Source organism: Candoia aspera, chromosome 8, assembly GCF_035149785.1.
Source record: "Candoia aspera isolate rCanAsp1 chromosome 8, rCanAsp1.hap2, whole genome shotgun sequence".
NCBI classification, from domain to species: domain Eukaryota; kingdom Metazoa; phylum Chordata; class Lepidosauria; order Squamata; family Boidae; genus Candoia; species Candoia aspera.
This window is the reverse complement of record NC_086160.1, coordinates 78,256,639-78,391,779: the sequence shown is the minus strand read 5'-3', so window position 1 is coordinate 78,391,779 and position 135,141 is coordinate 78,256,639. Positions and strand designations below refer to the sequence as shown.

The 135,141-nt window shown below is 56.0% G+C and overlaps 9 protein-coding genes across 15 annotated transcripts; 5 read left to right on the top strand and 4 right to left on the bottom strand.

The window, feature by feature from the left end:
• Positions 1-15,378: 15,378 nt before the first annotated feature.
• LBX2 (ladybird homeobox 2) lies at positions 15,379-20,720 on the top strand. Its single transcript, XM_063310150.1, has 3 exons — positions 15,379-16,202; positions 19,464-19,933; positions 20,353-20,720. The coding sequence occupies exons 1-2, from the start codon at positions 15,884-15,886 to the stop codon at positions 19,925-19,927; spliced, it is 783 nt and encodes a 260-aa protein (XP_063166220.1). The 5' UTR covers positions 15,379-15,883; the 3' UTR covers positions 19,928-19,933; positions 20,353-20,720.
• Positions 20,721-35,458: 14,738 nt separating this feature from the next.
• Positions 35,459-55,610, bottom strand: TTC31 (tetratricopeptide repeat domain 31). Its single transcript, XM_063310761.1, has 15 exons — positions 55,460-55,610; positions 50,544-50,803; positions 49,910-49,993; positions 49,764-49,826; positions 49,323-49,481; positions 48,352-48,486; positions 46,880-46,934; positions 45,716-45,806; positions 40,737-40,878; positions 40,536-40,640; positions 39,567-39,636; positions 39,331-39,424; positions 38,316-38,390; positions 38,033-38,135; positions 35,459-36,274 (listed from the first exon to the last, which is right to left on the bottom strand). The coding sequence occupies exons 1-15, from the start codon at positions 55,608-55,610 to the stop codon at positions 36,164-36,166; spliced, it is 1,698 nt and encodes a 565-aa protein (XP_063166831.1). The 3' UTR covers positions 35,459-36,163.
• A 1,816-nt stretch (positions 55,611-57,426) lies between these two features.
• CCDC142 (coiled-coil domain containing 142) lies at positions 57,427-65,964 on the top strand. Of its 2 annotated transcripts, none has more exons than XM_063309842.1 (10): positions 57,427-57,671; positions 58,161-59,501; positions 60,472-60,558; positions 60,737-60,895; positions 61,003-61,160; positions 61,369-61,509; positions 63,438-63,552; positions 63,869-63,986; positions 64,064-64,272; positions 64,677-65,964. In XM_063309842.1, exons 1-10 carry the CDS (start codon positions 57,557-57,559, stop codon positions 64,937-64,939), a joined length of 2,706 nt encoding a protein of 901 aa, XP_063165912.1. In that variant the 5' UTR covers positions 57,427-57,556; the 3' UTR covers positions 64,940-65,964. The 2 variants fall into 2 exon arrangements, with proteins under 2 accessions (XP_063165912.1, XP_063165911.1); XM_063309841.1 differs by having other exon boundaries at positions 63,809-63,986.
• Positions 65,965-69,093: 3,129 nt separating this feature from the next.
• LOC134501823 (programmed cell death protein 4-like) lies at positions 69,094-74,936 on the top strand. Its single transcript, XM_063309792.1, has 11 exons — positions 69,094-69,245; positions 69,757-70,036; positions 70,152-70,249; positions 70,541-70,654; positions 71,655-71,876; positions 71,966-72,063; positions 72,240-72,354; positions 73,085-73,192; positions 73,428-73,538; positions 73,689-73,828; positions 74,113-74,936. Exons 1-11 carry the CDS (start codon positions 69,177-69,179, stop codon positions 74,162-74,164), a joined length of 1,407 nt encoding a protein of 468 aa, XP_063165862.1. The 5' UTR covers positions 69,094-69,176; the 3' UTR covers positions 74,165-74,936.
• Positions 74,937-75,720: 784 nt separating this feature from the next.
• On the top strand, positions 75,721-79,436 carry MOGS (mannosyl-oligosaccharide glucosidase). The gene is made up of 4 exons (XM_063309744.1): positions 75,721-76,066; positions 76,628-76,848; positions 77,278-77,468; positions 77,551-79,436. Exons 1-4 carry the CDS (start codon positions 75,745-75,747, stop codon positions 79,268-79,270), a joined length of 2,454 nt encoding a protein of 817 aa, XP_063165814.1. The 5' UTR covers positions 75,721-75,744; the 3' UTR covers positions 79,271-79,436.
• A 587-nt stretch (positions 79,437-80,023) lies between these two features.
• WBP1 (WW domain binding protein 1) lies at positions 80,024-81,983 on the bottom strand. Of its 2 annotated transcripts, XM_063309745.1 has the most exons (4): positions 81,788-81,980; positions 81,602-81,704; positions 81,359-81,520; positions 80,024-81,270 (listed from the first exon to the last, which is right to left on the bottom strand). In XM_063309745.1, exons 1-4 carry the CDS (start codon positions 81,875-81,877, stop codon positions 80,645-80,647), a joined length of 981 nt encoding a protein of 326 aa, XP_063165815.1. In that variant the 5' UTR covers positions 81,878-81,980; the 3' UTR covers positions 80,024-80,644. The 2 variants fall into 2 exon arrangements, with proteins under 2 accessions (XP_063165815.1, XP_063165816.1); XM_063309746.1 differs by lacking the exon at positions 81,359-81,520 and having other exon boundaries at positions 81,788-81,983.
• A 3,386-nt stretch (positions 81,984-85,369) lies between these two features.
• Positions 85,370-88,720, bottom strand: INO80B (INO80 complex subunit B). The gene is made up of 5 exons (XM_063310098.1): positions 88,621-88,720; positions 88,321-88,507; positions 87,879-87,997; positions 86,939-87,114; positions 85,370-86,382 (listed from the first exon to the last, which is right to left on the bottom strand). Exons 1-5 carry the CDS (start codon positions 88,679-88,681, stop codon positions 85,918-85,920), a joined length of 1,008 nt encoding a protein of 335 aa, XP_063166168.1. The 5' UTR covers positions 88,682-88,720; the 3' UTR covers positions 85,370-85,917.
• Positions 88,721-94,772: 6,052 nt separating this feature from the next.
• Positions 94,773-115,901, top strand: RTKN (rhotekin). Of its 5 annotated transcripts, XM_063309689.1 has the most exons (13): positions 94,773-94,964; positions 105,022-105,221; positions 108,138-108,199; positions 110,366-110,419; positions 111,669-111,786; positions 112,212-112,433; positions 112,518-112,612; positions 112,800-112,906; positions 113,151-113,273; positions 113,893-114,058; positions 114,290-114,394; positions 114,650-114,758; positions 115,062-115,186. In XM_063309689.1, exons 1-13 carry the CDS (start codon positions 94,854-94,856, stop codon positions 115,066-115,068), a joined length of 1,479 nt encoding a protein of 492 aa, XP_063165759.1. In that variant the 5' UTR covers positions 94,773-94,853; the 3' UTR covers positions 115,069-115,186. The 5 variants fall into 5 exon arrangements, with proteins under 5 accessions (XP_063165759.1, XP_063165756.1, XP_063165760.1 ...); XM_063309686.1 differs by lacking the exon at positions 114,650-114,758 and having other exon boundaries at positions 115,062-115,901; XM_063309690.1 differs by lacking the exon at positions 115,062-115,186 and having other exon boundaries at positions 114,650-114,762.
• Positions 115,902-116,737: 836 nt separating this feature from the next.
• On the bottom strand, positions 116,738-129,249 carry LOC134501760 (drebrin-like). The gene is made up of 10 exons (XM_063309691.1): positions 129,051-129,249; positions 125,686-125,738; positions 125,217-125,329; positions 123,020-123,094; positions 122,246-122,323; positions 122,026-122,159; positions 119,480-119,534; positions 118,735-118,797; positions 118,207-118,309; positions 116,738-117,827 (listed from the first exon to the last, which is right to left on the bottom strand). The coding sequence occupies exons 1-10, from the start codon at positions 129,140-129,142 to the stop codon at positions 117,220-117,222; spliced, it is 1,374 nt and encodes a 457-aa protein (XP_063165761.1). The 5' UTR covers positions 129,143-129,249; the 3' UTR covers positions 116,738-117,219.
• Between the last annotated feature and the right edge of the window lie 5,892 nt (positions 129,250-135,141).

Below are 135,141 nucleotides of genomic sequence, written 5' to 3'. Positions count from 1 at the left end.
TGGGGAAGCCGGCGGGTCCTGGCCAGTGTACCTGGGGCGAGCTCTATGGAGTCCTGGGTGCTCTCTGAGCCTTGCTGTTTCCTTGCAGACTTTTCATGGCCCGACTAGGCAACATCTTCGGTGCGAGGAGGGAGTGGGCCTTGCTCTCAGTTTATAGACCGTGGCTTGGGCTGCTTGTGTTGGTGGGGGTGTTGTTCTCTCCTTGGGAGTTCCTTGATTGGGCTGTTGTTTGCTGCTTGGTTGACTGACTGAGTTGATAGTTCCTTGATTGGGGTGCATTGTGCTGTTTGGTTGTTCATCTGGTGTTGATCCTAGAGTTCAATGTGTTGAGGTTTTCCTACTAACAGATTAAGACTGCTATATGTGCCTAATCATTTTGGCCGGGTTAAAGGTTGTATTAGATTGTCTCCTCTCACGTGCTTCATGCAAATCACCTGGGGGGGAGGAAACCTGCCGGGACTTGTTCTCACTTCCTCTTTTTCTCTCTGCCGGCAATGTAAGCAAGCAAGGCTTGCTCCAAAGGGAGCTAAGTCCTTTAAATGTTTTGCTTTTGTTTTTGCTTTCTGTAAATAAATTATTTTTATAGAAATGCTTGGTGTGTGACTTTGTTGACCTCTCCTGGGCTAAAGGCTTTCCCAGCATCTGCCAACAGGTTATGTGCCCAGTAAACAACGCAGTAAAACCCAGAGAGAAAAGAGAGATCAACTCCACACCTCATGCACAATTTAAAGGCAGGTAGCAAAGACCTGTGAAAATTTTCTTCGGAGCCACCTGGAGATTTTCCAGCAACTGCCAGTCTACAGGACAAAGAAGCCAGCTGAGGTGACTTGCAAAAGAAGGAAGAAGCCATGGCTACTTCCCGGCCATCAGCGATGCCTCTGGAGCGCCTATCAGAGACCAACTATTTGAATTGGGCCCTGAAGATGGAAATGTATCTTCGCAGAGAGGATCTTTGGCTGCCAATTGGTGAGCAAACCCCCCAAAATCCCAGTGCTGAATGGCTGAGACAGGATGAGCGGGCTAGAGTCACCATTATCTTGGGAGTTGAGGACAATCAGCTAGTCCACGTGCGAGGCATGCAGTCTGCAAAGCAACTTTGGGATGCTTCGAGAGACTTATATGTAAAGGCAACAGCAGGGAGTAAAGTTACTCTGACGAAAAAGCTGTACAGAGCCTACCTTGCAGAAGGAGAAAGCCTTCCTGAGCACCTGCATTATATTCAGCAGCTGTTTGTTGAGTTGCAGGAGAGAGGAATGGAATTTACACCTCTCACAAAATCCTATATCCTCCTGTCCTCACTAAATGAAACGTGGGACACACTGATTTGTACCCTGGAGGCTATGCCTGAAGCAGACCTCACCCCATCGTATGTTACACAGCGCTTACTCGCTGAATGGGAGAAGAGAGAGGAAAGATTCTCCCCCATCTCTTCTGGAAAGCTGCAAGACCAGAAAATGAGGGAAAAGAAGGGAAAGGAACCTGAGGCCACAGCGCTAGCAAGCCAGCGATGCTTCACTTGTGGTTCAGCTGGACATTTGCAAAGAGACTGTGCCTTGAGACCCAAGAGTAGAAAGACAGAGAAGAAGAACACAAGGGCAACACAGAAGAAGGCTCTTCAGACAACCCAAATTGCACAGGTTGCTGAGAAGGGTAATTCTGATGTATGGGTGTTAGATTCTGGGGCCAGTTGTCATTTATGTAATTGTAAAAGCTCTTTTGTGTCACTGTCTAAAACAAAGACAAAGTGTATCTTTGGCTGATGGGTCTGTGACCAAAATTATGGGACAAGGTGACTTGTATTTATCCTGCTTAGGAGAAACTGTAAAAGGTGTGTTGTATGTGCCAAATTTACAATCAAACCTTTTATCTGTGGCACAATTGGCTGCAACAGGGTATATCATAACATTTAAGAAAAATGGTTGTGAGATACGTAAAAATGGGAAATTGTGTGCTACTGGTATGTTAAAAGACTCCTTGTACATTGTGCAAAATGCAAGGAAGCCAAGCTGCAAGGCTGCAGTTGGCAACACACCATATCATGACCAATGTGTACACCTGATGCACAGGAGATTTGGTCATGCTAATTTCAAGTATATAGCACAAATGCCACAGCTGTGTGCTGACCTAAAGATAAAACCCTGTGATAAATACTTAGATTGTGTAGTTTGCAAAGAATGCAAAACACTAAAAGCTCCTGTGAGTAAGAACAGTGACAGAGTTACAACTAGACTTTTGGAAATTGTACACTCTGACATTATTGGTCCTTTTGCTCCAAGTCTTGGACAAGCAAGGTATGCAATGACCATCATTGATGATTTCTCAAGATACACATTTATCTACATCTTAAAACATAAAGATGAGGCATTTGAGAAATTTAAAACTTTTGTGACATGGGCAAATGGAAAATTCCCTAGGCCTGTATCACAGGGTTTTATCTTTAGGTCAGCACACAGCTGTGGCATTCCATTCCTCTCTCCTGCAACTCAACAAACAGCTGCTGAATATAATGCAGGTGCTCAGGAAGGCTTTCTCCTTCTGCAAGGTAGGCTCTGTACAGCTTTTTCGTCAGAGTAACTTTACTCCCTGCTGTTGCCTTTACATATAAGTCTCTCAAAGCATCCCAAAGTTGCTTTGCAGACTGCATGCCTCGCACGTGGACTAGCTGATTGTCCTCAACTCCCAGGATAATGGTGGCTCTAGCCCGCTCATCCTGTCTCAGCCATTCAGCACTGTGATTTTGGGGGGTTTGCTCACCAATTGGCAGCCAAAGATTCTCTCTGCGAAGATACATTTCCATCTTCAGGGCCCAATTCAAATAGTTGGTCTCTGATAGGCGCTCCAGAGGCATCGCTGAGGGCTGGGAGGTAGCCATGGCTTCTTCCTTCTTTTGCAAGTCACCTCAGCTGGCTTCTAAGTCCTGTAGACCGGCAGTTGCTGGAAAATCTCCAGGTGGCTCCAAAGAAAATCTTCACAGGTCTTTGCTATCTGCCTTTAAATTGTGCATGAGGTGTGGAGCTGATCTCTCTTTTCTCTCTGGGTTTTACTGCATTGTTTACTGGGCACATAACCTGTTGGCAGATGCTGGGAAAGCCTTTAGCCCAGGAGAGGTCAACAAAGTCACACACCAAGCATTTCTATAAAAATTATTTACAGAAAGCAAAACATATTTAAAGGACTTAGCTCCCTTTGGAGCAAGCCTTGCTTGCCTACATTGCCGGCAGAGAGAAAAAAGAGGAAGTAAGAACAAGTCCGGGCAGGTTTCCTCCCCCTCCCAGGTGATTTGCATGAAGCACGTGGGAGGAGACAATCTAGTACAACCCCTTCACCTGGCCAAATGATTAGGGTAATAGCAGCTTAATCTGTTAGTAGGAAAACCTCAACAGAGAGGTCCAGAAGGCCAATCTCCTCTGACAGCAGCAGCCCTTTGGCAAGGCCTGTGCCCCCGCCCCCCAGCTTGGAGTTATTTTGTCTTGCGAGGGAGGGCTGCTGAGATACAAGCCTACCTAGGTGTGCAGAACATCCCCTTCGCTCCTGCTGAAGGCCCAAAGACCCTCCAGGGCACAGACAGGTATGCCTAGCTCCCCAGCGTGGCATCTCCAGTGAGTGCTGCCTGTGCTGCTGCTGCTGCTGCAATGTTTGAGTGGGGTTATTTAGTTAGGGCAATACTCTGGGAGCTGAGCCAGCTGGTTGGGTGTGGGATAAATGGAAGGAAGAAAAACGAGGCCATCTCTGACAGGCACACCTCTGGATCCAAACACAGCCCTCAGAGCCATGCGTCAGTGTGTCTTCCTTCCTGGCAGAAGATGTTTTCACCAAAGAACAGGGCAGGATGGGGTGTGGGGGTGTGGAGGTCCCTCAGTCAGGACAGGGGCATCTGGAAAGGTTCCCTCCCAGCAAGTCAAGGGCATCTCATCTCTGCTGGGGGAAAGGAAAAGGGAAGCGCTTTGGGAAAGCAGGTGAGGGGGGAGGCAGCTGGGAGGAGGGAGAGGGAGCCTTGGCCCTTAGCACCATGTCCTGAGATCAAGTCATTGGGCATGAGGGTGGCCGGGCCCAGCTGAAGCCAGGACAGGAATGCCAGGCCCCTCATGAAGTGCTGTCATCCATCACCCCAGATCTGCAGAGAGCATCACATTCAGAAAGAGTCTGTAGTTCTGCAGGGAAGATCTCACATCCTCAAGACCCAGAGAGGGTTTAGAATGTGCATATTTCACAGATGAAGAGCAAACACAGCAAGAGAGAAGCTCCTGCTCAGGAAAGACCAGCCTCAGATAAAAGTGAAAGTTGTATCTACTGAATAAATGGGGAGCTAGAATGCTTCAATGAATGCTGCAAACTGAGGCATTCGTCTCTAAGGTCACTTTTATCGATAAGAAAAGTGCCTTTGAAGACTGCTTGGAAATGACTGTTAATATGTTTTCTACTACAGATTAAGGTTACTATGGTAACTAATCATTTTGGTGAGGAGGTTGAATTTAATTGTCCTCTTTTTGGATGTTAATTTTTGCACCTGGGGAGAAGAACTTGCCTGGACTTGTTTTAGTTTCAGTTTCCCTTCTGTGTAGGCATGTAGAGAGTTAAGCAGCTCTCACTGAGAGCCTGTAAATACCTTTGCTTTCTGTAGATAAAATTATTTTTATAGAAATGCCTGGTGTGTGACTTTTCTGATCTCTCCTGGGCCAAAGGCTTTCCTAGCACTCTGCCAACAATGACCGCTAATCCAGAATGCCGCTGCTCAGGGGCCGGGTGCTGCTGTCTGCCATGAGCGCACTGCCCCTGTTCTCCAGGCCCCACACGGCCTTCCGACGAACTTCTGCTTCAAGCCAAAGTGCTGGCCATCACCTAGACAGCCCTGGACACCAAGCTGCTTACAGGACTGCCTCTGCCAGCCAGAAGCAGCCTGCCCCACTGGCACCTCCTGAGTGAAACTGCTGGGGATGTTCCCCCACCTCCAAACTCTGTGAGTAAGCCCCATTCCTAGGTAGGTGCACCTACTCTGTGGAATGGCGTCCTCTTGGACCAGGTTGGTCCCCTCAGTTTTGGCCTTCTAGAAACATGAAAATTTAGTTATTCCAGAGAGACTACAGGGCATGAACCTGTTGCCCAAGCAAGTCTGGTTTTTATGGTTCATGATTTGTTAGGGTTTGAGTTACTGCTGTATTTTGGTTTTCCTAGTGAATTTTTCTTCAGCAAAGGATCGTTACCTTGTTGTGGTGCTGGAGCTTGAGCACCTCAATGATGCCATGAGCTAAACCGTGAAGGGCCACCCAAGATGGGAAGGTCATGACAGAGAGGTCAGACTAAATGTGATCCCTGGGGAAGGTCATGGCAACCCACCCCAGTATTCTTCCCATGAAAACTAAATGGATCAGTACAACCAGAGGTATGTCGGTATACCATCGGAAGATGAGACCCCCAGGTCGGAAGATGGTCAAAATGCTACTGGGGAGGAACAGAGGATGAGTTCAGCTAGCCCCAGATGTGATAACGCAGCTAGCTCAAAGCCAAAAGGATGGCTAGCGGCCGACGGTGCTGGTGGTGAACGGCGAATCCGATGTTCTAAGGATCAACACACCATTGGAACCTGGAATGTAAGATCCATGAGCCAGGGCAAATTGGATGTGGTTATTGGTGAGATGTCAAGATTAAAGATAGACATTCTGGGTGTCAGTGAACTGAAATGGACTGGAATGGGCCACTTCACATCAAATGACCACCAGATCTTCTACTGTGGACAAGAGGACCACAGAAGAAATGGAGTAGCCTTCATAATTAATAGTAAAGTGGCTAAAGCAGTGCTTGGATACAATCCAAAAAACGATAGAATGATCTCAATTCGAATTCAGGGCAAGCCATCTAACATCACAGCGATCCAAATATACGCCCCAACCACAGATGCTGAAGAAGCTGAAGTAGAGCAGTTCTATGAGGATCTGCAGCACCTACTGGACGACATGCCTAAAAGAGATGTTATTTTCATCACGGGAGACTGGAATGCTAAGGTGGGCAGTCAAATGACACCTGGAATTACAGGTAAGCATGGCCTGGGAGAACAAAATGAAGCAGGACATAGGCTGATAGAATTTTGCCAAGACAACTCACTCTGCATAACAAACACTCTCTTCCAGCAACCTAAGAGATGGCTTTATACATGGACTTCACCAGATGGACAACACCGAAATCATATTGACTACATCCTTTGCAGCCAAAGGTGGCGGACATCTATACAGTCGGTAAAAACAAGACCTGGAGCTGACTGTAGTTCAGATCACGAACTTCTTCTTGCACAATTTAGGATCAGACTAAAGAGATTAGGGAAGACCCACAGATCAGCTAGATATGAGCTCACTAATATTCCTAAGGAATATGCAGTGGAGGTGAAGAATCGATTTAAGGGACTGGACTTAGTAGATAGGGTCCTGGAAGAACTCTGGACAGAAGTTCGCAACATTGTTCAGGAGGCAGCAACAAAATACATCCCAAAGAAAGAGAAAACCAAGAAGGCAAAATGGCTGTCTGCTGAGACACTAGAAGTAGCCCAAGAAAGAAGGAAAGCAAAAGGCAACAGTGATAGGGGGAGATATGCCCAATTAAATGCAAAATTCCAGAGGTTAGCCAGAAGAGATAAGGAATTATTTTTAAACAAGCAATGCGCAGAAGTGGAAGAAGACAATAGAATAGGAAGGACAAGAGACCTCTTCCAGAAAATTAGAAACATCGGAGGTAAATTCCAGGCCAAAATGGGTATGATCAAAAACAAAGATGGCAAGGACCTAACAGAAGAAGAAGAGATCAAGAAAAGGTGGCAAGAATATACAGAAGACCAGTATAGGAAGGATAACAATATCGGGGATAGCTTTGACGGTGTGGTCAGTGAGCTAGAGCCAGACATCCTGAAGAGGGAGGTTGAGTGGGCCTTAAGAAGCATTACTAATAACAAGGCAGCAGGAGATGATGGCATCCCAGCTGAACTGTTCAAAATCTTACAAGATGATGCTGTCAAGGTAATGCATGCTATATGCCAGCAAATTTGGAAAACACAAGAATGGCCATCAGATTGGAAAAAATCAACTTATATCCCCATACCAAAAAAGGGAAACACTAAAGAATGTTCAAACTATCGAACAGTGGCACTCATTTCACATGCCAGTAAGGTAATGCTCAAGATCCTGCAAGGTAGACTTCAGCAATTCATGGAGCGAGAATTGCCAGATGTACAAGCTGGGTTTAGAAAAGGCAGAGGAACGAGAGACCAAATTGCCAATATCCGCTGGATAATGGAAAAAGCCAGGGAGTTTCAGAAAAACATCTATTTCTGTTTTATTGACTATTCTAAAGCCTTTAACTGTGTGGACCATAACAAATTGTGGCAAGTTCTTAGTGGTATGGGGATACCAAGTCATCTTGGCTGCCTCCTGAAGAATCTGTATAACGACCAAGCAGCAACAGTAAGAACAGACCAGGGAACAACGGACTGGTTTAAGATTGGGCTGGCAGGGCTGTATACTCTCACCCTACCTATTCAACTTGTATGCAGAACACATCATGCGACATGCAGGGCTTGAGGAATCCAAGGCTGGAGTTAAAATCGCTGGAAGAAACATTAACAATCTCAGATATGCAGATGATACCACTTTGATGGCTGAAAGCAAAGAGGAACTGAGGAGCCTTATGATGAAGGTGAAAGAAGAAAGTGCAAAAGCTGGCTTGCAGCTAAACCTCAAAAAAACCAAGATTATGGCAACCAGCTTGATTGATAACTGGCAAATAGAGGGAGAAAATGTAGAAGCAGTGAAAGACTTTGTATTCCTAGGTGCAAAGATTACTGCAGATCCTGACTGCAGTCAGGAAATCAGAAGACGCTTAATCCTTGGGAGAAGAGCAATGACCAATCTCGATCAAATAGTTAAGAGCAGAGACATCACACTGACAACAAAGGTCCGCATAGTTAAAGCAATGGTGTTCCCCATAGTAACACATGGCTGCGAGAGCTGGACCATAAGGAAGGCTGAGAGAAGGAAGATAGATACTTTTGAACTGTGGTGTTGGAGGAAAATTCTGAGAATGCCTTGGACTGCAAGAAGATCAAACCAGTCCATCCTCCAGGAAATAAAGCCAGACTGCTCACTTGAGGGAATGATATTAAAGGCAAAACTGAAATACTTTGGCCACATCATGAGAAGACAGGACACCCTGGAGAAGATGCTGATGCTGGGGAGAGTGGAGGGCAAAAGGAAGAGGGACCGACCAAGGGCAAGGTGGATGGATGATATTCTAGAGGTGACGGACTCGTCCCTGGGGGAGCTGGGGGTGTTGACGATCGACAGGAAGCTCTGGCATGGGCTGGTCCGTGAAGTCACGAGTCGGAAGCGACTGAATGAATAAACAACAAAGTGAATTTTTAAATGGCTGGTTTTTGTTCTTAATTGCTGTAAATATTGCAAGTCTGGTGTGTTTTGATAGCAGCACTTACAATCTGACAAATAAATAAATATGTGCCCCACAGATGATTGCAGCTTCATCATTTTGCCTCCCCCAGCTCTTTAAAAATACACTGTGGCTCTGGGCCATTACAAGGTTGACTGTCCCCGATTAACAAGAAGGTCTCTGGGCTTCGCTGATCCTGAGTGGCTTCTTCAAAAATGAGATAGTGGCTGCTTGTAGTCCAACTAGTTCTTTAGAAATGTGCACCCTCCCTCCCCCACCCAAAAATGACAAAGAAATGCTGGGGTAGTAAAAGCATCCAGGGGAACCAGGAGAGGGCAGGGAATGTCCACACCAGCTGCCTTTGGTCGTGTTTTTTTTTTTAATTATTGGCCACATCCTGGTATTCAGTTTCTGAATGTGCCCATAACTTACTCAATTCCTTTAGCAAAGTTATAGGCCACCTCATCCAGATAGCTGGCCAGTTTACAAAAATCTATTGAGATAAGGAAATATGAAAAGAAAACAAGGTTCTGAAAAGCCTCAGTGAAAGTCTCCTCCTGACCCATGATACAAAGTGGGGTGCCTGTTCTGTAACATGTGCCTGAGGACAAACACATCCATGGCAGAACCTTCGAAAGGTTGGCCCCCTCTGCTCCTGGCCTGGATTACATGGAAGTCATCATTCCTTTGTGCAACTCTGTGTTGTGTGCCAGTTACACCCTTTCCTGGATTGAGATGCCCTCTGGACAGTCACTCATGCCCTGGTCATCTCCCACATAGACTACTGCAATGCACCCTACATGGGGCTACCCTTGAAGAGTATCCAGAAGCTTCAGCTGGTCCAGAATGTAGCTGCGCAGGCAGTTATGAGTGCCCCAAGATCAGCACATGTGACACTACTGCTGTGCAAGCTGCACTGGGTGCCAGTCTGCTTCCAAGTCCAATTCAAAGTGTTGGTTATGACCTTTAAAGCCCTACATGGCATGGGGCCAGGCTACCTGAGGGACCATCTCATCCCCATAACATTGACCCGTCCCACCTGATCATGCAGAGAGGGCATGCTACAGATCCCTTCGGCAAGGGAATTCCGCTTGGCGGGATCCAGGAGGTGAGCCTTCTCTGCAGTGGTGCCCCCACTTTGGAACATTCTGCCCCCTTTGCTCCCAGCCTTCCAGAAGGGTTTGAAAACCTGATTCTGCCGCCTTGCCTGGGGTGGGAAAGGCAATAACTCTTCCTGGTGGTGGCTGGTGTCAGAGAGTCCTCCCTACCAAATGTAATTGCCCCCACTTGGATTTCATGTTTATATTTATATTTATTTTAGTATCTTGGTTGCATACTTTGTAATTTTATACGTTGATGCTTTTAAATGGTTAATTTTACTGTAAAGAGTCCCCCTTTTCAGGGGGAGATGGGTAGTGATAGAAATTGGAAAAATAAATAAATAAATAGTTAGATAGATAAATTCCTATCAGTCACCTTGACCCAAGTTGGGGAAGGCTTTGAAAGCTCCAGGAAACACTTTGCACAGGAAAACAAGGAAAACAGCTGGCCACTGGCTTGATACTTAAGCAGAGGAGTGATGTGGCGCCTTCAAGAGGTGCCCATCACCAAATGCACTGCCTTATTCTGGACCATTTGGGAGTCCCACACTGTCTTCAGGGGCTACCTCACAAAGAGCAAAGGGCAACCGTCCAGCCTGGAGGTTACTTACTAGCAGCTGTGTCACCGTTGCCTGTTGTCTCTCCTGTAGGAGGGGGGCAACTGCCTGAGCTAATGAAGGTCCCCTCTTGTTGTTGATGTGACGCCTAACTCTTAGGAAAAAGGCTTACCAATTTGCCCAAAAGGAATGATAGCCAAGACATTGGGAATTTTTTTAAAAAACAGGAATATTATCCCAAATACGATTAAACGATAAATTAGCTAGATTATCTGCTGGAGCACCAGATGACAAGGAGCCCTAAGGGGAGGAAGGGCCTGGCCCTAACCCTTTATTCCAGAATCGGCAGCAGAGCCTTTTGTGGGAAGGAGCCCGGCAAACTGTGGCAACAAGTTACAGAAGTGGGGGACGTTCCTGGGATCCTGAAAACAGGGGACTGGATCCAGGTACATCCTTCATAAACGGATTACATTGGAAATGGTTGATCCTAACAGAAACATGCAGCGTGACTCCCGGTCAGGCCAGAACAGTGGAAAGGAGACCCTGCATCGGCCCCTTTTCCTTGCACGTGGAGGAATGGCCACCCGAAATCGGCAGCGGGGTACCAGGGGGCAGCCTGGGAGACGCCCGAGCTGTGGCTGCCCTGCGGCCTCCCGACGGCTCCAGCCCCCTCCAGGCCTGCTAGTGGCGCTGGTCCGCCCAACCGACCCTCCGGGCGCCCGAAATATTTAACCCCTCCCGGCAGGGCTGCTCCGAACTGCGGGGCCGCGACAGGGCCTCAGAGTTCGGCGGAGACCCTCTTTCCGGACGGGCCCGGCGAGCACCTCCTTCCGCAGGTCCCGCCTGGGTTGCCTGCAAGGGGCGGCCGGGCCGAGGGTGGGCGGCATAGCCTTCTCCTCCGGCTCCTCAGCCACTGCTTCGCTTCGCCCTCCGGCCCTTGTCTCCTGCCCCGTTGGCCTCCTTCCAGGCCGCGTGGGGCGGCTCCTCGGCCGGCTCCAATCCGCGGGCGCGCTGGGGCTTGGCTGGGATCCCAGCCCTCCTTCCCACTCCGCGAGCTGCAAAAAGCGCCAGGGGAAAGTGCGGCTGGCCAGGAGCCCCCTCCCCGCGTTCGGTCGTGGGCTGCGGGGCGGCGGAGGGGCTGCGTTGTGCTCGAACTTTGCCGAAGACGTCCAAACCAACGCATCCCGGAGATGAGGGGGACTGATGCGACCGGGCATTTAGGGATTGGCCACGCTTCGGCGGCGGACACGTTGTGGCATTTCGAGGCCCCGACCTGGCTTGAGTGGACGAGCGGGGGCTGCCTCTGGAGCCGTACCGCAGGCCACAGCCCTTCCCCGCCCGAAGATGGTCTCGAGGGGGAGGAAGAACAGGGGGACGGAAAGTGGGAGGAGGGCTCTCCCCCCCCCCCCCGATTCTGGCCCTTTATCAGGGATCGGGCCAAGCAAACCTTTGGCCCCCGGATGCCCAAGAGCTGTCAAACCCATCGAGTGGTTCTTCCTCCCCTTGATCAAGGTGACCCACCGGTCCACCTCAGACATAGCAGACCAAAAATCCCCGCACGTTGCCATCGACCCCGGCCCACAGCACCTAAGCGGCGCAGTCGCGGTGGGATTTGTCTGTACAGGAAAGTTGCCATCTGTGCGGCAATCCCCACCACCACCACCCCGTGCGGTGGTGGCGGCGGCCTCCGCCCGCTCCTAATCGCTCGTGTAAACGGCCCATCTATCACTGCGAGCGGAAATTAAAGGCTCCGGCGTGGAGAAGCGAGCGGCGACGAAACTCGGAGTGACAACTGCCTTTAACCTTTCCGCCTCTCGCCTGGGACAAACTTCTGGGCGGGCAAGAAATCCCTGCCCGAGGCAGAGCCTGTGTCGCGTCAGACCCAAGGCCCGGTCCCGGTCGTCTGAGCGTGTCCGGATGGTCTTGGGCGAGCCGCGCAGAGCCGCCTTGGCAGCAGCATCCCCAGGAGGGATTCTTCCTGGGCGGCGCTGAGATGAGCCCTTCCGTTCTCCTCCGCTACCGGCGGCTACGACGACTTAGCCCTCGGGGCAGGGGGGTCGAGGCGCCCCAAGGGGCGCTCCGGTAAGGGCTGTCTTCCTGCGGCCGGTTCCATCAGGCCTCACGGGGAAAAGCGCCCTGGGCCTCCCCACGTTTCTTGGAGCGGAAGGCCTGGCAAGGGAGCAAACTCCGGACTGCCGCCGAACTGCCTGTCGGCAAAAGCAGCAGGACGGGTCCGGTCTTCTATGCGGGACGAAACTTACAGCGGGGCTCCTTTTCTTCCCCACGCCCCGCCCCGCCCGCGAAAGGCTCAACGGACGGGGAAGAAAAGCGAGAAAGTGCGAACCGGCGGCCTTCGGCTTCCTCGCAGCGAATCCTCAGATGGCGGCTACCCAGTGCTGGAGGGCACAAGGCGAGGAGCCTGCCTCGGGGACCTTGGAACTAGAAAGTTGCAGTCGCTGGACGTCGGGGAAAACGGCAGGGAAACGTGCAGCTGCCTTGAGCGTCGGAACGCGCCTTTGGGCTGGAGCGCAGCGGCTAAGCTGCGAGGGATTGAGGCGGTGGCGGTCCTTCGGGGCCGGCTCGCTCTCTCTCACTGGGCCCAGAGAGGATTCCTTGGCATTCGGGCCTGACGCTCGGACCTCTCTACCCGGCCGCGGGAGCTTTTGCCCAGAGCGCCGGCCTGCAGGTTGTGCTCGCGGCATAGAGAGCGGAGCGAGACGCTGGCGCTGCATTCCCCTCCCATACAGCGGTTAGGCCAGAGCCCCGGGAAGCCTCCGTGTATCTTACGAATGCTAGAGGGGAAAAATCGGACGAATCCTCAGAGCCGACGCCGACTCAGATTTCTGCTCACGGGCTCCTCAGGCAAGACTGCACATGCGTGTTCCTGGAAGCCAGAGAACATGCGTGTACAAAGAGCATGTGCGTGTTCAGTGTGAGCACCTTTTCAGCTCTCTCCCTTCTGCCAACGCCGCCTGGGACTACCATCCGTGACAGCAGCTGCGGAGCTTTCGGTCTTCGTCGAAGTCCCTCCAAGAGGGACTGAGCCAGCGGGATCCCACCCCCTCTTCGCAAAATATTTTAAAGAAGATGGAGGCAGGAGGAGGAGGGGGTCTGATGGACCTGCTGCCCGTCTCCTGGGGAGTCTGCGGGATTTCAGGACGGCTCAGCCTGCGCCATTACAAACGGGAGCTGCGGGGAGGGGGGGGGGGTCGGAAAATGAGGGCGGCCGGCGACCACTGGCGGGGCTGCTCTCCCGCGCCAGTCTTGCCCCGTTCTCGCGCACCACCGGCAGCTCAGGGCGGGCTATGCGAGAGCAGAGCAGTGTCTGCGTTGCATGTGGTGGGGCTATGGGAGAAGGGTGCCTGAGTTTCGCATTGCCTGCTTCTCCCTTGGAAGGCCGAAGAAGGAAGGATCCCCTTTCCCACCCCGAGCCAGCGGCCAAAGCTCTACCTGCCCGAAGAATAGGAGGGGGAATGCGTCTGCTCTGGGGATCGTGGGCCCGCGGAGGATCTGCTGTCTACCGGCTGCCCTGATCCGATAGGTTCTGTCAGAGCACTGCCCTCCCTGCTCCCGGCAGACGGCCTCTCCGCAGCTGGCCAGGAGGGCACCAGCAAGGGAAGGGGGTTTACAAGCGTGCGGGATCATGGAGCTATTTGTCTGAGGTTTTTACGGCCTGCCGGGTCAGTGAAATCCAAAACCTACCCAAGAATCCTGCGCTGCGGGTCTTAATCACTCCCAGACGCGGCGCTTTTATGGGCCATTTAGAGCAAGGGAGCCCATAAAATTGCAGGCAAGCCAGAGCCCGAGGAGGGCGGAGGAGCACCGGGGTGCCGCCTCCGGCGCGGTGGGGGCACCCAAGGGGCCCCTTCTTCGGGGAGGCTTGCCTGGCCGCACCACCGGTGAGCTCCGGGGCCGCCCAGCCGGCCCTCCGTACAGCCCCCTTCAGGCAGGCGGTCCGCGGGTGACTTTGAAAAGCTCTTTATGGCGGGGGAGGGAGTCGCTTTTTATGACTCCCTTTTACTGGGATGTTGCACGTCTGCCTTGCATTAGCGGCGGGGGGGGCGTTGTGGGGCTGAGCGCCCAGCTGGCCCGCAGGCGGCAAGACTACTTCGGCGAGGAGGGCCTGATCCAGGGTACTTGAGCCGCAGCCGCGCAGGCCGAGTCTTTGGCCCGGCCCTAAAAGAGCGCAAGAGCGGGTCTTCCGGGAGGCGGCAAGGAAGGGGTGAGAGGTCCCCGGACAGGCAGTGCAAGGAGGGAGGCGAAAAGGCGGTGGGCGCTGGGCAGGCTGGGCGAAAAATATCAGAAGGACGCAGACAAACCTGCGGCCTCGGTCCTCTTCTCGGTGCGACTGGGATGCGCCAGAACAAGAGCTGCGGGTCGGAGAAGCCTGCGAGGGAGAGAGCGGGAGTGCGGGAGCGCCGGAGTCGGGACCGGGCCGCTCTGAAACGACAAGAGACAGAAGAAACAGCGCCGCGGCTAAAAATAACAAATGTTAAACAAGAACTGGGGGCAATAACTGAACTCGGCAGCAGAAGGGAACAACCGCAGTCCCAGCCGCGGCGGGTTCCGGGGGGGGCGGCTGGAAGGCTGGAGCCAGACCGGCACTTCCGTCTGCTTCACTCCCGCATCGTCCCCCGAACGAGACCGAGGAAAAGGCTGGAAAGGAACCGGATCCCGTCCGACGCCAAGCGACTCTCTTTGGAAGGACGGGGATAGCCAGGTCTGGACGCGGTAACAGAGAACCACAGAACAATGGTGGGGCTCTCCCGATCCCTCCAGCAAAAAAAAAAAAAGGGGGTGGGTGGGTTGTCCAGCAGCACCTGCCCGCAAAAGGCAAGCGGACAGACGAGGAGCTCGGCTTGGAACCAAGGCAGGCACTCACCAACCGCTGCCTCCGAGGAGGGGGGCTTCTCCGCGGAAGGCTAACGGCATGAGGGAATGGCTTCCGCCTCCCCCTCAGAGCTACAGACGTGGCTCGGGCGAGGACGCGACCTGCCACGGCTCAGGGGCTTCCTCCCGGAATACGACTGGACGCTCACAACACCGGATGAACTGCAGTCGTTGAGAGCCCCGGAGAAGGAGGCCGACGGCGCCCGTTCCCTGGGAGGGAGGGAGGGAGGGAGGGAAGGAGGAGCTGCCCGATCCGTCGGCTCTCGCGGGACCGCTCGGGCAAGCAGGGTCCGCACGGAAGGCGCTACTTGGACGAAGAGGTCTTCTTCTCCGGAGAGGCACCCCAGAGCAGCTTGGGTCCGCCAGGGCCGGGGCGCCGAAGCTGAGCAGAGGGCGTTCCGGGCAGGCCCGCAAACTCCGGGAGAGCGGGGAGGCGGTGGTTCCTTCGCCCAGTCGGCCTGAGAAGCGGGGATCCTCTTCCCTTCCTGCCCCCGCCCCCCCCACTGCCCCCCCTCCGGCTCTGGAACTTTGCTAACACTTCGGCGCTGGCTCCTCCTACCCCGTGCCCAACCGATGGCCCTGCCTGTGCGCCTTTAAGGCTGGAGCGCCCAAGCGGGTTTGACTGCGACTGTACTCGCTCGCCAACGCCGAGAAGCGCAGGAGACCCGACGGGCGCCCCCTCCCGCGCCACACCAGTCGCGTCCCAGAAGGGGGATGGGCGGGGGGCATTCTGCCGCTCTGGACGCCTAGGCCGGGGCCGTGGGGCGCTCAGCGCCATCAAGGGCTGGCGCACGGAGCTTCTCCAGGCCGGAGGGCAGCCTCACAATGACCCGCAGGGGGTGCTGAATCCTCGGCCCGCTCTGGCTCTTGGGACAACCCGGGGCCCGTCCTCCCCCTCCCCCCTGCCCGGCAATGACATCCGCTAAAGAAGGGAAGGCAGCTCCCGCGCTGCCGCAGCCCGGCGCAGCAGAAGAGAGGCGCCGGAGCCCGCTGGACCAGCTACCGCCCCCCGCCAACTCCAACAAGCCTCTCACCCCCTTCAGCATCGAAGACATCCTGAGCAAACCCGGGCGCAAAGCCCCTGCCGCCCACCTGCTGGACAAGGTCGCCGGCTCTGCTGGACACCCCCGGAACGGCGTGCCTGCCCCCGACTCCCCGCTCTGCGCTCTGGAGGAGCTGGCTAGCAAGACGTTCAAGGGGCTGGAGCTCAACGTGCTTCAGGCGGCCGAAGGTAAGGCCGGCTGACCGGGAAGGGGTGCGTGGCAGAGCTGCGGTGGGCCTTAACTCTGGTCCCTGCCTGCCCTGCGGGAGCCCGGGGTCACTGGGAGCCTAAGGGTCAGGGAGGCGAGGGCTGTTTCCACCTTGCGGCGACCCTGTTCTCGGGTGCCCTGGAAGACCCCATCTGCGGCAGCATTCGGCGAAGAGAAAGCGCGAGGGTGCCCGGTCGCTTTCCTGCTCGCCGGTCGCTCCCCTAGCGCCGGCCGGGAGAAAGGGAATTTGTGGTAGCAGAATTTCTCCCACGTCCCGATCCACAAAAACAGCCTCGATGGCGCCTTCACTCCAGCCAGCCTTTCGGTGCTCCTCCGCCCGCAGTCCGGACCTGCTCGTCCGGCCGCAGAGGCTGCACCCCGTGAAGGCCTGCCGCTCCCACCGAGCCCCGACGGCGTTCCGCTTCCGGACTCCGCGGGCGGCAGATGGCTGTCGCCAATTGTCTCTCCGAGAGTCCTCCTGGGCGATTTCGTCCGCTTCCTCTGGGCGACCAGATACAGACCAATTCGCCTTCAGGTCGGCCAGGTCTGTCAGCGTCTGAGTCCCAGAAATCACCGCCACCGCACTCGGGTCCAAGTCCTCCGCCATCTATTGCGGCTGGCCTCCCTACTCTGTCAGGGCTTGCTCCGACCCACCACCCCCTTCCGGACCCTCAGCCCGGAGCCTTCAGACTCCTCTGGAAGGACCCCTTTGTTCTGACAGCCCAGCCGGGGCGCATGGATACAGCCGGGCCTGGCCCTGATCGCTGCCTGAGCTTGCAGGCCTGGAGATCCGCGCCCGGCTCAAATCCGGCAGGGATCTACCGCTCCTTTTCTACTCGGTAGGAAAGTTTTAGTGAGTAGCTGCCTCCACTGTTCAAAATCTTTTAGTTCCCAAAAACAATTTTCCACCCGATTCCCAAATCTAAAATGTTTTATTTAAATCATCTATGCTGGTCTATGACTGTAATAAAGATTTGATGTTGATGTTATTTAAATCATCACCATCATCACCATAGGAATTATTTCAATAATAAATAATATTATTTAATATTTTAATTTAATAATAAATATTATTTCAAAACTTTCAGGAATGGGCGACATACAAATAAAGTTAGTAAAACGTATTAATTAACAACAGCAGCAGCACTCCCGAATTTGGGCAAACTGTGAGATTTCTCCACCCGAAATCTTTTTCCCAAAATAAGGAGGAAATGCCCTAATCGCAAGGCAACTATCAGCATAGATGAGAGCTTAGTTAAATAGATCTGACCAGAACACTATTGCATGAGTTACTATAGTAGAGCAATAGATATTCTTTCATTACATTATTTTACACAAATGCAGTTAATGCTACAAATTCCTATTATGTTCCTATTTTATGCTATATAATATCATATACAAACAAATCTAATCCTAAGAATATATTACAAATTATTAAATTATATTACCTTATATTATTTACCTGAAAGCGTTTCCCCCTTTTCTACCGGAACACCAGCTTTCTCAGGCATCCCTCATTTCCATAATAAACGACAGGATATTTTTGCACCCCTCTTCTTCCCTGCAACTGCTCTGCTTTTACAAATATTTAACCTTCGGGTGTTTTTCAAAGCTGTTAAGGCAGGCAAAAAAGCCTCCCATATTAATTCCAGCGTTCAAGTCTTCTTGTTGAAGAAGAGGCAGGCGAAGCGGGCTGGATGGCGCTTATTTTCTTCAAGCAGTCGAATGTCCATTGCTTCAAATCCAGGAATATTGTAAAGATTTGTGTTTGTTTTTAATTAGAGCCTTCCGAAACGTGGTTTTCGACTGCATTTTTGCATTTCTTGTAACTAGAAATGGCTAGAAATATTTTATTTTCAGCTCTCTGAGCTGGCATCCATAGGAAGGCACAAAAACAGATCTTATTATCTGGAAAATCCAGCATTTCAGACACGGGTCAGGAGGTTAAGAAAAAACTCAGTGGGAGAGGTGGGTAGGCGTAAAAACAGCGGGATTGTGTCCTTTATATTTAGAGCACGTGCAGACCAGGCTAGATTCGCAAAACAAGGAAATCCGAGCGAGCAAATGGATGCCGTGTCCGTTTGCTTCCCGCTTTTAGATTTTGGAGAACATTTCTCTTATTCTAGAATCAGTTGCTCTTGGGGCCCAAAACGCACCTAGGACAGGTTTAACGTTTCACCTTACGGGACCCCGAATCCGTATTCCGAGTCAGAAACGTTTTCCTGCCTCTCCCCGCTGGAGGATCGGCTTCCCGTCCCGGCAGCGACAAAAACATTTGCCCGGTAGCCGCGGAGGCGGCGGGACCCTGCAGAGCTCGGAGGCTGGGCGGGCTTTGATCCCTTCCGCCCGAAAGGTGAGAGAGATCAGTCAATAGATTTAACAGATTCCCGCCAGGTCAAGCGGGGAGGGAGGTGCGGGCAGCGCCGCGGTCCTCTTCCGGGGAAGGGGCTGGCAGCCTCTGAGGAACCCGTTTGCCTGCCTCGCCATTCCACCGGAGGCCCTCAAGTCAATTCCAGAAAGCTGATGCTGTAATTGGAACATGGGTTTTAAGGTGTCCGAGAATCTCCCCGTCTTCGTCCCTCTACCAAAGCCAACGGGGGGAATTATCCTTCCTTCTCCAGCCTCAGTTTTGCTCTAAATGTGCGTATCCAGGCCGCCCCGGCTCCGTCAGTCGCGGAGGAGATGCGCCCAGAGGGCCCTTTCCTGCGCTCCTGAAAAGGGGGTTCACTTTGAAACAGGAAAGAGTTGCAGGCTTCAACGGGGTGCGTTGCGGGCGGGAGCGGGCTCCAGAGTCCGGGGGGGGGGGCGCATGAGCGACCTTTCCTTTTTCCAGACGCTCGTCGTCCTTCCCGCCCAAAGGTCTCCCTCGAGGTTTTGCGGGAGCGCGGGAGGAGGGGGTCGTCTCCGGTTGCCGAGCTGCCCTCGCGTTTTTTTCCTTCTGGCCTGAAGCCTCCCCCCCGCCATACAAACACCGCTACATACACAGCAGGAGGGGGATTGTCGCTGCGGGAGGCGGTGGCTCGCAGGGGCGCAGCGGCTCGGCCGGGCCGGAGGCGAGGCAGCTGCTCTACGGCTTTTGGGCGCCCTTCGGAGTCCCCCTCCGCTTGCCTTGCCTGGCGCAGCCGTGCAGCGCGAGAGAGCACAGCGCGGGCCGACCAAGCTCCCGGGCTCAGAAAGTTGGCCGGGCCGGCCGGGCCTAGCTACCCTGACGCAGCCGTGGCGCCTTCTTGCCTCTCCCGCAGGCCAGGACCCGCTGGGTGGCTTCGGACCGCGCCCTCCGTCCAAAAAGCGGCGCAAATCGCGCACGGCTTTCACCAACCACCAGATCTACGAGCTGGAGAAGCGCTTCCTTTACCAGAAGTACCTGTCTCCCGCGGACCGAGACCACATCGCGGCGCAGCTGGGCCTGAGCAACGCGCAGGTGATCACCTGGTTCCAGAACCGCCGCGCCAAGCTGAAGCGAGACCTAGAGGAGATGAAGGCCGACGTGGAGTCGCTCAAGAAGTTGCCCCCCGCAGCCCTGGAGAAGCTGGCCAGCATGCCCGAGCTGGAGCCCCCGGGCGTGCCCGGACCTGCCCGGGCCCGCGGAGGCAACCTCTGCCGCACGTCGCCCCCGCCCTCGCCCAGCGCCTCGCGCCATACCACGGACGCTTTCTCCGACGGCGAGGAAGAGGAGGAGGAGGAAGAGATCGACGTGGGAGACTGAGGGCCGGTGAGGGGGCCTCCTCATGCTCCTCCACGACAGACACCGGGAGGGGGAATTGCCCCCTCCAGTGCCGGCTCCCCAATTCCTGCCTCTGGATAGCAGGCAGCTTGAGGAGGAGTACAAGACAGGGGTGCAGGACCGTTCCCTTCGCCCCTGCCTCCCCCGGATAGCACGGGTCTCTCCTGCAGCCTCGCAGCCCCGCTCTTCCCCTTTCTCGCCACGCACCGCACCTTCAGTGCTCTTCCCGTTCCCGACCCGCAACCCCGCATGTGCTGGACGATTGCCAGGATTCCCTCCCCGCATCCTTCGCTCGACGCCTTCCCTCCCGCTCTCCTCCCCGCTCCCTTTTTCAGTGGAGGGGAAGTTTTGGTGCAATTTTTAAAAGTTTTCTTTTATTATTGTTGTTATTGTCATTATTTTTCTAGCGCCCTATTGTCCCTGTGGCCTCGGCTGTTTTGTCTCTCTGTGAGTTCGTGTCCTTCCTTGGGTGAGGCGCCACCGGGGCACCTGCGGAGCAGGAGGACGGGGTGACCAGGAGCAGATGGCGGGGCGAGCTGGGATAGCCGCTCGCGCCCTTTCCGAGCCGCCGTGTGGTGAGGAAGCCGGCTCTTGAGAGATCCGAGGCGGGCATCGCTGGGCCTGCAGCCCGGCCTACCGACCCCGCGAGGAGACCCCTCCAGGAACGGATGGGGCGGTAGTTCTCACCAATGACAACACCACCTTCTGCCCCTCCGCCGCTGCCCCGTCATTTCTCGATCGCGTGTGCTTGTACGTATTTGGAATAAAAGGACACACTTGATGTCAGACCTGCTTGCAGCATTTGTGTGCCGACTGGGGGAGCCGGGGGGGTGGGGTGAGGAGAGATGAAGATCGCGCCTAAAGGCCTAAAGTTGGAGCGCTGCAAGAGGCAAAGCGGCGGAGGCCGGAACGCTGCTGGTGAGTCACCGAGGGGGCTGGTGCCTGACCCACTCTCCTTCTGGGGGTCGGCAGAGGAAAGGCCTTGGACCGGCAACCCTCCCTCCCTCCCTCCCTCGTCCGGCTCAGCTCGATAGGCTCAGCCATCCAAGAAAAGACCTTGGTGGTCTTGCGATCTCAGTGGTTGCGCCTGGAATCACCGGCTGGCAGGTCTTGGGCAGAAAGCCGAACTACTACTTCGAAAGAGCCGATCCAACCTGAAGCAGCCTCGCGCTTTATTCCCCAGGAATTTGGTGGGCCTTCTCTTTGGACGAGTCCGAACAGCCGAGGGAGGCCTCCGTAATGAAGACAAATGGAGGCGAGCCGAGCCGAGGACCCGCCAGGAGCTGGGCGGGCAGGGCTCCTCTCCCGCTCCTCCACGCCGGGCCTTCGCCCAGAACAATTCAATTAGGGGCGGGGACCCGGCGCTGCCATCTGCTCCGCGGGTGAAAGGGAGCGGTCCTGTCCCAGCAAGGGGCAGAAAAGGCGGGGAGCAACGACCCGAATAGCCCGCGGTTTCCTAAGGACCCCCCCCCCAGGAGAGATGGGGTTCGTAGAGGGGACCCGCGCCAGCCCTGAGGCCCAAGCGGCCCCTGCCCAGGAATGAGCGAGGAGCGGCGCTCCTACTCCGACGAAGGCAAGCCCGGGCGCCCCAAAGGCCCGCAAGTCACCTGGCTGCCTGGTGGCTGAGTCACCAGAGACCCCGCGGGCTTCGGGGCCGACGACATGTGCCCGAGAGACTTGGTGGGACGGGGCTTTCGGCCAGTCAGGGCTAGACCGCGTGGGGGGGGGGGGGTATCGGGGGCCGCTGAGGCATCCGCGCTTCTGAGCGCGCCCTCCTGACTGGCATACCGCGCTGGGAAGTGCTGCGCCGGAAGGGGCCCTCCTTTCCGGGCCCTCCAGCGTCGGCCGCTGCAGGGCCTGGGAGTGGGCGCTTTGAGAAGCTGCGGCGAGAGGGGCGTTTTCTCCCTGAGGGTTGGGGTGGGGTTGACTGCAATCAAAGGGAACCACCTGATGCTCAGGCCTGCTGGGCTGGAGGATCGCCGGAGCTGGCCGGAGAGTCGTCTGGATTAGACCAGCAACCGGCAGCGCCACCCTTCGTTGCCGTAGGAAAAAGATGCAGGAGGCCCAGCGGCGCGGAGAGTGACCCGGTGGAGAGCAGCGGAGCTGTTTCCGAGCAACTTTCCGCCACAACGGAGGCGGGCAGGCCCTTCGGAGAGTAACTCCCGAAGAAGCACTCAAACACTTCTCCCCGGGAGACAGATCCTGGGCCGTCCCGGAAGTCGATGGGATGCGGTGGAACAAAGCGCGGCCAAAGGGCAAGACGATGGGCAGAGAAACGAGTGGCCTCCCTCCTCAGGCCTGCCAATCCTGCATGCAGCCTATGGCTCTGTTCTCCTGCCCAGACAGTCAGAGGTTACCAGGCAGGCAGGGGTTAGCTTCTTCAACCTGGATCAGGAAAATACGGAAATGGCAAAGCTTGAATACACTGAAATAATTCGAAAGAAACTGTCAAGGAAAGCCGCCCAAGCCCCAGACAGGGAGAGGCCAGGCCCGGACAGGGGCTCTTCTTCCAAAGGCAGCCTGCCCATCCAGGACCTAAGGGTGCTTGGGGACAGTGCCCAAGTGCTCCAGGTCCTCAGGCCCTTCCACCTGAGCAGCAGCAGCAGCAGCAGCAGCAGCACCTGGGCCAGCGGGCTTCTCCAGGATGGCCTGCAAGAGTTCCAAGGCAGTGGGCCCCTGGAGCAGGATCAAGGGCTGGGGTGGGGCCCTTCGAGGCCTATTGCTGCCCCAGAGAGTCTCCAGTGGTGGGAATCCCCCACCCTGTTGCTGAGGGAAGAAGATGGAAGGGGCGGGCAGAGCAGCAGGGAGAGGAGAACTGGCCAGAGCCCACTTGGGAGCCGGAGGAGAGGCAGAGCTCAGCAGGGCAAGTGGGGAGGCTGTGGGGGGTGGGGGGGAGTGGTTAGGCATCTCCCTCACTCTCTTTGTTCCACAGTAGCTTCCGCATCAGCAGAAACAAAATGTTCCCCTTGCAGTCTCCCTGCAGGGAAATGATGTTCATTTGACAGTAATGAGACTCTGCCGCACACGGGCAGGCAGACATTTGCCCAGATGCCCTCCCTTCTCCCTAAGGAGGCAGCAAGGGCCCTCTGAGTCTGAATCAAGGATGCAAAAAGCTGGCGGGGGTGGGGTGTGGGGCAGCCTTCTTGCAGAACCACTGGAACGTGGAATAATGGCAAGAGAGCCCTGGGGCTTTGGGCAGCTCAAGGACCCCCTGAATCAGCCCTTTCTCCAACTGGGATGGCCTAAGAGCCTGACAACAGACTCACGGCATTCCAGTATTTCCTTATTCAGTTCTCTCAGAATGGGCCAAATGTCATAAAATATTTATTTATTTGATTTCTACCCTGCCTTTCTCCTCTGGTAAGTCCTTAGCTGGCTAACAAACTTACAAAGCAAAAGCAGGATAGAAAAGGCTAAAACTTAAACTAAAATTAACACTAAAATGGGCTCCTGGATCATTCTGCAATGAAAAGGAGATGTATCTTCACAAATTATCTGGGGGCAGAATTCGTGGGGCCAAACGCAACTCCCCAGGATGGTGACCCACAGCCTGGCCCCACACAGGGCCAGAAAGGTGTGTCTCTGACTGCCTGGACATCCTCCTCAGGAGGGGCTCCTCTCAGTTTTGACCCTTGGGCAGGGGGGCCCTGAGTCTGGGGGGACTTTGGCGTTCAGTACCAGCCCCGTCCATTGTGCCCAATAAGCGGCTGGCAACTGTGCAGCATTTTCAGAGCAGGTCTTGCGTAATCCATTCCTGTACAGAGTTAGCCTGGCTAATAGGCTAACGGTGACATTCTGTACCACTTGCAACTTCCAGCTGGCAACATCATCTGGACAGTAAGAGGGCATGGTGACCACTGCTGGAGCAAACTGGCTTGGGAATGGCTGCAGCTGGCACACCAGGCGTAACTGGGTGAAAGCATTCCTTCTCCCCGCAGCTGATCTGAATGGCTGCGGAGAACTACTTGCCCAAACTCCAAACCTGCTCTTTCAGGGAGGAGGCTGGACTGGAACCTTTAAGCCCCATTTCCCACTTGCCAGCAGCACGTCTGGAATTCATTTCACCTTTTTCTCTACATCCGCAACTGAATTAGACAGCATTCAAAGGAATTTGCTGCTTCACTGGAGTTAGATGGGAAGGGGTAGTGGAACTGAGGGAGGGACCCCCCCATTCCAGAACTCTGGGAACCTCTCCCAGCAGATTCATACCAATGTCGAACAGCCATGGGACCAGATACTACCACCCCCTGCCCCCCGTGGGACCCAGTAGGTCTGTGGACTAGGGCCAGAGAGGAGCCCCTCCCCCATGCTGCTGCCCAGACGTGGCCTCGCAGGAAGGGCTGCTGAAACCTCTGCACAGCGATGCCCATGGCAGCCCAGATGCCACAGACAAGGGCATCAAAAACAGGTGAAAGCCCTATGAAAACAGGCAGGGCCCTGTCCCACACAGGTTCCCCAGGAGGCAGCTACACTTTACATAGCCCTTACAATACACAGCAAAGGAGGTTGGACTGAGAAAGTGCGAGGGACCCAAAATCATTGTAGGAGGAGACCCACGTTAGTCTATGGCGGCCAATAATCAGGAGGGGTTCGTAGTGCCTTTTCCAAGTACTACGTTTTATTAAAAGGCACCTGGTTTTGTGAGCCGCACCCGCCTTCGTGAGATGCAAGGTCAGCAGTTCAGTTCAGACCTGACCCTCAGTCTGCCCAGTCCAGGTCCACCTCAGTGCTATCCTGCATCTTTCCTCAGGAGGGGTCCTTGGCAGCCCCTGGGGAAAGTCCCACTGAGGTGGTGATAGATGGTACAGGAGGCATCATCCTGGTTGGTGAGATGGAGGGGAGCATTTTGAGGGCCTTGATTGGCTGAAGAATGCCCATTATTCTGTCCCCATCTCCTCAGAAACAGGCACCGCCTGAGGACCCTGCCGGTGATTGATCAGATCTGGCCTGGTCAGGTGATTGATAGGTGATTGATCAGATCTGGCCTGGTCAGGTGATTGATACTGATGGCTTCTTTCGTATCAGCTCAAGCAGGTGGTTGCTTTGTGGCATAGGAATGAACTGGAAAAATCAAATTGACCTGTTTGGTCAGGGAGAAAACAAGTGCTTTTTAAAAAGAATGGAAACCTTTTATGGACTTTTTGCTAAAAGAACAAAGTTAAATGACTATTTATGGATTTAATGATTGAAAAAGTTGAGAATTGAATAAGGGGCTGAAGGGACTTCTGGAATAGTTAAGAGGGAGGGGAGATGATGGGTTTGTTTATATCTGTTGAAAAGAAGGTCAGAAGTCATCTAGTTTAGTTTCTTCAGTTATTTCTCTTTTTTTGTTTTTCTTTTTTCTTTGCAGTTTATAATTTTTCGTTCTTCTTCTCTGTTTTCTTTATTGTTTTTTACTTATGAAAAGGGTCTTTTCAATTAAAAAAAAGGAACGAACTGGAAAAAATAATGGACTAGATACAATAGGACCATGTGATCAAGCGGGAACATTAGGTGGGGGGTGGGGGGGCACCATCTCCTTCCAGAGGTCAGTTCTGGTTGGTGATGGATGGGGAGCAGTCAAGCTGTTAGCCCTGGAGTGCCAGAGGAGGCCCTCTCCCCTTGACTGGTCAAGATCTACCTGAAGTTGCTGGGAGAGACCATACATCGCCAGCGTGGGGTGAGTTATTATCAATATGCTGTCAAAAAGTCAGGAGTGTGGCAGCACCCAGCTGTAGCTCTCTCTCAGGCTGAACAAGAGATGCAACAGAGGCTCTGGAAGCATCTGAGCTTGGATGGGGAGAAAGAGGCTTAGCTGAATCCTACCAAGACCAGGTGGCTGCGGATTCAGAAACCAACTTCCAAATAGTCCATATTTGACTTTGGATGGGGTAATGCTCCCCCAGGCAGATTGATTATATGCTATCAAGTTGTTGTTGTCTCTTAGCAACCACACAGATTTTCTCCATAACAATCTGTCCCTAACCTGGTCCTTCAGGCCTTCCACGGGTGTTCCCATCGTGCCACCATGACTGAGCCCACCCCCCTTGCTGCTGGTTGTCCTCCTCTTCCCTCTCCTTCCACCTTTCCCAGCATCAGAGCCTTCTCCAGAGAGCTGGGCCTTCGCATAGTGTGTCTGAAGTAGGACAATTTGAGCCTGGTCACTTGGGCCTCGAGTGAGAACTCTGGGTTGGTTGGTTTGATGGCCCATTGTTTTTTTTTATTTTTTCCATAGTATTCTCAGGACTCTCTTCTAACACCAGAGTTCAAAAGTGTCAATGCTCTCCCACTTTCACTTCCATAGAATATCACAGGGAATCAATCCTAGACTCATTGTTCCTACCTGAATAACATCTGGGAGACTGCAGTCAGGAGAACCTTTCAGAATTACGTGTTCACCACTTGCAGCCTTTCCTAGAGGATTTACCTATAAGTCACTCATGTCCTTTTCACCTCACAGCTGGATTACTGCAGTGCACTTTTCATGGCACTGCCCTTGAAGACTACTCAGAATCTTCAGCTGGTACAATATGCAGCGGCCTGGGTAGTTCTGCATCCTTGAGGTGTGCCCTGCTACCATGCCAGTCAATTTCCAAGTATAATTCAAGATGCTGATTTTCACTTAAGGCCCAAATGACCTCTCTGGGCTGAGTTTGTCCATCTAGTAAGATTTGGGAGAGAGGGCTTGCTGAGGGACATACCAGCAAGAGAAATGTCATCTTCAGGGATCTCAGACTCAAGCCTTCCCATTCTCTGGAACAGCTTACCTCCAGATATCGAGAGCACCCCCACTTCCTCCATTTTCAGAAAGTCATAAAAACATAACTCTTCGAAAAGTCACTTGGGGATGAGTAAGATCATGCTACCTGAACCGTGGTGCATCAGACTGATTGGTCATAACTGTACTAGTTGATTGGTGTTTCTAATCTTATATTAATACTGTAAGCCACTCAGAGTATCTGGAAACTGAGTAGCATCAAATCTGTAGAAAGAAGCCCATAATAAGCATTGGAGTAGTCCAAGAGTTGTGTCAAGTGAGGAAAGATCTCAGATCCTCAGGCTGCAGAACTGGGGCTGGCTGATATGAAAGAGGCGTCCCTTCAGCTGCTTCAGCCCTAAGCCAAGAAGGCCTTGATAGGTTCAGACCAGCACTCTGAATTGGCCCTGGAGCCAGGGCTGCAACTAGGGTCTGTGTCACCCAGGGCAAACATTTATTTATTTGTTTGTTTGTTTGCTTATTTTTCAAATTAATTACCACCCATCTCCCCCAAAAGAGGGACTCTGGGTGGTTTACAATAAACATGGATTCCATGCCGATTTTGGCGCCCCCCAACACTCATTTTGGTGCCCCCCCGTGCTCATTTTGGCACCCCACCAGTGCGGCACCTGGGGCACATGCCCCGGTTGCCCCCTCCAGTTATGGCCCTGTCTGGAGCTGTAATGCTGGTATAGCACGGTCCTAATGCCCAGCTTCAGCCAATCAGCTAAGCTCGGGAAGCTTCTGAACAGCATTTGAGGGCACCTCAGTACCCCACTGCAGCAACCTGAGGGAGGGAGCCACAGTGTGTGCCTTGTGGATGGGAAGCTTTCTTTACCTGAGGAGGGCTGTCGCTGTAGCATCCACCTGATCCAGTGCTTCGTGCCACAGCAGACATGCCTCTAGCAGCAAAAATAAATCCAAGAGTGCCCCAAGCTACAAGTGTGACCTCCCCCAGAAGTGATTGGGGACCAATCGCATAGTGGATTGGTGGCAGGAACCCATGTTCAGTCTGGACTGACCAGTGGAACCCATTAAGAGAACCCATGTTTGGTCTGGACTGAGCACCCCCTAGGCAGGTATGGATGATGTTCTTCTGTCATTTCACCTGAAATGGAAGAAGATATGGGTTTCCCTGGCAAACTAATGGTCCTCCCTTTGTGCCTCTGGGCATGTGCCTAGTGTCTTAAAGGTTCTTCTTCCAGCTCCAGCTGCCTTCCCTTGACAGCTCTACAATAGCTACTGAGGTTGGCAACTGGGATTATTTATTTATTTTATTTATTAAATTTAGCCACCGCCCATCTCCCCCCAAAGAGGGGACTCTGGGTGGTTTACAACAAAGATAAAAACATTAAAATACTCTAATAAATATAAATACAAATATGACATAAACATAAATATAATATAAAATCCAGATGACCGTAGCAGTTGGAATATCATTCACATGTATCTAAAGGGGCCATTTAAGGCGCTAACCATCTCCAGGTGTTATTACTTCCCTTCCTGACCCAAGCAAGGTGGCAGAACCAGGTCTTCAATTCTTTTCAGAAGGCCACAAAAGATGGAATCTCTCTTATCTCTGGAGAAAGAGTGTTCCAGAGGGCTGGTGCCAGTGCAGAGAAGGCCCATTTCCTGGACCCCGCCAGATGGAATTCTCTTACAGACGGGGTCCGTAACATGCCCTCTCTGCATGATCGGGTGGGATGGGTTGATGCAATGGGGATGAGACGGTCCCTCAGGTACCCTGGACCCATGCCATGAAGGGCTTTAAAGGTGATAACCAACACCTTGAATTGCACCCAGAAGCAGACTGGTACCCAACGCAGCTCGCGAAGCAGCGGTGTAACACGTGCCAATCTAGGGGCACCAAGAATTGCCCGTACAGTTGCATTTTGCACCAGCTGTAGCTTCCGGATACTCTTCAAGGGTAGCCCCATGTAAAGTGCATTGCAGTAGTCTATATGGGAGATGACCAGGGTATGAGTGACTGTGCGAAGGGCCTCCTGGTCCAGGAAAGGGTGTAACTGGCACACAACACAGAGTTGAGCAAAGGCTCTCCTAGCCACGACTGCCACCTGCTCTTTGAGCAGGAGTCACGAGTCCAAAAGGACCCCCAAGTTACACACCCGGTCTGTCTGGGGCAGTGCAACCCCATCCAGAACTAAAGATGACAATTTCCCAGATCCCAAGGAGCCATTAATCCACAGCCACTCAGTCTTACCAGGGTTCAGCTGAAGCCTGTTGTTCCCCATCCAGGCCCCCACAGCCCCCAGACACCTGGAAAGGGTGGTCACGGCATCACTTACTTCACCCGGGATGGAGATGTACAATTGAGTATCATCAGCATACTGATGATACCTCATCCCGTGGTGATGGATGATCTCTCCCAGCGGTTTCATGTAGATGTTAAAAAGGAGAGGAGAGAGTACTGAACCTTGCAGCACTCCACAAAGAAGGTGTCGAGTGTCGGATCTCTCGCTCCCTATCAACACCGATTGGGATCGGCCCTGGAGGAAGGAGGTGAACCAGCATAAGGCTACGCCCCCCACCTCCAACTCCCTGAGCTGCCCCAAAAGGGGACCATGGTTGATGGTATTGAAAGCCACTGAGAGGTCAAGAAGAGCCAGGATGGATGCACTGCCTCCATCCCGCTCCCACCAGAGATCATCTGCAAGTGCGACCAATGCTGTTTCTACCCCATATCTGGGCCTGAAACCTGATTGGATGGGTCCAGATGATCTGTTTCTTCCAGAATCCTCTGGACCTGCAACACCACCACTTTCTCAACCACCTTCCCCAAATGGGGGAGGTGGGAGACTGGACAAAAATTGTTTAAAACAATAGGGTCCAGCAATGTTTTTTTTATTAGTGCATAGTGGTCCAGTGCTCATCACACATTTCACCCCATCAGCAACTCACCCAACTAGTTCTCCTTTCTGGTGCTTCTGGCAGCACACAACTACACAATTGTCATTTGAAAAATAAAAAATCCCTACCCATTTTCCCAGGAAATGCCAGGTTGATGTCAATCACTGGAAGTCATTGTGGATTACAGTGGCATTTGAAACCAACTGTTTTACAAGTCCCTACAGGAGGAGAGCATTGTCCTTTTACATCACCAGCCCCCTGCAGGTAAGCTGGGGCTGCGAGTTGATCTGGATCCTTCCCACCCAGCTCTTGGCTCTGGAAACAGCATGCGAGTCAAGCAGCTTTGGCCTCTGCTGCCAAGAAATTGGAGGAGGAGGGAAATCTCCCCCTCAACAGAATCCTTGCGTGGAAGGGACTTTGGAGGGCTTCTGGTCCAGCCCCTTGCCCAGGGCAGGAATCCTCAGACCATCCCAGGTGGTATCCAACCTTTGCTTGAAATCCTCTGGAACAGGGTTTCTCAACCATGGCAACTTTGTGTGGACTTCAACTCCCAGAATTCCCTTGGCTGGGGAACTCTGGGCGTTGAAGTCCACACATCTTAAAGTTGCCACGGTTGAGAAACCCTGCTCTAGGGAGAAAGTCCCCACAGCCCAGAAGGCCGGCTGCTGCTTAAGAGCTCTCCAGACAGGAAATTCCTCCGGATTTTGAGTCTGGATTCCGCTCAGTCGGGCTTCCACCCACTGGTTCTGGCCCTACCCTCAGGCACGCGTAGAGCAAACGCGCACCTTCTTCCCGGAGACAGCTCTTTAGGTATTGGAAGACTGCTGCCATAATCTGTGCCCGGATCGGCGGGGGATGGGCTTCCGCCTGCAGGCATGGGACGCTCTCGGAGGGGAGGGGAGGGCCGGAGCTCGTGAGTGGTGGCCCATTCTGCTTTGGCTGAGGGTGCAGCCACCTGGCCGCTTGCTGGAAGCCCCCGGGGGAGACGTGGGGAATGCCGGCTCCACAACCTGCAACTGGCGAGCAGCTAAGTGGCCCCTCCCTTCGGAAAGATGCTCTCCCTCTCTGTGTCTCCCCCCTTTACAATTTTCCGATTGCAGTCCGTCAGAAACTGCCCCCCCCCGCACTCCGGTTTTCCGCAGACAAAGCCGAGCGAAGCGCCGGGGGGTGGGACTGCTGCCTTGGAGTGCCGGGTCGGAGAGAAGCCGCGTTGGGCGAATGGCGAGTGGTAGGGGGCTCCCCGGTGGGCAGTGCAAGCCCAGAGCCTCGCGCCGGGGAGGGCGGTGTCTGTGTGTGTGAGAGAAGCCGTCGCGAAGGAGAGCGGTCGACAAGTGACGCCGCCCCCAACGCCCCCAGTCCGTGCCTTCCAAGAGGGGGGCGCTGCGCCACCCCCAAACTCTCCTCGCCACAGGGGGCGGGGGAAGGGAGCGAGCCCACCAGCTCCAGGGGCGGCTCCGTCTCCTCTGGCCGCTCTTACGCCGTCCGGGGCACCCTGTCGCTTCCTGGCCTGCACGACGGGCCCAGCGGCCATGATGAAACGTGCGGGAACATCTCCGCAAGACGCCTGCAGGGCTGTCCTGCTAGAGCAAAGCCTCTCCCTGCGGCAAGGGAAAGGCTCCCGGTTCCGCCGCGCTCCCCGCCCGTCACTCTGCTCGGCTGCAGCGCTGCCCTTCCCCCGATGGTCCGCGAGCCGGAGCCTCTGGAAGGGCGCTCTCCGAAAGAGCCCCTCGGGGCGGCGCCCGGGCTGCCTGCGAAATGCCGGCGAAGGCGCCTGCTTTGAGGGGTCTCCATGGCCGGGGAGGGGCCGCCCGCATCCGGCCCGCGCGCGCTTCGGCGGGGAAGGACTTGTCTCGCCAGCTCAGTGCCAGCCGCTTCAGCTGCACTGCCTTGAGGGATCCGGCGCCCCCCGCCCCGCCGCCTGCCTGCCTGCTGCCCCGCGGGGACAAGCGGACCGCGGCTCTGCTCTCAGCCCCGCTCTTGTCCAATTTTCCGGTTGATTAGCTACCTGGGTGCTTCCTGACACCCTCCGTTGTTGGTATTAATTTCCTCTAACTGGTGATTAATTACTCTTCTCATCCCTCCCCGTCATTTGCATATTAATCCAATTCTCTTGATAGCCCGACAGCCGACGCGGGGTGTTCTCCAGCCTCCTCACCTGCGGCCACCGGGAAGCACAAGCCACCTGCGCGGATCGGCTCTGACGAACTGCGGGTGGCCTTCGGCTCCGGAACCTCGAGAGGCAACGCGGGCGACTGAGCCGCGGGGCGGGGGCGGGGGCGGGGGCGGGGGCGGCAAGCAGAGCGGAGAGGCAAAGCGACTCCCGGGCGGGCAAACGCCTAAGCGCGGGCGCCGTCATTCTCGCTTCCTTCCTGCGGGAGGCAGTGAGCGGGCAGTAGAGCGAGGAGGTCCGCCCTGTGGTAGGACAAAATAGATGCAACAGGTGTAATGAACAGAAGGCTGCACCCCCTTCCTCCCTGTCTTTCGGAGGGTTAGGGCGACCAGGTCCAATCCAATTCCTCTGCCTGATCCCATCAGACCCAAATTGGCCTCCCTGCCCCAGGCAAAGCCCCCTGCCAACCCATCTGAACGAAGGACTAGAGGCCTCCCCACCAGCCCACAGCACAGCCCCAGGGCAGCCCTACCAAGGGAGCTGCAATTTAGAGAAGCCCCAGCCTTCCCTCGTACATCACAGAGGACCTCAGCCTTCCACCTCCTTCTCCGTGAACTTCCCCAGCTCTGCTGCCTTCCTGGAAGGACAAGTCACAGCAGCCTTTCCAGGGCCGCAACTGGGGGGGGGGGGGGGGCTACCAAGGCATGTGCCCCGGGGCGCTGCACTGGGGGGTTGCCAAAATGGGCGCAGATTCCGTGTTTGCCCCCGATGACACAGACCGTAGTTGTGGGCCTGAGCCTTTCTCAACCTTCTGACCCTGGAGGAGCCCTTGAAAAATTTTCCAGGCCTTGGGGAACCCCTGCACATTCAGGCTGAAAGATAGGCCAGAAGTTACAGAATTATTATGTTTCATGGGTAGGCCTGTAGATATGCGTGAACTGTATTCTTAAACTAAAAAGAATGGAACTTACCTCTTTAATGTGAAGTTGCCTGAATTTGAAATAATTTTTTAAATCATGATCTCCCAGGGAACCCCTGGTGACCTCTTGTGGAACTGAGGGTGCCACAGAGCCCTGGTTGAGAAACCCTGAGTTACAGGCATAAGGACCTACCTGGCTACCCCAAACTGGCCAGCCAATCCGATCCCGAGGATTTCCTGCCTTGCAGCCCTCAACAGCTGTAAAAATCTGTGCTTTCCTATTGTTTGGGGCCCCTTTCTTGTAAAGCAGGCACCCAATGATCCTTACAATAAACAGGGTTCTCCTCCTCAGTATTGTGCTTCTTCAAACCGGATCCACAACAGTTTTATGGTGTTAGCAGTGGGATCTGGTGACCTACTCTGCTGAGTTCTGGATGCAGTTGAGACTGGCTACCCACCAGGATCCTTCATATCCCTTCCTCCCTTGAGCCAGTGCTCCCCAGAAGCAGTGCCTGGATCAGACCCTACAGAGAAAGCCAAGAGGTTGCCGGGCAGCACCAGTTAGTGATTAGAGTTGTGGGCAGTTTAGGCTGCCACCAGGGTAGTCTTGTGCACCAGTGTAGTTTGCACATGGTTTAGGTGGTGGTTGCTGGCCCTGTCACTCCCCTTCCAAGTGGGACATGGTGAGGGCTCCAAGCAGCTCTACCGGTTCCTCTTCCAAGCGGGACATGGGAGGGGGGGCAGGTGAAAGAAGGGTTTGGGAGGAAGCTAAAGCCAGCATGCATCGCGAGAGTAAGTCCAGTCACAGTAACTTCCCAGGCCCAAGGAGAAGAGAGTAATTGGATCCAGGCAGTCCACAAGTGTGTTGTGTGCCTGCCTCTCATCTTGGGCCAGCTGCACCTAGGACTTCCCACGTGGATTTCTTAGAAAGCAGGGATGCAAGGCAACTGTCTTTTCTTCTATCCCCTTCCCACTCAAAAAAAAAAAAAAAAGAAAAAAAAAGGAACAGGAACAGATTTTGAGACCCCAGTGAGAACAAAATGTTAACAGTACTTTTCATTATCTGTGCATGCACATGTGTTTTGTCTGTCTTTCTGAACCATGAGGTGCAGCCCCCCATAAGTACCCCAGAGAATTCCCTTGAGGCCACTTAGACAAGCCATGTGTGTGCACATGACTCCTGCTCATACCTATTCCCCAAGAGCGAGGGAGTGTTCATCTTCCCCTTTTCCTCGGCCATCCTGAATACAAGTAAATTAGATTTCTTTTCAAAGGATATTGTGAGATGGGTGGCCATATAAATTTGATATAGAAATAATTTTTAAAAAATTAGACTTTGGGAACCTCCACCCCATAACCCTGGATTTCCCCAGGTCTCACCCCTTACAGCTAACACTGTAGCAGAAAGCATAAGCTACCAGGGGACAGTAAACAAATAAAATTCTATCTCCGTGAAGCCAGGCATAACTATCAGGTTTCAGTTGAACCTGACACAGAAATATGCTGGCAAAATCCCCCAGCCATCAGAAATCAGTTATTCTGTAAGGCAAATTCACCAGATATAGATCTGAGCATAGATGGCCTGGCTGAATAAGCAGCAGCTGAGTTCTCTGAATCTCATTTTGTGAGAGGTCTACAGATAAAACAGTTTTGCAGCATTTAAAACCTATCTTGCTAGACTAAAAAAGGAAAAGCCTTACAAGGCCACCCAAACCCAAGTTTCAAAATAAACTTTAAAAAGGGAAAGGGAAAAAGGCTTGTCTTAACCTTCCCGCTGAGGGATGAGAAGCAGCTCAGCGAAAACCCTAAACAACAGAAAGGCCCTGTCCCCATCCGGGCAAGAACCTGGTTGGACCCAGCAACGGCCAGACCGCTGCAGGAAACCAGCTCTGGGAGACCCAGCAGCCCAGTCTGGCAAAAGCCCCCTGAAATGGGTCCAGGAGCACTTTTGCCTGGTCAAAGCCAGCGACAGATCTCCCTTCCTCCTGCCCAGCTTCATCGCACATCCAGCTAACAAAAGGCTGAAGATCCCAGGAGCACCAAAGGAACTCTCCTTGGACATTTGTTTCTGGAGGAGGAAGGGTATGCTCATCACATTCCTGGGACTTCCTCCTTCGTGAGAAACCCCCCTTTCCTCCTGCAGGGCATGCCCTCCAAAGCAAGGTCTTTCCACCACTTGGGGTGCCCACCACCCCGCCCCACTAGCCCTCCACAGGAATGCCAGGAATGCTGCTCTCGGGGGAGCCAGGACCCCAGGCGGCTCCGATGTTCCCTGGGATGCCTCCCTTCCCCAGCTGCCTGAAATTCCCATCCTGGGAACGGAAATCCAGATACCTGAGACAGAGACCCATGAAATTGGGGGTGGGAAAGGCAGGACGCGTGTAAGAGGCTGGTGGCGGTGGCAGCTGCTGCCAGGTCAAGCAGCCTCACATCCCTGCCCACCCCAGCAGTCCCGAAGTTGCATGGGCAGGACTGTTACTTCGCAGGCCAGCTGGAGTGCGAATGACTCCCTGGAAGGCAGCAGCGTGCGGCCGCTCTTTCAGCAAACTGTGAGCAGCTCCAAAGGAGATTAGCAAGGTGGGCACTAGATGCCGGACAGGGAGATCCCCATAGGAGAAGCAGCAGGAAGCTGGTTCGGCAGCTGGGCTGGCGGGAGGCGGCTCCAGGTGAGCTCTGCCAGCAAGACGACTAGGGAGAAAACGAGCAAGCGTGGCAGTGAAACTGACACGCAGGAGGAAGCATGGCCAAGTGCCGAGGGCCCAGCTTCTGACCCAGCCCTGGGGCGGCCTACCACGGCACCTCCTGAGGGGCAGCACCTCAGCCCCAGGGAGTCTTCCGAAGGGTTTGTGGCCTCTGGGGGAAAAGCTGTGAGCAACAGGGACGCTTTTTCATACATTTATTGTGAACCATGTAAAAATAAGGCGATCAACCTCAGTCCTAAGCAGGCTGAGAGGAGCGGGGCCAGGCAGGCAGGCAAAAGGGGCACTGCCTTTTGCTTTCTGCAGTGAAAGCCCAAGAGAAGTCCTCTTGGAGGTGAGTGTGGGGAAGAAGCCCCCCAAGGCCCAGAACTGGGGTGCAACAGGAGGAAAGCTCCCTCCCAACACAGCATCTAGCAGAAGTACTGCTTGATGGGGGGGCAGTCACTACCGTCTCCCCTTCCCCTTTGTCCACATCTGGACCTGCTCAGATGGTGGGGGGAGGAAAGGGCGGCCCACAAATCCAGCATGTCCCAAGGTGTAGAGCTGCACCTTCTCCCCATCAGCAGCTCCACAGTGACCCTCCGAGAGCAAGCAGCACCTTTGCCTGGGTCCTCCGCTGAGGACCAGGCAGCTCCTCCTGCTAGGAGGGGGCCAGACCAGGAACAGCCATGAAAGCAGACTGGGCCAAGGCAGTCTCCAGGGGGAAAAGGGGCGGCCTTGCTCCGTGGGGTCACTCTGGGGGTTCCCTTTGAGAGCCTTCCCTGTCCACCGCCGCCTCCTTCTAGGCAGACCACACTGCGGGTACAGCACATCCACCTGCTGGGCCCCAAGGAGTGTCTGTGGCAAGCCTCAATATCCGTCTGTTTCTCTCTGCCTCTTGAAGTCATCAGGCCCAGGAAGAGAGGCAATTGCTGGGGGCTGCCTTGGAGGGGGGAGCAGTGGCGTGTGCAGGGTGCTTCAGCTGCAGGACGAGCTTGCATCCTTCCACTTCAGCCCCCTGGGAGGAACACAAAACAAACCCAGTTATCAAGGCATGCTGCCCCTGAGAATGGAGGCTCTATACTGCTGTTGTTACCAGCAGGTCTTGACAGGCCACTCTGCCTTCACAAAGCTGCCCGACCCTCTCTCATAACCCATTGCAAGCAACCCCTGCACCTCCATCAGCAGCCTATCGGCATTAAATCCACACCCACAGAGCACGGCAGCAGTCCTGTGGGCAGGCACACCACCAATCTGGCAGAGTGGTGCCCAAGCAGGTCTGGAACAAGGCCCGCAGGTGGGGGGGAAGGGTTCTGCGCCCACCAGTCACTGGAGGCACAGCTGACCACAATGAGCAGCAGCTGGACCTGATGGCCTGAATGGCCTTTTCCAGCCTTGGGGTTCTATGAATGGGCAGAAAAGGGGAGAGTCTGGCACCAATGCTGGTCCCAGGGCTTCTGATGCATTCCCTCAACATCCCTCTATTTACAAGATGCCTGTGGAGGGGCTGATGGGGCCATCTCTCATCACTGACTTCCGCCCTCCTGGCAAGGCCGATGTCTGAACACACCAAGCAGGACAGGACTGCTGTACGTGCTCTGTAATTCTGCACTGCCTCCATTATCCTAAGTTGGTGGCTTCCACATATTTTTCTTCCCCCATGCATACAACTGCTCTATTTAAAGTCTTTCTATTCTTCTATCCTGTAATCCATCTGAAAGGCTTACTATTGGGCAGATCAGAATCATGGGATGCTTTAAAATGAGTAAGTGGTAATCAAGCTTACAAGCCACCCATTTCATGTGTTCTCCAGATACTGTAATACAATTTCTTTCATTCATTCAAACGCTGTGGGAAGAAAACCTTTGCTAAGGCATTCTTCGTCCATAAGGCTCCCTACCAGCTGCTATCCCCCCTTTTTTCCTGAGGACCAAAGGATCCCAAAGACAGGAGCCTTCCCCAGCAGGAGTCCCATCATCCTGGCCACCATGTTGGCTGACCCTTTCCAGCTCCAGGATCAACTGCTTAGGCAATGGCAGGGTGAACCATTTGGAATATACTCCTCTAAACATGGACTGAGTGCCCATCCTCCAAGACAGAAGGTTTTATTTTCTGTTCCTTTCCCATTATGCCCTCTTCAGAATGGCACAGACTCTTTCGGGCCCAATACGTTGTGTGTTGAGAGCACTGGCCGTCAAGGCTGTTACTGTGACAATCAGATAATCAAGCCCTACCACTGTATGTTTCTATGAAACAGGGATATTTCTTTCCAATGGGTAAAGAAAAGAGCCTTTCTGAGGTCCTTACCACCTGCTGTGGCTTCTCACTCTGCAAACGTGGCCACCCGCTATCATTCTGCCAACCCCACAGCTACTCAGAACTCTTCTTGGGCTGCTTGAACTAAGTTGTCAAACTAACATTGAACAAGCCAGCAACAACTAAGATGAGAACCCCCTCTTGGGAATTCGAGAAGTTTCCATCAAGGGAGATTCTGCAGCTGCCTTGATACAAATTAGACCGCCAGTACTTTTGCTATGCCTCCCCTTGGAATAGGAGAAAACTTCAGGAGTAATTTAGGGAAAAAAATGCCAAGGATTACAGACCACTCGTCTGCAGTCAGGCTCTTCCAACCTTGAGGGCCATTCCAAGCAGCAGACATGGTTGAGAAGCCACAAATGCAGAGCAGGCCCCACCAGGCACAATCACATGGCGCCTAGATGTGGATGAGTAACAAAGCCCCCTTCCCAGGCCTTGGAACCAGAGGAAGGACCCACACCTGCAACGCTGCGTAGGCGGCCTCAGCGGCCTCTCTGCAGGTGTAGTTGATGAAGGCACAGAACTTCCGAGGGAGTCGTCGGATTGAATCAATGGGTCCAAACCTGCCCCAAACAAAGGTGGTGTCATAGCACCCGAGCCTGCCCCCTCCAAGCTATGGAGGAGCCCTCCTTCCTTCCACCCATGGCTTCTTCTGCCGGGTGCCTCCTGATGCCCAGAAGGGGGGGGGGAGGGAGGGAGCCACACGTCCCCGACCGGAAGAGCACAAGAGCAGGCTAACTTACGGCTGAAAGTACCGCAGTAGAACTTGCTGAGTGACCTTGGCTGTGAGGTTCCCCACCCACACGGTAAACCATTCCCTGCAAGAGAGCATGGGGGTTACGTGCCAGTAACAAGAAGCCCACACAAGCCTCCACCGCTTTTCGGGGCAAGGCCTGTGACCACTAGTCTCCTCGAGCCTCACCCAGCAGGGACTACTTCGTTTGGGGATCTGGGGATCCACCTGATCAGCCAACTTGCTCCTGGGCAGCAGCCATCAAATGGTGGAGCTGCTGCAATGGAACCCACCCCTCTCGAGGAGGGCAAAGCTCCTGTGCCACAGAAAGCAAGTGTGGGGTGAGTCTCCCTCCCCTCCCCTCCCCCAGCCCAGTCGTCAAAAGAGTTGGCACAGCCTGGGAGGGGCCCTGATGCGCAGCTGCAACTCTGGAAGGTGTGTGCTTGCAACGCATGGTCCGTGAGCCAGCTGCAGCCCTCCTGACCTAACCCACTCCTTGGTTGCGTCCTGTCTCGACCACTGCAACAGGCACTCTGTGGGGTCTGGAAGGAGCCACTGATGCAAAAGGCTAGGAGGACCCAACCATGCCTGCCGAGTTCTGCCCTGGAGAGGTCGCTCTCCGATTCCCAAGCTGCTGAGCTTACGGAAAGGAGGGGCAGGGGGCCAGCTGTGCCCTTGATCAAGGGTCCCCTGAGCAGCAGCAGAAATGGCCCCAGAGAGAGAGGGGGCTGCCCATTTACAGACTACACACAGAGCTGAAGGAGGGAAAGTTCTGTGGAGAAGAGAAACGGCTGAATGGGACTAGAGAGATCCTGCTGGGAGGCAGAGAACAGGCACGTTGACCCTGGCTGGGCGTTTGGCTTTAATTTTGTTTCTCCAGGTCCATTTTCCAGGAGTTAGTCTGTGTCCCCCGCAAAATGAGCCTGGCCCAGCTGCTGCCACCTTTACTCACCTGCAGAGAGAAACCAAAATGTTCTGGTAAGACGCTCGCCCCACCCCCGACGCAGAAGCTGCCTGCTCCTTACCTGACTGGGGCCTTTGCAGCTGAAGGTGCCAGCAAGGTGGTGGCAACAGCCTGGGCGCTGCTGCCTGGGCAACGCTGCCCCCCTGGCCGCTCTCCTTTGCCAGAAGGGAGGAAAAGAAAGTGACAGGTGAGAGGCAGCAACCGCTTAGCCCCTCTGTCCGCCTTGTCCGCCAACAGCCCCCTCATCAGGGAGGCTGAGCACTGACTGTGTGCTGACCTCCTGCCCCCGCCTCTTACCAGACGGAGGCAGCCGGGCTTCCGGAGGGGGAACGTTCCAGTCGGGATGGGAGCAGCCCAGTCGGTTCTCCTGCCAAAGGAGGGACCAGTGAGCGTTGGGCAGGGGGTGCAGAGGCCCCCGCTCACCTCTCCGCTCAGCCGCTGTGCTCACCAGCTCATTCACACATGGTGCTGAAGGGCATTTATTTATTTATGGAATCAACCAACCATTTCAAGCTACAGACACCAAAATGGGGTTGGGTGGTTGTGCCTCAACATCCCGAAGAAGCCCTCTGTTCTCTCAGGCCATTACAACAGGATCTGACAGTCTGCACGTTACGCAAAGCCAGCCGCTCGCCTTTAGAGTGTTATGCAAACTCAGCAAGTTGTGCTCATGTGTCACGGTGAGCCTTGCGCAATTTGTCTAATCTGGGCAGAGACCCAGCAGTCATGGCCTGAAGGCAGGCCACTCTGGCTTGTTCCTCGAGCCCAGGCAATGAAGCCGCAGTCCTTCCCACAGACCCTCAGGGCGATGGCCCCAGAGGCGGCTCTGAGCTCTATGGGATAGAAAGGCAGGGCAGGAAGTGGGCCCAGGAATCCCTGCTAGAAGCAGGCCAGCAGCCAAGGGGGAACCAGCAGCGCCCCTCAGGGGACATGGGAGGGCGCTCACCTCCACAGGGCTCCCACACTGGGGTGCAGGGGTATTTGCCCTGTAGAACAGCTGCAGAAACCCACCTGCGGGGAAAGGACAGCTGGCCTGCTCAGTGCTTCCTTTCCTCAAATTCTTGCCCTCGCCAAATGGCTATTTCCTTCTCACTGAAGCCAAGCAAGCCCATGATCTCTCTGCCCAGATGCCTGCCTGCTCTGGGCAAACCACCCAGCCAGCCTGCACCCAGAATGACCTGGCTTGGGCCCAGACACAAGATATGAATGGACACCGCCCTGCCCCGCCCCACCTCCAAAGATGGGCCTGCCTTCTCCTTGGCTCACCAGTAAATACTGAATCTGGCACTTCTGCAGCTGGACAGCTGCATCGCCACGGAAGTCGTCCAACTGCAGGAGCTCCTGGAACGTCCTTGCGGCATCCGTGTATCGCTGGAAATTGGGGGACAGCGAGGGTCACCTGTTGTGTGCAGCACTCCCTGAGGCGAGAGTCCTCTGGCCCTCCTGCCCGGCCCCTCCTGCCGGTACCTTGAGGCCCACGAGAGCCTTGCCCTGGCGAAAGAGGCCTTTGGGCCAGCCTGGCTGCAGCCTGAGCGCACGCTGTGCATCACACAGGGCCTCCAGGTGGCGCTGCAGCTTCTCGTAGCAGAAGGAGCGATTCCCAAAGAACCTGGGAAAGGAGCAGAAGTCAGGATCGCGTGCTCTTCCTCCCAGAAGCCCCACTCCCACATCCACACACAGAAACCAATGTCACCAGCAGCAAGACCCATGTCATGCCACATTTCCAGTGTGGAGCTTTCCAAACCACCTCCCAGGCAGAACCTGCTTCTCCCTGAGCCATGCCCAGCAACCAGGGGCTCAGGTTAGGAAGCGGGAGCAAACAAAACATCGTTCCGCTCCGTCCTCTTCCTCTAGAATCAGTTCAGAGCCACCTTCCAAATGCATGAAACTGTCACCAAAGCCTCAGAGAGGCCAGAGACTGGAGAGGGCATGGGGGGCAGGGTTCGCTCTCTCCAGACAGCTCCCTAAGAACCCAAGTGCCAGATTCTGGAGCCCATGTGGCTGTGCAGCGAGAGACTCAGCCACAAGGGTCACTGGGACATCTCACACCCCCCTCACCCTCAGTCCTACCACCCGCACAAGGCTCTTGTGGGGAGAAATGAAGAATTGTAGCAGCCTGGCATTGATTCCCTTGGAAAAGGAAAGAGGGTAAAGAGTAGCAAACAGAAAAATATCCCAGGCAAAGCATGTCCACCACGTGCTTTGGATCCTTTCCCCTTATTTCAGGTGGCTCAGGGACACAGAGGCCAAGCCCAGCCTTCGTGCAATGCCGCGGGATCGGCCTGTGCCCTGCTACTCTGCCACCGCAGCACCATCTGCCCTGGCCAGCTTTCGTGGAGCACGCTGACACACCCTGGCCGCTGCTCCTCACTGCCTGGGGCCAGGGACGGGTCAACGTGCGGCCAGCACAAAGGCAAGACCACTTGCTCAGAGGGGAGGGCAGGGCGCATGAGCGGCAGGCATTAGCTCCTCACCCACACCCAGCCCTGACAAGGAAAGCCTTTCCCCCCTTATCCCAACAGAGTCCAGTCCCAGTCTTTAACTTCTGACTTTTCTTTGGGCAAGCAGACCCGTTTCCAAGGAAAGCCACAAGCCACAAGGACCTGCTCCAAATGCCCAGGACTCTGCCACACAGCACAGAAACCCTCGCACAAGCGGAGACCACATTAGAAACTGACACACTGTAGCTGCTCAAAGAACCAAGAGGGATTTAAAAATGAGACGGAACAGAAACCCAAGGGCACCAGGGAGGGCATCCCACCATGCTGAAGAAAGCGTAGAGAAACAGAGATGCTGCTCTAGGCAGCCGCTGCGGCAGTTCAGCCGCTTCGTCTTCGTGGCATCGTTTCTCCGGGACCGTCACGACCGGCTCCTTTGAGATCTTGCAGTCTCCAGCCTGTCTCATCGGTGAGAGTATCCAGCCTTGTTTTCGGTCGCCCACTTCTTTGACTGCCTGCGCCTTTTGGAGACGTCCTCCATTATCCCTTGGATAGCAGCAATGTGAATGTTAGGCATCTCTGCCTCTTCAGAATCCAGCGTGCGCTTCTGGCAATTCTGCTTCCGCGTACCATGGATTGGAAAATGTGAGATAAATGCCATTCATTCCTTAGCGCTGCCCCCTTTTCATACTGGAATATAAATGGACTTTTTCCAGTCCCTTGACCACTGCATAATTGCTTGCAAACCGCAAACAGCATTTTAACCACATTATGTTGCAAGACCTGAAACAGTTTGGCTGATAATTCATCAGCGCCTACAGCTCTGCTGTCAGCAATATTCTCTAGACCCCTTTAACCCCCCTTTCCAGAATGTCTGGGCCCAGTTTAGAGGTCAAGTCTTAGACTTGGGGAGCATTTTTTTGTATAATTCTTCTGTATATACCCACCATTACGATCTGAGCTGCAGTCAGTACCAGACCTTGTTTTTGCTGACTGAATACAGCTTCTCCATCTTTGCTGGAAGAGCACACAGTCAACTGGATTTCAGTGTTGCAGTGCCATCTTTTAAATTGCTGGAAGACACTGGCTCTAAGTATTGAATTTCCTTGGACAAGCTTTGTCTTCTCCCTTGTTTTGCATGAGACCCAAATTCCTGTTATTCCAGATATTATTCTATGTCTAGCTTTAGTATTTCACTCTCCTACAATTAATGTGACGCTTTATATCAACAAAGCATTCCAAGACACCACAGAACTGTTCAGCTTCTACTTCCTCAGTCTCTGTGATGGAAACATTGACACAGATCACTCTAATGTGGATAGGCTTGGTTTGGACTTCATTCTCCCCTTTTGAGGGTTGTATTCAAGTATACATTTGGCATTTTTTTGTCAATAATCATGGCTAGCTGATTTCTTCTGTAATTTTCTTCGGTGAAGTAGATCTGATGCTCCTGTCACGTGAAGGGACCCATTCCAGGTTATTTCAGTTAGCTGGTTCCAAAAGGTCAATGTTCAGTCTTGACCTATCTGCTCCGAGAACATTAAATTTCTTTTGGCTGATGGTTCCTACCTTCCACGCAGCAAGGTTATGCATATCCACAGTGTCAATGTTTCTTTTTGCCTCTCAACAGCAGCTGGGCACCCTTCGGGAGTTAATCCAACCACACTGTGAGCACCAGTGCCTGTCCTACTCGCCCTCTGCTCTTCCAAATGACTTGTTGGAAACCTCCTGTTAGTATCATGCTGACCTTCTCCTGGCTGTGGACGTTCACTTGGCTTGCTTGGCTGAATCCTAGACTGGGCTGCCATGTCCTTCTTCAGCTGCTGGAGGAAACTGAGGGGAAGGCAAGCTTTATTTTGTCTTTATGACTATCCTGAAAACGGAAGGAAGGTGCAGATGAGCGATGAAACAGACGTGGTGAGCATGTAGAGGAGAAACCGTTGGCAAGCTGTAGCCCTCACATTTGCATAACGGGCACTGTCGTCCACAGCACTCAGTGCAAATCCTTACATCTTGAAAGGCTGTTCACCCTGCTGCAAAGCCCCCTGCCCACCACCTCCTTCTCCAGGAAAGGACAGAGCTGGGATGCTAGCCTAAGAGGCAGGCCTCACTATAAGTGGGGAGGGGGCAGGAACCCAATTCCTTCAGAATCGGGGGCTGCTCCTCCTGAATGATCAGAAACTCCAACCCACCCTGTTATCTGCACAAGACTTCCACTTCCTCCTCTCCATGCCCTTTAGAATTTAGGCAGCCTTGCCATAGCTTTGTCAGGGGGTGGGGAAAGGGATGGGGAACTTCGGACACACACACACACACTGCTCCTCTCTAAATTACAGCACTGCTTACGGTTAAAGTGCTTTCCAAATAAACAAGTTGTACTGATTTCTACTATAGAGTTAACTCTAGCTTGCTTAACAAACTATATGCACTTTTATCTATACATTTCTAGACATATTGTAGTCTCTTAACTGTCTCAGCATTTTCACTTCTGGGCTTGCTTTCAGCCCAGAGAGGGGGAAGGAAAGACTGTTTCCTGAGCCTTTTGGACTTCCAGCACTTCGGCCAAGCCCTGCCACAAGCTTCTTAAAGCTTAGCCCCCAAACAATCTCCTCTGAACAGCGGGTTTGTGATCGAGGGAGGCCTGAGAGGTCCCTGGGATCCATCCGGGACGCAGAGCAGGAGCGAAGAGCAGCCCACCAGCGCCCCCTCCAGGCTGCAGTTCTTCCTTCTTTTCTTCTTTTTCTTCTCTCCTTTTCAGAGACTCGCCTTGTAAAAAGTAAAGGTAAAGGTTTCCCTTGACGTAAAGTCCAGTCGAATCCGACTCTAGGGGGCGGTGCTCATCTCCGTTTCTAAGCCTTGGAGCCGGCGTTGTCACAGACACTTCCGGGTCATGTGGCCAGCATGACGACACGGAACGCCGTTACCTTCCCGCCGAAGCGGTACCTATTGATCTACTCACATTGGCATGTTTTCGAACTGCTAGGTGAGCAGGAGCTGGGATTAACAACGGGAGCTCACCCCGCCGCGCGGTTTCGAACCGCCGACCTTCCGATCGGCAGCTCAGCGGTTTAACCCGCAGCGCCACCGCGTCCCTTCCTACTCGCCTTGTAGCAGGAAGTAAAGTAGATTTCACCTTCCTTGTAGTTGTGGTCCAGGAACTGAGCTCTAAATGAAATAATGGTGTCCTACCAGTGCTCAGAGACACTTCCCAAGATATGAGAAGTTTGAAGGAAGTGGGCAGTTTTTATTGAATTGTGTCAAGAAGGGCACTTATGTTTAAGAAGCAGCACAACCACTTTCTTAGAAGATAACTGGATTCCTCTAAGGACGACTTTGCCGCCGCCACAGCCACCACCATCACCTGGCTGTTAGCAGGGACCTCACCTCACCAAGAACAACCTCACTTGTACAATAGGAAAGTATCTGTAACAGTATGTGGGAATGACCTCAGGAGACAGGAACGAAGGCCGGCAGCCTAGGCAACGGTCTGATAATAGGCAGCTCAGTCTGCAGGCGGGGGAAAAGCGTGGGAAGCGTTTCAGAAGGGACCCTCCCTAGTTTTCTGGAGACTTAAAAGGGAGGAGGGAAGAAATGTTCTTTCACTCTTGCAAGATTGATGTCAGCCTCGCAAGGTAGTCCAGACAAGCAGCACAGCCAGATGAACTAATCCCATTCTATTGTAAGGTTACATTAACAGAATTTTGCAAGACTGAAAGATTCACATGCCTTGAATCAACTGCTTCAGAGCCAAAGCTCCTAATCTCTTTAGGAAACACCCAAAAGCGCCCAGAAACGCCATGAGGCTAAATTCAGCCTGAACGACGGCATGCATCGGGGGAGACAGGCAGATCGATTTGCAGCAAGTGCCTGGATGTCCCTGCGATCGGTGTGGTGTGACAAGATGCACCGATTCCATCCTGATGACCCCAAGCAAGGGGGACAAGGCTCCTGGGATTCAAAGCCAAGCGGGAGCAAGGCGGGCCAGACCCTCCAACCACCAGACCTCACCTGTGTTCCTGCGGGTTCAACTTAATGGCTTCGGTAAACAGCAGCACAGCCTCGTGATAGCGCCCCTGCTTTGCAGTTTCATTCCCACAATCTGGAGCAGGAGAAAAGGATCATATAAAATGAGGAAAATTTCTGACCATCTAGGTGAAAGCCAGGCAACTTACAGTTCCCCAAATGCATTGGCATAGCCTCCATGGCCCTTGGAATGCTCTGCCCAGATTCTTAAGGCAGGAAATACAGCAAAACCACATCATAGTAGATGCTTAATCTGGACTTAAGACACTTTTTAAAAAGACAATCAGGCTCCCACAAAAAATTAACTTCCCATTCTGTCTACCCTCTTTGCATCATAACCCTGCCCGTAATGGCTCTTCCCCACACAACATTATACGCACCCCCAACTTTCTAAAATTACCAACCTTTGACCTAGACCAACACGTCACACTCTGCAAGCCAAACGATCCTCCGAAAGACCCCTAGTCAGGGACCCGCCACCCTGGGGGACGCATGAGCGTGCATCCCTTCAGCAAACCTAGGACCAGCAGGAAGGGGGTGCCAGGGCCCCGAAATCTAACCCAAGCACAGGAATCTGGAATCTTGACACAAGTCGCTCTCCAGCTCCATTTGCAGGAGTGCCATTACTGCCCCACCCCAGCCATCTGTTCTCAAGGCTACTTCAATCTCTTTTCACAGAACTTAGTTTTGAGTTCCCCAGTCATCCTCACTGGCTTCCTCTGGACCTTTTCCATTTCTCTGAATCTTCCTTAAAGCGTGGTGCCCAGAACTGGACACGGTAGCTGAGCTGAAGTCTGACCCAGGCAGAATCAGTGGAGCAATACCTTTCTGGGATTTCATTCTGTTAATTTCAGCACATTTCTCTAACCTATCTAGGTAATTTTCAAATTTCATTTCTGTCTTCTACGGAATTAGCTATCCCCCCTCCATCTTATGTCATCTGAACATGCGATAAACATTCCATATCACTTCATCCTATTAAATATTGGACCCAGGGGTGAACTTTGCGGCACCCCAATTTCTTCACCAAATCAGGAAAATGACCTACTTAGTCTGGTTTATACAGGCATGGAGAGGCCGGAGAACATCACATTTGGTGGGAGAAAATGTGAAAAGAAGCATCATCCCTCTCTGCCTTTGCCCGCTCACCTGCCAGCACCATGCTCTGCGCCACAGGAGTCGGCTGGAGTTCAGGCCTCTGAAGCTGGAAGAGGAGGAAGAGGAGGAAACCTGGCACCTGGCTTTGCCATCCAGTCTGGGTCGTGGTTGACTTGAGTGGTTTTGAGTTTTACCAGCTGCTATTTTTATGTTGTTTTTGTTGTTTTTGGTAGTTTTTTACTGTTTCTATCCTGTTTTAACTGAGCCACCCAGAGTTATGTATATGAGATGACCGGCCTACAAATTTATAAAAGGATGGAAGGCAGGCAGGCAGGCAGGCAGGAAGGACCCGTGAAATCATACATTTCTGCAATTCTACCGAACAGAACTTGGAAAACAGCCACAAACCCAATTCCCAACACTGCAAAGTCACTGCTGCAGGTTTTTTACATTCCCAGAACTCCCACAGGAGGCACCTCTAAAAGGAAAGGATGACCAAGTATCTTCACGCTGGGTTGGCAGCCTAGTATTCCAGACACATTCAGAGGCCGTGAGATTATGAAGGCTGGTTTCCAGAATAAGAAAGGACAACTCACCAAACATTGGGGGAGTTGCTTTTTGTTCTCTGCTTTCCAAAATTTGAAATATCAGTTATGCCGCTACTGGGAATCAAGAGATAAGTGAAAAGCCTATGAAACAGCCCTCGGGGACAACGGGGGAACACCCACATCCCCAACCACTCCTTCAGCTCCACCATGAATTGTGCCAACCCGCTGCAGACCTGAGGGGGGAGCGAGTGTCAGTCATAAAGCAACAGGGATCAAAATACTCAAAACTCTATGTTTCTTCAGCCACAGCCAGCCTTTTCCCAGAAATGGGTTTCCTTCAAATCATGTAAGCTGACAAAAGAAAGAAACCCAGGCTTCATGGCAGACCAAAACCATCGCCCTGCTCTGCATGGCAGCACAGAAGGTGAGATCCACACTCAGCACTACTGAGAAAGGTACTGACGCCTTGTAGAAATCCATGGCAATGCCACATGGAAGATTGTGCAAGGATCCTGCAACACTGAAGAAGGTACAGAAAAGAGCAAGCGAAGGGCTTCAGGGGCAGGAGAAGCACCACCATTGGGAAAGGCTCCCACCTTTTAGATTCTTAGCTTTGGCAAGAAGGTGGCTGATCAATTTATACACGGCATGGAGAAATTAGAAGCAATTTCCCCCGTGTCCCATAGACCAGAGCACATGACCAAGTAGTGAGCTAATAGGGAAATCTTACAGCAACTACAGAACTTCACTTCCCAGAGATGGAGTGCCAGCTTTCATAGAAAATCTGATCATGGAAAAACAAACATTGATGGCTGCCAGTCAGAGGTGCTCCCTCTGGGATCAGCATGTGGGAAATAGGAAGCAGGGGGTCTTGTCCTGCTCTGGGGGCATCTCACCCATGTCAGGCTGGCTACCCTCAGAACAGGTGTTGGCCCGGAGAGGCACCTGGCCCAGCACGGGAAGAAGAGTCCTCACCTCTGGCTTCTGCTCTGTCTCTGCCTTCCTCCCCCTGGAGAGCCTGCCTCCCTTCTCCTTTCTCGGAAGTGGGGGCTGGGTGCCCACCTTGAGGCGAGCTTTGGAGACAAACGTGCTGGACAAATCCAGCTCCTCCTGTGGGTAGGAGATGGAAAGCAGCAGCTAAGCGCTGAATGGGAGCATTTTAGCCACCTGCACAAGGAATTCCCTCCCACCATAAGGAAGTGCCTGCTGCCACCTTGTACGGTACCAAAACCTGGTACTGATGTGGCAAATGCCATTGCATCGCCGTTTTAATGGTCTTATGTAGGTTGTGGTAGTGGCTAGTGAAGAATAAACATCTCCTCCTGCCCTCTGAAAACAAAGAGAAGCCAGAAGGACCAGATACCTTCACCCCCTACAAAAGTCTGCTTTCTGTATCAGTTGAAAGCCGGAACAGACTGTTAACCTTGTGTCTGTCTGTCCATGGCCTTGAAAAAAGGATTCAGGGGAAGGGATCCAGATTAAGGCTGAGGGACAAAAGGGGGAATCCTGCATTTCCTCTTCCCATATTCGGTTCCCCGTGAAAAACCACTGCATTAAACTTCAGTCTTGCTATAACCCCACTTTCACAGACCAAGAGCATTTGGAGCACGGGGATATATTCTCAGGAAGAAAGGTGCTAGGAGTAAGACTTACCAAAAAAAAAATGCAGCTTTGTGAATGAACAAAGACTGTGAGCAACATTTAACAATACAAAATTACCTTTTGCAAAGAAATTGTCCAAAACATGTAAGAAAACAAACACTGAACCCAGAGTGCAAGATGGATACTCTTTGCCCAGTTCAGCACCAAGGAACCCACACTGGCTGCGGGGAACACCTGAACTGAAGCAGCCCTGGAGTTGCGGCTCCTCCTCAGAGGCTGTCAGGCTCCTTGCGGATGACGGGGCTGGGCACGCAGGACTTTTTTTCCAGCCCCCCTGGGCTCACCTCAGCTTCCTCCTCCTCCTCCTCCTCCTCCATACTCCTGCTGCAGCTCCTGCCTGGGGAGGCCTCAGTGGAAGCCCCGTCCGAATCAGGGGGACCCTCCTCCAACATGCTTGGAACAGCCGCCAAAGTGCCCTCGTCTTGCCCATCTGAAGACTTACTCTATGAAGAGAGAAATATGACCTTGAAGGAACTAGAAATCAACCTGCCATCTGAACAAATCCACAGGAATATTTGCAGAGCTGGAATCTAGCACAATCCACTCCCAGACAGATCTCTGTTCAAGTGGAGCTGGTTGCTGGAGCGCACTTGCCACAGCGCTGGCACCTGGAGAGATTTCCCGATGAGGCTAGTCTCTGAGTAAGGCTGAGCTCCACCCAACTCCTGCTGCAGGCCCAAGGGCCATTGGGCACACGTGCAAACACAGCCAGGCGATCCACTCACCGCCTCGCCCTTTGCCTTTAACTCCAGGTTACGCCTCTCCTGCCTCTTCCGATCCTTCTGCCTCTGCAGATAAAACAGGAAGCATCAGGTTTCCCAGCCACTTGGCTCCCAGCCTCATTACCAACAGGCTGCACGAGCAGGGCTACCTTCTTCTTCACTCTTTTCTTCTCAGCCTTCTTCTTGAGGCGTTCCTCCTCAGCAACCAGCAGTTCTGCATTCCGCTCAGCCTCCTGAAAGAGAGCACAGACCAGCCTCCTCAACCACCAAGCCGCCGTTACACCACACTCCTCTCTCCCAGGAGCAGCTGAGCAGGAAGCAAACAGAAATCCGGGGGGCACTCATGGGCCAAGGGCTATGTCTGGCCGTTGGTTGGCACCAAGGATACCATTCCAGTAAGCAAGCAGCAGCAGCACAGAAACAGAATCTAGTTTCATTAAAAAGAAATCAGTACAGCGAAAGTGATATTTGACACATTAATGATGATGACTCAGCAGCAGCTTCTGGAGCCCTCTGGGAAGTCACACATGGCCTTATTTAAATCAACAGCTTTAGGGAATCTGCCAAATCAGAGCCAGGAGCTTCAGGCATATGGGGCAGCCACAAAGAGAAGGCTGACAGTCCAGGTGGCCAAGAATGGGGGAAGGCACAGCTCCTCAAAAATCCAGGCCGAGAAAGAAGTCTGAGCATGGAGTGTGGAGCCCTGTGCAAGAAGTCATGGAAACGGAAGGGATGCCTTGGAGCTGGAAGAGGGGAAGAGGATGCAAGTAAGCAGGGACTCACCTCAGCTGTGAGTTGCTGTTTCTGGGGCAGAGCAAGGTCCAGTAGTGCAAAGTCCTGGCTGCTGCTTTGAGGGGGGAGCAGTGCAGAAGGCTGACAAAGAAAGGATCTCCGAAAGCCGCAGAATGTGGTATGACTGGTATTTTGAACTTCCTTGTCATTGTTGTCATCCTCCTCCTCTTCTGCTTCCTCGCTGCAGTCTTCCCAGTTCTCATACCAGGAGTAATCATCCCCCCAATACCAGCAGGGCTCTCCATTCATATCTGAAAAGGGATCAGAAGGAGGCTTAAGTAAGCGAGATGGAAATGCATCTGACTGAAAACAAGGCTCAGAAATCCAGCGTTACTGAGCACAAGGATGGTAGATCGGATCTTGGGAATAGGGAAGGAACAAGCAAGCCATTTAAGAGAGACCTGCGAAAAAGACCACGCAGTCCCACAAAAGTGGAAAGCATGAGAAAGGAAGCCAGTCAAAATAACGCCTTTATTTTATTTAGTCTACGATGGGAGACAGGAGGAAATTCAGACAGGCTTCAAGGTTCAGTGATTCTATCTTACAACCATAAAGAGCATTCCTGGAATCCCGCAGTTTCTGCTTCTTGACCTGGCCTTCCTTCAGGGGCAGACGTCAACCTTGAGAGTCTGTGTGCACCTGACTGCACTGGTGGAACATTCAAACTCTTGTTCATAAAGTTGCACGGAAACACAGAAAGGATCTGTCTGTGGCAACAAGAATTCATTCTGTGGAGTTTCCGCTGATTACCTCGGGTCGCTGAAACAAACTAAGCAGGGCTGTTCCCAAGACTGGCAGTCAAATGTTCTTCTTTGCGTACGTCCGAGGACATCTGAAGACAGTTTTCACCTTAAAGTGCTCTGAGCTTACACCCCAATGCAGGGACTATCCAAGTTATTCTTTGGCTCATTCTGCACTTTCTCCCCAGGGACATGGTCCCGACATTCCTAGCCCAGCTGCTAGCCACCTTCGATTCACCGACCTCCCCCCTCTGCTAAAACCCTCGCCCGGACGCTCCGGCTTCAGTCGTCCTGTCAACTCCCTGCCCAGGTGTCAAGATGGAAAACCCGGTGGGAAGCCAGAGCCCAGCCCCCCCCTTGCGCCTTGAAGGGCGTCCTTTCGGAGCCCCCCTCCAACCAGTGCCTTGGCCAGGTAACAGGTGCCTGACATCGTGCGAAGGCAAGAACTCTGGGGTTGCTAGCCAGTGAGGTAGGAAAGAAAAGGGCTGCCTGGTTTCCCTGAAACTGGCTTTAATGGCGGGGAGGGGGAGAGAGGATGCTCCTCCAAGTCCTTCCCCCCAGCACAGCTGCTCCTGTTCCTTTGGCTACCTGGCTCAGTTGTTTCATTACATTTGATTGCTTTGATTTTGATCCTTCAGAGCACCAGTTTCACCTTAATATTTACTCTGCTCTCATTGTAGATCCTTCAGCAAAGGATCGTTACCTTGTCGTGGTGCTGGAGCTTGAGCACCTCAATGATGCCATGAGCTAAACCGTGAAGGGCCACCCAAGACGGGAAGGTCATGACAGAGAGGTCAGACTAAATGCGATCCCTGGGGAAGGTAATGGCAACCCACCCCAATATTCTTGCCGTGAAAACTAAATGGATCAGTACAACCAGAGATATGTTGGTATACCATCGGAAGATGAGACCCCCAGGTCAGAAGATGGTCAAAATGCTACTGGGGAGGAACAGAGGATGAGCTCAACTAGCCCCAGACGTGATGACGCAGCTAGCTCAAAGCCGAAAGGACGGCTAGCGGCCAACGGTACTGGTGGTGAATGGCAAATCCGATGTTCTAAGGATCAACACACCGTTCAAACCTGGAATGTAAGATCTATGAACCAGGGAAAATTGAATGTGGTTATTGGTGAGATGTCAAGATTAAAGATAGACATTTTGGGCGTCAGTGAACTGAAATGGACTGGAATGGGCCACTTCACATCAGATGACCACCAGATCTACTACTGTGGACAAGAGGACCACAGAAGAAATGGAGTAGCCTTCATAATTAATAGTAAAGTGGCTAAAGCAGTGCTTGGATACAATCCAAAAAATGACAGAATGATCTCAATTCGAATTCAGGGCAAGCCATCTAACATCACAGTGATCCAAATATACGCCCCAACCACAGACGCTGAAGAAGCTGAAGTAGAGCAGTTCTGTGAGGATCTGCAGCACCTACTGGACAGCACGCCTAAAAGAGATGTTATTTTCATCACGGGAGACTGGAATGCTAAGGTGGGCAGTCAAATGACACCTGGAATTACAGGTAAGTATGGCCTGGGAGAACAAAACGAAGCAGGACACAGGCTGATAGAATTTTGCCAAGACAATTCACTCTGCATAACAAACACTCTCTTCCAACAACCTAAGAGACGGCTTTATACATGGACTTCACCAGATGGACAACACCGAAATCATATTGACTACATCCTTTGCAGCCAAAGGTGGCGGACATCTGTACAGTCGGTAAAAACAAGACCTGGAGCTGACTGTAGTTCGATCACGAACTTCTTCTTGCACAATTTAGGATCAGACTAAAGAGATTAGGGAAGACCCACAGATCAGCTAGATATGAGCTCACTAATATTCCTAAGGAATATGCAGTGGAGGTGAAGAATCGATTTAAGGGACAGGACTTAGTAGATAGGGTCCCAGAAGAACTATGGACAGAAGTTCGCAACATTGTTCAGGAGGCGGCAACAAAATACATCCCAAAGAAAGAGAAAACCAAGAAGGCAAAGTGGCTGTCTGCTGAGACACTAGAAGTAGCCCAAGAAAGAAGGAAAGCAAAAGGCAACAGTGATAGGGGGAGATATGCCCAATTAAATGCAAAATTCCAGAGGTTAGCCAGAAGAGATAAGGAATTATTTTTAAACAAGCAATGCGCGGAAGTGGAAGAAGATAATAGAATAGGAAGGACAAGAGACCTCTTCCAGAAAATTAGAAACATCGGAGGTAAATTCCAGGCCAAAATGGGTATGATCAAAAACAAAGATGGCAAGGACCTAACAGAAGAAGAAGAGATCAAGAAAAGGTGGCAAGAATATACAGAAGACCTGTATAGGAAGGATAACAATATCGGGGATAGCTTTGACGGTGTGGTCAGTGAGCTAGAGCCAGACATTCTGAAGAGTGAGGTTGAGTGGGCCTTAAGAAGCATTGCTAATAACAAGGCAGCAGAAGATGATGGCATCCCAGCTGAGCTGTTCAAAATCTTACAAGATGATGCTGTCAAGGTAATGCATGCTATATGCCAGCAAATTTGGAAAACACAAGAATGGCCATCAGATTGGAAAAAATCAACTTATATCCCCATACCAAAAAAGGGAAACACTAAAGAATGTTCAAACTATCGAACAGTGGCACTCATTTCACATGCCAGTAAGGTAATGCTCAAGATCCTGCAAGGTAGACTTCAGCAGTTCAGGAAGCGAGAATTGCCAGATGTACAAGCTGGGTTTAGAAAAGGCAGAGGAACTAGAGACCAAATTGCCAATATCCGCTGGATAATGGAAAAAGCCAGGGAGTTTCAGAAAAACATCTATTTCTGTTTTATTGACTATTCTAAAGCCTTTGACTGTGTGGACCAGAACAAAGTGTGGCAAGTTCTTAGTGGTATGGGGATACCAAGTCATCTTGGCTGCCTCCTGAAGAATCTGTATAACGACCAAGTAGCAACAGTAAGAACAGACCATGGAACAACAGACTGGTTTAAGATTGGGAAAGGAGTACGGCAGGGCTGTATACTCTCACCCTACCTATTCAACTTGTACGCAGAACACATCATGCAACATGCTGGGCTTGAGGAATCCAAGGCTGGAGTTAAAATCGCTGGAGGAAACATTAACAATCTCAGATATGCAGATGATACCACTTTGATGGCTGAAAGCAAAGAGGAACTGAGGAGCCTTATGATGAAGGTGAAAGAAGAAAGTGCAAAAGCTGGCTTGCAGCTAAACCTCAAAAAAACCAAGATGATGGCAACCAGCTTGATTGATAACTGGCAAATAGAGGGAGAAAATGTAGAAGCAGTGAAAGACTTTGTATTCCTAGGTGCAAAGATTACTGCAGATGCTGACTGCAGTCAGGAAATCAGAAGACGTTTAATCCTTGGGAGAAGAGCAATGACCAATCTCGATCAAATAGTTAAGAGCAGAGACATCACACTGACAACAAAGGTCCGCATAGTTAAAGCAATGGTGTTCCCCATAGTAACATATGGCTGCGAGAGCTGGACCACAAGGAAGGCTGAGAGAAGGAAGATCGATGCTTTTGAACTGTGGTGTTGGAGGAAAATTCTGAGAGTGCCTTGGACTGCAAGAAGATCAAGCCAGTCCATCCTCCAGGAAATAAAGCCAGACTGCTCACTTGAGGGAATGATATTAAAGGCAAAACTGAAATACTTTGGCCACATAATGAGAAGACAGGACACCCTGGAGAAGGTGCTGATGCTAGGGAGAGTGGAGCCAAAAGGAAGAGGGGCCGACCAAAGGCAAGATGGATGGATGATATTCTAGAGGTGACGGACTCGTCCCTGGGGGAGCTGGGGGTGTTGACGACCGACAGGAAGCTCTGGCGTGGGCTGGTCCACGAAGTCACGAAGAGTCGGAAGCGACTAAACGAATAAACAACAACAACATTGTAGATCAGTACAATGATAGGGTTAATTGCTAATTAATGGCTAATTGCGACTGGGTGCTCCACCCTTACACCAGGCGTCCGCAAGAAGCCTCGCCCTCTCCAGCAGCGCGTTTGCCCAAGCTCTGGCGCGGCTCAGCCGGCCTCTCCGCGCCCGACTCCCCGCCGCCTCCATCGCTCTGGCCGGCTTCTCCCGGGCTCGCGGGCCACCCCACGACGCCCCCGGTGCCCACGCCGGGGATCTGCCGAGGCTCCCCGCTCACCGGGGCACCGCTGGCTCAGCTCCGCGTGCGTCCACTGCCGGGCATAGGCGGTGGCGGCCCCCTCCTCATCCTCCTCCTCCTCCTCCTCCTCCTCGACCGCGAGCCGCGCCATGATCACGCCGGGCAGGAGGGCGCCGGGCCGCAGCTCCATCGGCCTCTGTCGAGCGTCCCTCCGGCGGAGAGGAAGAGGCGCAGGCAGCCGCGGCCCTTCCCCCGGAACCGGAAGGGGCGGTCTCCTTCCGGCGGGGAGTGAGCGCCATCTTGGTTCCGGGCGCCTGTCTGGATCGCAGGGAGAAGAGCCAAGCGATCCTAAAAACCCTATAAAAGTACTGATCTACAATGAGAGCAGAGTAAATATTAAGGTGAAACTGGCGCTCTGAAGGATCAAAATCAAAGCAATCAAATGTAATGAAACAACTGAGCCAGGTAGCCAAAGGAACAGGAGCAGCTGTGCTGGGGGGAAGGACTTGGAGGAGCATCCTCTCTCCCCCTCCCCGCCATTAAAGCCAGTTTCGGGGAAACCAGGCAGCCCTTTTCTTTCCTACCTCACTGGCTAGCAACCCCAGAGTTCTTGCCTTCGCACGATGTCAGGCACCTGTTACCTGGCCAAGGCACTGGTTGGAGGGGGGCTCCGAAAGGACGCCCTTCAAGGCGCAAGGGGGGGGCTGGGCTCTGGCTTCCCACCGGGTTCTAGGTGTGCTTTCAGATTTAGGCTCTGAAATTGATAACGTAGGAGGGAGGATTGGGGCCTAACCTAATTTAACCCATTTTCTGGGTCTGCATCACAAACCGGATCACACACTCAGCAGATGGAGAGTTTAGGTAGCACACTCAGCCACAAACACGGAAGAAACAAGGGAAGCACTCGCCAACTCGGAACGTGGCGTTGATGTAGCTGCTGTGTCTGCTTGGAGGGTGTCCTGCCCACATCCTTGACCTTTCATGCCTCCTCTGTACAAGCTGCTCTAGAGTTTCCCTGATGCAATGGCAAAGTTACATTGTGCGATTTGTACCATATTTTGGGCCCTCCAGCACAGTGTCTATTTTGGGATCCTGCTCCCCTGGCAGTGGTGGGGAAGATTGTGTCTTGCAGCAAGAAAGAGCCAGAACCATTTTCAGTTCCAGAAGGAAAGGTGGGATGCAAATCTAGCAAGCGTAGTGAAAGAAACAGCAATGACTTTGGATTTTTAAAAAACGTAACATTCCACGTGAAACCAAATCCGGAGAAGGAAATTATCCTGCTGGGTGGGATAACTGGATGGTGGAAGCCGGAGGAGCCTGCAGAAAAAACGGGGCCGTTTGGGGCCCAAGAAGGCATGGGAACCTGACGGCCAGTTTGGTGAAGCGGTTCAGGTGCTGGACTAGAAACCGAGAGACTGAGTTCTGCCCCCCCCCCCACATACACATACAGAGGCCGGCAGGGGGAGGACTTTGGGGCTGCCACTCTCAGCCCGATCCACCGCGTAGGGTGGGGGTGGGGGAATAGGAGGAAGAAGCAGTATGTACCGTGCTTTGAAAAATAAGGCGGGTTATAAATTAAATAAATAGAATGGTGACTGCAGGTAGACACCACGGGAGCGACTGACTTGGTTGAATTGGTGTAGGAGAGGTTCTGAAGGTGGGACTGCAGCTTTCAGCGGGGTGGGGGGAGTGGGCCCGGGAGCGTCCGCACCGCCCCCTTCCCCGTCCTGCACTCCGGCCAGCAGCTGGACATCCGCCTGTTCTCAGCCTCCCCGGCCCGGAGACCTCGCAGCCGCCCACCTGCGCAGCCCGCGACTTCATTCCTTCATTTTTCAGATTTTCAGGACAGCGTACAAAATGCCACAATCAGCTGCTGTAAAGCAACCCTGAAACGTCCGGAAAAACCGGTCCCGCGGGAACCAGGCCGTCGCGCGAGGGCCCAGCCCCCGGGCCACGTGACGGCCGCCTGCCCCGCCCCTCGAGCCGAGCCGCACGGCAACGGCGCTCCCGGGAGCAGAGTCCGGTTCCTAGGGGGCTCCCGGCTCCGGCCGCAGCCTCGGTCCGGCCGAAGAAGCGGCGGGGGGCGCGCTCAAGCTCCTCGGCCCGCCGTTTCCCTTGCGGCCCCCGCGGGTCCTCATGTCCCGCGCCCCCCAGCCCCTCGGGGCCGTCTTCCCGCCGCTCTCCGCCCGGGGCGCCCCGCGGAAAGGGCCGCCGGGTCATGGGGCCTCGCCGGCGGCGTCCGCCGACCCTGGTAAGTCAAGGGGGAAGCGGGAGGGCGGCGCTTCGTTCCCCGCTGGTCCCCGCGCCCGACCGGGACCGGCCGGCCGAAGCGCGGCGGGGTGGTGGGGCTGGACGGGGCGGTTCTTCGGCTCCCGGCATAGAAAGAGCCTGGGGGCGGGTCTCCCCTCACGTCGTCTTGGGCGTCCGCCGGGAGGAAGCGGGCTGGGGCCTGCCCTCTGCTGGGGCTCCCCGCCCCACTGTTCCCCCCTGCAAGACTTTCCCTGCAACCCCCGCCAGGAAGGAAACGGCTCCTGGTCCAGGGAGGCCTTCGAGGCTGAAGGGCAGGGCGGGGGGGGGGGGGCAGCGAGGAGGTGCTTTCACCAGCTTCTCCCCGAGTCTTTAATGGCAGCAGCCCAGGTCCCCCTATCGCCTTTGGGCAGCCCTTGTGCGGTGGGCAGGGGGTGAGAAACCTCGGGGGCCCTCTCATAAGGGGCTGAGAGCACCCCTTGTATCCCTGCAGGGTCAGGCTTGTGGAAAAGGATCACCAGGCCCTTCCCCAAAGTAGAAGAGCCTTTGCCCTCCCATGTCTGTTCCAGCCGGTCCCGCCTGGTTCTGGCCCACCCTGGCAGCGCAGCTCAGGAGGACAAGGAGGAGGAGGACCTGCCTGGAGGCCTGGCCCACTTGGCCCAAGTGGACAAGGCGTACCTGGGCATGAGCTGCTGCCTGTGCACGCCAGCCCTCTTCTGGGGCCTTGTGCGTCCAGTGGCCCCAGATCCAGCCCGAGGGGCTTTCTCCTACTGGGCAGGGTGGAATGGCGTGGCCCGTCAGCACCACACACTGCACGGCCTGCTGCGACACCAGCATTGCTTGCGCCTGGCTCGCCACTACAGCTGCCGCCTTAAAGCAGCTTCTGACTTTGTGTGCCGCTTGATGGCAGCTGAGTGCTGCCTTTTGCTGCCAATCGGTGGGCAGACTGCTGGTGGGGGCCGCCTGCTGAAGGAACTCTGCCAGGAGCTGGTGGTCCACACCTCTCACTGGGACCGCCTGCAGTGCCACATGCGCAGGGACCCCTGGCTGGGACCTCTGCTCCTTCGGCAGCCTGAGGCGGCACAGTGCATGAAGCAGTCCTTTTTCCTGCTGGCCCTGCATGCGCTTCGCCTGCTGGAGAGCTGCCTGGTGGCCTTGTTGCAAAACTGGGCCTGTGGCCCCCCTGCCTTTCTCTCAGAGGTGTTCCAGGGACTGGAGAGCTACAACCAGGGGCTGAGTGAGTGGACACTGCACGGGGCCGAGCTGGAGCCCAGGGCGCTGGGACAGCAAGGGCTGCAGCGGGCACGTGCCTTCTCTGTGGAGAGGGTGCTGGCCATCCTGGCAGCCGAAAGAGGACGCCTGGCGGGTGAGAGACTGTCGCTGCTCCTCCCTGGGCAGCAGGTGTGGACCAGTGATCTGGAGCCAACGGCTGATGGTCCGTCCGGGGCAGGCGACAGCCTCCCCGCGCACCTGCAGGCTTTGTGCCAAGAGGAGGAAGTGGCGGTCACGGTGCTGCTGCGAGAACTGCTGGCGTCTGCTGGCGGCCTGGGACATCACCTCCTGCAGCGGCCCAAGCAGGAGAAGCCCCCAGGGCCTCCTGATGCAGCACAGGGCCCAGGCCCTACCCCGCTGCCCAGCTGGAAGTCTCCGGACTGGCAGGATGCCTCCTTGGCTGAGGCGGCTGCACTTCTCTACGCTGAGTACCGGCCCTTCTTCTGGAGAGCTGCATCAACCTCTTTGGTGCGCCAGCTGGAGCTCTGTTCGCCCCTGGCCCAGTTTCAGGAGGGGGCTGGGGCTGCCCTGGGCCGGCGGTTGACCCACGCCCTGGAAGATGGTAAGCTGGTGACAGGCAGGATGAGGAAGCCCTTCCCCAAGCAGGTGGCTGGCCAGGTTCTGCGTGGTTGCAGGCAGCTCCGGCTGGTCCCCACAGGGCATCAGGTTCAGTGGGAACTTGAGGCGAGGCTGGCGTGCCCTCTGTCTTCCTTGGCCCTGGGCTCTGCCTGCCAGAGGGGCTGCTCAGGCCAGACAAATGCTCACAGCAGAAGGTCAGAATGCCTTGTCCGGATTAAGGCGACCCGAGAAGTTCAGCGAGAGCAGCAGCGGCTGCCTCTCCCAGTGTCTCTTGCCAGGGAAATATTCTGTGGGATTCATTCTCCTCAGTGGACTTTGGTCTTGCTCAGGGGGCAGCATGCGACATTCAGGGTGGTCCCCAGCAAAAAATGTTGCCATCTCACCCTGAGCGAATGCTGCTGCTCGCGATGGGACTTATTCTTGGCCTTGTCCCTTGACTGGGGTTTTTCCATTTGGGGCGTGGTGGGGTCACTTCCAGGAACATTCTCTGCTTGGAGTGCCTGCTTTGTTCTCGTGTGTCTGAGGCAGCTTTGCAACCGGGAGCAGTGATGGCATTGTGCGTCGTGACATCAACCTGGCCCCTTTTGTGTGTGCTTCGTGACGTTGCACGCAATTATGTACAGGGTGGAGTTTGCATAGCTATACGCTTTCATCGCTTTGATGAACCTCTGGATCTTGCAATTGCTTCTTGGTGGACCCCCTCAACCTCCTGCCTCAACCTCCCAGATGCCAGAGGAGGACTTCTCTGGAGTCCCCAACCCCAGGAGAGGGGACCCACTTACCCACCCGCTCGCTCTCAGACACCCGCCCACTCTCAGACACCCGCCCGCCTGCTCTCAGAGACTCTGCCTGCCCCCTTGAAGCTCTGGCTTCTATCACCTTTTCCAGGGAGAGCAAAGGGTCTGCCTGCCTGCCAGGCTGAAACCACCACAAACACCCATTTCTGCTTCCAGCTTGCCTGCCTCCAGTGGCTGCGGAGGAACTGAAGGACGTGGCCCTTTGTCTGCTTAAGCGTGATGCCCTCTGGCAATGGGACCCAGGTAGGGCCCCCATTGCAGCCTTGCTGGGCCAGGGAGTCAGGAGGGGAGCTGTGGGTAGCCTGGCATTGTGATGGCTCAGGAGGGGCTAATTCCCACCCTGTTCGTGAGCTGCCGGGGTTTCTGCTGCAGAGAATATTCAGGGGGCACCACAACTGTATTCTGATCCCTCTTTGCCCAGGATTCTGCCGCGCCCTGGGCACCAGCCTTGTGGACAAATGCTTGCCCAAGCCCACCACTGTGGCCTGCAGCCAGACGGGGCGGTGTTTGCAGAGCCTCTTCCTGCTCCTGGCCTCCAGGATGAGATGCCTGGATGCCCAGCCCTTCCACAGTGACCCAGGTGGGTCCTTCAGCTGGCTCTATACCCCAGTACTGGGGAGAGGGGGCAAGCAGGGAGGGCTCCTTACCACACTGCTGTGCTGGCTGAGCTGGTTTCTCTTCTCGCAGGGGGTCGCCTTGCACCTGCCAGCCTCCACCAGCAGCTGCTCTCCCTGGTGGTAGCTACCAGCCATGCCTCTTCCTACTGGGCCATGAGCAAGGCCTACCAGTACTTGGCTTCCTGGTCCCTCAGCCAGTTTCTTCTTGTGACACAAGGAGATTTGCAGGTGAGCAGCTGAACCCAACCTGAGTCCTCCCGACCCTGGGCTGACAGAAGAAGGCACCAGTTTTCCTTGGTTGCGTTGCATCCAGTTGAACCTGGAGGAAATGCCTTCTAGAGCTCCAAGATACGGGTTGCTGAGGAGAGCCCTGACCTGGGAACCCTGAAGGCCACCCCCTGTTGTAGTCCACAAGGACAGAAACTTTTTCTTGCAGCTGCTGAAGACTGAAGCAAGGAAGATGTTGGTGCTGGTGAGCACGGCCTTCCTGGGGGACAGGTGGAAGCAGAGCCCCTTGGCCTCTCATTGGGAGCGGGAGCTGAGCCTGCAAGTCCACTCAGCAGCTACCAGCATCCAAGTAAGCCCAGGGCTCTTGAGAGCTGAAGTGAGCAGCCTGTGGTGCACAAGAGTTGCTGGACTCCAACTATTGTTGGCCAAGTCATCTGAGGCTGATGAGAAGTTGAGTCTAGCGATGTCAGGAGATGTTGCCACAGGCTTCCCACCCCCTGTTGTGCAGGAACCTTGGTCCTAGCAGACCCATAAGAATGCCCAAAGGTCAGCTCTTTATTCCTGGCACGTTCTCTACAGTGTCTGGTGAGTGTAGATATCTCCCACGTTTCCTTTTAAGAAGAACACTTTCCGATTTGCCCCTTCAGTGTCCTGTTTAGCATCCACTACCATGCTTGTCCCTTTCTCTACTGCGTTGGTGGTCCTGTCTTGACATTTATTTCTAGGCTTTTCCAGCCCTCCCCCTTTTTCTCTAGTTCAGTGTCCTCTTGATGGAATTGATGAGGCACCTGCAGAACGTGTGCCTTTATGAGAAGTAGCCATCTAGACTCCTTCTGTTGGGCAGCATGGTCCACGGCCAAGGAACACAAACCTGTCTCAGTGGCACCATCTAGGTAGCCAGCTGGTCACTTTCCACATCCTCCTATCTCTTTACTCCATGACCCTCAAGTGGAAGAATCGACAAAAACATCAGTGGCTTTCCCAGGTTCTCCCCCTTCCTGTCCTAGGCCTGATAGTCTCTGGAGAGCCATTCAGTGTCTTACAACAGCATTGTCCTCTCCCACATGGATTGTTAGGAAGAGTCGGGGGTGGCTGGGTTTAAAGGGGCAGCCCCTTCTTCCTGGGTCATTCTTGAGCTTCTGTGATCCATCGGGGCACAAGGGTCTCCTGCCCTGTGAAGCTGGGCTTGTCCCTGGCTGTGGACAGTCTTCAAGAGTGAGAGCCAGCTACCAGCCGCTGACCTTGGTCCTCTTGCGCCTCCAGGCACAGGCTCCCGCTTCTCCTCCTCTTACGGTGCTCTGCCATTGGTTTCCCTCCCAAGGAGCCTGCCTTTTCCTGCCCGAGTTTCTCAGCCTCCCCAGGTGTCTCTCGGGGGGGCTCCCCCTTGAGCCCTTTTGTGGCCAAATAGCGCTTCCAGCAGTTGCAGTTTGGGGTGTCTCCAGACAGGAGAACGCGCGTAGTATGTGCTTTGGAGATCACCGTGAGGCTTTCTTCTCCGTCCACATGGGCTGAGGTCTCGCCTGCTCCCGTTTCCCGGACTTCCCCACTTGCTCTGGCCCCGAGCTCCTGGGTGACCCTTTGCTGGGAGAACTCTGGCTTGGAACGCCTGAGGAGGGTCAGGCAAAGACACTGGGTCAGAGAAAGGCAATAAGGAAATGCAAAGGACTAGAAGCCAGATCTGGGGTTGGGAAGAGCAGGGCGTGCCAAAGCGCTCTTCAGACACCGGAGAAGAGGCCATGGAAACGGCTCACAATTGTTGTCAGCCACCCCAGAGAGCAGGATACGGAAGTGTGGATTTATTTACAGTATTTAGTTTATATTTCTCACTTTCTACACTTTCCCCCCTCCCTTTTCCCCCCAACTACCCTGTGAGGTGGATTGGGTTGAGAGGGAGGGACTGGCCCAAAGTCACCCAGCTGGCCTGACCTCGCCGTCTCCCGGCTGCACCAAACTGCAGGCTGCAGGAAGGGCAATTCCAACCGAATGTCACAAAAAAAGTCCCGATCCGAGCGGTCTGACAGCTTGAGGAGGTGGGCTCTCTTGACTGGCGGGCTCAGGCAGAGACTGGATGGCTTGAACCTCTTTTCTGCGCTGGGCAAAGGGTGACTCTGAAGACCTCGGTGACTTCTTGGGCATGGAGGAGGATGAAGTAGATGAAAGAGAGCCCCAGGCCCCACAGCAGTCCCTTTTTGTTCCTGACATGGGACTTGGGGGTAGGCTGGGTCAGGGGCATCAGGCAGTCCTGGGTTGCACATGCCCACCCTTTCTCACCCACAGCTTTTTGCAAACGACGTGTTGGAGTTGTTTTCTTTGGACTGCAGACAAGTGTCAGCGGGGGTCTTCAGACAGTCTATGCCACTTGGCAAATACTGGCGTCTCGCCCTCCAAGCAGGTGGGAGCTGTGTTCCCTTTGCAAGGCTGTAACGGTGGCTAGTTCAGGCCAGCCAAACCCCCATTCCTCAGACCAGCAGGATGCTTTGCACATCTTTGCATGTGTAGTGGTATGTGGCAGATTCGCACACTGTCCCAAGGGAGCCTGGGGGAAGAGGGTGGTGGAGGCAGGGTGGTGAAGAGGGACAGCAGCAGTCGCCAGCCTCTGGCTTCCTTGCTCTGACTGCCCCTGCCCCCTCCTGGCCTTGCCCCTGCAGAGGCGCCCTCCGCTCCCAGCGAGTATGCCCAGGCTGCAGCCCAAACCATCCTGGCTCCAGTCTTGCAGGGCCTCCAGTGGCTATCCCGTGATGCCCAGGCACTAGTCCTCAGCCAGGTCACAACTGCTTTCTTGGACGTCTGGATGGATCATATACTGGCCCAGAAAATCAAGTTCAGGTGAGTTGGCCCGGGGGAGCGGGCTGTGGCCGGGCTGGTCCAGCAGACAGGCTCCCCTGTCCAACTGATCCTTTCAGCCTCCAGGGAGCCCTGCAGTTGAAGCGGGACTTCGACGTGGTACGGGATGTGGTGCAATTGGACGATTACGAACTGTCTGCAGAGATGAAGCAGCTGGTTTTCTCTCTCCGGGCCTTCCAGCAAGTGGACAATGCCATCGCGTGCCTCGTACAGCAGCCCAGCAAAGCAGCCTTGCCCTTGCACCGCTGGGATGCCCTACACAAGTGCTGTGAGTGCACCTGGGGGTGGGAGGCAGAGCCGGCAGGAGGATGGGTACCCATCCTCTCATCCGTACAGCCCTGCGGAAGGGGGGTGGTCAGTGGCAAGAGCGTCTTCTCGTTGCGTGGTGTTCTCAGGGCCGGGGTTTGGAGCCTTGGGCCAGGGAAGGGTCCCAGCCCAGAGGATGTGCCTGGCACGCCAAGGCCTCAAATGGCTGGGAAAGAGCCGCCTTCAGGGCAGGCCAGGGGGCCTGGTGCTTCCACTCTAATGGGTGGGAATCCTTCACGCGCCCATGACTCCATGCTGCCCAGGGGTCCTGACGCCTCAGCCGCACTGTGGCTGGCTCTCCTGCTTGGTGGCCTTTGCCTGCTTTCTCTGAGCTGAGTCCCTTTCCTCCTCCTCCCCACTCCACAGGCCCCCGTGACGGGATGCGGTCATGGGACGGCAGCCCAGGCAGCTTGAGCAGCCTGGAGCACCTGGAAGGGCTGCCCGTCCATGCCCGAGCTGCGCCAGAGAGTTGGGCAGCTGACTTGCTGAGCCATGCACCCGGGGGGGCCAGCAGCTCCGAGACCTACCTCAGCCTGGCCCAGCAGGAGTGGCTGGCGCTGCGGCTGCACGGGGGCCGCCGCTGGAGGATGCCTGCCTTCTCCTGCATGAACAAACCTTCAGAGCCTTGAGCAGCCTTGGATCCAGCTGTGGCTTCGGCACCGGGACTCTGCATGCCGTGCATGAAGCAGTCCTCAGGGCCTCTGCTCTGCTGGAGCCTTTCCAGCAGGAGCCAGAGGTGTGGAGAGGAACCCAGCCCTTCCCATGGAGGCCTTTCTCGCCCTGGGGCAGCCCACCTGGTTCCCTTCTCTGCCTGTACTTTCTGCAACGTGGTAATCGGCAACCCCTGATTTTGGAATAGGAATAAATCCGCAAGAACAAGCCTTGTGCTCCAACCCCAGGGCCTTAGAGCCCTCCTCCTGGGGGTGGGCATTTGGCAGATTGAGGGAGGCTGCAGCTGGACCTTGGCACAGGTTGGGGCAACTGGACTGGCTCCAAACTTTCTGCTCGAAAGAGCAAGGAGCCGGTGAAGGGCTCGGTCCTGCAGGAACCCCCTCCCTGTTAGCTCCGCTGCCAGCATCCCTTAGGGGGCATCTGGGGCACTAATAAACTCAGTTGGGGTGTTTCTTGGGGCGTTTGGGAGGGGGAGGAGGCCTGTTCCAGGTGATGCGAAAACATAGCCACCTCAATGGCCTCCCCTGCCTGCCATTGCAGGAAAGGCACAGATCTTATGGCCTCTTAATGTGCAGCTTGTTGGCCCTGGCTGTGCCTTTTATGAGGCCTCACTTCCTCCCCCCAGGCTTGACTGGCAGAAGGCGGTGCCCTGTAGGTTCAGTATCCTTTTCCCCTCTGACCCATCTGCGTATGACCATGGGGGGTGTCGTTCTAGACATCCAACCTCTGTGCCTTAACAAAAGTTGTTATCTCTCGACACAATAAAGCTCTTGTGGGTTGCTGCAACAGCTTTTTTGAAGCTTTTGGTGGTTCATCTGGACACTGACATGGGGCTGCCAAAGGAGGTGGATCAGGCCAGGGGCCGGTCCAGGCAGGTGTCCGATTGCCAATGGGCCTTTGAGAAGCCCCTTCTTGGCCTGATGGCCTCTGGAGGCTGGTTGTGAACGATATACTTGGAGGTTTGGGCTAGGCAGAAGTGGATTACTGATCTTCACATCTATTTCCTCTTGTGTGAAAAACAAATGGCTAAAATGAAAGAAATAAAGGCTATTATATACCTCGCAGCTCCCAAGGTGGTTTGTTCTACAGGTAGCATCTCTTTCTCGAGGGAGAACCTGCCCCCCCCATTTCCAGTTAAAAAGGGTCTGACCAGGACTGTTGTTAACACACAGCAACCCCAGAATGTTGTCGCACACAAGGACCTTGGGGGCTGGGCTATGGCAGGCAGACTCCTCAGCTGTGCAATGCCGCAGATCAACCTCTCTGGGCAAGGCTGCGCTGTTCATACAATGTGCTTAACCAGGTCAGTCAGTCAAAGAGATTCACTCTGTTATGTGATGCTTGCTGGTGTCATCCTTGGTTTGTTTTTCCTGGCTGACTTTGCTGTGTGAACTCAGCCTCTGGTTAGTTTAGGGTTTGGCACAGTATGTGGACCCAGAACATGGGTTAATTTGCTAAGTATGGTCTGCAAATGCAGCCAAATTCAATCTCTGAGTTTCGACCTCCCAAGAGTTCCTAAATACTGTTTATGCAAGAGGTGATCCTGCGAGAAGCACAAGCACTGAGCGCAACAGGCTGTCCCTTTCAGCCCATGTGATGCCACCCTGGCCTGTGTACCCTGCAAAGGCCAAGGGCTCCAGAGTTGCTGTTCTTGACCAGCCCAACCGTGGAGCACCGGGCTTCCTGATTTTAAGGGGAACAAAATATCCGGCCAAACACATACTTTGAATCTGAAGAGAAAAAGGGTTTTACATTCTGAGCAATGATAAGTAGAATTCTGTGTCAGGAGCAGTTGATGGGCATGGTCTCTAAGGAAGCAGATCAGGTAATTTCCAGGATGAGTTGTGTACCTGTGTCCCACCTGGCTCCTCAGAAGTCAGGATGAAGTGAGGAGATGGATTCAGATGATTGACACCACTCTGTGGGTGGGGTCCTGCCTTCCATCTTGAAAGGGTGGGGGCCACCTTCTGAAAAAGTTCATCCAAAATCCAGCAATTCTTGGCAACTTTTGCCAAAGTTCCCTTTTGGGAATGGTGGAGCTCCCACTACAGACTGCCCTAGAGAAGTGTTTTGGTCAGGTTCAGACCTAGCATGGGACAGAAACTGCATTAGAGTCGCTCTTGGATGGTCTGTATCTGGCAATGTTGCAAATAAAAACATTTAGCTGGTTCTGGTATGCTGTGGTTTTCTCTAGTCCTGAAAGCCTTCATGTACCCAGAGCTCACAGAAAGTGATCTGGGAAATTACAGACCAGTCATCAGTCCCCAGGAAGATTAAGACCACATCACAAGTTCACCAGGAAGGCCACTCTTAAGGATCCACTTGGGGATGAACAAGGGATTTAGGAGTAAGACATCCCAAAGGCAATCCACACCTCCATGGCCCAATCAACAGCCATTCAGGGGCAGGGACAATGCATCCACCCTGGAAGACATAAATGGGGCCCCCTCACCAACCTTGCCCAGACTGAAGAAGATGCTTGGACAAACAGCGAAACGTTTCAACCAAAAAGAAAGAGATCCAGTTGCCATGACTCAACCTACAGACAATTCCACCTGGATGACTGAGAATCTTCATCGACATACAGACCAGTCAGTTTCACATCCATGCTGGGAAAAGCCCACAAGCATTTGTGAACACTTGGTTAGGCAGAGCCAACATAGGTCTGCCAGAGAGAAGTCATACCAGACTGATCTCACATTTTCTGACAGAGTTACTAACTTCATACATTGGGTACATTACAGGCCCAGGGTACCTTGACCTGCACAAAGCATTCAACAGCACTTCTTGTTATAGTAGTAAAAAACAGGGGTGGATGATACAACCCTGAGATGGATTCATGATGGGCTGAATGACCACACCCAGGGAGGACTCACTGGGGGCTCCCCATCAGCTGGGAGGCGGTACTGCACAAAATGCCCCAGGACTCTCAAGGGTGCTGTTCAACGCGGTCTAATGACCTGCCTGAAAGTGTTAGGGCAGCGTTTCTCAACCTTGGCAGCTTGAAGATGTGTGGACTTCACTCCCAGAATTCCCCAGCCAGCCATAATTGGCTGGGGAATTCTGGGAATTGAAGTCCACACATCTTCATGCTGCCAAGGTTGAGAAACACTGAGTTAAGGGGATGATTATGGAGTCTGTGGGTCCCATGAACCTAAGAAGGCTAACATTTTGGGAAAGAAAAATATTTGGCAAGAATTAGAAAGGCTCAGAAACCCACAAACAGGATGAAATTTAACAAGAAAGGACAAAAAGTCCTGCATCTGGGGAGGGAAAAAAGACAGACAGACACAAATACAGGGTGAGGATGGTTGCTGGACAAAGGTGTAGGGTAGATTTAAATGATCTGAGTGTTCTCCTAGTAGGTGTGTAAGTCAGCCAGACCCAACAGCCTGAGGCAGGGCAACTGCTGCTTTGAGACACCCCTTCAAGGAGCAGCTGGTCAGGCCCCATGTGGATTCCCATGTCCAGCTCAAAAAGGCCAAACAGGTCGGCTCAGAGGTCCGCCCCAAGGGCAGAAGCTAAACTGGAGGAGCCCAGCTTGCAAAAGAGGAGACCCAGGGACGCTGGGCAGCAGTCCTCCGACACTGCAGAGGAGGGAGCCGGCCAAGGCAAGATCCAGCAGGAGGATTCGGCTGGGCCCAGGAGGGCTTTCCTGACTGCCCCAGAGACAGACAGAAGCTGCCTTTGGAGGGGGCACATGGAGGTCTTCAGAGCTGTCCACTATACTTGAATAGACTCAGCTTTTCCAGCCTTGGCGGCTCGAAGATGGGTGAACTTCAACTCCCAGAATCCCCCCAGCCAGCCAGGATCTGTGCCAGGAGCCTTTTCAGCACTAGCAGGCTGTGCCGCAAAGAGGGCGAGAGCCCCTCTCTCCTTCGGTAACGGAAGGCGCCGAAGGAGAGCCTCCCATTTGGGGCCTGATGTTACTAAAGCTTCCCAACAGCAAGAGCGGCTCCTCAGTGTGACCCGCGGCTCGGGCGGCGGGGGCGGGTCTCCCCGGACCCGCGAGTACGAGCGGAGAGACCCCGCCGGGGGGCACCGCGCTGGCCGAACTACAAGTCCCGGCAGCCACGGCGCGCCCGGCCTTGCCTCTTCCGGGTGCGCTTCCTGCGCGGCGCCCCTGCGGAGCCTGGGAGGGGCGGCGGCGGCGGTGCGCTGCGCTGCGCTGGGCGGCCCTCTCTCGCGCGCCTCATGTCGGCCTCGGCCATCCCGGCCAGCTCGGGCGAGCTGCTGCGGAGCGACCGCGCCCCCTTCCCGCCGGCAAGTACCCCGCGCCGCCCCGCGCGCTTGGCCCCCTGCCCGGGCGGGGGCGGGTCCCCGCTCCGGCACTGCCATTGGCCGCCCTCCCGCAGGCCGACGGGGCGCGGAGCCAGGCCGGAGCCACGCGGCGCCCCTGTCGTGCCCTGCCCTGCGGGCGCGCGGCGGAGAGAGCGCAGCAGCTCCCCTGCCTGGAGGGCCCGCGGTGCGGAACCTCCCGCGCCGCCCTGCCCGTGAGTCGTGCCTACCCTCGGCCCGCTCCGGGGCCAGGTTTCCGCAGCAGGCGGTCGCTCGCCAGCGTTAACGAAGCAAAGCGCTCGCGTAACGGAGCCATCCTCTCTTCTGTGGCTCCCTCCGGACGTGGCAGCCTCCTCGCCGATCTGAGCTGCTTTGCCGCTCCCCACCCACCCCGATCCTGGGGGAAGAATACCCCGAGGCGGCGGCGCATCCGCGCCCTCCCCAGCAGCGTGAACCCTTGTCTTGTTCTTGCTTGCCCTTCCCGCGCGGCACCCAGGTCCCGGACCAGGCGGGCCGCGAGGTGGACGATGCCCTGGCGGAGGAGCTGGACGGGGGCGAAGGGGAGGCCCAGCCGTGGAGCCTGCAGGAGAAGGCCTTGCACGAGGCCAGGCTGAAGGCAAAGGGGAAGCGGAGGGTGCGACGGACTTCCTCCCGCGATTCTCATAGGGAGGCCCTCCCCGAAAAGGGGGAGCAGGAACCCGACCCCAGCAGCCCAAAGGGCAGAAACCACGACCGCAAGTCCCGCATGGGGAAGGGCCGAGGCCTGCCCAAGAAAGGTATCCTGTCTGCCGGCCCAGAAGCTCGCCTGGCCAAGCCCCCTTTGCTCAAACAGCTGTGGGGCTTGGGTGATTCTGCAGAGGGAGGATGCCTGACAGCATGCTGTCTTTCTAGGTGGGGCAGGGGGCAAAGGCGTATGGGGAGCACCTGGGGTCGTCTACAGCTACCAGGAGCCGGATGCCCGGGACCCCAACTATGATGAGGCCGCACAGGTACTGCTCGAAGCTGGGTGTGAGTGCAGGTTTAGCGTGCTGCCATCCACAGGGAGTCTGGATTTAAAGGCATGGAAGCACCTGAGGCAAAGCTGCTTCCATGCAGCAGGGCTGGGGAGCTGCAGCTGAAGGGGGTGAAACAAAGAAAGAAGCTGCTGATGCGGCCGCCTCCTCTTCCTCCTCCTCCTCCCTGAGGGGTCTGGCTCAGAGGAGGCGGGGCTGATGCTATTTGGCCAGGAAGCAGCTCTGCAGGAGGCCCAGGAGTTGCCTTTTACGTTGGGACTCTTCTAGGGGAAGACTGTCTATGCCACGGTGGTGCCCGAGCTGGAGGAGGAGGAGCTGGAGAAGACCGTGCAGCCAATGGTGCTGGAGTACTTTGAGCACGGAGACACCCTGGAAGTGGTGGTGAGTGCGAGGAGGAGAGGACTCTCCAAAGCCTCTTCCGGGCAGGGAGCTGTAGCAGAGGAGGGAGCCCTGGGCCACCCATGCCCACCCCAGCAGACACTCTGATTAGGGTCCTTTTCCCCAGGTTAGATAACCATGCACAGGGTTACTTGGTAAGCCCCTGGGTCCAGAAAGCTCTGTTGGAAAGCCAGTTGAGACATTGAAAGAAAAAGCACGGAAGGGAAGATGCTGCCTTCGTAAAAGGGAGAGGGTGAGGGAAGGCCAGCTTCAGAAACACCGATGGACTCTTTCGGGCTGGAGCAGGGATCTGCCCTGCCATTTCCCTTCTGTTTTCCTCTAAGCCTATTTCCCAAGCCTATTTCTATTTCCTCCTCGGCCCTATTTCTCCTGGCTTGTGTGCAGCCACCTTGGAAGTCTGCTTGGTGACAGACGGGTATCCCAGCAGAAGGGCTGGTGGAAACAGGACCTTGAGCCTTGGAAATTAAGTAGCTGAGTTGCAATCCTCTAGGTCCTGAGAGCTTTTTGGGTGGCTGGTATTAGAATCCCTTGTGCTGAAGCCAAAGCTTCATAAAAACCTGATGGGTTTGCTTTTAAAAGTCAAGTTCTTGTATAGATTGAAAAGTTGATAGGATTTTTAACATAGAGAGTCCCTTTATAATAATCGGTTTGACTTACTTGAAGCAGTTTGAACTGCTGTGTATTTTAGCTTTTTGGAGAAATCATAACAACTTCTGTCTCTGTGTTAATATTTGTGAGATGCTTTTTAAATAATGTGATTATCCTGGAAGATAATCTTGCCTTAATTGCCAGCACAACTCCTGTGACCTGAATAAAACCTTTTTTGTCGAGAAGTAAGCACAGTGTCCCTGCTGTTTGCAGAGGGCTTTGGAAAGCACGGGATGGGCCCCGGGGCCCTGGCCAGGCCAAACCTGGCTCTGTCAAACAGGCCCAGTGGGCAGAGGCGCTCCCTTCACCCAGCACCTCTTCCCTCCTTTGGCAGGAGCTACTTCGGAATCTGAACTTGGGGGGGCACAAGGCAGCCGTGTCCTCACTGGCCGTGGTGCTTTCTCTGGAGGGGAAGGCCAGCCATCGGGAGCTGACCTCGCGCCTGCTCTCTGACCTGGTGGGGAAGGTGTTAAGTCCCGAGGACATCGCTGCTGCTTTTGACGGGATGCTGCATGATCTCCCAGACCTCATTCTTGACACACCAGAGGCGCCACAGGTCAGTCCTGCCCAGGAAAGGGAAGCAGGGGGCTTCCTTCTTCTGGGCCCCTTGGCCTCTGACCCTGTGGTCCCTGTCTTGCCGTGCAGATGCTGGGTCAGTTCATCGCCCGGGCTGTGGCCGACCACGCGCTCCCTCTTGATTTTCTCGAGCGCTATAAGGGGCGTGTCGACTGTGAGCACGCACGGTGAGAGGGCCTATCTTATGCATGTGATGCAAGCATTGGATTTACTGGCCTGGTGAAGGGAGGGGCCCTCTGTGCTAACACCCCGAGGGAATATGTGTGAGACCCACACAAGCACACACCCTGGTTGATCTGCTGCTGCTGGCCCTCCAGTCTGTTGCTGAATGTTTCCCTTACAGGGCCGCCCTGGATCGCGCTGCCGTCCTCCTGCGTATCAAGCGAGATGTCAATCGGTTGGACAATGTGTGGGGCGTTGGGGGTGGCCAGAGACCCGTCAAGCATCTGATCAAGGAGGTGAAGAGCTGGGAGTGGGGATGCTCAGGTCTGCCCTTACCTGCCTCTCCAGTGGTCCTTGGGTGGCCCTTGCATGCTTAGCCCTCTGCCAGCTGCATGGGGTTTGTGGTGGGGTGATTGACAGAGGAATGCGTTTGGGGCCAGGTGCATTGAGGGAATCCATGCCTTCCTTGCTCAAGGAAGGAAGCAAAGTCCTGCACACCTCAGGGAGGTGAAGGCAGTGAAGTTGCAAGGCTGAGCGTCCATGCAGATCTTACGAACCAGAGCGGTCTCTGGCTGGAACTCACCTTCTGGGCTGGAGGATATGTGAGCAAGGCAGGGGTCTTAGTGGGTCTCCCTGGCTAATCAGGGAATGAGAGAGAATAAGGAACCAATTCAGGAGCAGTTTTTATCAGTTAATGAATTCAGGCTTGTACTGAAAATAGCTAAACTGGCAAGTGACATACCTAGTTCAAAAGCCTCATTAAAATGTACTGTTGAAACACAGAGCGGCTCCCCGCCCAGGAAGTCATGCCCAAATAAAAAGAACAAAGGAGACGGAGCAGCCAAAGGGGCCACGGGCACCTCAGCAGGTGCTGGGAACGTGTGTGGAAGCATGCGTGGTCTGGGAAGAGGCACGGCCCTCGTGTCCTGGGGTGCCTTTCTGCCTGCCAAAAGGTCTCAAGAAGGTGCACCGGAGGCCTGGGCTGGACTGCTGCCCCTGACTCCTTCCTTTCTTACTCCACCCCAGATGAACCTCCTCCTACGCGAATACCTGCTGTCAGGAGAGGTGTCTGAGGCTGAACGCTGTCTACGCCAACTCGAGGTGCCCCACTTCCACCATGAGCTTGTCTATGAGGTAAAGAAGGGAGGCAGCAAATGAACCTTTCTGGAGCCAGGGAGTGGGGGCAGGCCATGATTCAGCTCACCAAGCGCAGCACAAGGCGCTCTGGGCCCTCTCTCCATGCTGGTGCCTACCAAGATCTGCTTGGGCAAACATCTGTCTGCTGGCCTCTGGTCTGATGGTCAGCAATTACTGCCTTGCCTCCTATCCATGTGCACTCATGGCAGTTTCCTCCCTACATTCGTGCCAGGCCGTGGTGATGGTGATGGAGTCTTCAGGAGACACAGCCGTTGCCATGATGGTGAAGCTGCTGAACGTGCTGTGGCAGACTGGGCTGGTGACCCTGGATCAGATGAACCGAGTAAGACCCTGGAGATGCTCCAGCTGCCTCATGTACCCCAAGGCCTAGTTGCCCATGGGACACCAGCCTTTGTGCCACCTGCAGTCCCTCAAAAAGGCTGTAGTTCCTGTCACCCTGCGTGCTGCAAGCCTCTCTCCCTCTCCCTCTCAGGGTTTCCAGCGGGTCTACAATGAGCTTGGAGACATCAGTCTGGATGTGCCGCTGGCCCACAGCATCCTTGAGCGGATGGTGGATCTCTGCTTTGAGGAGGGTGTGATTACCAGGCAGCTGAGAGAGACCTGCCCTGCCCGGTAGGTCCCACCAAACTCTTTCCACCTGCTTCGGAAACCGCGTCGGCTTCTGGATGGACTGACCCCCCAATCTGCAGAATGGCTGCTTGGCCCATTTTAGAAAAGTTTTGTTCCCTAGGTGTTCCTCTTTAAGGGCTGTTCCTGCTGCTTGTGGGCGCAGGAGACAGCAGGATGGGGGTCTGGTTGAAACAGGAGACACATGAGAGGATCAGGTGGCTTGCAAACAGCCCAAGGAGCAGCATGGTCACTCTGCCCCAGCCTCTAACTGCCCTTCCTCTTTTCAGGGGCCGGAAGCGCTTTGTCAGTGAAGGAGACGGCGGCCAAATCAAGCAGTAACTGGAAGCTTTCAGCACCCCTTTCCCCTCCCCAGCAATGCCTTCAACCCAGCCAGTCCTACCAGTCTTATCAGAGGGGCCAGGAAGCCTTTGCTGAAAACCCACCATCGCCTCCACCCCCGAGCAGCGTCCAGCAGGCAGTAGAGGTCTATCGGGAGTGAGCTGGGTGAACCACAGTTCTGTCTTGACCAGTGGGGACGGGGGTGGGGGTGGTAGAGGAAGGAGAATGAGAAAGGCTTGTTTTCTTGCAGGGCATTTCCACATGTGCATACGCACCCCCCATGGTGCTGCTGCCACCAGCAGATGCATCTCAGGAAGGCTGGAGAAGGCAGAGGCATCCTTCCCCTGCAGCCTCTGGCTAGCGCAGTGCGGTTGGTCCCTGCCTTTGACAGCTGGTTCCAAGGCATTGTGGGGAAGGGCAGGCAGAAGCCGGGTGGCCTCCCCGCAGCCAAAGAACCTTCTATTCAGAGGACACCTCGAAGCCCTCTTGCCACCCACAGGTGCACAGGGGCGGCCCGGCTGGGTTGAGGGTCGAGGAGAGCAGCCGAGCACAGCGGGGCCAACTTTGCCCGTGCCCCTTCGGGCGTCTCAGGTTAATGGGGAATTGCTTCTGCTTGGCGCTATCCACGGTTGGCAGAGGGGTGGAGAAGTGGAGCAAGTGGGACACCCGCGTGGGAGGGAGTTGCACCAAACTGCTTAATGGTCTTGCAGGCAAAGGTGGTAGGGATGGGTGAGTCTAATGGGAAATCAAAATAAACTGTGTACCCAAAGGCCTCAGGTGTCTTGTCTCTTGCTGCAAGGGGAATAGCAGGAGGGGAGAGCTCGTGGGGAGGTCGTTCAGTGAATGTAGCCGAAAGACCAAGTATGGAGAGAGGGCTTTCACAAGGAAAAATAACTCCAAATGTATGGTATTCCAAGTGCAGTTGGAACTTGCATGTTACTCACTGAATAGGCCCAACCTAATGGCTGTTTTCATGTGAAATGCGCAGTTAACTCAAATTCTGGATTTATATGGCGGGGAAAAGCAAAAACAACGGGAAAGCTGAGGACTGGCTGCTCTGGAAGAAGACCGTCCTTTGCGCAGGCCCCTTCTAGGTAATGGGCCCGACGTTTTGACCGGGAGGGAGGGGGTGGGAAGAGAGACGCAGCCCTGCCCGCGAATGCCTTGCTGTTAGGCCGCGTCTGGGAGAGCCAAACTCGGCATTGGCTTCCTCAAGCTGCCCCCGCTTAAGGTGGGCTACTGGGCGCTGCGAAGCCGCCCCCTGCCCCAAATGGTTGGCTTTCCCTTGCTGCTGTCCCAGACGGGCCTCCCTGTCGCCGGTGGCAGCGCCGGCTGAACCTCTGGGCGCGGGAGCCGAGCAGGCCAGGTCTGGTCCTGCTGGCGCGAGGGCGCCGGAGCCCGTCCCGCTGCCGCTGCGCCCCTCAAGCCTGGCCCCGGATGCTGGGGGAGCGAGGCCGCGCCGGAGCGGTGGGAACTCGCCTTCCCAGCGTGCCCCGGGGCGGGAAGGCGCGGTGCCTGCCGGGAGAGGCGCAGGGACACGTCAGTCGCGAGGCGCCGCCGCCGGAGACCGCGGGGCACCGATGGCACGGGAGCGGCGGCGGCGGCGGGGGGGCACCGAGGGCGCGCGGCCGCAGGAGAGGGTCCCGCGCGCGGCCGGCCGGCGGGCGCGCGGGCACGCGGGCGCGGGGCTGGCGCTGCTGGCGCTGGGCTGCGCCGCCTTGGCCTGCGGCCTCTACGCCCGTTGGGGGCCCGCCGCAAGCCTGGTCGCCCCGCACGCCGCGCCCCGCGCCCTGCTGCCCGGCAGCACCGGGCCCGACGCCGCGCCCGCCCGCTTCTGGGGCTCCTACCGGCCCCACGTCTATTTCGGCATGAAGACGCGCAGCCCACGCTCGCCGGTCGCAGGTGAGCCTGGGCCGCCCGGGGCCTCTCTTCTGGAGGGGGCCCGGGGCCTGAAGGGAGGGCCGTCGCTCGTGGAGCCGCAGCGGCTTCCGGGCCCGTCGCTTGTGAGCGGGGGGGGCGGGGGGAGGCCGCAGCCTTGCTGCCTCCGGGCGGGTTGCGGGTTGGCTGAGGAAGGAAGGGGTCGCGCAGGCCGCAGCACCTCCGTGCCCCGGGGATGAGGTGGGCGAGGCAGGAGCTGGCTGCTCCCGGGCCGGAGAGAACCCTGAGAGGAGCGGAGATCAGGCGCACCGAGGCCCGCGGGAATCGCCGGCTCTGACCGGGAAGAAAAGGCTAGAACTGGAACCCCTTCAGCCCGTGGCCCTGCGTGGGGAGGGGGCCCGTTCCCCTCTGCAGGAAAAGGAAATAGTCTAATCCGTGTCGGAGAGCCGTCTGCCAGCTCCTGAATTGGGGGCTGCTCAGAAAGCCAAGGTTTACCACTTTGCCCCAGGCAGGCTTCGTGTTGCCGCACACTAGCCCTTGGCAAGATTGCTGCTGCCGTATGTCAGCGCTTTGTTTGTTTGGCAGGCTTGATGTGGATGCACCAGCTGGAGGGGGATATCCGGTTGCGCCACACTTGTGAACAGAGTGATGGCCTCCCTCGCTACGGCTGGCTACTTCATGACGGCATCCATTTTGGGGTGCAGGAGATCAAAGACCTCGGTTTCAGCCTTCAGACGGAGTTTGTGAAGTGTCCTGGCGGCCAGCATGGCGGAGACTGGAGCTGGAGAGTTACAGTTCGTCCAGAAGTGAGTGGAGAGAAAGAGAGCTGTTTTGCTTGTGTGGATTTTCTTAGCAAAATGTTTCACCTTTCTTACTTCTGGAACTAGGGTGATGTGCCTGGTGTTGCAGCTGCTTGCCAGGGCTGCTTGACCAAGCAATGCGGCTGCGCTTAGCTGCCCTACCAGGTCCTGGTTTGGGGGTTCTACTTGCAGCCTCGTCTTGGTAGAAGGGGTTTCACCATGTCCCAAGTAGACAGACTTCGCTTTTAATTTCCCCAGTTTATGGCAAATGTTTTCTGTCTCTGACATTTTCCAGGCCTTACCTAAGGGAACAAATATATGCCCTGGTTTTTTCCCAAGGGTCCAACTAAGCAGCAGCTGCCGGGGAGCAAGAAATGAAAATCTTCTTTGCTTTGCTTCTCTAATAATTTTCACGTGTTGTTCTTGTGCATTTAGAGGACTAGCCCCAAGCCCCTTTTCATCTCCCTCCTTTTCTACGTGGCCACCGACGGGCAGGGAACGCTGCAGCCTGTGATAGAGGAGAAGACTCGGCTGGTGTCGCTAAGAGGACAGACGGAGGAACTGGGGAACTTTACCGTCACCTTTCAGCAGCCTACCACTGAGGCCGGCACACCCCTTTATGCCAGGTACAGAATATTGTGGCTCAGGAAGCGAGGGGCACCCAAGGTCTCTCACGGCTATTTCCTACTCCATCCTCTCTCCCGCTAGGTATAATTACCTGCAGGCGAAGGCAGAAGGGCTGCATCGCCTGACCGACGTGGTGAAAGCAAGCCTCACTCCGCGGTTCTCCTATGCTCCGCCGGGGCTCCCCAAGCGCCGCTACTTTGGCGTGGATGTGTCCCACAGCCCAGCAGGGGACAGAGAGCTACGCAGCCAGCTCCTGGTTCATCAGGTGACGGTGCCCGTGCCCTGCCGCGTGGAAGTGGCTTTTGAATCAGGCAGCGTGGTCAACCGCCCAGAACGGCTCCTGGCAGAGGTGCTGACGCGAGAGCTGGACAGGTACATGGCCGCCTTTGAGCTGCGCTTTGAGGAGACCTTTGGGCTTGCCAGCAAGGGCTTCTCTCCGCCAGAGCAGTACTTCGCACGGGCCCTCCTCAGCAACATGCTGGGCGGGATGGGCTACTTCCATGGGCACTCGCTGGTGCAGTCCCCGCACACGGAGGCCCCTCAGCCTTACCCCGCGGGGTCTCTCTTCACGGCAGTGCCCTCCCGCTCCTTCTTTCCCCGGGGCTTCCTGTGGGATGAAGGCTTCCACCAGCTCCTGTTGGCCCGCTGGGACCCAGCGCTTAGCCAGGAGGTGCTGGCTCACTGGTTTGATCTCATGAACACCGAGGGCTGGATCCCACGTGAGCAGATCCTGGGCGACGAAGCCCTGGCAAAGGTGCCCCCGGAGTTTGTGGTGCAGCACAGCCAGGCGGGCAACCCTCCCACTTTCTTCTTGGTGCTGCAGCAACTGCTCAAGCAGGGAGTGGTGGAACGGGGTTACCTCCAGCGCCTCTATCCTCGCCTGCAGAGCTGGTACAGCTGGTACAATCATACACAGGCGGGGCCCTTGCCCTACACATTCCGATGGCGTGGCCGGGACCAGGACACTCAGCTTTTTCTTAATCCCAAAACCCTGACCTCTGGGCTAGATGACTATCCTAGGGCCTCCCACCCCTCTCTGGACGAACGCCACCTAGATTTGCGCTGTTGGATGGCAGTAGCGTCAGCTGTCATGGCCGAGGTGGCAACGCAGGTGGGAGAGCCAGCAAGTGACTATGCACGCATGGCCGAGGGGCTGGCGGACAATGAGCTGCTTGAGCGGCACCACTGGGCAGAGGCGCTGGGCACTTTTGCTGACTATGGCAACCATACCCAGGCCGTGGCCCTGGAGCGTGAGCGTCTTCAGCCCTCTCCTCCTGGCCAGCCCCCACCCATCCCAAGACTGGTGCGGGTGGTACGCAAACCACCCAGGCTGCAGTTTGTGGGAGGGGCCCTTGGCTACGTCAGCCTTTTCCCCCTGCTGCTGCAGCTCCTGAACCCCGATTCCCCACATCTGGGCAGCCTCCTGGTGGACATGAAGAACGAGCAGAAGCTGTGGACACCTTTTGGCTTGCGTTCACTGTCACGCAGTAGCCCTTTCTACCTCAAGCGCAACACAGAGCATGACCCCCCGTACTGGAGGGGGGCCATCTGGATCAACATCAACTACCTTGCGGTGCAGGCCTTGCATCACTATAGCCAGCTGAAGGGGCCCTACCAGGAGGCGGCTGCCAGACTATACCATGAGCTGCGCACCAATGTCATCGGCAACGTCCTCCAGCAGTACCTGGACTCTGGCTACGTTTGGGAGCAGTACAATGACAGGACAGGACAGGGGCAGGGGTGTTATCCCTTCACAGGCTGGTCAGCTCTTGTTCTGCTCATGATGGCAGAAGAGTACTGATGAGCAGGCTGGCCGGAATGGTTGCCCCATTCTCCCGGGGTGGCTCAGCTGGAGTGGCAGATGCAGGACTTGGGCAAAGGGGTGCAGGGTCTGGCGTCTGCTGCTGACCTGCTTCAGGGGTTGGCTTCCAATTTCACACTGAAATAAAGCTGTGCAGTATAACGTTCTTGGGTGCCTCCTTTGGAAGCACAGGCAGCAGCAGCTCTTTAATGGTTTGACGTGGTTGGTGGTGGCAAGGCAGCTCCACATGTGATAAAAGGAAAAAAACAGCTTAAGAGCAGAAGCTGTTGCAGAGTTCCCTGAAGCCCATAAATTACAGCTCACTGATCCACACAACAGCCAGCACTTCACGTTCTGCAGTGATTCAGCAAGAGCTGGGAAGGGAAGGCTTGCGAGAGGGCTGCAACCATAGAGAAGGAAACGTTTAAACTGACCCCACTGTATAGAAAGTTTGTTGATTCCACACACTAAAAAAAAAATTTAATCTGGGTGAGGCGTAAGCTTGTACCAATCAATGCATTGAATCAAACTTAATGGCTGGTTTACAATGCATGACAAGATGGCCTGCTTCATCTGGCACACGAAGGGAACCTGTTCCAGGCCGAGTTTAGAGCAGCTTCATTTGATGAACAACCCTGGCACTTGAGACCTCCCAAAGACCCCCAGAAAAGGCTTGACATTACAGTGCTCCCATTCCAACATGCAGAACAGCCAGTCCCTACTCAGTGCCACATAATAGACAAGGCTTCCAAGTCAGGATTTTCCACATTTAATAAGAAGCACGTACTGCTGCCCACACTAAAGACTACCAGGCACTGGTATGATGCAGACAGACAAAGCTGCTTCTAGCAGCTTGAAGGGAGAAGGCCAGCTCCCCGCTCCCAGGCCAGTCTGGATGGATCATGGAGCAGGGGTCAGCAACAGCCATCTCTTCATGCAACCAGCAAACCCCGCTGCAAAGTAGAAATGGGGAGGGACTAAGTCCTCAGCCCCCCCCCCACACCTTACATCAAAGCTGGAGCACAGCAGGAACTGCGCGTACATAGAGCTGTTACTATAGTTACAATCCAGCAAGTAGCTCAACTCTGCCCCAACGGCTACCATGTGGGCTCTGGGATCCTGTCCCCAGGAGGCTCCTGAGCCAGCACTAAGCAGGGACCGGAGTGTTGGTGGCAGGGCAGCAGGGAGGACCAAGGAGATGGCTGCATGGCTCAGGCAGATAAGAGGCGGAGTGTGAGAGCTCGTGAGGGTAAGGCGGTAATTCTCCAGTGAACAGCAGGCAGAAGCCGCCCGCCTTGCTCCCCGGCCACGAGGGAGGCGGCAGCACTCAGTCCCGGAGGTGGTGCCAGGTCAGCAGAGCACAACAGCCCTGCTTCAGACAGGCAACGTTGGTGAGGGAGCCAGTTCTTCTGCCCCCCCCTCGGAGCACTCCCTGTGCTGACTGCAGGCAGCCCCTTTGCCAAGCAGGTGAGCGGCCTCCTCTTCGCTGTCCACGCCTGCAGCGTCCTCGTCGTCTTGGCCTCGGCCCACCTCGATCCCTGAGTCCCCAGTCAGGCGCCGGTGCCGCAGGTGGCCGCTTTCCTCCCCAGCATCTGGCCCCTCCTCACCATCGGAGAGGCGCCGCAGGTCACTTTCAAAAAGCTCCACGTTGGAGGAGAAGAGTGCGTGCTTGTGGGAGGCTGCCAGGGGGGCATCTGATGGGGCATCCGGCTCCCAGCTGCCCCCTGCGTGGCTGCTGCAAACCTCATCCCCCTCGGCCTCCCCTTCGCTGGGGCTGCTGACCTCGGTGGCCGACAGGGAGGTGCTGCTGGGAGAGGTCAGGCAGCTGGACTCGCAGGAGCAGCTGGTGGAGTGTTCAGAGCTGCCCGTGAGGGTCAACGTGCTGGAGCCAAGGCGGCCGACGGCGCCCCCCAGGAGGACGGCGCTGTAGGGGGGCGGGGGAGTGGCGGGGCACTGGGCCACCTCCTCGTAGGCTGGCAGCTTGAAGGAGGCCAACATCCCTGCAAGGGAGGACAGGCATCAGACTCGGGGCGTGGGGGGCAGGAAACAGGTGGCTGCACCTCCCTCCGCGCGCGCAGAGCCACTCACTGAGATCCACCGCGGAGGGGGGGTAGTTGCAGGCACCGTGGTAGGCAATGAGGTTGATCTCGCGCTGCCGCTGCTGCTGCTGCAGGCGCAGCTTGGCGCGGCGGTGCCGGTACGCGCAGCAGCAGCTGAACAGGATCAGGACGGTCCAGAGCAGCCAGAACCCTGTAGGGAGGAGCCGCGGATGAGCGGGGCGCGGAGACGCAGCCAGCCCGCCCCCTCCCCGCCCGCGCCGCCGCCTCTTACACCAGAGCTCGTAGTAGTAGATGCAGCAGCCGGTCTCGCCGCAGCAGTGGCCCGTCTCGCAGACGTACGGCTGGCTCCTCACGCCGGGGCACAGCTCGCGGGCCTGCCAGGGAGCACAGCAGCGCCGTCAGCCCCGCCGCGCGGACCCGGCCCCGGCGCCCCCGGCGCCCCCGCCCCGCACCTCACCTGCCGCTCCCGGCCCAGCAGCGCGGCCGCGCCCCACCCGGACTGCGCCTCCCTGCCCGGCGGGGGCGGCCGCGACCGCGGCGGTTCCATGGCGCGCCTACGGTCGGCCCGGGCGCTGCGCCGCCGCCGCCGCTCCCAGCCCGGCCTGCCGGCCCACCCGCGCCACCACTCCCCTTATCGCCCGGGCCGCCGCCACCGCCGCCACCGCCATGGCTCCCAACGCGGCTCCCGCCCTGGCGCTCCCTGCCCGCCAATGGGCTTCTTCCGCGCGGCGCGTCCCCAATCAGCTGCGCGGCCGCCGCGCCCGCGACCCAATCAGGCGCCGTGTTCTCCCCTAACAACAGCAGACAAAGGCGACCGGAGGGCCCGCCCCGCGGACGGCTGACACCCTGCGCCAGTCAGAACTGGCCCCGCCCTTCGACGCCGCTGACTGGCCTTAGCTAGGAGGATTGACGCGTGCACCGAGGGGGCCCCCGCCGGCGGACCAATAGGAAGGGACGGGTGCGAAGGCGGCCACGTGACGGGGGGAAGAAGGCAAGACTTCCGACAACAGCCTTGCGGGCCGCTCTCGCTGCCGCCTCCGAAGGCCTTCCGCCCGCCCGCCGTCGCGCACGCGCAGCAGCAGCCCTCTGTGGCCCCGCCCCCGGCTCGCGGCGCGGTGGATTGCTTCTTGCCTGGAGGCTGCTCACGGTCGAGGGGTCGGGAACCTCGCTGCGGCAGCTGCTCCGGCCCGGGAGGCGCTGCGGGCCTTTCAGCCAAGGCTCCGTCGACTTCTCTGCGGGCATCCAGGGCGTCCCTCTGGCCACGAGGGAAGGGCGCGTCCGGGCTGCCTCGGCCCGGCGCCCTGGGAAGGGAGGTTTGCGCGTCTTGCGGGCCAGGGGTGCAGCGCCCTCCTCGGGACGGCCCCGGTGCACTGCGCGGCTTTGGATCGGCCCTTGGATCGCGCCTGCAGCTTTTACTTTCTCCCTTGCAGGGCTCCTCGCCACCCGTCCCGCGCAGCGGCTGTTCGAGGCCCGTCGCCTGTCCAGTGCAGGGCCGTAGTCCGGCCGGGGCTGGTCTTGGGCAAGGCCTCCCTCCCAGGAACGGGGCAGTTGGCACACAAGCCGTATCTGGGCCCAGGTCCTCCTAGCCACGGCTGCCACCTGCCCCTTCAGCAGTCCGGGAGGACCCCCAAATTGCTGTCCCGTCAAGAGTCAGAGATGGAGCATCACCAGAGGACCAAAAGCCCAAAGCCGCCCTGTCTTGCCTGGGTTGGGCCGGAGCCGGTTTCTCCCCGACCAGGCCCCCTTGCAGCCTCCGGGCACTTGGTCAGGACCTGAAGCATTTAATCAACGTGTACTGATGCGTCCAAAAGTATGCTCTCCCCCAAGGAATCCCAATTTGCCCCCCACTTTTATGGGGGGGGGGCATCTCTGTTTCTTCAGAGCTTTTTTGTTTTATACGCCCAAAGGACATTCTCCTAGAAGGACTGTGGCTTGCCAACATTATTTTAGCAAACTCCAGTCTGGCCTTTTTGTATTCTGGCTTTCAGAAGCAGAGTCTTCTACCACAGAGGTCACTTTCATCTCAAAACTTCATCTCTTGAAGTTTTCCTCAGTTCGCACTCAGCCAAACTATCCTCCTGTTCAATCTGTCAGTTTTCTGCTTGCGGCCACATCCAGGGTAGTCTCGGGGACCTTAAGCTTGTTGATAATAGCAGCGCCTTTGGTCACAGGAACATGAAGCTCTTTGGAGTTGGCTTTGTAGCCTTTGCCTTTAACATGCTTGGCTACCTTCTTCCTTTCCTCCTCAGACAATTCTCTGCCTTTCTTTCTCTTGTCCATCTTCACGGTGCTGCACACAAAATGCCTGAGTAGTTTTTCCATTCAAATAAGCTGACCGAGATTAAAGACACCAATGATGCTAATTAAAGCAAATACTCTGCTCAACCAATCACTAAATTCCATTAATGCCTTTTAACTTCTAAGGGGTACCAGTAATTACGTCCATGCCATTTTCATTTGTTGTACTGATGACAACATCCTTACATGTTGTCATACATCAAAAGTAGTGTCTGCTGTATGAATTACGGAATTAAGAAAGCGGATGCTATTGTCCTGTGTCAGTCAACTTACATCAGGGCAAATAGGGATTCGTTGGGGAAAAGTCGAGGGGTACCAATACTTTTGGTCGCATATAGAATTAAAACTCCAAGTTAGGTATTCTGGGTTTGCACTTGAATCCTGCTTTATAACGAGTACTTGCTCTCATAATAGGGCCTCAACAATGAACAGACTGCATACTAGATGGACAGGGGTACCTTAGAAGGTGTTTTGGAAAACAGCTGATGGATTTGTCAGCAAGCCAATCCAAGCAAAGCAGCTTTGTCCTTTACCACCTGTGACTTACCTTAAAAAAAAAACCTACCTCTTCCTGAACAGCAAGGTCTCAACATCTCTTGGAAATGCTGAGGGAAGAGGTCCCTCTCCCCTGTGGGCCAGGCTTACTCATGGGAGGAGGGACCTCTTCCCTCAGCATTTCCAAGAGATGTTGAGACCTTGCTGTTCAGGAAGGGGTAGATTCCCTCCCCGAAGAATGCCTGCTCCACACCCCTTTCCTCCTCCTGCCCACCTTCATGATGGGGGGGGGGGCGGCGGCGGCTCAGCAGGCAGCTTCTACCCAGAATAGGCCTCAAGTCACACAGGGCATTATGGGGAATCAGCAGTGCCTTGAATCGCCCTTGGAAACCAGCTGGCAATAGGCCAGTAGTGGGGCAAGACAAAGCAGGTCCCCATTGCTGCAGCAAAGATTCCAGGTGGGGTTGAGTGCCATCTTCAAGAGCAAATCACAGCAGCAACATTGCAGGTGACGTGGGCTCCTATTCCAGGAATGGCTGCAATCAGCACACAGCCAAAGCCAGGCAAAGGCCTTCCTGGCCAGGGCATCTAATTACTCCGCCAGCAGAAGCCACAAGGCCAGGTGGGCCCCGGGTTGAGGCAAAGTTGTGCCATCACAGACACAGAATGTCTGTGATGGCACAACTGACAGTCCTTCCACCTTGTGTGGTTTTAAGTCTGAGCTTGTTTTCCCCCATCTGGGCAGCGCATCTCCCCCTTGGTCTGGAATGCATAACCAGGCACCGTCAGCATCCCGATGATCCCTCACACCAAACCAATGGATTACCTCATGCTCCCCTAGCTTTGGCAACAGTTTGGGGAGAGAATCAATACACAGGGTGTGCAGGGCTCTACGGTTCCTTCCCCATAACCACTCTTTGGAGTCTTCACAGACAACCCAGGAGGACACGAGTCAACAGCATCCGAACGGCTGAGGGTCCCCTCACCCAGGGCCACCCACAAGAGGGAAGCCAGCACTGGGACACACGGAGATTCAGACCAGTCACGGGGTCTTAGGCTACGGGATCGGGCAATAACGAGGGCGGGGGGAACGCGGCCTCCCCTGCAGCCACTGCCACCAGCGGCTCCTCTTAAGCCGCTTGCCAAGGCCACCCCTGAACGCTCCTAGTTTGTCCTCGGAGAGCTCCCTGTCGGTAGGAAAAGCTGAGGAAGGAACAAGGAGGCCATCTTGGGCTTCTCAAGTTAGTTCAGGGTATCTTTAATGTTGACAACAGATCACTTTCCTGCAGGCTGCTGACTTAGCGCAGAGCCACAAGCCATTGGTCACCTTTTCCCGCAGTCTGTGCAAATAGGAAAGAACAGGGCAGCTCCCACTTCAGTCTGTCTTCGGAAGATGCAGCCTCCAAAAAGGCAAGTTAAAATGCCTGCCACTGCTGCTGCCTTTTCCCCAGCCCATGCAAATGCCAGGGCCCTGTCCTCTCCTCCCTGTTGTAACTTCTGGCACATTCCCAAAGTCGCTGCAGCAAGGCGAGCTGCCCCCAGGGGCTCCTGCCTGTGCACAGCAAGGTACAGGCTGGTTGCTGAACCAGCTGCTGCCCTAGAAGTCCCAAGGCCATCAAAGGCTCAGCCTCAGTGGGGTTTGGATGTCTGTACCTCCGCTCGCTGCCTCCCTGCCCATGGGCACCTTGGAACAGGGCTGGCCAAGCCAAAGCGCGGGCACCCCTCTTCCAGACCAGAGGCCCTCCTGGGCACCTGCCAGGCACCACCATCCTCCTCCGCCAAAGGGTGATGGGGCTACGCTGGCATCTCCTGGAGGAGCAAGTTCTTTTTGTAACAGTCCAGGCTGCAAAGGGGGACCCCAGTGCGGGAACAGGAGTACCGCCTGAGGTTGGTGCAGCCAAGAACCCCACAGGGGATGGTCGGAGGCACAACTGCAGGGGGGGAAGGCGAGATGGGCAGGGCGGCCCCGGGAGGGAAGGAGATGGTGATCCTGTGGGCAGCACTGCGGTAGCACACCGTGGGGACGGCTGCGCCTTTGGCCTTGCGCTCCCGCAGTGTCTTCACTTTGGCCTTGCTGGTCTTGGTGAGGCGTTCGATGGTCTGGTTCTTGTTCTCCTCGGCCTTTTTGGCAGCCTGGAGCCGCCGCTTACGAGCCCGCTCTTCTCGCTTCACCAGCATCTCCTCTGTCAGTGCCTTGGCTTTGTACCCCATTGGTAGCTCCAGCAATGGCTGGCTCTGTTGCTTGTGCAGTAGGGCTTTCTGTGGGCAGAGAGTGGGGAGGGGAGGGGAGGGGAGGGGTCAGCCGATTGACACCCGTACAGATCCAGAGGAAAGGAGAAGGCCTGAGGGCCTCAAGGCACCAGCAGCAGCAGCCGGGAGGTGCTGGAGAAACTGTGCCATCACCACAAAGGTCCCTCCCCTGAAGCAGCCTTGAGGCGGTGGGTGTCCTCCTCAGCTGCGTACTCTACAGCCTCGCCTCTGCAGGCCTAATCCAGATTTGATGCCCCCCCGCCCTCAGAACTGGCAACTCGGTTCATGAGGCTGACAGGGGGCAGAGATCCAATATGGACAGGAAGACGACCCCGTCCATGTGCAAAAGGAAAGAGGCTGCCTTCCCACCTCATTTAGGTGGGCTTGGCTGGAGAAGAGCCACCTGCCTGGAGCCCGGGAGGCAGAAGAGCCATGCAGCAGAGTAGAGTGGCTGTGGACCCCCCAGCCCCTTCCCTTCCCCTAGCTGGGCTCCCTGATGCTGCCATGGGTGAAAGGTCCACCCGCCACCCAGCGGTCTTCCCGACATCAGGCCCTCATCCCTCACCTGCCGGGCGGTGAGCAGGGACTCGTCCACCTCTTTCTTCAGCTCCCCGTTGTCATCCAGCTCCCCCCGCTCCAGGGCATCCAGCCATCGCTGCTCCTCCTCTTCCTCCCGTGCAGGGAAGCCCATTTCCGGGTCAAGCTCCGGCAAGGGGGAAGGCTCCAGGTTACTGTCTTCATCTGCAGGGGAGGGTTTGCTGTTAGCGGGAACTTCTCCTTTCAGGATGCAAATTTGCAGGACGGGTTCCAAAGAACAAGAACACTAAGGGAGGCGCCAGGATGACAACAAACTTTTGAGGAAGTTTATTACGAAAATATCCCCAAATATACTCAAGAGAGGCAAGCGGGTCCTTCCTCTATCAGCTGCAGTGAACCTGAGCATCTCTAGAACTCAAGTCCCCAGGGGGTTGCTTTCATTGGGCAAGTTTTATGGCCCTTCGGCCTCTCTCTCCCCCTCCACCCCCCGAGTTGCTTTGTTTCAGCTATCAGCAAGCAAACGCTACGTGTTTGTGAGGATTAAGCGTCTAGCAGGCACTGGGCACCTGCTCTGACAAAAGAGGGAAATAGTTACCCGACTGGGGTTAGGCCTGGAAGTTTGTTATCTCACTGCTGGCAAGAGTAAATGGGAAGAGCTGGCTTGCCTAAGCAGCCTCTCTGCCAGCTGAGGCAGGTGGATCCCAGGGCAGCCTTAAAGACAGATTTTGACACAGAGGGACCACAGCCCACCACAGAGGGAAGGTCTTCGGTATGGCTTCATCGTTGCTCACCACCCAGCCCTGTGCGACCCGGGCAGAGAAGGCTGAGAAAACCCCTATTCCCAGCACCTCTCTGAGTGGGCAGCCCAAAGCCGGGGTGGGTGGGGGGTGGGAAGGAGGGACCAGAAGGCCAAGGCCTGTACTCTTCCCCAGGCCACAAGGAGCATTTCCAGAGCCAGCACCACTCACCGAGCCACGCGCGGTACTGCTCAATGGGCACGCCTTCCATGGGCTCCTCTTCGTCATCTCCCACCATCAGTGGGGAGGGGGACCGCGGCCTCTCGGGGATCACTGTAAAAGTAGGGACGCTGGAGGGACAAGAGCAGGGCGGTGAAAGCCAGTCATGAGAGAAGCTCCAGGCTAGCCGAACCCCGGGGGGTGGGAAGCATTGGGCTGCGAATAGGTGCCTGCCCCTGGGGCCGGGGTGCCACCGAATCACCCCGTCTCCCACTGGCGCCTGACAGCGATGCGGGGACAATTAAACAAACAAACAAATAAATCTTCAGCCCTCAGGAAAAAGGCGAGGGCCCGCGCTTCCTTCCCCTTGCCCGGCCGCTGGGAAGCCACCCCCAGCGCGGCGGGCCGACCCTCCGCGCCTCCGTCCCTGCCTCGCGGAGCCGAGCGCCCGTACCTCTTCGTGCCCAGGATCTGCCCGCCCAGCTTGATTTTGAGCTTCAGCTGCGGCTTGGGGAGCGCGGCCGCCGGGTCGGCGGGGGGCAGGCCGGCCTCCTCCCGGTGGTGCCTCTTCTTGTGCTTCTTCTTGTGCTTCTTGTGCTTCTTCTTGTGGGCCCCGTGCCCGCTCGAGTCCTCCTCCTCGCCTGGGCGCCGCGAAGAGAAGCGGAGGGAGGGAGGGAGGGAAGAAACGGGCCGCTCAGTGCTCCGCCACGGAGCGCGCCCAACGCCCCCCGCCCCCCCGCCGGGCGCCGCTTACCCCGCCGGGCGCCCTCCATCCTGCCGCCCAGGCCCTCCGCGCGGCGCCACGCCTTGCTCATGCTCCGCCGCCGCCGCCGCTACCGGAGCGCCGTGACGCACTTCCCCTCCAGGCCGGAAGTGGGCGGCCGGAAGGAGGTGCGAAGCGGAAGAGCTTCCCTGGCGGACGCCGCCCCCCTCCCAGGCCAGGGCGGAAGCCCGGAGCGCAACGGCGGCGGAGTCTCAGGCGCCCCCGCGGCTCCTGCGCGTTGAAGGCCGCCTCTCCTTCTTGTAACGCGCGCCCTGTTCTCGAGTGGCCAGGCCAGGCCGCCCCGTTTCGGCTTCTGGCCTCCAAGTACCGGAGAGGCTGAAGGCCGCCTGCAGGAGGACGGTTGCCGCCGCCGCTGCGGTCTTCGGGGGCGAGGCCGGAAGGAGAATGTGCCGTTCTGCGCGGCGCGCGACAAAGCGGGCAGGGAGACTCGGCCGGCGCTCCCCGACCTCGGCCGCTTTAAGCCCGTGGATATCAACTCCCAGAACGCAAGAGCCACCGTGGGAGTTGGTCCACGCAGCCTACCGTGGCCCAGGTTGGGGAGCACCGATCGAGGTGGCGGCCACTGCGGGCCAAAGCGAGCGCTCCCGCGCAAATGCAGCCTCCGCCAGCGGCGGTGAAGCACCGGTTTGGTAGTGAATCCCCTGGGCCGCTGGCAGAAATGGAGGCCGGGCTCTTTCCGTGCCACGAGCGGACGGGAGAGAGGCAGGGCAAGACTGGAGACTTTTGCAAACTTTGGGAGAAATCCAGACTCCCGTCAAGGTGGTTAAAAAGCGCCAATCCCCAAAGACCTAGTGGTGGACTCCCTTGCATCTCCATCCTCCCTGTGATTTCACAGCTCTAAGCGGCTGCTGTCCCAGAAAGAGCCGCCCTTGGATTCTCGGGCAGTGAAGCCTTGGGAGCCTGGCTCCCTCCTCAGCTTTCTGGTTAGCAGCTGCAGGACTCCCACCCCCACCCCATTTCTCAAGTCCAAATGTGGATGAGACGGGATGGGGAGCCTTCCTCTTTGCTGCTGTAGGACTGCCATTAACAATGTTTCCTGCAGCTTTCCTCCCCAGGACAAAAGGAACTGGAATCTCGTCTCCAGACATCAGGTGTCTGGGCACATCAGCAAGGAAGGGTGTGAATTCACAACACCTCACTCTGATTAGGTTATTATAGACAAACAACCTGGTCTGAACATGTTGGCACATTACGAGGCTCTGGTTCTGTGCCTTCCAAGCTTGCCAGACAATTCAGGAAAAGAAAAACATGAGCCGCGTTGCCCCAGTAACAATTCCTGGTTTGATCAGGATTGCCTTAAGCCAAAGAGAGCTGGTCGCTGTTTCTCATTCTTACAAGGCAACCCCCTTGCAGGTGGCCTTCCAGCTAGTCTTAAAATACAAAGGCTTTTAAATGGCTAGTGCTTCAAAAGAGATGTTCTATGAGCTGGTGGAACCAGCTGATGGCAGCAGAGAAATCAAATGACACTTCTCCTCTTTGGGGACCAGTGCCTGCTTGCAGATGCTCGGAGCCTACACACTTGGGCTCTATTTCCATCAAAAGCTGTGGGTATTCTTCTTTGAACTCTAGCCAGAGGAAGCTGATAAGCCTTCCCCATTAGAGAAGAATTTTGGACCTCTCTCATGCTGGCCCCAAGTCTTGGGCTAAGAATTGGCTAATCTGATCAATCAGCTAAAACCCAGGAATAAATTTGATTCCTGCAGAGTTGATAAAAAAAACAATTAGAAATGACAGATGCCAATCCTAGCCTCAATGCTTGTATGGACCAAACCACCAAGAATCCCCAAATGGGTTTGGCCACAATAGTGCCAGTTTTGAAGGAGAGCACCACCTTTTTTTGCACAATTAGTTCATGAAGCATTGTAAGTACAGTACGTGCAGAGGATCTACTGTATACTGGAAACTTACAGGTTGGAAGGATACAGAAGATATTCTTGGTTCAGAGCAGGGACTGTTAATGAGCAATGTAGTAGACCAATATATAGCAAACCAAGATCTGCCCTACATGCTGCATTTACTGTACTGACCTTGGTAGCATCTCCAGAAAAAAATTATGAGAAAAGCTCAGAGACACATCAGTTGACCAATGACTGCTTTATTGCACTTACCAAATGCATGAAAATAGCAGACTGAAGACACCGTATGAAAAAATGCAGCACGGCATCTTTCTGACCCTGTCCCTCTTAGGAGAAGCGTCAGAGGCTGCATTATTGCCTCCTTATTACTTTTTTTTTTTAAATTCTATCACCAATTATCTGACAAAAGCAGAACACCACCCACCAAACAACAGTGATTTTATCACCGTCTCCTAGAGCACCAAAGAGGGTGTTTCGTTCTCTTTTCTGTTTCGATCACCATATACAAGTGAAGGATTATGGCGCTCTGAACTATCAGTGGGCAGGACTTTGACCAGTGGCTTGTTTTAGCTACATTGAGATGCTCTTCCTGTCAAATGAGAATCAGACACCTCACTTTTTATATACTTCTCAGAAGGTGCAAAGAAGCGGTACACCCTTCTGTCAATTTCCAATACAAGAGGAGCACAATATAGTCCAGCTGCCCTCAAGCTTTTCATGGCCAAACCTCTATCCCAACTTCTTTATGAAAAGGAATTGGGGCCAGGAAGTCCAACATCTCTGCTTGAGCCTATTGAGAAGGCAGCTAATGAGGCACTGCCTGGAGGCTGGTCTGCCCAAGGTAAATGCCAGCGTCTGGGTGAGGACACATAATGTCTGGCTAAAGTGGAATTTTCCACTTTAGATACCAAGATCAAAGCAGACTTTTTGCAAGTGTGGGAGCTAGTAACCGAGGGCTTACCCCAGAAGCAGCTGGGCATCTCAAGCTGGCTCTCCCGAGTTTTCGCTCTTGCTCATTTTGACATTCTCCCACCAGCAGTCCTTGAGGGTAGATAAAAGATGATCCCTCATAAGGAAAGACTGCCTGTTGAATGACTGTCGTACTTGAATGTTCTATCATTTTATAGAAATTCTTTTTGTATTTTTATGTTGTACGTTATGTTTTGTTGGTCAGTGACTGCAATAAAGGCCACTCATTCATCCATCCATTCACTCAGTGGTAGGGCTTGACAATGTGTAGCAGATTCTGGCCCTACGTTGCAAAGAACCACCACCACCTTCTCCTTGGGCGCTGCTGAGGCAAGAATGCTCAAAGGGCCACTAGGGAGCTTCTCTTGCTTACATGGCTACAAAAATGTCTGAGTGGGGTACAGTTCTAGAATAATTAGTCTGGCTAGAAGGGGAAGCATGGGAAAGTGGGGGGAGGTTTTGCAATCCGTTTTTACTTAAATATTTATTTGCAACACACCCTGATGAAAAAGACAAAGCCCCAGAGCCATTTCAGTGCCAGGTGAAAAAACATGTTAAAACAAGTAGAATTCCAGATTCCTGAAGATTGCACTCTGTTCTGAAGCAACCCCCATTCCCCAGTTGGTGAAGTAATTGACCAGCTAGATCATCTGAGCTTGACATCCTAGAACACAAAGCAGATGTATTATGAACCACACAATGGGTCAATGTAATGCAGAAAGACGTAAGTGACAGGGAGGAGATGCAGTGGGGATGAAAGGCCCTGGGTGAGGATTCTTGGCCAAGAGAGTTCCAAGCCCTGACAGCTGTCCTTGTGGACAGTCACATGAATCAACAATCTGGTTTAAGAGAAGGCAGTTCCCTCTGCTGCTCTGACAAAGGCCTGGTGTTTCGGCCCTGAGCCTGGCATCGCTAGAAAGCTCTTTGGGCGAGAGGAGGACAACGGGTTAGCATGCTGCCCTTTCAGATCTGACCTACTGGGCCACAAGGGGGTCTTGGCTCCTCAGCCTAACCGACTAGCAGGGCTCTCATCAGGATAAAGGGGAGAAGCACAGGAATTGCTCCAGAGTCCACCGTGGGGGACTGAAAAACTCATCTGGAGTTTGAAGAGCTTGTAATAGGCCTGTTCCAAAATGGCTGTCCTGCACAAAGCTTCATTTCTCAGAGGTGAAGGAGCAAGGTTGTCTCCCTCACCCCTCTGGGGTCTTGGGAGGCCCTCTGCCCCCTCAGCTGACCATTCTCTCCTTGGCCTGGGAAAGTGAGCGTCCTCTGCTGGGCTGGATACAGGTCCTGGGAGCATTCTGGGAAACAAGGGTTCTGCTGGAGGTTGGCCCTTGGTTCTGGAGTGTGTCAGCTTCCCATTTCATTTTTTAAACTGAAAGAGTCTTGTTTAAAAATCAGATTGGGCACCAAAGGCCCACCAGAGCTGCCCTGAGAACGTCAGCCCTGGCCATCCTGGCTCCATTTCCCCACCGGAGAGGAACAAGAAGCCCTTAGCCCCCTCCCACCTGGGGGGGTGGGGGCTTGCCCACTGTGGAGGAGTTAAGCCACTCTTAACTGAGAGGAACCTGCCCAGAAAAACACCAGGCCTTGTTCCTTGCGGCTTCTTCCAGCTCTTTCCCGTCTCTCCTTTGGCATGAGGTAGCCATGGTCAAGCTGCCACCAGGACCCCCCAAAGACCTGGGCCTGGCTATTGTCCCTCTCGAGGCTGGCAGCACAGGCCTGCGGGGGAAGGGGCAGCCACGCTCCGTGCACTGCCAGGAGGGAGCTCGGGGTGGGCAAGGCCAGCCCTGCCCAGCACCCCGCAGGTACTTTCCTCCCTTGCCTGGTACCTGGAAGGCCGGGCAGGATGGGGTGGGAGGCTCTGTCTCTGAAGGATGGTGGTACCGCAGGACCAGCCCTGTTGGCTGGGTTTGTGCAGTACATTACACTGCACAGGCCACGCTGCAGCTCTGAGAGGCTGTTCACTCGGCAGCTCTATTCACACCAGGCAGGTGAGGGAGTTGGACCATCTGTCACCAGGCGAACAAATAAACCGAGGGCCGATCAAGAACTCCACACAGCCTTCCCTGACCCAGCTTTTTCTTTCTTCCCTGGATTGTGCTTTTCCTGTCTTGCCCTTCAGTCCTTACTGAGACAAGCCGGCCTCTTTTGCAGGGGACCTCAAGCCTCTCCTCTTGGTGTCCAGAGGCCAGAAGAGGCGAACTTCAGCACAACCCTCTCCTAGGTTTGGACATGATGGGTGCCAGGTGAGGAGTCCCCAACTGCTGGCTCAGGAGTTTGTGGTGAGAACTGGGTGCAATCTTGACCCTGCCTTAGTCTGCAGATTTCCGCATCACTATTGGTCCAGGACGGCTTGTCCCACGAATGGGTCCCATACAGCAAATCACTCCTAAGTTTTGAAGTTAATGCCACTCCCAAGGTTTTAGAGCCACAGTTGCAACTCTTAAGCCACTGTTGCTGGCAGCCAGGACATTTATATGAACCCGGATCCTTTGCTTGCATATTAACTACTGCAGCCAAATCAGCCTTTTAAAAAATCTGGAGAGACCTTCAGACATAAGGCAGGAACCGCACACTCCACCTGGTGCCCTTGTCTTTACTTGGGGCCATGGCCTCAACTGCTTGGGTCAGCCAGCCAGGCAACTTCTTCCTCAAGGGCACACGAGTGAGTGGGCAACCCAGCCCTCCGAACACAGGCAGGCAGCGCAGGAGGAAGCCTCTCCTTTCCCAGGCTGCCAGGCCATGCTGCAAGAAAGGGGTTAAAAAGCCAGAGGCCCAAAGCAGGCCAGCAGAGAGAGGAGGCTTTGCCGGGCACCTGCCAGCTGCCCACCCAACATGCTTAACCTGGTTGCCCTTTCAGGGTTTGCACGAAATGGTGAACCAGCCATTTCCCAAAGGACTGGGCTTGCCCAGGTTAGCAGGTTGTGGGAACTCAGCCACCAACTCAGCCGAGGAAGGCTCTTTGCCCATCGGGGTCGGGGGTAGGACTCGGATCGGAGGCACCCTCGGCCTTGCTTGGTCCAGCCGCCGCAGGCGCCCCCAACAACTCCTCTCGGCAGCAGGGCTCCTCGGCTGGGAGTCCCGAGGCGCCTGCTCCGGGTCGCTGCGCGGAGGGAGGGGCGGGGGCGCGGTCCGCGTGACCAGTCTGCGCTCCGCTCCTGCGCCCCGGACGTCAAGCATGGGCGGCGCCCGTCTCCCGGGTCGCGGGGGCAGGAGCCACGACGTCTCCCAGGTGGGCCGGCCGGCGCAGCGAGGAGCCACCCCAGAGCCAAAGTTCTTTTCTCGGTCGCGAAGGCCGGCGCGCCACCGCCCCGGCGATCTCCGGCAGTTCCGTCTGCTCCTGGCTCAGCGCCAGGAGCGCCCCGCGGCCGGACGATGTTCCAGCGGCACCACCGGAGCAGGGTGACGGTCGCGCGCGGCTCCGCGCTGGAGATGGAGATCCGACGGGGCCGGTTCCGCCTCAGCCTCCTGGGGGAGCCCGAGCAGGTAGGGAAGAACTCGGCCGGCCTGGCCGGGAAGTGCGTTCGCTCCTTCAAGCGTTGCGCGGAACCTGCGCGGTGGGAGCAGGATGCGCCGGAGTGCCCAGCCGCTTCGCCCGGGGCGGCTGCGCCAGGGAGGGTTAGGAGACGGGCAGAGCCGCGAGGCTGGCCGGCCGGGACCCCGCCTGGGCTGCTTGAGCCTGCGCACGTTCCTCCAGGGGCCAGGCAGACGTCCCGAGGGAAGGGGCTGGCCGGAGGAGGCGGTGCGGGGCCGGGAAGGGAGGTCGGCCCCGGCCCTTCCACCTCTGCCCTTCCCTTAACTCCGCGGCAAACTCAGAAACGGAGATGCGGTTTCGGAGGCCCCCATCCCCCAAACCTTTGAAATACCCCGGAGGGAGCATCCTGCTCGCTGCGGCCCTTCGCGACCCCCTTTTTGAAAAGCCTCTCCGGCTGCCCGCCGCTGCCGTCCAGGCCCTGCCGGTCAAAGTGGGGCCGCTGGGCCGGTAAGTGGGGTAAACCAAGGCAGCTTGTAGCCCTGGCCTCCGAGAGCTCCCCCCCCCCCCGCCCCCATGGCTTGAAATCTCAGTCCTGGGCCCGGTGATTTTTCGGGGAGGGAGGAGCTTGGTGTGTTGCTGGCAGATGAAATGGACCATCAGCTTCCCACCTGGGCGGGTGGCATCAGGACAGAACGTGACTCAGGCCTTTTGAGCGGACTCTCCCCCTCCCCAGACCTTCCCTGCCACATCTGGGGCAGTCCCCAGAATCCTGATCCCTCTGGCTCCAAGGGGAGCAGGGCTGCAGGGGCTCCCAGCTAAGGGCCTGAGGAGCTGCGGCCAGAGGGGGCTGAATCTGGTGTAGCAGAAGACAACTCCTGTGACGTGGGCCTTCAGAGGGAATTGCCACCTTTCATGTTCAGGGGTGGGGAGGCTCCCAACCCCTGAGGTTCCCAACCCCTGAGGTTCCCAGACCTTTTGGGGCCCATTGAACAGCAATGTGGGAAGTCATGAGGTTGCTTTGTGGCCCCACAGGCCCAGCTTGGCCCTCTGTCTCTTGGTTTTCCTTGCACTGCTCGTCACTTGGTTGGCAGGACGAAATTCTGTGAGAATATATTTCCCCAACTTGAAGGCTCAGATAAGCAGATTTACTGTAGTAAAACCATGAAGCCGTTATAAAAGAAGTCTAGCGAGCACAGTGTGTCAAATGTGAGCTCTCTTTAATCAGCGTTCAAATTTCTTGCACCTCTTTCTCTCACCTGCTCTATGTAAGAGGCTAAAGCAATTCTCTTTTGGAAACCATTTCCATCTGTTGGAAACAATATAATCTAATCTCAGGTTGTTCACTTCTGACTGTGTGAAAACCAACTTGTACAGAAGCTTCCCTGATCTAGAGCTCCAGTATTCTATAAAGTTAACACATTTCTTAAATTTGGATCCCAGGCCAAACACATTTCTCCTGGAAATGATGGTTTCCTCCAGTACCAGGGTGCAGGTGATGAGGGCTTATGTGTCCAGCATGGCACCATCTTTTTTGCAGGATTAATGTAACCTGGGATGGGGGGGGAGAGAGGGAGAGGCACAGACCCCTCCCCAAAGTGTGGCCTGGGGAGGCAGTGGGAGATAAATTGAGGGTTTTCTAGAAGCACGATTACCCAAAACGTTTAGGCACGGCTCAACCACCACCTTTCTTCCTTAGAGTGTGTGAGATACCCACAGATGGCTCCATGCGACACTGTTGGAGAAGGACCTGCTGTAGTCCAGCATGAGGAGCTTGACCACTGAGGAGCATGTCGCACCTCTTGGTCTCCTTGTTTGATCCCATCAGGCTTGTTGTCCTTGGGCAGAAAATCATCATGGGATCAGAGGCACGCCGGAGAGCTGCAGAGTGGCACCAGGGCAGGCCTAGCATTTTCCTGCAGTTTCTATAAGGCCCAGGTAATTGGGCAGTGTCTGGATTTTGTAGGAGCCAGCCATGTTTTCCTTAAGGTTGGCAGCAACTATTCCCACTCCTTGAGGTCCAGGGTTGGTCAGGCAGATTTTTTTGTAGATTAACAGCTGAGGAAGCAAGCAGGCCCAGTTGGTGCCAGTTGGTACAATGCAGGCAATCGTGACTTGGTTTGCAAGGTAGTCTCTAGACCAGTGTTTCTCAGCCTTGGCAACATGAAGATGTGTGGACTTCAACTGGCTGGCTGGGGAATTCTGGGAGTTGAAGTCTACACGTCTTCATGTTGCCAAGGCTGAGAAACACTGCTCTAGACTAGAGAATCTAGCTTGCCTCAAACAGCATCAGTGTGTGCTTGGGATAGAAGTGGACTTTGGTCACACTTGTGCCCTATTGGTCAGATAGTTCAAGACCTGGTGGATATTATCCTTTCTGTTAGTAGGAAGCCATGCATGATGCGCCACAGCTGCAACTAAGACCAGTAACCTGCTCTGCATCTTTTCCCATTTCCTACAAAGTTGATGTGAAAGCCTCAATTACCCAGTGCCACTATGGTTGGTCCAGTCGTCGCTGTGGCACATGGAATGCTGGGACTTGGAGTAAACACTAAAGCATGCATTAGCTAAGGAAACGAAAGAAAGAAGCATAGCTCTGTTGTCTGTCTGCAGAACTAGGAGGAAGAGGATCAGTGCAATAGATCTGAAGTGGGCTGTCTGATATTGGTGAGTAGAGTTGATGAGCCCATGCAGGGAAGGGCTAAAAAAGTATAACCTAGATTGTTATGGGTATGTATAAACCTAGGAATCTATATGGTGGTGATACTTGCATTTACCCCAGTAAATGGTTATAAGGAAATAACCAGGGATGAATTGGGGGGAAAACTGCATTTAAAAAAAAAAAAAATTGTGCAAGGCGAGCTAAGGGGACGGATGGAAGGGAGATGAGAGTCAAAAAATGAGGATCAGAGAAAGATACTGAATAATGTGTACAGGAGAGCCTCGTGTGGTGCAGAGTGGCAGGCGGCAGTATTGCGACCGAAATACTCCCCGCGACCCGAGTTCGATCCCAGCGGAAGCCGGATTCTCTCTCGGGCAGCCGGCTCAGGTCGACTCGGCCTTCCGTCCTTCCGAGGTCGGTAAAATGAGGATCCAGCTTGCTTGCTGGGGAAAGTGACAACTGGGGAAGGCAATGGCAAAGCACCCCACTCTATAGTCTGCCAAGAAAAATGTCACAAAAGCAACGTCCCTCCAAAGGGTCAGACAGGACTTGGTGCTTGCACAGAGGACCTTTCACCTTTCACAATGTGTACAGAATGAAAAGGATAATTGCAAAAAATGAGGTCAGGTGAGCAAGGGGCAGTTAAAAGAAGTAGAGAAAATGCAGAGCAGTTTTGATGGACATAAGGGATGGTTTTGGAAGTGGGCAAAAAGGCTGAACAAGAAGCTTCCGGCAGAGGAAACGGAATTAAAAATAAATGATTTGAGATGAAACTTAAGTGAGGGAATTCTGAAAGAAGTGTATTTGAGTTTCATATGGGAAGGGTAATGGTATGTCAAAGAGTGGAACTCGCAAATGCTTATATGTTAGAAAAAATAATGAAGTCATAAATGCTGTGAAAAATAGTAAGGCTGCAGGTAACTGGAAAAATGTTAAGATATGGGTAGGGTTTCCTTAGGGAGCGGTTGTGTAACTTGTTTAAGGTGTGTGTAAAGATGGCATCTTGATGACTGGAAGAATGATGTGATTATTCCCCTACCCAAAGGGGAAGTTAGCAAGAGATGTGCAGGTGTACGATAATAATATTGGACTCAAGAAGTGCTTGAGGCAGAAGGGTCCTGAGAGATCATCCAGCCCAATGCCTCTTCTTATAGCAATGCGCATAGAGGGCCCGGCTGAAAGGACAGTGAGCAAGCCCTGCCGAAGGGAAGTCCATCTGGATCCCAGAAAGGGAAATGCTGCCTTGCCAACCGTCCGGAGGATCCCAGCAGGCCCCAGTGGAAGTGGCGTGGCTGGTGCTGCTCTCAAACAAAAGTCCCTCGAGACAGGCTGCGAAGTAACGGGCCCCTTCCTTTATGGACTGCCAGCCGGTTGGAGCCAGAAGGCAGGGAGGAGGGGGACAAGGGCAGTTTTCTCAGGGGAGGAAAGTAAGGACCGCCCCCCCACAAGATCTCAGGGGACCACGGTTAACTGATTATGTTGCTGAGAGGCAGGCAGTGAGTTGGCCAGGTTGGCCTTTGATACCAAATCACTTGGGGTGGCCAAAGCCAAGAATGGCTGTGAAATGCTCCATGTGGTCAGCCACATGGCATACGCAATCCAAACTCAGAAAAAGCCAAGTGGAGGCAAACTGTCGGGATCTGAGCCGTCTCCCACTAACCAGGGAAGGGATGGCAGGGTCAGCGGAGAATCAGCCCAGGGACCAGAAGCTGTGAAGAAAGCAAATTCTATGCGATGGAGCTTTAGGAAAGCAATCGAAGATAAAACTACCAGACGCTGCAGTCTGTATCTGGGGTAGCGCATGCCCTTTGAAGCAGGGTATATATTTATTTTATTTATTATTCAAATTTAATTACCGCTATAGTAATAGAGCTGGGAAAATGCAGAGTGGGGCAATCAAGAGGAAATTGTGGAGGTGGGGGGAAACCTTCTGACCACTGTGAGAAAGGACTCTTTAATGGTGGGGGGTTGATCAAGGTAAATAGGGTGGCCTGGAGAAGGTAGGCAAGGAGGCCACCTTTATCTCCCCTTTCTTCAAATTCTAGGACTGGAGCCAACCTTTAAGCTGACTGAAGGCAATTGGAACAGACAAAGGAAAGCCTCACGCAGCGTATCGCTAGCCTGGGGAATTCACTGCCTCGAGATAGTATGGGTGGCCATAAATTTGGATAGCTTTAAAAGGGGTTAAATTACACGAAGACGGTTCTCCAAGGACCGGCTTGGGGAGACTCCATGTTCCCTCTGGCCAGGCATCTCCCAGACGGTGGCATCTGCTCGGCCCCAGGGAAAAGGGAAAGGCCTGCCCTGAGGGCCTCAGCCAGGCCATCAGGGCAGTCGTTGTTCGCGGGAGCCCTCCACTGTCCTACTTACCTGGCTGCAGCATATTTTTTCCACAGCGCCTCGCAGAGGATGGCATTCCAGGGAGAGGCATCTGAAGTGGCTTTAGGGGGGGGGGGGCGGTGTCCTTCTGGGCTGCCATGTGATTCCATGGCCTGCTGTGGACCGGCCAGGGCAGCTCTAGCAAAGTGGGCCCTGCCGGGCGCTGCTCCTGGTGCTCGGCTCAGGGCTCCTGTCATTTCTCATGACTTGGCTGGCTCCCTTTCAGCAGCAGTTCCTGGCATGGACCTGCTCCACCTGTGGGCCATTTGGTGGGAGCGTGGCCATGTGTTGTAGCTCTCTGACTTGTTTTGATCAGCTGCTGGTGCCACCAGATGTGGCGCTTGTTGAAAAAAGGTCCTTTAACCCTTTCTAAGAAAGAAATACCGCAGAGGCAGCTCAGGAACAGGAGCACCGGTGGCATTTCTCCCCGAGAGCTTATCATCTGCGGGGTCCTGGAGGAGCCCTTCACAACTGAAGCAGAGAAGTGGAGCACGTGTTACAGGAGAGGGTGCCCCTCCTCAGCCCAAGATCCCTGGGGGGAAGAGGCACCCCCTCCCCCCAGAAGCCTATCCTCAGTCAGAGCAGTCTGGCACTTGCCCCCCGCACGAGACTGGGTGGTTGCTGGGACCTCTCACTGTGCACCAGGAGGGTCCAGAAAAGGGGACCTTCGGCCTTGTTCCCGACAGAAGAGTGGCTGACTCGCCTGAGCCAAGCCAGGCCTGGGCCCATCCCTGGCAGCCTTCGACTTGGGCCTGTACCGGTGACCCAAAGGGAATTGGTTGGTGCCAAAGGTGGTGGTGCAGGAGCCCCACGTCTCTTGGCCCGTTGGTGGCTGTTGGCTGCCCCAGGTGGCTGAGGGCTGGCCCAACCGCAAGGGCCTCTTGGGTTGGAGGGTTGGACCTCGGGGGCAGAGGAGTTTCTGGGCAGGAGCCGAGATTGTGCCCATCTGGGCCCTTGGCCCCCTCTCGCCATGTGCTCCTGTCTGTCTCTGGCTGCCTCCTGGGCTTAGGGCTGGGCTTGGTGAGCAAAACGGCTTAGGACTGGGCTTGGTGAGCAAAACTGCTGCCCTCTCCCTGCTGAGAGCGCTGGGGGCCTGGGGCAAAGGGCTGGCCACTTCCTTCCTTCCTTCCATCTCACGGGTGGGAGGGACAAGCACGCCTGAAGGGGAGGCTCGCTGGAGCCGGTCAGCTCCAAGGGGCGGCCCTTGTAAGATGAGCTGGAACAGGAAGGCTGGTAGGGGGTGGAAGCCAGGCAGATTTCCTGTACAGGAGGGAGCCTGAGACCTGGGAGGGAAGGGCAGGGCGACTCGGGCAAGCCACAAACCGGCCATCCATCGGCGCAGGAGGTGCAGGAAGTGAGGGCCGGTGAGGGCCAGTGGGGCGGGCCGGCCTCTGCTCTGCTCTCAGCTGGGAGAGGCCAAGGAGAGTTCCCTGGCTTGTCGGCAGGGGGCAGCAACATCCCCCTGCACAGGGCGCCCTGACGCTCCTACCCGTCGCTGTCTGAATAGGCCCTTTTGGGAAGCTGGTCCCTGGGCACAGGGAGCCCCCCCCCCCCCGGGAGGCCGCTGGCTGGTGGAGAGCTGTGGGCACTGCAGAGCCTGGAGTCAGATGGGGAGGGGCGTGCCCTGCCTGGCAGCTGGGGGCAGCCTCTGGGGCCCCCAGCCCTGCCCTTTCAGGCATAGTGGCTCCTTGTTCTCGGGGTGGGCGTCAGAGTGGCGGGGCTGGTGCAAAGAAAGGGCCTATTCTCTCCACAGCTGGGTCAGGGGTGCGGCATCTACTGGCAGAGGGCCGGAGCACCGGGGCAGAGGCTGTGAGCCCGCTGCCCCCTCCCCCTCCCCCGTGCCCAGCCTCCCCTGCCGCCTTGCCTCGGAAGCAGCCCGAGAGTCTACTGGGTCGTGCTCTGTGGGAAGCCTGGCTCGGTGGTCCCTGCTCTGGACCTGCACCTCTAGGGGGCCCTGGGAAGCCTCTGGGGGGTGCCTCAGGGGCGATGCAGGACAAGCTGCACATCCTGGAGGATCTGAACATGCTCTACATCCGGCAGATCGCCCTCAGCCTGGAGGTACTGCACTGGGGGCAGCCCGGTGGCCTGTGCTTGTGCGGGGCGGCCAGCAGGAGCTGGAAGTGGCTCCTCTCAAGGGGTGGGGGTGGAGAACGTTTGTGTGTGTGGGTCCCGCATGCAGGCATGTATGCATTTACTTATCTTGATTAACGTGATTGCCCATTTCACCAACGCCCTGGGCGTCTGTGCTACGCTGTGGCCCAGGAGGGCCGGAGAGGAATCTTACTGTAGATGGGGTGATGCTTGTTTTCCCGTTGCGCAGAACTTGGTCAAGGGGGTGGTGGACTCTGGGCGGCCTCCCTGAGTTGAACGCAACTGCGGGGACTTCACGGAGGCCTCCCTGCAGTGTGCGTGGCCACCGTATGTCCTTCTCCTAGGAAACGCTTTTGATTTCCCCATTTGGGCTAGGGTCCTCCCGGCCCACCTCCCCCACCCCCCGAGGAACATCTAGCCCTGCTTTCAGCCTGCAGGATCCGGCGACCTCAAATGGGTGCTTTTGCTTCGTCTGCTCGGCTGGTTCTGAGAGGGCGGCCGTGTCACCTCGTCGCTTGACCTTTTGCCTCGGCCCAGGTGCTTGAAAGGCGGGCAGCGTGCCACAGAAGGGCTCCCTGTGCTGAAGTCCCTTGGCCATGGCTGCCGTGCGCTTCTCCTGTGGCTCCCTTGGTGACATGGCTGCATCTTGTGAGCTCCACCTGTTGGATCTCCTGCTGCTCCTGAAACCCCATGGAGCAAGCAGGCTTGGGCAGTTGGGCTGGGAGGGGGCGTTTTGCCCCTCCGCTTCCCAGGTGACCACTGCTCCGGGCCTGGGGGTGCTGCCCTGACTCCTCGGCGTGTTTGTCCTTCAGGGGCCTGGGGCCCTGGAATGGCTGGAACACGGACTTGGCGCTGTCTCTGCTTCACTGTCCAGGAGGGGTGGCTTGCCCTCCTGATCCTGGGGGGGCGGGGGAAACGGTTGTCAGGAAACTCCTTGCCTGGGACCCCTGAAAGGGTGGCAGGTCACCCCGGCAGACTTGGGGCGGAATTGCCCCTGTTGTGGCAAGTCCCTCTCTGTTGGACAGACGAGCCAGAGAAGGGCCCAGGAGCCCGGGGTAACTGCCACCCCTCAAGCCAGCCAGGTAGTCCATGGTCTGCCGCCGGGGGCGGCTCCTCTGCCCTGGCCTGGGCCTCTGTCTCCCCGCTGCTTTTCTAAGACTTCCCCCTGCTCCAAGGGGCCGTCCTACGTGCCATTGGAGCAACAAGGAGGCAGCAAGGAGACCCCCCCTGTGACACGGGGGGGGGGAGCTGGGGGAGAAGGTGGCGCTTCCTGCTGGAGGGGAGGAGGGTCCCACTCCCCATTGGCTTTCCCTTTGTCCAGAAGGCCGGGACCCTGGCAGGGGAGGGGGGAGAGCTGGTCAGGCGGTGAATGGGGGCAAATGATGAAAGGGGAGAAAAGAAGTGGCCCCTTTGGGCAGGAAGGGCGCCTTTCCTTTGGAGCTCTTTGCTCTGTGTTGGAGAAACTCTTGCTAACTCTTGCACATTGGCAGAGAGGAAGACCCAGAATGGCCTGCGGTGACCCCTCCCCATCTGCCTCCTCAGCCTTCAGGAAGTGCTGGCCCAGAGACCCACTCAGCAGGATCGGCCCCTCCCCCAGACAGGCTCAGGAGCCAAGGTGGACCGCCAGGCCAGCTCCCCCCACCATGGGTGCCCTCTTCTCCGCTCTGAAGGGAACGCATCCCCTTCCCTTGCTCCCTTCACCCGCCCCCCCCGCGGTAACGGAGCACCGGCTTTGGGCGGGGGTCCCCTCCGCAGCTGTCCCCTCCCCTCCACAGCTGTCCCCTCCCCACGAGCGAGGCCATTCCAGCTCAGCAGATCCTCAGCCAGGCTATTTTTAGGCAGTGGTGATGTCACAGCCCCCCCCCCGCAGACCCTGCCCAGGCGCCCCCTCCCCTCCCGCTCAGCTGCTGCCCGCAAGACAACCTCGCTGCAGAGGAGCGAGCCAGGCGGAGCGTGCCCCGGGCTCTGAGCCCGCAGCATGGAGAATGGGAAGCCAGCCAGGGTGAGCACGGGGAGGGGTCGGGGGGGGGGCGGCCGGAACAGCCGGCGCTGGGTGGAGGGGGCGGTGGAGGGCCTTCCGGGTGAGCGCCCCCCCGTCCCGATGACGGCCCTGATGGGTGGATGCCTGGGGCTCTCCTCTGCACAGGGGGCCACAAGCAGCCTGCCCCCCAGCCCAAAGGCCTGCAGCAGAGCCCGCCTGAGTTGGCCTCCGGGCCAGGGGGCTGCAGAGCCTCCGGAGCACCCCGAGAAGAGCTGACCTCCTTCCCCCACCCTGCAGCATTCCCAGGGGCCAGAGGGTGGTGGGCCTCTCCCCAAGCTGCCCTCCCATTGCCAGCCTGGTGGCCTTCCGCAGTCTGAAGGAGGCTGGGAGTGGGACTGAGGCGGCAGCTGGGGGTGTGTGTGTCTAAGCTGGGATGGAGAAGGGCCTGTTCCCCGGGGCTAGGGAGGGCTAAAGGATTTCCACCTGGGAGGGTCGGCAGCTTGATCCCTCTCCATGTCTTCCGGCACTGGCCCTTCCCAACATTTAAGGAGGGGGTCGTCTCCCTGTTCCCCCTGCAGTGAAATGCCTCCTTTCAGAGCAAGCTCTCTTTGAGCTTCCTAGTTCGAAGGTACTAAAAGATTTTCATAAATGGGAGGAAAAGGGGAGGAGGGGGAACAGTGGGGACCCTGGTGCCCCACCATGCATTGGATTGCAACTGTTACAGTTCTTGGCCGGCACACCCGTCTCGCAAGGTGCTTCTGTTCTCTGGGTCTCCTTTTCTTGAAATCTCTGTAAGTAGTTGGGGGAGGACTTGGGGGGGTCCTTCTCTCCCCACTGACCCCTAAAGCCATTCCAGCTCACCAGTCCCCCCGCCTGCCCTCCCAGAGCTTTCTCTGCAGGCCCTGCCCCACCCCCCCACCCCCCCACGCTCCTTCAAGCCTGTCCCCTTCCCCCCCAGGGCACGGACCTCCAGAAGAAAATTGACCATGAGATCCGCATGCGGGAGGGGGCCTGCAAGCTGCTGGTGGCCTGCACTCAGCGGCAGCAGGCACTGGAGGTCACCAAAAGCCTCCTTGTCTGCAACAGCCGCATCCTGGCCTACATGGCTGAGCTGCAGCGCATGAAGGAGGCGCAAGTGATGCAGCGCATGGCTCGACGGTGAGTTGGCCTCTGTGGGGGGGAGGGGAGGGGCTAGCTGGAAGTCCATGCCAGGTCAGGGTGCACGTGTGCTTGGAGGCGTGTGCAGAGGGCCCTCCGGTCAAGGAGGGAGAGAAAGGGGGCCTCCTGTTTCTCACCTGCCTCCCCCACCCCCCGTCCCCTGCAGCTCATCTGGAGGGAGAGAGGGGGCTTCTTGGCCAGGCGTGGCAGCCCCAAACCTCCCTGTTCCACCCGGCAGCCTTCTGTTGCCTGCTGCATCATCTTGGGAGGCATTCTGGGGGCAGATGCAGAGGTTGGCCCTTTCCTGAGACAGCCTCTGGGCTGGGGTGGGGTCTCTTTCCACAGCCCTCCAGGAGCCGCAGTGGCAGTTCAGCTCCTCTTTGGCCAGAGGGCCTGTGCTCCGGTGGGGCGGCTGAGGGTTCCCCCCTCCTTTCCACAGCAGGATGCTGCTGCTGCTCCTCTGCTACTAAGTTGGTGTCCCTGTTTTTATGTTTGAAGCAGTGCTATTCTAATGTGGATGTAAACCTTTTAAATAATTTGCACTCTCACACCCAATCCAAGGTTGGAAGGGGTCAGACAGGGCATGAGCTCAGCTTCTGGCTGATGCCCACAGAAAGTAAGTTGGGGCAGCTTTTCCAGGGTTAACCCCAACCTTGTGCTGTCCCCCCAGTGCTCCACTTTCGGGAGGAGCTCCTGGCGAGGCTCTCCATGCATGCTTATTGTTAAGCCAGTGTGCAAATGTGTGTGTCCATCTCCTTTCAGGAGCACCCCCTCTCCAGCCAGGCCGGTGCGTTCCTCTTGCCATGGAAACCTGTTCGTCACCCGCTTTCCTAACCTCGGGGCGTGCAGTTGCCTCCCTCCAAGCGAAGAAGGCCGCGTTTCCCGTCCCCTCACCGCTGTTCCCTTTCCTTCCTTCCATAGGGATTGGTAGCAGGTCAAGGGTCTTTGGTTCTCCCTCCGCCACACGAACGAGTAGCAGAAGATGGGAATGTGGGCAGGGCGTAATTAAAGCCTCTCATGGGGACAGCTTTGGGCTTCCTTGAAAGGTCTGCAGTCTGCTTTTAGTGGCCTCCCCCTTGCTTTCCCCATAGCTGGGCAGACGGTGGAGGAGACCAGCCCCACTTTGAGCCACCCCTCGTTCATTTTCATCCAGGTGTGCCAGATGCCCTTCATGTTTCTGAGAGACATGGGCCCTCCCGGTGCCACTCCTCCCCTCTTCTGTTGCTGCTGCCCCTTCTGAGCAAATTCTGCCCTACAGTTGCTGTCTGCAAAGCACAGGAATCGCCCGAGTCTCTGTTACGTTTGTTAAGTCCCATTTGCCCTTCTCTGCTAGAACGTTCAGGCTCCTTCTGCTTATTGGCCATTCTGGAGCACAAGCCTTGTGAGTCAGGGTCCTCTCAGATGTTCCGCTCCCACTGCCCTGGGCCTAGACAAGGCTTTGGCATCCCCCGCCCCCCCAAGGGTCAGTTTAAAGCTGCCTGATCAAGCTTGCCACATTTCTTCAAAGAGTTTTTTTACTTATCCTTGTGAGGCACAGCCCATCTCCCGCCAGCAGCCAATCGTCCAGACGCTCAGAGTCACTTGCTGAGATGGGTGGCTATAGAAATCGAATAAATAAATAAATAAATCAGGCCACAGCCCCAGAAACCATCTCTCTCCTGCCAACACCATTTGCAAGTATAGAACCATAGAGCCTGTGCCAGTGCTTACGGAGCCAGGGTTATAGGAGGTTGTCTAGTCCAACCTCCTGCTTGGCACAGGATCTGCTAAAGCATGTTGGACGGGTGGCTCTTCATTTTGAAGAACCCAGGGAAAGGGTCGTGCCACATGCAGCATCCCTCTTCGTCTTCCCAGTCATTTCCCCTGGACCGGAAGGATGGAGGGGAACACGGCCCAGCCTCTGTCTTGAGCTTCCTTCCCTGACCTTCAGATACCTCGGTTGATGGGGTGTCTCTGTCTTTTGCAGAATAATTTGTCCTCATGTGAATTAGCAGAAAGGGATTGTTGTCAGTGGATCTGCCAAATCTTGCATGCTTCGTGGGTCTGGTTAGCACCTATTTGGCTCAGTGGCTTAGTGAGCCCCCAACTCCCACCTCTGCTTGTCTCCTCACAGGCACAGTTGCACCTCCTCTGCCCTTCAGGGGTTGCCCCCCTGCTCTGGTCTCACTTTGACTCTTTTGCTTTCCCTGAAGACACAGCGCCTGTGTCTTCTGGGGCGGGGGGGGGAGCTGAAAACACTTCCACATTCCAATGACGCCTGGTGACTTCTAAAACATTTTCTTCTGCGGGTCGCTCTGATCTGCTTGGCCTGCATTTGTGTGTGTGACTCCCTTTCATATGGAGCGTTGCTTCCTTTGCCAGTGTCTGTGTGAAGGTCCTCTTTTTGCACCTGATGCATATTTATCCCTTCTCATCAGCTGAGGAAGGGCCACTCCCTGCCCCAATCCTTTGGATGCTTCTTCAAGGACTGCTACAAGCTCACATCTCCTGCAGAGACACGCCGGGCTATTTTCGGACAGGCACACAAACTTGCTGCAAGCACTGCAGGTCCCAAGTACAGACTCCTGTCTATTCGCCTTCTGATCCAGGCATTACCAACAGAAAATAATTTTATTTCTTGCTTCCCTCTCAGGTTAGCCAAGGACAAGCTCCTTACTTAGAGGGAAAACGTGTTAGGGACTCACTGTTCATGTTAGTCCCCACTAAAGTTAGTCCCCCACCTGCCCCAGCAAACTTGTTTCTCTGTTCACTCAGTTGCTTAATTTTTCTCAGTTGCTAGTAAGAAATACTGTCTTTCTTGTAACAGCCAGAGCCATACATGTGCTTGTATTGGGGGTGTTTTGATAACTGTAGTTGTGGTTTTAATAACGCTTTGTTTCACCATCTTTCTCATCTACATCCTGTCCCACAACTCAGCCCTTCTGAGGCTGGACCAACAGATGGCCGCTCACCATGTCGGGGCCGCATCTGTGTCTCAGGTAAGGAACCGCTGAGCCTCTGGGTCAAGCCTCCAATCGTTTAATATTAGTTAATGTCATGCTCTCACATCAAATGTTTGCAGAACACTTGATTGGACTCGCATGCATGTTGCAGGCAACACGTGTCTTCTTCTTGCGAGTTGAAAGGAAGGGAGGGGGGAACATCTTGGAATGTGGACCATTTTGTTTGGACTGTTGTGAAATGCCAAGGTCACCTGCAAAGAATGCTGGAGGCAGCTGCACGTGCTTTCACTAACTGGCACAAGAGGGAGGGGGTGTACCTGAGACGGGAGTGGGGGGATGGAAATTGAAGTCACTGAAGATGTTTTATGGGGAAAAGCGCAGGCTTTTCCATTGCAACTTTTTCTTCTGTACTGAATGCTACCACCATTGAAGAGAATTCTAAGTAATTACTTATGAGTCAGATGTGATGGAAAGCTGAGTATTCCAGTCATCACGTAAAGTTTCGAATCTCAAAATTTGACTCTACCTGGAGACGTTTGTACCCAGCTGAGAGTCCAAGAAAATTTCCACAAAATGTCAAAGTGGCATTGGGTGAATCATCGCAGTCGGGGGAAGCTGAGGAGTCTTCGATGTTCCCCAAAATGACAGAGGTGGTGGCCGATGTGTTAGCTGAGTTGGGAGGAGATTAGGAATGTGAAGGAGCAGGTGGAATCTCCATGGCTCTGCCGGAAGGTGCTACAGAGATAGATACTGAGCTAATTACCTGGGGTGTGACCCAGGGGTCCAGAGCGACAGCATTGTGGATACAGCAACAGAGTCATCCTGATCCCCGAGAGGTGGAGTGGATGCCACGCAGAGATCAGGAAGAAAGAGCACCTGGATGGCCTGTTGGAGGAGAGGGAGAATCCAGAACGGGGCCCTGCCAGTTGACGGATGTACGCCCGGAGAGTAGGAGAACCAGTTCCCAAGGGACGGAGGAGGAGAGAGGGAGTACACCTGAAAGACTGGAAGGGCTAGAAGCCCGGGTGACTTCCATGGAAGCAGTATTGCAGAATGCTTCGCTCTCCCTGGAGAGAGTGCTAACCATTCACCAAGAGGGAGCAGTGTCCATTCCAAGAGATCTACCCCGGAGCCATCGTCTGAATCAAGAGTAAAGGAAATCCATTTTTAATTCACATTTTACCATCTCAAAGAAGGGGAACCTCAGAGTCGAATGGTTGTTTTCTTTTTTTTGTCAGTATTTGCTAATCAGGAAAGTTTTGATAGAAATAATAGAAGAATCACACTGAAGGAAGATAGTTTTTGAGACATCGAGTACCTTTGCATACAAAGTCTGCTATCCCAATGATATTTCACCTGATCTGGGCTGGAGAGAGAAATAGAGCTTCAAAGGAAGGGAAGCTGGGAAAAGATGTCTTGCCGCCACAGAAGACGGTTTCTAGCTATGCTGTGTAATCTTTTTCTACGGGTACAAATTAGAGATGGGTGATACCATTAAAACATTGTATAAAACTGACACGGGCTCCATGGATATGTAACTAAATGTCTTCAGAGTGAAGGAATTAGTCCTGGAACTTTTTCCAGATGCTCCCATCTCACCCAGCTTTGACAGTATTGTAGAAGCACAGCTCCCTTAGACCCTTTGGACTAGAGGTCGGGGGGAGATCAGGTTTCCCCAGACCCAGAGCACAGCCTGTGTACAGCAGGCCTGGCACGATGCAGCGGTCCTTCCTCCCCTGTGGGCGAAGTTGCAGACCTCTGCAGCTGGGAGCCACAGAGTCCAGTCCTCCCAGTGCAGGATACTGCTCAAAAAGGATCCACCAAGACTTGCTCCTAGGGAAGTACCTAGATAAGATGGCCGTTGCCGTAACGTTGATGCTGCTGAGATCAAGTGGGAGGTTTCAGCACATTCTCCACTGTCCGGCTGGAAGTGAGGGCTTCTGAGCGGCAGCAGCTGGAGTTGAGAGAGTACCTCCGGTTCAGAAGCATTTGCCAGAGGTTGAGATGGACCAGAAGGACACACGTGGCAGAAGCAGAGCAAACGGGCGATCGTGATCAGCTATGATTTCATTCCAGTTCTTATTTGTTTAAGTACATGGACTGAGGTTTGTGATAGTAAACAAGTCATGCATGGATGCTATTAATAGTGCGTGTGGTATTAATAAGGGGATGGAGGTCTGTAACTCTCTTCCCATTTTCCAGATCTCCGGATTCCCTTGATGTGGAAGGACACAGAATATTTCAAGAACAAGGGGGGTAGGTTCCCTTGCTGGTGGTCCCTACATTATCCCTTCCATTTGTTTCCTGCATGACCCCAACAGCTGCGTACGGACTTAACACCTGTGCATGATGGGTTTGCACTTGGAACATACGCAAGCTACTTCCAAGGCTGAGTTTAACTGAAACCTCCTTTTGCAAAAGAAAGGATAGTGGCGTTTGGCCAATACCTGTAATGCTGCAAACACACAATTGCCCTGCTCTGTCCACTGCATTTAGCTTTCTTTGTATTGTATTTTTAAAAGATGGTGCATAGAAATTAGAGTCCCCCTTTTTGGGGGGAGATGGGCAGTATTAGAAATTTGAGAAATAAATAAATAAATACTCCTGGCCCTTCCCAATCAGGGTCCTTCAGATACTGTGGACCTCAGCTCCCATTATTCCATGATGACAGGATGATTGAACTCTTGCTGCAGACATCTGGAGGACTTCAGGCTGGGAAGGCTGATCTCAATCATTCTGGACCACTGAAGGGGTGGGGGAGGCACCTTTTGTGTGGTTCTCCTCCTCCTGAAGAGCTCAGTACATTGTGGGTCCCATTGCTGAGGGATTTTCATCTGCAGGGATCCAGGAATTGGGCTTTTCACTGATGGACCCCTTTTGTGGGAGACCTCGCCCTCCCGTGTCCAGACAGTGTCCTCCCGGCTAGATTTTTACTGGGCAAAAAAAGCATGACTATTTGATGGTCCCTCTGTGTGTGTGCATGCGTGCATGCATGTGCACATGCATTTGTGTGTCACTTTGGCCCCCTGATGGCTGGCACTATTAGTGGGGTTTTTTTTGTTGCTTTTGCTTTTCATGCACTGTTATTTTTTTCTTCTATGCCACTCAGTTTGAAATGGAGCAGTGTAAAAAATTGAGTAAGAATGGAATGGAATGGAGTACAATAGAAAGAAATGAAACATACCAAGTAAGACAGGCCAGCCTGAAGCAAAGAGCAATTCCAGGCCCTGGCCAGATTGTTCTGGTCCTGCTCAGGGCTTCGTCCTCAGGGTTAAAAAAGCCCCTGCCCTTCTGCAGCGTTGCAGCCAGATGAGCCTGCCTTCCCTTCCGGGGAATCTGCAGTCCTGGCAAGGCCCCTCACACTTTGGAGAGGCCTCTCTGCGTCTTCCAGCCCCCGTGGATCCAGCGTGAAGGAAGCTGACCAAGTGGGGTGGGGGGTGCGCAGTGGCCTTGGAGCTGTGGGACTTGTAGCTTGGGCACTAAATGCTGCCTTTTTCCTGACTAGACTTGCATCGCTGTGCGGTGTTCTGCCTGCTGCAGATTGGCACGGAAATCTATGACACAGAGATGGTGCTGGTGGACAGGACACTGGCCGACATCTGCTTTGAGAACACCGTGCTCTTGTGAGTCTCTGCCTCTATTCCGCTTTCTGACGATTTGGGAATCCCGTATCAGCCACAGGCAGGGAATGGGAGAAGGGCAGATATGTGCCCCACCTCCTCAAGACCTGATCACGTCCCTGGCATTTCACATTTTGGGTGGAATTGGGCCTTTTTGGGGCTTGGTGGGAATGGTAAAGTTGGTGTGCCAGGGAGGGAGAGGCCAGAAGAAACCCCCAAGGCTTACCAAAGGGAACGGGGTGGGTGGGTGCCTGCAGGCAGGTGTCTGAGCCCAAAGGCAATGCTACAGGCAGGTTGGCCCTGAAACCCTGCCTGGCACCTTGTTCTGACTGGCTTCCAGGTGGCACTCCTGGGAGGCCAGCCAGATCCCTGTTTGTGGGTGCTCAGACCCGGCATGGGGCTGTCTCTGGCTTCTCATTCTCCCCCAGCACCGAGGCTGGCCCAGACTTTGAGCTGAAAATTGAGCTCTACAGCGCAGCCCTGGAGGAGGACTCAGCCCTGGGCGGCACCCCCAAGAAGCTGGCCAGCCGCCTAAGCAGCTCCCTGGGGCGCTCCTCCGGGAAGCAGATGCGGGCTGCCATGGATGGGAGCAGCTCAGGGGACAACGGGGGGTGCAGCCCGCTGCTGCTGCCCCCAGCCCCTGCTGCGGCGTGAGTACCATCCCTCTGCCTGCTTGGGGGTGCCTGCAGGTCTCCCCCAGCCGCCTCACCAGTAGGGCGTCCCTTCTCTTCCAGAGGGCCCAAGTATCAGATGCTGGCCTGTGCCCACCTTGGCCTGGCACACATCCAGGATGCTTTTCGCACCCATGACCTCCTTGTCACTGGCAACGGTAGGCACAGCAGGAGACGCGGGGAGGGGGCTGTGGGCACCACCACCACCCAGGGCCAGGGCCCTCCCTCGGAGCAGCTTGAGCTCTTGGGGAGTCTCATGAGCTCCTGGCGTGCTGGAGCCAGTGGCCGGAGACATCTTGCTGAGCCCCCAGTGATGGCCCCGCCTGATGCCCCCTTCTCCCCCAGAGGAAAGCTCCTTCTGGCTGCCCCTGTATGGCAGCCTCTGCTGCCGCCTGGCGGCCCAGCCCAGCTGCATGGTGGACCAGGTGATGGCCGGCTTCCTCAAGGTGCAGGTAAGGGCTTGAGCTGCGGAGGGAAGCAGGCCTGGTTGTTTGGGACCGTGGTCTCTCAGCACACCTCCCCCAGGTCTCCCTTGTGGCCAGGGACATGCAGTGCCCCTACCCCACACCTGAGCTGATCAGGAGGGGCTGACATGGGGCACCTACTGTAGCCAGGTCAGAGGCAGTCGACCCCAGGGAAGGAGAAAGGGGCCAGGGGACTTGCCAGCCTGGCCGAATCCCACCATCTGTGCTGCAGGGGGAGCAGCTGGACTGGCCAAGGCTCTTCTGCCTCCTGCGGGGCACCAACCTCCTCTGCTACAGGCACCCCCGGGATGCTGAGGCCCAGGAGGAAGCAGCCTTCACGATTGCTATCAACAAGGTACGCAGGGGTTGGGAACTGCACAGCTCGCGGGGAGGCCCAGCACTGGCGTCCTTGTCCACTGAGCTGCTGCTCCTCCACCTTGCCTGTCCTTCTCTCACACATGCCTGCCTGCCCGCCCACCCATAGGCAGACAAGCACGTAAAGGGCAATGGGGCACAGCTGGGTGCCACGGGAAAAGCAAGGCAACTCCAGCGTTGGCCAAGGCTCGCCCTTCCCAGAGAAGGCGGGAGGGGTGGAGGCCGACCACCCTTGCCCGCTCCCATGGAGCCTCTTTGCTGCCAGGCTGATGCCTCCTTTGTCCTGCTTCAGACAATTAAACGCATTCTCATTCTTAAGCTCCGGTTTTCTTTTATATCCAATTTTCCGTGCGCCTTTCAATGCCTCCTTTCAGAAATCGGTTGTCAGAGTCTTTCCCGTTTCGGAGCTTCACTTCATTACTAATTTCCTGTGTGGAACCGGAGGGGGGGGCACCATCTTCCATTGCTCAGGGAGGTGGGCAGCCTGTTTGGGCCACCCCAAGGCCCATTTCCCAGCCTTCCGCGCAAGGCTTGGAGCGGGCAGTGGCAGGAGTGGGCCCTGCAGTCCCTGTGACCTCTAGGCCTCTTTCCCCACACAGGAGACGCGCATCCGGGCCACCGAGAAGAGCCCCCAGGGCCCTGTTCGTTGCATGTCAGTCACCAACTGCTACGGAGGCGAGGAAGTGACGCACACACTGCAGGCCGAGTCTCACGCAGAGGCCCAGCGCTGGATGGAGGCCTTCTGGCAGCACTTCTACAACATGAGTGAGTGGGCAAGGGGGGCGGGGTCCTCGGGGCCATCTGGAAGGGCAGGCCCCCTTCGTGCACCCACATTCGGCCTCCGGCTGGATCCAGGGCAGCTCCCCCTGGCTAGGGCGCTTTCAGGACCTTCCTTTGCTTTTCTGATGCTGCCAGACCTGCCCCAGCAAGGGTGACCTGGGGAGAGGTGGCACCCGCCTGCCCCGATCTCCAGCAACTCTATGCGCTCCTCCCCAGGCCAGTGGAAGCACTGCTGCGACGAGGTCATGAAAGTGGAGGTGCCCTCACCACGTCGCCCTCCCGCGCTGCTGCCCAAGCAGGGGTCTCTGTACCACGAGATGGGTAAGACTGGGGAGCCGGGCAGTGCTGTGGCAGAGGCAACGGGCTCCGAGTCTGTCAGGTCTCCAAGGCACTTGTGCCCCCCGTGTCTGGAAGGGGAGGGTCTCTGTCTTTTCTGCCCCCCTTTCCGGCTATGTGTCTCTCGGGGTCTCCCTTGCCCCCAGTCCACTGTGTGTCTGTAACTCTCGGCTCTCCTCCTGCTCTCCTCTCTGCATGTCCCTCTTTGGCCTCCTCCTGTCTGTCCCGTCCTTCCCCCAGCTCTCCCTGGCGCTGGGGGGCCACCCTCCGACTGCGAGGGGCTTCTGTTGCAGGACAACGCTGTCTCTGCAGAGATTCGGGCACTTCTGTCCACCTATTACAGTGACAGGTGAAGTAACTGCACCCAGGGCGGGGGACTGGCAGGGCTGGGCTAAGCAGCCCCCTGCCGCAGGGAAGAGGGCTGTGGTGGTGGGGAATCCTGCAGGAGGGCGGGGGTGTCTGGGAGAAGCGGCTGTGTGGCTGAATGCCCTCCGGGCCCATCCAACCTACCGGCCACTTCCCCAAGGGCTTTCATGCTGAAGGGCAGCCCTCCCTGGGGGGCACAGTGTGGGGGGTATCCCTGCAGGGTCGTGGAGGAACAGGAAGAGAAATCTGACCGGGTTGCATCTAACGGATCCCTGCTTCCCTGCAGCTATTGAACCTGCGGATGACATCGAGGCCGTGACTGAGATCCTGGCCCGGAGGGTCTCTGACCTGGGTGACCCCATGTGGCTCTCTCTCTTCGAGGGCTCCTCCCCTGGCATCGCTTCCAGCTGCAACAACAGTGGTGGTTCTAGCACCAGCCCGTGCCCCCGGCAGCCCCCCTGGGGCCGGCCTCGCACTTTCTCGCTGGATGCCAAGCTCAGCAGGCTGAAGGGGCGCACAGGGTGCCTGCCGCCCTCCCCTTCTCCCAAGGCCTGCGGCCCCTCCTGCTCCAGCTCGGGGTCCTCTGGCAGCCGCAGCTCAACTCCGGACTCAGAGCGGAGCCTGCAGACCCCCGCCCGGCCCTGGTTTGACCCCCGCTTGTGGCCGCAGTCCCAGGTCTGACCCAGAGTGAGGTGCCTTTTGGCACCGGACAGCAGCTTTCCCGCTGCAGAGACAGCCGGGCCCAGACTGGCCTGGGCCACACCCCCAGCGTTCCCCCCACAATGGGGAGGTGGCCCTGGCTAGACAAGCAGCAAGTTGGGGCAAGGGCCCCCAGCCAGACCTGTTTTCAGGAGAAAAGCACCTTCCCGTCCCCCCCTTGCAAGAAACTGGAATCTTTGCTGTTGGAATGGAAGAGGTGCCTGACCTTTCCCTGCCAGGGTCAGAGTGTCCCCATCTGACTTCAGCCAGGCCTCTTCCCGACCCCCTTGAGCTGCAAGGATTTGCACTGAGGGGGAAATGGGGGTGGGGGTGGCCCTGGGCCGCCATGGAGCCCTTCCATCCTGGTTTGTGTGGAGGGCAACAGCCCCCCTTCCTGTGAATATGCATTAAAATGTGTTGCAATGCCCTCTGTGATGCAAGCTGGGTCTGTGGGAGGAGGCTGGTAGAAGACCCCTGGCATGGGGGAAGGCTTTGGCATCTCCCCTAAAGCTCTGCAGGGCTTGCTCCAGCACTGGGGAGGTGGGTGAGGTTACAGCCACACTTTGAAGGACAAGCACCATCTCAGGGAGAGGCCCAGCTGTGTCCATTCTGCGCTTGCAGGTTGTCTGTGGCGTGACAAGACCTTCCGTAAACCAGGGTCTTCCGTTAAGCCAAAAGGTGGTTTATTTGCTTGGACATTGCGTGTTTATGTGACCACAGCATGGCTAGCAGGCTGACCCGGGTTTAGCTTGTGCAGATGTGCAACGAGCACCTCCTATGGCTTGACTGGGCAAAGGCTAGCTGCAGGCGGCCAGGCGCAGGGGGGAGCGCCTTCTCCAAGCAGAATCGCTGGCTTCGCTGAGTGGGCAGCAGCCGGGCAGTCAGGCCAGCCTTCCGTCAGGGAGCCTGGCTGTTGGGTGGGGCTGGGCCCCCTGCGGAAATAAAGTGGCTGTTAGCTGATTGGCAGGAAGGGGTGTCGGACGGAAGGCAGGAGAATCAGAAGTGGGTGCCAGCGATTGTGAGCTGACCGGGGGAAAGGGAGGGAGCTGGTGAGATCGTACCACGCTTTCATGGCGAAAGACACACACACCACCACATGCTAGAGCCTGAGGCTGCCTCAGCCACAGCACCCTGGGTGATTCTGGACCTGCCCCACTCTCAGCCCAGCCTACCTTGCAGCTCTGTTGTTGGAATAAAAGGAAGGGAGAGTCCCATGTAAACACTGTGAGGAAAGGTGGGGATTAGAAATACACATAAACCACCTGCTCTCCACGCCATCTCTCTCCTCCTGTCCCATTGCGCACAGAAGGCAGGACGGACCCGGCACAGCCTGGAGCAGCACCTAGGGAAGGAGGGGGGGGGGCAGGGCCTGATCTTATGGGCATCCTCCACACCTGAGGCCCGATCCCTGAACCAAAGGAGGCACATTTTGTTAGCCACAGGCCAAGCCCAGTAATTCGTAAACAAGCAAGAGAAATGGAGGGTTCTCCAGGGCAGGGTTTGCATCACACGACCGAACTGGAGGCGGTCCGCTTGCAGGGCCCCCCACTTCCCAGGAGGCAGGATCCCCAGCTGTGGCAGAAGGGTGCCAGCGGGAGGGCACTGAGAGCCGCAAAGCCCAAGCAGGGGCTGCCCCCCATATTCTGGCTGTTTGCACCCTCCAGCACTACTAAACCTGAACCCGCCACATGAACCCAGCCACCTGCCCTTCTCCCAAGCTGGCCGTGCACGTGGTGCGGCCTCTGCTACCGGCCTTCGGATGCCCACCCTGCCCCTCGAGCAAGGCGCAGGGAGGCGGGCTTACCTTTTGTGGGGACCGTCCCCCCTGGAAGAGCGCTTGGGGGAGGGTTTGCTCTGGGGCGGCCGCCACTGTCGCCGGGCAGCTCTGCCCAGCCTGCTGCCCTTCCAGAGGTGGCTGGGCTGGGGGACAGGGCTTCCCCGCAGGGGGCAGCAAGGGGAGAGCACCCCTGCCCCCGAGGGGGTTCGAATTCGTTCTTGGGGGAGGGGGAGGGGCCGGGCGGCAGAGGGGGGGAGGCAGGCTCAGCTTCAGCACCATTCAAAGCACACGCAAGGGCTGGGGGTGCCGGGCAGGGGGTACTGCGTGGGGGCGCTGCCTCTGTTTCGCAGTGAGCAAGAGCCAGCAGGCTGCTGGTGGATGGCAAAGCTGGCTGAGGCAGGCTGCCGGTGCTGGGAAGCCTCCCCTCGGGGTCAGAGGTGGGAGTGCCGGGCTTGGGGCCGATGGCAGGGGGTGAGGCCTGGAAGCTGCCGGAGAGATCTGGATCTGGAAGACGGAAGATGTAAGCGGATTCCGTGAGGCTGCGCTGGTAGCGGAGAAAACAGCGCCGTGGCATTCCTGATCCAGGTGCCGCGGTGGGGGAGAACAGAGAGGAGATGTGTCATGAGCCAGCCTGCAGTGGCCTTTCCTGAAAATCTCCCTGAGAAAATTGGGGTGTTCAAGGCCAGGGAAGAAAAGCGGTCACGCACACGTCCAAACCAAACTTGGCCGTATCTCCAGTTTGGAAGTAAAGCAACAACACCCCAAATTGCTCGGATGTCAAAAGGATGCGGGCAGGGGGGAGACATGGCGCCCTTGCCAAAGTAGCTGCCCCCCCAGATCCCCGTGTTGCTCCCGCCTGGAAAAGGGAGCTCCCCAGCCAGCCCAGCAGTCCCGGCCCGCAGGAGGTTCTTTGGTCCCCGGCAGGGCCGGCCTGGGAGAAGCTGGTGGTGCTCACCTGGCCCTGGGTCCCCCGAAGCCCAGCCTGGCCGGTCTCTCTGCTGGAAGGAGTCCCATGGGTGGTGGGGCTGCTGCGAACCCGGCCCAGCCGCAGGATCCTGCTGCCAAAGACAACAGAAGCTGCTGACAGGATGCGTGCGGCCCAGGGGCTTCTCCCTCCACTGTCCCCTTTCCTCCCCAAGCAGGGGCTGATTCATGCCTCTCTGCAAGCGAGCCCATTCACACCCGATGGGCAACAGCCTCTGGTGCTGCCAGAGCTTCCTCAAAGTGGAGCCCGAGGGAGGGTGAAGGGCTTCAGTGGGCTTGGGGAAAGCAGCGGAAGGCTTGGATGTGCTGCAGCAGCTCCAGGGAAAGGGTGCAGCCCTCCAGCAAGACGTGGCTTGGGCTGGGACCTCCTGCCAAACACATGTTATGCCTGGCCAGCAGGCCCAGCTGCACCAATCGTGCCCATGGCCCACTGGCACCCCAGTGCCCCAAGCAGTGCCCACGGTGGCCAAGGAGTCACCACCAGCAACCCCTTGCTCACCAGGGCGCTCTTTCCTGCCTGGCTCCAAGGACTCGTCCGAGAAATCGCCTTTGCTTGCTCCCGCTGCCAGCCAAGAGGAGAGAGAAAGCCACAGTCAGGGGGTAGGAGCTGGGATACCGATTTCTAGGGAGCTGGATGGCAGGCATCAATTCAACAGGTAAAGCACCTGCCTCCTATGCTGAGGAGAGTCACTTGCTGGACTTCAGCCTGCCAAGCCTCCTTAAACCCTACACATGGAACCCCTGCAGCCACCTGGGCTTCTGGGGGGGGCCATGCCTTGTTAATATATTGTTTTCTACTACAGATTAAGGTTTTCTACTACAGATTAAGGTTACTATGGTAACTAATCATTTTGGCAGGGTGAAGAGGTTGAATTTGTCCCCTTTTCACATGTTAATGGTTGCATTGCCCAAGGGAGGAACTTGCCTGAACTTGTTTTAGTTTCAGTTTCCCTTCTGTGTAGGCTTGCAGAGAATATGCAGCTGAGAGAAATCTCTCCTCTCAGCAAACAGCCTTTAAATATGTTTGTTTTCTGTAAATAAAATTATTTTTATAGAAATGCCTGGTGTGTGACTTTCTTGATCTCTCCTGGGCCAAATGCTTTCCTAGCACTCTGCCAACACGCCTTTCCCCATCCCATGATCAACCAAGGGCCCCCTGCCCTGCCCCGCCCCGCCCAGCTTGTCCTCAGACCTGGGGTGGGGGAGAGGGTAAAGCTCCCACAGGCCTCTGCAGGGGCACTCACCCGACGGGCCTCTTCCCAGCAATGCTCCTCTGCCTCCCGCTGGGCCTGCTGCTTCCTGTGGGAGGAGGTGGCAGAGCTGCTCAGGAGATGGCACTCCCTAGCTCGCTCCTGCGGGTGGCAAAGGTGGATCTTCCCCTTGTGGCACCGCATGTGGGGAAACCAAGGGTTGTGGATGTGCTGCTTTGTCTGAAGGGGTCTGGTGGGAGCAGGGAGAGAAGGCAATGCCCATCCCACCAGCTGGGGGGGCAGGAGAATCCCCTTTGGCTTCCTTTCCCGTCCTGTTTAGTGTGTCTCTCTTCCAGGCAAAAAGTGGAGGGAGGCAGGGCAAAAGCTACCTTTCATTTCACATTTATCCTTTAAATGTAATGTGTGAGTGGTTAATAGAGTCATGCAGCACCTCATTTGACTCCAAAGAGGTGTTCCCGAGCCAGTGGGGGCCTGCAAGTAGCACCCATCTGTGGTCTTTTAAAGCAACTCCACCTTTTCCTTGGATTGCTTGTACTTCTGAGAAAAGAGGTGGCTGCTTTAAAGAGTTATGGGAGGTGCTCCATTTGCACTGATGCATGCCCAGAAACATGCCCCACAGAACCAGCATGATAACACTCTTGTGGAAGCTGCACTTTTGTGGGGGCTTTTGTGGGGTTCTGGGCCTTAGGTCAAGCCCGTCTGATTTAAAACATTGCTTCCATCGTTTCTCTTTACAGTCTATTGGCTGCCAACAGCCAGGGTTTTCAGGGTGACGTGCAAAGGAAATCAAGAGGTAAACAAAATCTCTTCATGGACAAGAAGCCTGGTCTGTGCTAAGTCAAGCCCTGGCTGTCTACAGCTGATGGGGCCCTGCCCTGGGCACAGGGGGTCCCTCTCCCCATCCGGTGCTGCTCAAGGGGGCAGATAAGACCTATCTTGCCCACCAGCCTTTCCGCCCAGACAGACAGGGTGAGGGCAAGTCCCCAGCACTCCCAGTGAGGCTGATCCTGGGGCAGGTCCTGCCGAAGAGCGCCGGTCCAGGGCAGCGCTGGCCTTCCAGGGTCAATGTGCGTTTCTGGAGTCGCCTTGCCAAGCATCCAGCAGTCCTGCGCTGGCAGCAGCTCATGAGCTTCCTGCAGGCATCCCCCTGTGGGCATGCTGCCCACACACACACCCCTGATAAGGGCACCTCCCAGAAAGCTGGGGAGGGGGGTGTCCCCAAACCTTTGAGGCCTGTTCTGGGTGGGTCATTCCCCCTAGTTTTCTGGGGCCAGAGCAGACCCTCTGGTGAGATCGGGGTTCTGGACTCGGTTTCCAGTGGGCTCCCAGAAAAGGCCGGACACTCACTCTTCTAGCATAATTGAGGACATGGCAGTTTATTACTACCTCATTCTGTGTGCCTTAATTGGTCTGCTGCCCTGTGGCCCGGCAGCTCATTAAACCTTTCCTGAGGGAAGTAAAAGAAAGAGTAATTGTCCCCGTCAGGATGGTGGGGATCCAGGGCGGGGCTGGCCGGGCTCCAGCCCAAACCCATCCTCACCACTCTGCTCCCACATCAGCCAGGCGCCCACCTCCCACCATCTGCTCGGCTCTGACCCTTCTGGGTGGACAGGGCACATGGCCACAGCAGGGGAAGTAAGGGGATCTGTTTTCCCTGGCCAGCAGAGCCAGCCCAGGAAGATCGCGTGGGCCGTCCAGTGGGACCAGAGGGGCTAAGGAAGGGGATGTCTGGGCACTTTCCTTAAGCAAGCCTGAGAAACATAGGTTTAGAAAACATTGTTTGGGCCAGAAGATTATTATTTTCCCAATGGCAGCCTTGTTGACTACTGACCAAGTCGCGTCTTACAAAAACGTCTTGCAATGTGCAATCAGAGCACCCAGCTCAAAAGTCACCCACTTTCTCCAGGAAGCGCCTGATATCCCATGAGCCCTTGCTGGAGCAGAAGTGTTCAGGCAAGGCTTCATTGCATCACTAGCCCTTTCCCATTGGCTAGGTAGGCAGCAGGAGGCGTGACTTGGCCACTGCAGCCAATCTGGGAAGCATGTCCTGTGCCTCCAGACTATGGCAATGAGTTCTAGAATGGAGTGGGGGACGCTTGACAACCAGCATGTATTTAGGACGGTTACAGCGTCCCGGGGTCACGTGATTGCCATTTGCGACCTTCCCAGCTGGCTTCCAACCAGCAAAATCAATGGGGAACCCCATGATTCACTTAATGACCACCACAAAAAATGTAAAATCGGGTGTGGTCACACGATGCCTTGCTTAACGACTGCGCCACTTAACCATGAATTTTTGGGTCCCTATTATGGTCCTAAGTTGAGGACTACCTGTAGATATTGCTGCAGTGCCTAACACTGTAAATGCTAAAACTGGCCCATTTAGGGCTAAATTTAAGTCAGTGATAAACGGACCTTTTTGGGGGGGTTGCACATTATTCCCCTGACTGACCCAGGCAAATGTGTGTGGGAGCAGGGCAATGCATCTGGAAGCAGCAGCAGACCCTCGGACCCAGAGGGCAGATCCACGGGCCGCAGAAAGGGGCCGGCGGTCCATGCGGCAAGCAAGCCCAGCCCACCTCTGCTCCTGGACAAGCTGCTCCTTCTCTTGCACCCGGCGCTCCCGCTCGGCTGCCTCCCGGCACTCCTCCTCCATGCGCTGGTGCTCCCAGCGCCTCTGCTCCTCCAGGGCTCGCCGCTGCTCCTCTTCCCGCTGCAGGGAGTCAGGGAGAGCAGAATGGCACCGCCGACCCAGCGCGCTGCAGCCCGTCCTCCAGCAGCCCAGCACATACCCCTCACCTCTGCCTGCACCCAGAAGGAGCTTCTCCTGGTGTGCAGGATCTCCAGGAGCGGGTTGGTCTTCTGGTAGTTGGTGCCCTGAGGAGGCAAACAAGGGGGGCCCTGAAAACAGCCTCCCTCGACCCAGGGGACATCCCTCAGGTGCCTCCACCACCCCCGGGCATGGCTGCCAAAGGCAAGTGGCAGGGTGGCTCTCAGGCAGGTCCTTCTTGGGGAAGGTGGCTCCTGGGGGGGCCGCCAGGGACAGCCGGTGCACCAGCCCTTCCCGGGTCACCTCCTCAGCCCGGCTCGCCTTCAACACCAGGTGGACTTCCTGCAGAGGAGGAGAGGTGGCAGCAGTGCAGGGACCCCCCTTCAACCCGGCCCAGAAGTCCTGCTCCTGGGAATATTCAGGCAGTTCCTGCAAGGTGCTGGGCAGAGGCCGCAGAGAACCCTTTCCGACTCCTTTAGGTGACCCACCCAGCCTCCCACAGCCGGGGCTAGGCCATCAGCAGGGCAAGGGAGGCACGGCGGCCAGCGGGGAAAGGGTGCCCGTCCTGGAGCTGGATCCTGGCCTTTGTGGTCTCTTTCGGAGCCCCTGAAGGGCCGTGGGGGATGCAAAGAAGCGGCTCCTTGCTGCCAGGTGGGGGGGGGTAGCGGCTCCTCCAAGAGTAGCAGAAAGCAAGGCGCTCCAGGCACAAAGGCACCGCAGCCCCGGGGAAGACTCTGGCGTACCCAGGACACCCTGCAGGAGGGGAAGGTCCTTCCTTTCTTCCTACAGCCTACAGCACCCACCTTAAAGAAGGCCCGGATGGCTGGCAGGTGCCCAGCACATGCTTCTTGCTGCGAGTCCAGGACTTTCTCGCCAACCTAGTACCAAAGAAGGAACCAGGTGGTCTTCTCCTTTCCAACCCCCTTTTCTCAAAGGCTCTTGCAGCAACTGCACAATTTAAGACGAGGCAGGCCCCTCCAGAAGCCCCCAACTGTTGCCTTCCTGTCCTTTTGGCCGTGAGAATACAGCCGTCCCCCCACTCAGATCAACGCAGCGATCCCGGCTACGAGGACCCACCTCCTCCACAGCAAGGAGCACATGATTTGGAGAATTAGGCACAGTATCCCTGTTCGAGAGCAGCGTTTCTGGCTAGGGAATTCTGGGAGTTGAAGTCCACACAACTTAAAGTTGCTGAGCTTGAGAAACCCTGTTCTAGATACACCAGAGCTGCAGAGATTCCCTCTCCCTGCATTGCCGCATCCCCATTCTGCCACAGAAACCCCCAGTCCTTTCTAGGGCTTAACCTCTGGAGGAAGAGAGACTGCGGGGGGGGGGGGGGACAGGGTAGTGGAAGAGATGGGCCTTCAAATGGGAGATCCACTTCAGGGCCAGCGCTCCGTCCTCCATCTGGAGGCTGTGAAGAACTGCACCCTGTATGTGCTCCTTACAACTGCCTCCTCTCTGGCTCTTCCAAAGGGAGGCCCTGCCATTTCCAATGGCTGCTCGGCCACTTGGAAACGCACCTCTGGCCTCCCCCAGCCCATGATTTCAGGGGTTCACTTCCATGAAGGGGCAGCGCTGGCCAGCCAGAAGCCCCAGCCCCTTGCCACTTGCTTTCCTTCCCTCCAGCTGCTGCCCCGCTGAGCCCAGAGTTGTCTGAGTTGGGCAGCCTTAGAAACAGGAGCTACAAATTAATCAGTGTCCTCGTAGGGCCAGCCCTCCTGGAGGGGGGCTCCCCCAGGCCACTGGAAGGCACGTGCTCTGCTCCCACCCTGCCAATGGCTGGCCCACCCCGAGATTTACTCTTCCACCTTTCTACCCACTCAAGGTGGCGAACAATGGAAAAAAAAGAGATCGCAATAAGCAGAGACTATTGTTAACGTATCCAAAATGGCAAAGGCTAAAGAGGAGGGTCTGGATGCTTTTCCCGACACTGGGAAGGGGGGGCCTGAGCGCAGCTCCTGAAGCCGGGGGGGGGGGAATCCTGGCTGGGATTGGCACCGGGCGAGCCAGGTTCACATCCCCCTCTGCTGGGGAGGCCCTCGGAGGCAGCTGGGGCCCACCTCTCTTTCGCTCAGCCCAACGCACCCGACACGGCTGTGGCCTACCCAAGGGAAGGATGGGTGGCAGGGACTAGCAGTCGGCTCTTCTGGAGGAGGAAGGTGGAGAAGAGGGCGGCCCTGGAGAGCTGCTGCAACCAGGAGCCTCCACCTTGGCAGAGGGTGGGCTGCAATGCCTTGGGGAGGTCAGGAGCAGGACGAATACAGGTAGTTGAGTTACGTCCGCAGTTGGGACCAGCGTTGCCATCGCTGAGTGATGTGGTTGGAAGCGATGTCATGTGACTGTATCACTTAACGACAATCCAGGCAGTCCCAGTTGTTGTAACTCCAGACACGTGGGTGGGTCGTTAAATGAGAAGTGGAGAGAATCCAGGGTAGAGAGTGCGGGGGTGCTGCAGGGGTGGGGGAGGCCCTGGGAGGCCCAGCGCAGGCCACACATGAGTTGCGGGAGGGGGTGCTCAGGAAGGCCAGGAAAAGAACATGCAGGATGCGTGCAGGCGAAGGGGGAAGGAGGGCATGGAGCGTGCGAGTGAAGAAAGGCTGGGGGTGGGGGAGACTTGCCGGAGCGACCTGCGACCTTCCCTGCCGGCTTTCCCATTGACTTTGCTTGTGGGAAGCTGGCAGGGAAGGTCGCAAATGGCAACCACGTGATGACAGGGTGCTGCAACGAGTTCTATGTGCAAGCTGGTTGTCAAGAGCTCAAATTTTGTTCATGTGACCGCGGGGGCACTGCAACGGCCAGAACTTTGAGGACCAATCATAAGTCCCTTCGTTCAGCGCAGCTGTAACTTCAAAAGGTTGCTGAAGGAACAGTTGTTACTCGAGGACAGCCTGTACAGCAGCTGGATCTGACTTGTGTGGCCACTGTCTTCCAGCCACATGACCTCTCTGCTCCCCCCCACCACAGCTACAGACCCAGATCCCACTCCTGCACACTCACCCAACGGATCAGGACAATGTGTGGCATCCCTGCAGCGGATTCAGACAGGCGGCACAACCCATACATGATGCGCCCGTTTTGGAAGCGCTTGGCAAGTTCATCCGGACCCCCACCTGCAGAGGGAGGCCCGGTTAGGCAGATGGGGCTCCTAGGCGCCATGCCCCTGACCTCCAGATCCTCCGAATATAGCCTGTCCCACCCCACCCTTTGCAAGCAGCTGAACCCCATTCCCAGGGAGCTACCTGTTTTCTCTGCCACAGATGCCCCTTCTCCCTCCCAGGAGCATCATCCCAGCAGCTGGGAGCCACAGAAGGAGAGAGGAAGCAGAGTGGGGAGGAATGGGCAGAGCAGAGCCCTGTGGATCAGGCCGAGGGGGCCCTGGCCGCCTCCCCCCATATCTCTGGGGCATCCCAGGCCCCACTATGGTAGATACGACAGAGAGAGAGTGTGGCCAGGCTTCCCATCTTACCTCCCGAGTCAAGGAGCTTCAGCTCGTTGGACTTTTCATAGCCAAAGAGAGCCCTGGATGGCAGAGAGGGGTCAGCATTAGGAGCCAGGCATGGGGGTTTGCAGGCCCCATCATCCACTGTGGCCCTGAACAGGAGGATCAGCGGCAGCCCAAGCCCAGCACAGCCAGGCCTTTGCTTCTCAATAGGTGCCCTGGCTGGAAGCGGAGGCCCTTTCTCCTTCCCCCTCCTGCCGCTCCCTTTTTAATGGCCTCTGAACACCGAAGGGCAAAGCCTGTAGCTCTGCTGAAGAGCTTCAGGTGGCCCAGTTAGGGCACGGTCTCTGTGCATTTTGGCTTCCTTTTCTTGCAGGCTGTGTGGCCATGGCTGCCTTCCCCAAGTGACCACATGCTGGCCACCTGCTGCAAAACATGCCACAGCCTATGTGTTTCCGGCCCACCTGCAGAGAATATGTGAGTTCCAGCCTCACACATGCAGCCCATTCCCCAACACCATGCTCTCAGTCTGGGCACCAGATGGTACAAGCCAGGAAGATCCCATAGCCCCACCTTGATTCTGGGAGCCAGGCACCCCACCGCCCCCATTCCCGGCCAGACAAAGGGAAGAGACGCTGCTGCCACCGTGGAGCTGGAATGATGACCACCCCAACGACTGGCCAGGGCCAGGCCTTGGATGGTGGCAGTCCTGGCCACACAGCAGAGAGTCACCTGCCTCTCAAGTCACCCCCAAGACCTATTTCCCCACCAGCACCCCCATCATTCTGTTACTGGGTCTGAGGGGGAGAAAGGCACCAGAGAAGCTTCAGAGGGTCTGTCTGGTTTTCAGGGCAGAGGAGGCTGCCACCTTCGCCCCTGCCAGGCTGGTTGCCCTTGGAAACAAGATGCCTGCCAAGCTGGGCTCCTTAGGCAGGTGGAATCCCCCCCCCCAGCAGTTGCTACCCCCTCCCCATTCCGTCTTTTGAGCAGGAGGAAGTGCATCCGCTCTCAGACAATGGAGGCTGGAGGAGGGCACGGAGGGGGGCACGGCGGGGGGATCCAAGGGAAGGGGCCCTGCTGGGAGATGTGGGGCCAAGCCCTCCCCCAGCCCCTCAGAAGGAGGTGCTTCATTTCCTCCCTGCATGCAGCTCCTGCTGTGCTCCCAGTGGCCACAGCAGTTGCACCAGTGCAGGACAGCCTCCCTTCTGGGCATTCCAGGTGGGGCAACGGCACTGGGATCTGAAGAAAGCACAGCTGGCTCCTTCCCTTCCTTCTGGGGAAGCCAAGCCCCCAGCGCCCTCCACCCCCCCCCATTCCCTTTCCCTTGCGGATCCTCCAAGAGAGGTGGGGAGGGAGGGAGGGACATGTGTGGCAGCGCACATCTTGCTTTCCTGGGGCTGGGCTGTGTTGCTGAGCAGGAATGACAGACGCAGGAGGGGCTACTCTTGGCTGAAGGAGGCCCAGGTGGTGCCAAGCACCCAGGTGGCATTCCCAGGAAAAGGGCTAGCCCGCTGCACAAGGCCAGCAGCAGCTTTGCCCCCCCAGGCCTCCCTGCCCCTCCCTGGCCTCAGCCAGCAGGAGGGAGGGCAACCCCCAACCCACCTTGTCCCCTTCCTCCCTGCATGGGACAGTCTCACCCTCTGGCCTTGTTCTGAAACAGATACAAGCTGTAGCAGCCTCTGCTGATGCCTGACCCTTGACCCCTACCCACACACCTGTGCACCCAGACTGCTTGCACAGGGAAGGGTTGCGCGTGCATACCTCCCTTCAGCGCCTGGCCAGAGGACAGGGACGCAAGGACCACCAGAGCAGCTGGGGCACTCCCCTTTTGCAGCTGCTGCTAATGGTTCGGCTTCAGCAGCCATCTCAGCCACACCCTTCTTACAGCGACCTGGATGGGCAGGATCTGTGGCAGGATCGGTCCACTGGACCCAGCATGGCCAGCTTCCTTTCCCTTGGCCTGGCCTCTGGCCTCCTCTGGGGCAAGCGCGCGGGGGGGGGGGGCAGGCCCACCAGAGGGGCCCACTGAGATCTCCCCACCCTTCCCACTGACGGCTCCTCACTCTCCAAGACAGAGTTGAAGGTGCAGGTCCTTCAGCTTCTGCTGGCGAAAGAGACCTTCTGCAAGTGCCAAAGAGGCTGGTTGGGCTCCATACGAGCTCCATCCATCCATACAAGCCAGGCAAGGTGGAGTCTTCAAGGATGAGGCCCATGGGAATCCAAACCTGGCCCTACAGGGGCTGGCAGGCCCAGCTTCCGGCACCCAGAACTTCAGCTGCACCATCTGACCAGCAGAAAGGGGGCAAGTCCTCACTTTTCGTTCCCCCCTCCACACACCAAGTTCAGGGGCAGAGGCCTGGGCTCCGTCATCCTGAAGCTGGCACACAGTAGAAACAGGGTGCGCAGAAGGGCCTAAGCTCTGGGCTGCCCCTCTCCCTGACCTGCTGCTCTGTCGCAGGGAAGGTGGCAGGGAGAGGCTGGGGGGGGGGGGTGATCTGCCAACAGCTGAACTGTCATCCACCAGTATGCCCCTGTACACAGCACTTTGCAACCCCAGCCAGAAGCTCCTGGCACTCCCTGGGAGAGAGAGGCTGGTGAAGCAGAACAGCACCAGCACCAGCACCAGCAGCTCCTGTGCCCGTGGGGTTGCTGAAGGGCAAGTGCCCTCCGGCAGCCCACGGTGGTCCCAGGTGGTCCCAGGAGAGATCGGCATTTAGCGCCCCACCTAAGCAGCTCCCTGCAGCAGGCTGAGAATGGTGAGGGACAGCAGCTGAAGGAGGGGAGGCCGAGCAGTAGGCCGGGCCCAGCCGGGCCCTGCCTGGGGGGTATGTCCCAGGAGAGCACTTCTGCCGTCCAGCAGAGGACTTGGGAGGCGGAGGTGGGTTGGTCGGGCCTCCCTCCCAGCGCGGCTCCCCTCCCCTTCGACTCTCCGAAGGAGCGCCGCTTGGCTTCCCCGAGTTCTCCCCAGGGACTTCCCGGGGGGCGGGGGCGAAGTGGCTCCGGGGCTGGGCTGCCTTCCAGGAGGCAAAGAGCAGAAGCCACTGCGGGCACTGAGGCGAGGCGACTGGGGGAAAGGCGACCTGCCGCCCCCGCCCCCCAGGAGACCCAGCTGGCCCGCTGACCGCTTTGCGCGGCGCAACTTCGCTCGCGAGCCACGCCACGCCACGCGGCTCCTTCCCGCCCCGGTTGCCAAAGTCACAGCCAAGAGCGGCGTCGCGCTGCCCGCTCCGTGGGCGCCCGAGCTCCGGCCCCACAAGGACCACCTCCGACGCCCGGCAGGCCCGCGCCCCACCGCGTCCGGGAGGCTGCAGCACCGGAGCCTGGCTGCTGGGAGGAGGGCGGGCACCGGAGCCCCTCGGCCCCCGTCCGGGAAGGGCAGCCGCGCCACTCACCAGCTGGCGGCCGCTCGGCCGCTCACCACGTCGCTCTTGGCGGCCAGCAGCGCCAGGCTATGCTTGTCCAGGTCCACGGCGCTGCTGCCCATCGCGAGACCCCCGACGGCGAACGGACCGCGGCTCCGAGGTGGCGGCGGGCCGGGAAGAGCGCGCCCCTGCCCTCCCCGCCTCCGCCCCAGCACACCGCGGGGAGGGACCGGCGGGATAGCGAAGATCGCCGCGGGGCGGGGCAGCGGACCACGTGGTGCAAAGCCAAGCCCGAGCCGACTTGGGCCCCGCCGCCCGCCGCCGCGGTGAACTTACTGGTTTGCCCGGTCGCCTTGCGCGCGGGTCTCGAGGGGGGTGCCCTCTGGAGCTGGACACACGCGCAGGGCAAGGGCTTTTGTGAATGCCAGGATTGGGCGTATGCGGGGGGGGGGGGTGCGCGCATCCTGAAAGGAAGCGGCCACACATTCCTGAAATTAAATCTCTGCACTCAACCCCTCTGGCCTGGGAAATTCCAGGGACGCTGCAGTGGACTTTCATTGCCCAGTTCTGCACGTGGATGGGGTTGGTGAGGTCCCAGGAGCACCCTGAGCCAGGGGCTGAGCTGAGGCAGGGCTTTCCAGGAAGGACAGAGAGGCGAAATGAGCCCTGGGCTGGACCCTCCTCTGGGTATCTTGCCGGTGGGTGTCTGGGGGACGGGAGGGAAGACATTCCGGAGCCCCTTTTCAGGAGTAGAAAAGCCCAGGCCCTGGCCAGGCTTTGGACTGCTGCCCCCCGCCCCCCGCAAGGGCAGCCAACCCCCTGTAGCATCCCAGTGGCTTTGGAAAAGGAGGGGTCTGGGACTGAGCCCACTCCCCAGGGGGACAGCCTGTCTTCTCCCATGGCTCATCTGCCCTGAGCAGGACCTGTGTTTTCTTCAGGTGAGCCGCATTTCAGCTTTGGGGAGAGGGGCGTACTCTTTTTCCCTCTTTCTGCTGGGCAGGACACATCCCTGTGGCTCATGCAGCGCCTCCCACCCACCCCAAGAATCCTCCATTAGGAAATGTTCAGGGCATTCTGCAAGGCCCCCCCTTGGGACCGTCCCTCGGTCCTCCGGCAGACCTGGCGAGGAACCAGGAGTCAGCTGCACGGCTCCTTCCCATTCCCTTATTTGGTCAGTTAAAGTATCTCCCCAGCAGAATGCTCTTTCGCACGCAGCCCAACGGCAGGGTCCTTTGCAGACACCTTGCCGCTGGTGTTGTGCTGGGAGAGCCCACCTCTCCCCTGGACTGGAGGACAATCCGAAGGCCAGGCTCGAGGTCCTCCTCGAAGGGCCTGCTAGATTGGAGCCTCCCTTCCTTGGGTGGGGGGCAGCTTTGGGTTACCAAGCCCCAGAGGGGACAGCCACTGTCTGATTCCAGTTACCTCCCAGGTCCGTGCTGGGGACCACAAAAAGGAAGAGCTGCTCTGTGGATGGGAGGCCACACACGGTGACCCAGGGAAGGTCTGGCTCTAGGTAGGCCCTGGGCATCTTCTTCATCAGGTGGGGGAGTGGAGAGGAAAGAACTTCCAGCTGTCTCAGCTCTGCTCCAGCGCCATCCCGACCCTTGTGAAGGCAGACCCCTGCCCTGAATGCAGAAGCAGACCAAGGCAACTGGGGACATCCAGCCAACACACGGATGATGCTCTCAGCACTCCCTCCCACAAGCCTTTTCTTCCCGCAGCTGAGCTCTGTGGTGATGCAAGAGAACCCCCTCTGGGGTTCAGGGATGTGCCTGTCTGCACATCTCCAGACTGGGGATCCGTGTCATTGTCAGAGGGGGCAGGGAGCACCTGGGAAGGCTTACCAGATCATACCTCTGTTGGCAGGATCACAGAACCTGTCTGCCTATCCCAGGCCAAAGGCCCCAGGCACAGCCGCACTTGGGCACGGGGGCCTTTCAAGCAGGAAGAAGGTATTGATCCAAGTCAGCCACTCATCGGCCGGGTTTTGCAACAATTCCCGGACGACTCTGCACCTGCCACAATTCAGTTACTGGCCCAAAGGCCAACCCTCTGGACTCCTGACTACACTGGTGGCACTCCTGATGGCCAATGGGGTTGGGTGGGCTGCAAAGAGGGAGAGCAGAGCCTACTGCCAAGACCAGGCGGGGGGTCGTCTCTCTTCTCAGCCCCAGCTACTTCGGGTCTCTTGGAGCCACTTTCTGGGGGGGCGGGGCCTGGCAGCGGGGGGCTTCCTCCAGCACTCCCAGCGAAGCCAGTCCTGCCTCATGGAAATACCGCTGGGTGGTTGGTTCTCCTCCGCAGCCGGGCCCAGCCTTCCTCAAGACGCTTCCCTGCCTAGAATGACAGAGAAGCGGCAGCCGCAGCCGGCCTCTAAGTGTTGGCCCAGGGACAGCGCCCTGAGGGGGACGGGTTGTGGCTGTACGCCCGCCGTTCCCTTCTCCATGGCCTCAGCCTCTGCTGCCAGGGAGTGGCTGCTGCCCTGGGCCAGTCCTGTGGGTGGCTTGAACCAAGGGCAGGCAGGTCAGATGCCCACAGGGATCCCCCTTGCCACGGGGCAGCGTCACTGGCACAGCGGGTTGCTGTTTCCCCTTGGCCTGCCAAGACCAACCAATGCAGCTGTCCAGCAGCACCGGGCCCTCAGCTTCCTGAGCCTGGCTGGGACAGAGAAGCCCTCCCCCATCCTGGGCAAGGAGGCCAGGTCAAGGCCCTGCTGGCCCAAGGCCAGGGGTCAGTATGGGCCCCTCTTCCTGCACCCCATCCCCACTCTCAAACTGAACCCACAGTATGTACAGCTGCACAGCACTGATTCTTTCTTCTTTTTAAACTAAAACGCTTTCCTGACATTCAATCCGCCTTCCTGTAACTTAAACCCATTATTGCATGTCCTCTGCTCTGGGATGAGAGAACAGGTCTTGCCCTTCTGTGGTGCAACGTCCATTCAGGTCTCCGGTGAGGGCTATCATGTTCCACACACACACCCCTGCCACTGCAGCCGTCTTTCCGAAGATGACGTGCCCGGCTCCTTCCATTTCTCTTTTGCCCATCGTTCTGGTTGCCTTTCTCTACACCAATCTGGATTCCTTTTTGAAGGTGGTGCTTTGAACTGGACACGGGGCTCCAAGTGAGTCTCAGAGTGGAGCTGTTCCTACGATTTGGAAATGGTCAATTCAGCTTTAATTTCATGTGCCTTTTTTACAACTACATCTCATTGCTGATTCATACTTAGTTTGTAACTAGACAACCCTTGACCAATTGGGTCATTGTTTCAGAGAGATTTCCTTACCAGATTTCTCAATGCCTTCAACAATGGCAGAGCTTCTGATGTCCTGCCTTAACTGGAAAAGTTCTTAAAAATTCGGGGAGATATTCAGAGATGTATCTGCCCTGAAAGTAGCCCATGTCACTCATATTGAACTGTATGGCCCAATCAAAGATCAGGAGCTGACCACAGGAAATGTTTTATGATATTTTGTATTATAAAATGTTTTATGATAATTTTTATATAAAAATGTTTTATAAAATTTGCCAAATTTCTATTCTACAGGAGTCATGGGTCCCAGATTTTGGGCACATTCTGTAAGTTAGCCCATTTGAGGTGTTGTTGTTGTTTCTTCATTCAGTCGCTTCCAACTCTTCGTGACTTCATGGACCAGCCCACGCCAGAGCTTCCTGCCGGTCGTCAACACCCCCAGCTCCCCCAGGGACGAGTCCGTCACCTCTAGAATATCATCCATCCACCTTGCCCTTGGTCGGCCCCTCTTCCTTTTGCCCTCCACTCTCCCTAGCATCAGCATCTTCTCCAGGGTGTCCTGTCTTCTCGTTATGTGGCCAAAGTATTTCAGTTTTGCCTTTAATATCATGCTGTCATGAGTGCCGTTGAGCTGAAGTCATCAGCGCAATGGCACACATGACAATAGCAAGGAAACAGGAGAAGGGGCTCAAGATAAGTAGCCATCAACTCACAACGACTAACGGCCAACAGACAATAACTAAACGGATCACGGAGCACACCCAAGCCATCAGCGCCAATACAACGGAGATCGCCCAGCTGACAGCAATCACCGGATGAATAGAAAACCCGATGATGGGCGATCCCGGAACGCCAGCGGGGCCTCACAACCCCTCACCCACCGGCAGGGCAACGTATTGGACAAAGGGGGGGTGACGTGACCGCGAGTGAGGGGGCGCTGACCGGCGCGGGGTATTTAAACCCCGCACCGGCGGGCTCCTGTCACTCTCAGCTTTTTTCTTCCGACGCTGTAACTGCGCTGTGAATAAACCAGAGCCTGATCCATCGAACCAGTGTCTGAGCATTATTCAGAGGCAGGCAGCGCATGACACATGCCCTCAAGTGAGCAGTTTGGCTTTATTTCCTGGAGTATGGACTGGTTTGATCTTCTGGCAGTCCAAGGCATTCTCAGAAGTTTCCTCCAACACCACAGTTCAAAAGCATCGATCTTCCTTCTCTCAGCCTTCCTTATGGTCCAGCTCTCGCAGCCATAGGTTACTATGGGGAACACCATTGCTTTAACTATGCGGATCTTTGTTGTCAGTGTGATGTCTCTGCTCTTAACTATTGTATCGAGATTTGTCATTGCTCTTCTCCCAAGGATTAAGCGTCTTCTGATTTCCGGACTGCAGTCAGCACCTGCAGTAATCTTCGCACCTAGAAATACAAAGTCTTTCACTGCTTCTACATTTTCTCCCTCTATTTGTCAGTTATCAATCAAGCTGGTTGCCATAATCTTGGTTTTTTTGAGGTTTAGCTGCAAGCCAGCTTTTGCACTTTCTTCTTTCACCTTCATCATAAGGCTCCTCAGTTCCTCTTCGCTTTCAGCCATCAAAGTGGTATCATCTGCATATCTGAGATTGTTAATGTTTCCTCCAGCGATTTTAACTCCAGCCTTGGATTCCTCAAGCCCAGCATGTCGCATGATGTGTTCTGCATACAAGTTGAATAGGTAGGGTGAGAGTATACGGCCCTGCCATACTCCTTTCCCAATCTGGAAAGGGGATATAAGTTGATTTTTTCCAGTCTGATGGCCATTCTTGAGTTTTCCAAATTTGCTGGCATATAGCATGCATTACCTTGACAGCATCATCTCGCAAGATTTTGAACAGCTGAGATGCGGTTGTCTCCTGCTGCCTTGTTATTAGCAAAGCTTCTTAAGGCCCATTCAACCTACTCTTCAGTATGTCTGGCTCTAGCTCCCTGACCACACTGTCAAAGCTATCCCCGATATTGTTATCCTTCCTATACAGGTCTTCCGTATATTCTTGCCACCTTTTCTTGATCTCTTCTTCTTCTGTTAGGTCCTTGCCATCTTTGTCTTTGATCATACCCATTTTGGCCTGGAATTTACCTCCGATGTTTCTAATTTTCTGGAAGAGGTCTCTTGTCCTTCCTATTCTATTGTCTTCTTCCACTTCCGCGCTGTAAGGAATGCCTAAGACCAAATAAAAGACTCTGTCTCTAAATCAAGTTTAAGCTCTGGCTTTTATTTGGAATAGAATGCACACCAGTAAAAAGCTGAGAGTGAGGGAAGTGCGCCAAAAGTTGAATTAAATAGTCTCGCGCCAAACAGTGCTCCACCCCCACACTCCCCGGGTGTGCCCCACGAGTTCCACGGAGTGACAGGTCATCAAGATTTGATAGGTGAGAGGTCGTCCAGCCCCATTTGCCCCGGGCATCGCCCTGTTTATCTTCCTGAGAGGTAATGGTCCATTACCAGGCGATTAGACCTCAAAAGCCTGGATGCGCCCTTCCGAACCTCGCCCTGATCATTTCTTTGACAATGGTGTCAATGGTTGATTACCGGGCGATGAGACCTTGTTGTTCAATAGATCTCCCAAACCCATTACCTTCTTTGTCCAGTTTATCGCCCACACCTCTCCAGTCATTGACACGCCTCCGCGCTTTGTCATGCGAGCCGTTACGATGTCGCAAACATCGCAACGGCGATCATGACACGCGCATTGCTTGTTTAAAAATAATTCCTTATCTCTTCTGGCTAACCTCTGGAATTTTGCATTTAATTGGGCATATCTCCCCCTATCACTCTTGCCTTTTGCTTTCCTTCTTTCTTGGGCTACTTCTAGTGTCTCAGCAGACAGCCAT

Coding starts and splice junctions, on each gene's coding strand:
- LBX2 (XM_063310150.1), top strand. CDS start 15,884: ATGACATCCGCTAAAGAAGGGAAGGCAGCTCCCGCGCTGCCGCAGCCC. Junction 16,203..19,463: donor CGTGCTTCAGGCGGCCGAAG/GTAAGGCCGGCT, acceptor CCTCTCCCGCAG/GCCAGGACCCGCTGGGTGGC.
- TTC31 (XM_063310761.1), bottom strand. CDS start 55,610: ATGGAGCTGCGGCCCGGCGCCCTCCTGCCCGGCGTGATCATGGCGCGG. Junction 40,879..45,715: donor TTGAACCCGCAGGAACACAG/GTGAGGTCTGGT, acceptor CTCCTTTCCCAG/GTTCTTTGGGAATCGCTCCT. Junction 38,136..38,315: donor CTACTGCGGTACTTTCAGCC/GTAAGTTAGCCT, acceptor TGTTTGGGGCAG/GTTTGGACCCATTGATTCAA.
- CCDC142 (XM_063309841.1), top strand. CDS start 57,557: ATGTCCCGCGCCCCCCAGCCCCTCGGGGCCGTCTTCCCGCCGCTCTCC. Junction 60,896..61,002: donor GCCCTTCCACAGTGACCCAG/GTGGGTCCTTCA, acceptor CTCTTCTCGCAG/GGGGTCGCCTTGCACCTGCC. Junction 61,161..61,368: donor TGACACAAGGAGATTTGCAG/GTGAGCAGCTGA, acceptor TTTTTCTTGCAG/CTGCTGAAGACTGAAGCAAG.
- LOC134501823 (XM_063309792.1), top strand. CDS start 69,177: ATGTCGGCCTCGGCCATCCCGGCCAGCTCGGGCGAGCTGCTGCGGAGC. Junction 70,037..70,151: donor CCGAGGCCTGCCCAAGAAAG/GTATCCTGTCTG, acceptor CTGTCTTTCTAG/GTGGGGCAGGGGGCAAAGGC. Junction 70,250..70,540: donor ACTATGATGAGGCCGCACAG/GTACTGCTCGAA, acceptor GGACTCTTCTAG/GGGAAGACTGTCTATGCCAC.
- MOGS (XM_063309744.1), top strand. CDS start 75,745: ATGGCACGGGAGCGGCGGCGGCGGCGGGGGGGCACCGAGGGCGCGCGG. Junction 76,067..76,627: donor CCCACGCTCGCCGGTCGCAG/GTGAGCCTGGGC, acceptor TTTGTTTGGCAG/GCTTGATGTGGATGCACCAG. Junction 76,849..77,277: donor GAGTTACAGTTCGTCCAGAA/GTGAGTGGAGAG, acceptor TTGTGCATTTAG/AGGACTAGCCCCAAGCCCCT.
- WBP1 (XM_063309745.1), bottom strand. CDS start 81,877: ATGGAACCGCCGCGGTCGCGGCCGCCCCCGCCGGGCAGGGAGGCGCAG. Junction 81,521..81,601: donor CTACTACTACGAGCTCTGGT/GTAAGAGGCGGC, acceptor TCCTCCCTACAG/GGTTCTGGCTGCTCTGGACC. Junction 81,271..81,358: donor CCCCTCCGCGGTGGATCTCA/GTGAGTGGCTCT, acceptor CCTCCCTTGCAG/GGATGTTGGCCTCCTTCAAG.
- INO80B (XM_063310098.1), bottom strand. CDS start 88,681: ATGAGCAAGGCGTGGCGCCGCGCGGAGGGCCTGGGCGGCAGGATGGAG. Junction 88,508..88,620: donor GATGGAGGGCGCCCGGCGGG/GTAAGCGGCGCC, acceptor CGCGGCGCCCAG/GCGAGGAGGAGGACTCGAGC. Junction 86,383..86,938: donor CCCTGCTCACCGCCCGGCAG/GTGAGGGATGAG, acceptor CTCTGCCCACAG/AAAGCCCTACTGCACAAGCA.
- RTKN (XM_063309686.1), top strand. CDS start 94,854: ATGTTCCAGCGGCACCACCGGAGCAGGGTGACGGTCGCGCGCGGCTCC. Junction 105,222..108,137: donor ATGCAGCGCATGGCTCGACG/GTGAGTTGGCCT, acceptor CCCACAACTCAG/CCCTTCTGAGGCTGGACCAA. Junction 108,200..110,365: donor GGGCCGCATCTGTGTCTCAG/GTAAGGAACCGC, acceptor CCCATTTTCCAG/ATCTCCGGATTCCCTTGATG.
- LOC134501760 (XM_063309691.1), bottom strand. CDS start 129,142: ATGGGCAGCAGCGCCGTGGACCTGGACAAGCATAGCCTGGCGCTGCTG. Junction 123,095..125,216: donor ACATTGTCCTGATCCGTTGG/GTGAGTGTGCAG, acceptor CTTTGGTACTAG/GTTGGCGAGAAAGTCCTGGA. Junction 117,828..118,206: donor TTCGGGGGACCCAGGGCCAG/GTGAGCACCACC, acceptor CACCTGGATCAG/GAATGCCACGGCGCTGTTTT.